The following is a 129271-nucleotide window of genomic DNA, read 5'->3' as shown; positions in this document are numbered from 1 at the left end:
TTTTGCTGTGGCCTGAGCACAACCACAGAAGATTCACAGCATTAAAGTCAAGAAAGTGATTTTTTTTTTTTTTTAGTGGCTTCACATACCTGCTCTGATGGTTGCCTCTGATCACTTAAACAGTTCTTTAAATGCTAGCAGTAAAATACTATCAGTAGTCACATGTTCACTTGCATTCCAGGTTTTAACATTAATAACATGATGGTGCAGTTTTCAAACTGAGGACACAACTTGTATTACTTGATTCTTAATCCCCTTTCAACAGCTGGTAATGCACACTGATCAGAAACTGCTGCCTTTTGCTGGGGTCCTCTGCTCAGGAGAGATTCTGAGAACTTTAGGATATATGAAGGTGACCCCATGCTTTGGGAAATGGCTATTTCAATACTAATTGTGATCATGAGTAAAAAAATAGACTGTAGAGTCCAGATCTGGAATGAAATCTGTATCTACAGCATTTATAATTAGAATTTAAGAGTCTACAATAATTTCTAAAGGGAGTTTCTGTAGATAACACACTACTGTACTAAGACATCAGTCATATTTAATGACTTTTTCATCGCCTCTAAACAAAACAGCAGTATTAAAAATTCAAGCTCAGTTGTGACTTGAAAGTTAAATGGCAGAGAGTGGGTATTCTGTAGGAAGTAATGACATGGAAACATTTCATCCTACCCCAGCAGTTGTTTGAAACTGGTAATCATTGCAGTTCACTGCAAATTCAGACTTCTCTGGCCTCCCAGAGTCCCTCTCAGTTTTGTTTTCGTGACAGTAAGTTAACGAATTTTCCACTTAGATATTTCAGAGGATTTACACATTTTTTATATGACAGAGAGCACAGACGTTGTCATTGCAGAAGCCTCTGAAGTTTTGAACTGCTATGAGATGAAAAACTAAGCTGTGGTGAATTTCATACAATTGAAGTCTTCCTCCTTTCCTGCAGCTGACAGGTAAACGTGTTAGCAGTGCTTAAGCAGGAAGTAACTAGGCCTCCCAGGGGAGGACTTTAGTACCAATGCCTTTTCTATGAGACTGCAATTGCAGCAGTCCTACCATAATGAAAATAAGACATTAGAAAAGTTAGAAATGAGCCTGTTCAGGTGATAGCATTCAGTAGTGGTTTGCCTGATTGATTGATTGATCTTCAGAGTTAAATTTGTTTCAGAAGAATTAAACTTCTTCTGTTACCACACAAGTGACTCTTTGCACCAGTGTAACTTATTTTCTAGAGGGGAGATTTGGAGGGTACAAATTGATGCTCAAGAGTCAGTTGAGAATTTGAGATACACTTCTCCTTTAGAACTGGACAGTCACTCTAGAAGTGTGGGTACCAGTAGCTTCAAAACACCCAACTGCTGCTAGCAGCTGATGGTTTGCAGTGTGTGATCTTCGGAAACATGGAGAATGATCCATTCCTCTGCAGTAGCTGAACAGGTCGGGGGGGGGGGGGGAGAAAACTTCTGCTATAGCAGACCCTGGTCAAGAAATAGTTCTAGCAAATTAGTTTAGAAATGGCCCTTTGGCTTGCTAAGGGATTAGAAGAGAAGAAGCCACAATCTGCTGCTGCTGTTACGGGAAAGGAGAAAAGGAGGCAGCTTTTCACTATCAAACTGCACGTGTGGGACTGGAACTGAGCACTGGAGCTCTAAGGGACTGGAGGCTATGAGCTCATGAGCAAACTACCACAGGGTGAGTTGGGTACCTGGATTCACACTGGATGGCCCCAAGTGCCTGTCTGTGCACACTCACTTGCTGGTGTGAGGAAGCGGTATGGCCTCCTTCCACTGTGGAGTACATTGCCTTTGAATAAGCTTGTATTTACCAGAGGGTCAGTACCATGCCTTTGCACAGGCATGTAACACAGAAGAGCTGATGCATGATAAAAAGGGTATTTGTTCACATACAGGTCCAGCATGAAGTTCTCTAATGCTTCCACTGAGATTCTGCTCCACTGTGGGAACACTGAGAGCTTGTGTATTTCACAGCACAGTAAGGTATGCTGGCCCAGAGCACTTCGGTGCTGCACAGCTAACTTCTGGCACCAAGGTCTTTAAACTCACTAGTTAGATGCAGCAATTCTTGCTGCTGTAGCTGCTGCATTCCTATGTGAATCCAGCAGTAGGACTTACTTCTCTCCCTCAGCTTTGTCAGTGACTTGTTTTATTGGCCTTGGACAACTAGGCCTCAGTTTTGTTCCCATTTTACAGATGGGAATAGTACCTACTTACCTCACAGGACCGGTGTGAGGCTGTCCTTCATTATTGCTTGCAAGATGCTGTGAGATTCATTTGGAGGAAGGTGCAATATAGAAAGAAATGCACAACGAGATACATCAGCTAAGTTTAAAAAGGATGGGTGTTGGGGCCCCACAAGGGTAGAAATTTGGATGAAATTTAACCAAAGTGGTAAAAATTAAATGACATCCCTGTTAAATTTGCACAGGGGGAGAAATTTGCTTAACATCTGATCCAGTTCCTACTAGAGGGAAAGGTTTCAATGAGAGCTGGACCAAACCCTTAAGTATTTGGAGGGCTCTTGCTAATTTTTTTATTGCTGTTATTATTTGTTGTTTTTAAGGTACTGAGATCAAATGGCCTGTATCATCCACATGCATCCCTTCTGAACACTACAATGCAATGCTGACCGTGGTCACTTTTGACATTGACTGTATTGGTTGAGTTTTTGTTACTCTGAAGTGTGTAAACTACTAAATAAACGAGACTGAAGGAAAAAAAGGCATCCACTGTGGTTTGGTCACAGGACAGTAGTATCTTTTCTTCGAGAACTTCCTTAGGGAAGGAACAATGACTATTTATTTTGGTGTTTCTTGTACTTTTAGTCTTTAGCATCTAATATTTCTTGAAACAAAACTGGTTCTAACACATGTAGAAGCTTGGTTCAAAACCAATGTAGGTACATTTGCTTTAGAACCCACTCTACACAAAGCTGGACAGCTTCCTTTGGAGTAAGCTCTGTCTCAAAAATCTCAGTTCACAGCCTGCAGTATATCAAGACATCATGCATCAGCAGGCACTTGCCAGACTCATAGCAGTCACCAGTTCCATGGTGTAGTTTTTGGTGGCAGCAGGGAAGAAGCAGTTAACCCTGCAGGACTGGCAGCACTTCTGAGCAAGGGAGGGTGCCTTCTTACCTGTGTATGAAGAGTACTTAGCAGAGAGGGGAAACAAACAGCCACCATGAGTGTCTCTTTATTTTGTGTTGCAAATATAGAAGTATACACTTGTCCAGCTTTCAATTGCATAGAAGCAGGCATGCCATCTACTTATGTACAGTAGTCACCCAGACAGGCATGTTGGTGAGAAGTGCTGCCATGGTCAGAGGTAATGACAAATCGGAACCAGTTCAACTAAATGAAGAAGTCATGAGATGAGAAGATGTTAGGGATGTCGTGCCTAAGATGTCATTTCCTGGAAATGGCAGGAACTTGGAGGGCTGATGAAGAGAAAGCATGACTGTGTCTACAGGATCAGCTCTCACATTGCTCTGCTGCTCGAGGCTCTGAGGAGTGTGGTCTCTGGCTGACACAGCAATGGAGCTGCAGCTCCTAGCAGTAGCGTTTTCTTCTCTTTCAGGTAAGTAGGGGGTGGGTATTGGAGGTGGAATAAGTTACACTTGCAAAAGCCCATAACTATTCCATTAGACTTGCAAAGCTTTCTCAGTACATGCCTGCCCTCTTGCAACTCAGGGGGGAGTTTACTGCAGGAAAGGGGTTGGTATGAGGAGGAGACCTTAAATCTGTGCACTTAAAAGTTGTTTCTTTAAAGGGCAAATGAAGATACAAACGTAAGTTGAGGAGAGAAAAGGCAACAGATCAGAAGCAAGAATATCAATGGGTGTGAAAGACAAATTGAAAGTTGTAGTATTATGTCATCATTTGTTATTTAGTCCCTTCTTTAAAGTGTAGGTATGAGCTTGTATGAAGCCACATAAATGCTGAGTCCAGAAAAAAACCAAAACAAGTCTATACACATGATCTAAAACCAAGCTGGTAACATGTTAAAAGGCAGACCACCCATCAGGAAGAGCAATCTGTAGTAATCCTATAAATGGCTGGTTCTGCAGTGGGGAAGTGTTGGAAGACTTCACATGGATTACAGATAATCCCAGATATCCCACTTGTGGTATTCTGGTAGGAAACAAAATCAGGTTTCACCTTTCAGCTGCCAAAAAAAATCTAATTTTGACAGTATGGGTTCAACACATTGATTATGCACTGAAAATGTCTTCTTGGAACACAGCTTCAAGTCATATTTTGAAATAGTAGCGATTGAGCACTGGGAAATTGTGGCTGCATGAACAGCAAGTCTCGGTCTCAGAACTGAGGGTTGTCATTTTGATTGTTATTTTAGGTAATACGGTTTGGGCAGCATGGAGCATTCAGCATCACAACAGGAGCAATACTGGCATTATTTCACAGTATCACAGGATGCTAGAGATTGGAAGGGACCTCAAAAGATCATCTAGTCCAATTCTCCTGCCGGAGCAGGAACACCTAGATAATGTTACACAGGAATGTGTCCAGGCGGGTTTTGAATGTCTCCAGGGAAGGAGACTCCACAACCTCCCTGGGCAGCCTGTTCCAGTGTTCTGTCACCCTCACTGAGAAGTTTCTTCTCCAGTTTAAGTGGAACCTCTTTGTACCCATTACCCCTTGTCCTATCATTGTTTGCCACTGAGTAGAGCCTGGCTCCATCCTCGTGACACTCCCCCTTTATATATTTATATACACTTATAAGGTCACCCCTCAGTCTCCTCCAAACTATAGAGACCCAGCTCCCTCAGTCTTTCCTCATAAGGGAGATGCTCCACTCCCTTAATCATCTTCGTTGCCCTGCGCTGGACTCTCTCCAGCAGGTCCCTGTCCTTCTTGAACTGAGGGGCCCAGAACTGGACACAATATTCCAGATGGGGTCTCACCAGGGCAGAGTAGCGGAGAAGGAGAACCTCTCTCGACCTACTAACCACTGCCCTTCTAATACACCCCAGGATGCCATTGGCCTTCTTAGCCACAAGGGCACAGTGTTGGCTCATGGTCATCCTGTCACCCACTAGGACCCCCAGGTCCCTCTCCCCTACACTGCTCTCTAACAGGTCGTTCCCCAACCTATACTGGAACCTGGGGTTGTTCCTGCCCAGATGCAGGACTCTACACTTGCCCTTGTTGAATTTCATCAAGTTACTCCCTGCCCAACTCTCCAGCCTGTCCAGGTCTCGCTGGATGGCAGCACAGCCTTCTGGCGTGTCAGCCACTCCTCCCAGCTTAGTGTCATCAGCAAACTTGCTGATAGTACACTCAATTCCCTCATCTAAATCATTGATGAATATATTAAATAATACCGGTCCCAGTACTGACCCTTGAGGCACTCCACTAGTTACAGGCCTCCAACTAGACTCAGCCCCATAGACTACAACTCTCTGGCTTCTCTCCTTCAGCCAGTTCACAGTCCACCTCACTACCTGATCATCCAGTCCACACTTCCTCAATTTAGCTGTGAGGATGCTGTGGGAGACTGTGTCAAATGCTTTGCTGAGGTCAAGGTAGACCACATCCACCGCTCTGCCATCATCCATCCACCGTGTTATTTCCTCATAAAAGGCTAAGAGATTGGTCAAACATGATTTCCCCCTGGTGAAGCCATGTTGACTGCCCCTCATAACCCTCTTATCCTTGATATGCCTTAAGATGGCACCAAGGATAAGGTGTTCCATCACTTTCCCAGGGATGGAGGTGAGGCTGACCGGTCTATAGTTACCCGGGTCCTCCTTCTTGCCCTTTTTGAAGACTGGAGTGACATTTGCTTTCCTCCAGTCCTCAGGCACCTCTCCCATTTCCCAAGACTTGGTAAAGATGATGGAGAGTGGTCTAGCAATGACTTCCGCCAGTTCCCTCAGCACCCGCGGGTGCATCCCATCTGGACCCATGGATTTATGGATGTCCGGATTGCTCAACTGGTCTCTAACCCATTCCTCATCGACTAAGGCAAACCGCTCCGTCGACCTGACTTCATCTAAGGTCTCAGGGGTACAGGGCTCTTCAGGACTGCCTGCAGCAGAGTAGACAGAGACAAAGAAGGCATTCAGTAACTCTGCCATCTCTGTATCCTCTGTCACCAGGGCACCCATCGCGTTCATCAGTGGGCCTACATTGTCTCTGGTGTTAGTTTTATCTGCCATGTATTGGAAAAGCTTTCTGCTGTCCTTGACCCCTCTTGCCAGGTTTAATTCTAAGGAGGCCTTAGTCATCCTAGCTGCCTTCCTACATCCTCTAGCAGCAGCCTTATATTCCTCCCAAGTGGCCAGCCCCTCCTTCCAGGACCTGTAAACTCTAATTTTCTCCAGGATATTGATTAAAATTTCATTATCTGTGAGGGTTTCTAAAAAGCAGCCAAGGGATCAGATACGCACAGAAAAAGGTCAAAGATTCGTGGCGACTGCACTGACAGAAGATTATTTACCTTCAGTTTTGTGACAGTTGTATAAAATTTAGGTTGCTAATGCAGATCCTTTCAAAATTCCCATCTTTTTTTTCAGTGCCCATTTGGTACATGCAGCTCCGTGTTCTGTCTTGCTACAAGATACTCTTGCTCAGTACATTCCTGAGCCACCTGCTGTCAACCGGCAAAGTATCACTATATAATCAATGCATGCTCCTTCTACTCCTATGGTTGTCTTTCAACACCCCGCTGCTGGACACTTAGGGTTAAGATATTGGGTGGGATGGACTTCTGACTCAGTGCAGCTTTGTCTATGCTCTTCCTGTAAATAAGTAAGTACCTTGATGCAGCTATTCGGTAAAAACAGATATTTACCCAAAGTGCTGGGCTGCAGAACTTGCATTTTCATTATAAAATGGAGGCACAGCTGCAGCCTAGACTGCCCACAGCATTGGCAGTAACACTGTGCTCTCCTTTCACCCCATGTTTTAATGGCTTAGTTTTAGCACTACTGACCTTCCTAAACTCCTGAATCATGTTGAGGCAAGTGCTGTGTATGGGGAAAATGGTGGCAGCTCAAGCTGGGTAACCATGTGGACAGTAGGGCTCCTACCTGCTTCTCATTGGACTCAAGGTATTATAAGTCATTTCCATGTGAAAACAGATGTCTTGTGCCTGCTACTTCACAGAAAGGCTGCAGGAAGAGGAGGTGCTATAGTTAACATCCCATGGCTTCTGAACAAGTCAGTATTTCATTCCTGTCTTGTCTTCCATTCTGATGGCTAAGGAGAATTGAAAGCAGGATTGTAACAGATGTGCAGGTCTGTAAGTGATGGTATGTAAAACTATCAGTTCTAAAGCCAAAGGCCTGGAACTATAGGAAGCTTGGAACAGATAGATGCAAAGTCAGAACAACATAAACCTGCACTGAAGACACATTTCACTCCCAATGGATTCGGGCTTTTCCCTCTGTGCTTTTGCTGTACCACATCTCAGTAGTGTCCATCCTTGAATGATGCAGAGGACAGGAAGTCTGTGGTCAAAGCAAACCCTCTCCTGCCAGCCCACATCTTCAGACTGCATGTGCAGCTGATTGATTGCTAAGCGTGAAGCTTGCACCAGAGCACCTCTTCCCTCAGAAAGGAACCAGAGTGAGTCTACAAGTGACATGTTGCCACACAGCTTGATTACACTTGCAGGCAGCATGTACTTTGCCACTGTAGGTTGGCAGTGTAACAGTCAGGAGTGGGGCAAGAACAAAACCCTTCTGAGACTGTTCAGGCTCAATCCAGATCATTTACTTTTTCAGTCTCCTTATTTTGCAGGCTTTGACCAGTACACATCAGTTTAGGCCCTAAGCTACAGAAGAAAGTGTTAGAAATGAACTGTCCTCAAAGCAACTGCCTTTACCAGCAAGTCTTATGCTTGCAATGTGAGAAGAAATGGCAACCTGCTCAGGTGTGTGAAGCCAAGTCAGGATTTCAGCTTTCTTGAATGGTGGAGCTACGTTACCTTCCTGTGTAAAGAGCATTGTAAGGTTGTGCCTGTGTTTGTTAGGTTCCCCCTCACTCTGCCCTTCTTTTGCATTACTGTTTCTACCCTCAGAGGAGTAGGCATTAAAACCAAGAACAACTCCAGTGCAATTACTCAAGAACCTCAGCTTGATGCTTGCAACACAGCACAGGAAACTACTGCTGACTAGCAATGTACATACACAAATGAAGTTCAACCCAAATGAAGTCCATTACAAGATCAAGACAGTCCATTTCTCCTTATGCCACACAGCAAAGCCGTTCTTGAAAAACCACCTGCCCCTTCCACGCCAGGAGCTGTGAGGAAAGTCACGCCGTGGGACAAGCAGCGCATTTCCTTCACTATCCAAAGGGATACCAGGAGCTCCACCAATTATTTTCTTTGTGAATAGTAAATTTGCCTTCCTCTTCATTGCTTGTTCTCAAAGCACATGCTCAGAGGAGCCTGGAGGTTTTGTTTCATCCTTCCTGCTACTTCCAATTTGAGCAGTAGCTTCATTTTCATGTTTTTCCACAGGGTCTGCTAATAACACAGATGCAAATGTGGCTGCTATTTATTTACTCCCCTTACAGTGCATGAGCATCATTAGTAAGTCACAGGGACTGTAAGAAGCTCGTGGGAATACAGCAGCCTTCGCAAGTTGCACAGCATGTGTTTTTGGTTTCTTCAGTCAGAAAGCAGCACAGCCTGTGTCAGTCACTATTTATTTCCATCCAAATGCTGCAGTTGGATGGTAGGTCCAGTTCTTTTCACCTGAGCAAATTGAGAAAGAGTCCTTTCACTATTGTCTTCTGAATGAGAGCAGCAATGCCATTGATCTCCACCTCTAAGCTGGTTCACGGAACATATTTGATGGACAGAGACAGGAATGCAGCTCTTTAACGACCTGGGGATCTGGCAGGTTGAAGGAGAATTGCTGAATTCAGAACACTGCTGATGTTGAAACATCACCCATCCAAAGGAACTTAAATGGAGGAAGTGAGTGAGACACACACATTCCCTGATCTTTGGAAGAACTGTTTCTGTTATACTGGAGTAACACTCAGGTCATCTGACAAAGACAGACCAGAGTCCCTCTCCCTCGATGTTTTCTCTGTCTTATAAAAAGGCTTTTCATCTCTGTGCAGGCTGGAGCTCCTTAGCACAGTTCCTCTGACCCCTGCCAAACCCGATGGTTGGTGCTCAGTGCCACAGCACAGGTCATCATAAGCATAATTCACATTGCCACAGGGGAAAGTCTGGAGTTTCACCAGTTCTATCCCACTGACATCCAGCTGAGGGCAGTTGTTTCTACTCGGAGATGCTGGAGATGCCCGGGAGCCAGGAGAACTGCAATTCCCATCAAAGCCTGAATCTTCCCGCTCTGGATTTGCTTTGGGCTTGGAGCTGGGGCTGAAGTGGCAGATGTTCTCTAGCACCCACGATCCATAGGTTGGGTTCCAAAGGTTTTTTGTTTTGTTTTTAAGTCTGTGGCTTGGTGGATTGCTGAGCTCCAGCTTCTGGCTTGAGGTCTGCTGGAACCAGGGCCCACTGTTGAAATCAGCGAGGCACGGCAGGCTGGGCCCTCGAGCAGTCCGGTTGCTCAGGTTCTCCACCAGCAGCTCTTGTGGGCATTGTACAAGTTTGTGCCCAGCTTGGTGGGAGTCCAGTGCTTTAGGTGTTGTCTGTGGTGTGAGAGAAGGGCTTACCAAGAGGGGCACCATCCCACTGGAAAGGTTTGGGCGCATGACCGTACTCCCTTCATCCTCTGGTGCGGGACCACACTCCATGGGCAGCTCAGTGTTGATCACATCAGGGTCCTGAAAAAGAGAGGCAAGAATCTGTTACACCCTGAGCACCTCCAGGGTGATGGACACATATGCACTTGGAGGGATACAGCTATGACAGTGAAAAAGCTTTTGGCAGAGGCTGACATCTGGTTTGGGCAATGTTTGTGCACATCATGCAAGGTGCTATCTGCCATCCTGGATATCACACTCTGCTAGGACTTGCTCTGTCATATATGTGCTTCCTTTCAGCTGTGCTTTATTGAAATCAGCAGCTAAGCTGGGGGTCACTAGCATATCATTTCTCCCTTGGGAGGTTAGATCCAGACTTGTAGCTGTAAAATGCTACCAGATGGTGAACTCACTGTGTCATCTCGTTACCCTGCCGACTCCAAACCAATTCTGCTGTGGCTTTAGAGCAACATTAGGTAAGGAAGGTCAGAATATGGACCTTGAAAGTGATTCTAAATAATACATTTCTATCACAAAATGAAGGACATTTTGCTACTGAAGAAGCTGAGAGCTGAAAGCACCCAATTCCACAGGAACAGCATAATCTCATTTTGGTTGGGCTGAAGAGTGAAGATGGGTACCAGGAAACCCAAAAGAGCAGTGGAGCCAACAGCACCAATTGGGAAAGTAACTAAATCAGTCTGCCAGGACTCTTCACTTGTTTGGGGCACTAAAGCTAGTGCCTTTGGATAGTGGCATTCCATGAATTATCATCCATCTGGATACCAAAGACCAGTACCTGTGTGCAATACTTGATTCTTTCCAGGATGGTGGAGAAGTTTGGCCGATACTCTGGGCTGTGCTGCCAGCACTGGGTCATGATCCGGTACCTTGAAGTAAGTTTAAAAAGGAAATACATCCGTTGATCAAGAAAGATAATCACATAAAAGGTGTTTCTGAATGAAGTGATCATGGGTCCACAGGAACTGCAGTTCCCTGACTAAAGGTGTCTGGTTGCCTTTGTCGACCCTGTTTGATACCCACTATCCCTTGTCTTCTGGAAGTAAGGAAATACTTACACTGGTCCTGGACAGTTTTTTGGTGGATCCATTCTTCCTCCACTGGTGACAAATTCCAGCACTTCCTGGTTGGTTTTGCAAGGGTAGGGCATGTAGCCTAGAGAGAAAATCTCCCAAAGCAGCACACCAAAGGACCTGTGTCAGAAACCAGCCAGCAATACCAATTAGGTGTCATTTGTACTCCATAAACCTGGCACAAAGTGTAAGTAACACCACAGCAACAACCTTTAGAAGCTGAAGGCCAACCACAGTAATGTGCAATTAGCATGATTATGAGTCAACTTTAATATGAAAACCAAACAAAACTTTTGCTCAAGCTCCAAAACCAGTTTTGCAGAGGCTTCAAAATACTTAAATATCTCTGAACTTGTTCTTTCTGCTGCATTCCTTATTTCTAGACCAGGAAATGCCAGAGAACCCTTTGCTACGTATGGTCTAACTGAAAATAACTGTTAGCTCTGGCATGGAGATTCCTACCTTACTTGGGAAGACTCGAGATATTTGGATCATGTTTGGGAACAGGGTGCTCAAGAGTAAAATAGAGTAAGAGGCATCCAGTGAAACTGAAAGGCAGCAGCATTTATTTTGTCATGATGTGGATGCTCTGTTTTACATTCAGGGGTCACTTAGCAGTGCCGCTGAAAATACCATATGAGTTCTTAGAGCCAAGGGAGTCAAGAGGGTTGTAAGAGTCACTGTTTGTTGCAAAGGTGGAAGAAATTTCCAGTACATGTGTGTTACTTAGAATAGTCTTTTACAGGAACAGTAGCACTTTCCTCCAAAATATTTAGCACTGGCTGCTCACAGTTAGGGGCTGATAAGCAATCCCTTCCGGCATCACTAACGACTCCAGGAAACTGGGTCAGTGTGGCATTTAAGGGAATGGCTCAGTAGAGTACATTGAGGAATCTACTGTACTACTGTACAGGGAGAGAGGCGTTCTTAAGCAATTGGAAGGCTTCCATTCCCCAGCACCTGTGCATGAATGTGCTAGTGTTGAGGGGGTGCTTATCTTAAAGAAGATGAAGTTACATGAGGAATCAATATATAAATATTGTTTCCTCAGCAACCAGCAAGGACTTCTGGTTAAATCTGCTCTCATTTTCTATGCAACAGAAAGAAATTATACAAAAGTAATCCTTAATCTGCAACTGACAGAGTCATTTACAAGACATAAGCAGGCCTTGTCACCAAGAGGAACCGAGGAACAGATACTGCGGGCTGAGGGAAGTATCTGATGGTATTTGTCTGGATTTTTAACTGAGACTTCTTGGGGATCTAAACTGCTTTCTCTTTTCACTTCTTGACTACCTTTATGTGATACTCTGCATTTATGTATAGGGAATTTTTATTACATTTTATTACATTAGATCTTTTAATTCTCATTCAGAATTCTTTAGCCGTGCTTCTAGTGAATGTAGAGGGAAGCCCTGCAATAATTTTCAGGGAATTTCTGACACTTTTTAAGGTTTCTGCTAAGCAGATTTCTTTTTCTTGAGCAATTTCTTGACCCTTAACACTGAGTAGCAGAAGTGATTAAAAGACATTTGCTACCAGGTGTCAGTCTTGGAGGTGAAAATGCCCTCTAGGAAAGCTTCTGGTGGCATCCACTTGACAGGAAGCATGGCTCTTCCTCCTTTACGGTAGTAACTTGCTCTGGGAAAGGTAAAACACATGGAGAATGTCACAGTCAGAAAGGGCTCAGATACAGAAAAGATTTTATCTCCACAGCAACAGCAGCTGGGGATTGCATGCAGCAATGGGAGCCAAGTGAGAAAAGGAAAAGCCATCAACACAAATGGTGCCTTGAAGCAGTATTTTATAACCTCTTTGCAACTGGGATGGAAATGAAGACATCAAATGTTATACTGCTTTGCACAGGGTGCTGATGCAGCAAGTCTTCTGGACATCATAAACTGAGAATTATGGTTGGGGGGTTATTATTTATTTAAGATGATATATGATCAACCAGCTAATAAATGTGCCTATGCTTGACCTAGTGTCCACATGTGTTTGCAGTGTTTCTTGGGGCCCAGTCTGGAATAAACACAGTTGAAGTGTATTGGCTAGCAGGCACAGATGTGTTAATTTACAGTCTTTTAACCTCTAGCTAGTTAACTGGTAATCAAATTCAGGCATACAATGGATGGTTCCACTGCTTCAGATATCATGAGACAGTTCAAACTGGTCAAGATTGTACAGGTTACAGAGTTATTCACAGGACTGAAATGGCTTTTCACCTACCTGTAAATATCTCTGGCCATCCCAAAGTCACCAATCTTGGCTATTCGTCCTGCTCCAGTGCAGGTCAAAAGGCAATTCCTTGCAGCTATATCTCTTTTATCAAAATAAAATAAATTATAATTCTAAAAGTAGCTAAAGGAATAAAGAAAGAATATTAGACCCAGTCCTTTAAGTCTTAGTTGAGTCACCTTTGCACAAATGATAAGAGCCTTATTAAAAATAAGAAATAATGCCAGCTACATTATAATTTTTATTAACCACAGTTCTTAAACCACATTTACATCACATTTTCTACCCAGTGTTTTCCAAGCATTTCCCACTCCCATCTCTTTTCACTAAGGCAGAAAGCAGGGTCAGTGTCAGACCAGAGACAGATCCAACCCCTTATGCTTCAACCACATTATGACAGATGTCTTTTCTGTTCCATCTAGAGTGGCAACTCAGCAGTGTCTCCATCAGTTACAGATGTGATGCTATTGGGTAGTCTTAGTAAACTGCTTGAAAAGTCAATGTAGAACCAGATTCAGCAAATGGTTGCTTCTGGATATCTCCTGTGGAACCAAGTAAAGCTACATATTGGAGCAGCAGTTTGCTGAATGCAAGTTTAGCTTGCAACACATGGCAGTGATGAGTCCATGGCCAAGACTACAGGATTTGTGTTCATTTTAAATACTAATTCCTAAAAGAAACTCATTAAAAATCATAGCATTGTGGGGGTCCTGCTGACTGCCAAGAAAAATCAGCTTCTTGAGCAACTCATATGTTTCTTCCCACTGCCAGCCTTGAAAAATCCCTCAAGATCTGGAAGTCAAGCTCTGCTTTCTCTTCCACCAGCTGTGATTCCTAGATAACAAGACCTGCCCTTAGTGACATCGCCACAACCCACTACACTACCTTTTTACCCCAGGATACCTGTTATCTGTAATTATACCCTTCTTCCCTTCCCAAACCCACTCTAAGTAATACTGACATCACTAACAAATACTAATACAGAACCTGAATGAAATTCCTTCTATATTGATTTCCTGAGTTATTGGCTAAAACAAAATAAGTCCTTTCACAGGTTGCTTATATTACAGACCTAACAGTGCAAAAACTGACCCTGAGAGCTTTTTAAAAGTCATATGCTGCTGTTAAGAGAGTCAAGCACTAGTTTCTTCCACTTCTCTCCAAAAAATGGAGATTGGTCTTGAGCAATAACAGGTTATCTGTCCATTTGTTGACATAAATGTTGGAAGTTCTATGTGATGACTGCTGTGCTCCGTGACATACGAACAGCAGGGAACATCTACCCGACAGGAGAGAGGAAAACTGATTTTATAAAACACTTGCAGAGAAAATTTCTGTTGACTTTCTGTTGGACTTCTTGCAGCACAAGCAAAACTTGTCCCTTACCATAAATTCAGTAGATCAGGGTGGGTGGAGGTTGATGAAGTATATTACTATTACAGTAAGGATTCTCTAAATCGCTATAGCAATTAACTCTGAAGATTCCAACTAGAATCCTGGTCCTCTCATGTACTTACTAAGAGATGCAAGAGCCACAACTTGTTGCACTCTTACTGCTCTTTTTTAATGACAGAAAACTCTAGTACTTTTTTCCAACGGAACTTAATTATTGTTCCAATATAAAGGAGGCTGAAAACTGTCTCAGATGCTGTAATCATAAAGCCATAACATAACCCATATCTCAGCCTCATGGCTTTTTGCCCCAGCTGCTGATTACCACGTGTTTCCCTCACCTTCTCCAGTCTCTACCTGCCCTTGCCCAGCTCTGCCTGTTTGCTGTGTGCAATGTCATGTGTACGTACACGTGCTTGTGCGTGTGGGGTGAATCAGTTGTCTACTTGCATAAGTTCAGGCTGTGTGTTGCTTTAGTTAGAGCCTGTGACCCTCTTGTCTGCAGGTCTCTCCTTTCATTTTAACACAAGAGCTGATCTCAGCGTGGCATTTAGGAAGGAATTCAGCTGCACTCTATGCCTGGGAACATTATGAGCTAAAACAACGCGTAATCAGAAGCAAAGGAATCTGATATCCAACTGGGAATTTTAAAAGGCTACCTATAATAAACTTTACCTCTTTTATAATAGTTTATTCTTATTAAAGCCTGCCATATCAACATTTTTTTTTCCCTACAAAAGAGGAAAAACAGTTGTGAACAAATACAGGCTCCCAAAGACCACTTAGCAGGTCGGCTGCTGAGCTGGGAAGGAAGCCTTAGAGTTGGTTTTTTACCTCCTGTTATCCCTGTTCTAGTATCCCTGTTCTACCCTTCCTGAGTCAATGGCTCAAATATGATGACATGTCCTGCGCTGAGGGGATAGGGAGAACATTAAGTCAAGATAGGGAGATAGAAGAGAGAGAAATGGTACCTTATTATCTTAGAAGCTAACACAGGCTGACACTACCATCTAGTGGACTACAGGGCTAGTCTCAAATGTAGCTACTGTAGGCACCTGAAAATAAACGCTTGAAAACAGTAACTGCAAACAGAATATTCCTTTCTCCCTAGCAGCACAAAGAGCTGTGCACAGCCTAACTCCTACCAAAAACCACTGAGACCAGCCCAGACATCTAAGCACAAGCCTGTACTGGTAGAGGTATCTCTGTCTTCCCCCTGGAGATTAGCTCTGTCTAATCCACTGCAGATGGAAACTATGTGAGCTTCGTACACGCTGGGATGCATCAGAAGGGACTGTTTCTCCTCACCTGTGGATGAAATGATTCTCTTCCAGATATTTACAGCCACAGGCAATATCCCTAGCGATGTTCAGCAGGTCCTGCATTGTCAGCGTGGATGGTTGATTCTGGAAAGGGACCCACAGAAAATGGTAAAGGGAATAGTGAAGTAGGATATAGTTCAGGCAGGGAATAATCAGAGAGGGGCAGAAGAAGGGAAAGGGAGAGATACATACAGGGTGGTGGAAGTGTTAAATTAGTCAGGAGTAAAGAAGAATAAAGCAGACCAAAGTAAAGGGTTAGCAAATGAATAAACTCGTATTTAAGCCAAAATGCTTTCAGAAGATTTCACTTCTCCTGCTCACAATGCATGAGTGCAAGCTGGTGAGAGGTTTATGGCCTGACCTAAATAGCCTAGAAAAGGGGATGTGAGAGGACTAGTCCCTGCTGGTGCTGGACTTTGTGAAATCAAAAGACAAGCAGGTTTAAAAGGTGAGATGGAAGAGAAACTTCACACACACACACTTCTAAATAGTGGATTAATAAATTATCAAGAGAAAGTAGCACATGAACTCAGAGAGAGAACAAAGATGCACGAGTGCACATCTCTGCACCTGCAGTCAGCATTCATCAACTTATCTGTTCATGTGGAAAGATGGAGATTACCCTCAGGAGCAGTATGTGAAAAAGGGATGATTTACCACAGACTCAGGGACTGGTACTAGCCCTTCACCATCTGCACTTCCCTAAGAACAATAAAGAAGTTTCTCTGCAGGAGCCCTGCTTATTTTCATCCTGTCATTTATTTCCCCATGGGGAAATTTCCTTGGTGTTTCTCCTGGAACTTCGGTATTGCTCTTAGGAAGGGTGGGGAGAAATTACTACGCTGCTGATCATAAGCCTGAGAGATAGCAAATAAATTGCTCATTTTAAGGCTGCTTTTGTTTCTGGATGCTGATATCGCTGTAATTTCTCATGGTCAAAACACATAACATACGCTACAGCTCTGTTTTTACTGGCTAGGAAAGTTATTGCACAAAGATCTTGGATATCTGCCATGGAGAATTATTATAGCTATAAAGCAGGCATTTCTGGAGAGGAAATGAAGAGCAGGGAGGAGAAATAGAACCACAGAGCCGAACCTTATCTCTGTTCTGGGATCCCTCTGTCAGAAGACTGTGACGGACATGCATTTTCTCTGCATCCAGGGAAACTTGTTGTGAAATACATTAGTGATGGGGTTAGTTCTCCTTTCAGAAAAGGTGTACAGGGACGTTTGTTGAGTACTAAGAGGGCTTCAACTGTTGTATTTGCTATCATCTGCTACCAAACCAGCTAACATAGCAGCAGTTTGTTTTCATGATATTTAAAAAATAACTGTTCTTTATATTACAACTATGAGTAATATTCAAATAAGAGCATTTATTATTCTCTGCTGCCCACAGACTTCATATACTTACAAAAATTGTACCACTTTCAGTATAAATGCCAAAAATAAAGATATACAAACTGCTCCATCTGGGTGCTGTTATACCACTGTAAGTATATTTAATTAGTATATTTACTCCTTTATGAGGAAGAAACTAAGCTCAGTGTTTTAACAACATGTTAATACCAGCACAGGAGTGTACACGCATGAAGTTAAATCCTCTTAACTATTTGGGGTGGAGGTGCATGTGGAGGAGAAGCTGTGCTACTGCATCATGTGGTGTAGGAGTACATGAGGCACTAGTCAGCCTCCGCCTGCCCCTGTAGGCAGCCAGCATGGGCACCTCAGTACAGTAAGAAATAACATAGAATCAGGCTTAACTCTTCTGTTTTTTGAAGGCTCCACTCAAACAGAAACATACTTACTTAACAGAGGCACCCAAGATGCCACTGTTAAACAAGAACAAATATCTGGAATCAGCTGTTCATTAGAAGAACATTGAAACTAATTAATTTCAAATATTCACTGTACTTGGCTGGCATCAATACAGCATTAGAAATCAGAGATCATTTGGAAAACCCTTCATGACAGCTTTTTATAAAGGTTGGAAGTTTTTAAACAAAAATATTTGCCTTGATAACTTCATTTCATTGATTTAGATCCCTGTCACAGTGCTAGATGCAGGCTCAGCTCTTCAATTGGTATAAATTTGAGCATCTCCATGTGGTACTGACGCACACCTGCTGAGGACCTAGTGCTTCAAATTCCCATTGCTGCATATCAGTGTTATAACTTCAGCCCCTCACACACCATCAGAGTACACAGAAAACAAGGTGGACATTGAAGAAAGCAAGCCCCTTAATTTGCAGTCCAGTCGACAGAGAACTCTGGAATGACAGGACAGGGTTTTAGTCTTTCCTTTTCAGTCCCTAACAGACTGGATTTCTGGCACTGCTTTCATTTTCTCTCATTGGCATCTGCTTACATCAAGTAATCAGAGATACATATCCAGAAGTTTGTAAGAGCTGGGACACATGCACAGCCCTGCTTGGCTTCAGTGTCCAATTCATAAAAATAAGAGAAACAACCATACTAAAATGAACCACAAGTTTAGCAGAGAAGTTATCTCACCGCTCTGGGTCGATTCTGCCGAAGGAAGCTCTTCATATCTCCTCCAGCCATGAGCTCAAGCAGAATGAAGCGAGGCAGCGTCTGCAGGCTAACGCCGATGCACTGCACGATATTTTGGTGATTGAACTTACTGAAAGCCAAGATCACGGCAACATGGAAGAGAAAGACAGCATTAGCACCAGGCCAACGTCCATCACACTCACTGTGCCTTGAGCTCTGACGAGCTGGATTGAAGTAAATCCTGATGCAGTGTGAGTTACCAAATTCCTGCTTCAGCCATATCAAAATGCTGCCCTGATTACAACAGCCCCAAGCTCAGGGTTATGACTGGCTTTGCCCATGGAAAGCTTTCAGCAGAAGGTATGAAAAGCTGAAAGTAAAGCAGAGCCTTCTGTCTGTAAAGAGGGAATCTAATGGACACACTGACTGACAGATGGAGATTACATGAGAGGAAAAAGAAAGCTAAGCACTTCAAATATGCAAATATTATTGACCTTTGTGAAACAAACTCTGACTGGTGGGGATTTTACTTGAGCATTGGTTATTTTAAATATACTGCTGTATAGTCTGGTGGACTCAGTTCAGTGTCTAGTCTACCAAAGAGGGACTCAGCTACTACCTACTGCAGCAGCAGCTTTCTGTCTCTTACAAAAGAAAGCTGAGATTGTCAAGAAGCTCAGTAAGACTCAAGTCATTAGAAAGCAGCATCTTCCCTTGGTGATTACCTGGATAATATAGGAACTAAAAATGGAAAGGATGCTGGGGAAGAGAAAGAGTCATGTGGTACTAAGTAAATCAAAGCACTCTGTAATTGTTTGAAATTGCTCTTAAAAAAGCCTCCATACATCAGTGTTACCTCCTGTTCAGCTGCCAAAGTTCTTGCAGATTTTAGGAAGTGGCACTATGTCACAAGATTCATGCTTTAATAGCAGAAAACCAGCCCCTAGTATGAGCTGGGCCAATGAGAACAGGATTTTTTTTGTTGCACAAATTAAAAATGCATCAACACTGACCACTTACAGTCAACCTCAACTATACTACTACTTTAAAGTCACCTTTGACTATACTATTGTTTGAAGGTTATGGATTTGTGTTAATGAATTCAGTTCCAAGACTGTAATTCTTAAAGTACAGGTGGTAATAAGAATGGCTGGCTGTTATTCTCTCCAGGGAGGTTTTATAGATCTCAGTCCACTGTTATAAGGTCATGCAGATGAGCCCTTATAAAGGTTCTGTCAAGCTTACAAAGTTGTTATAAGCCAGAACACATCTAAGAGAAGTGCCCACACTGGGAAAAGGGCTGTGTTTCATCTGTGCAAGCTATACACAGAGAGCCATATTCACTACCTTATGCCTACAGAGGTTTCAGAGTGTATCACCCAGCTGTCTTTGTGCAAAGGAAGGGTAAAAGCCCAGGACTTTCACAGCAAAAAGCACTTACTTATGGCAAATGGCTCTACAGATGAGAAAGGCAAAAAGGTTGCACATACAACTTAGCTAATAACTAAAAGCCACAATGGGAAAAACTTTTCACACTTTCTCCTTCAGCTGTCAAACCTTCTCTTACAAAACTACTTTTATTTGTGAGAGATAATATACTTTATGCCCTCACATCCAAGCCTAAAAACATACCTTCCTGGCACACAGCTTGTGCTGTACCACCTTGGTGCTGCTCTTACAGAGGCTGAACTTCTGAGTCACTGCACAGGTGGCTCTTATCCTTAGCTTTCCTACTGCTTTCCATTTCATCATTGACAATTTGTTTTAGCAAGAGCTTCAGGACATGATTTATAGTTAGTAAAAGGGCAATGAGCTTCTTTGAAAAGGAAAACATTTCAAATGCAGAACATGTTTATACAAAAATGTTGTGTCTTTTTACTCCTCTGAACATGACCTGCAGAGCCCTGCGAGAAATTTTTGTTGAGATGTTGTACTGGGTTTGGGTGGGATAGAGTTCATTCTCTTCACAGTAGCTCATATGGTGCTATGCTTAGGATTTGTCATCAAAACAGTGTTGACAACACATTGATATTTTGGCTATGTATTTAGTTGTGGATGACCCAACCTGGCAGTGTTCAAGGCCAGGTTGAATGGGGATTTGAGCAACCTGGTCTAGTGGAAGGTGTCCCTGGCCATGGCAGGGGTTGGAACTGGATGAGCTTTCAGGTCCCTTCCAACCCAAAGCATTCCATGATTCTGCTGCTGAGCAGTGCTTACACAGCATTAAGCCTTTTCACACCATCTCACCAGCAAATGGGCTGCGGGTGCACAAGAAGCTGGGAGTGGACACAGCTGGGACAGCTCACTCCGACTGACCCAAGGATATTCCATACCTCATGCTCACCAGTAAAAGCTGGGGGAAGAATGAGGAAGTGGGAGTCATTCAGAATTTGGCATTTATGCATGATGAAGCCCTGCTTTCCTGGGAATGGCTGAAACTCTGCTACCTTGCTTGAGATTCACAAGTAGCTGAAACTAGTAGCTCATATGCTACTAAAATACCATCTGGTGAAAAATATGGGTGGATTTCTTTTCCGAACCAGAGCAAGATAAACTATCCTTATTACCTGCATGACTCTTTTTCCCCCCACCCACTATCAGTATAAAACCCTTAAACTATACCTGATAATCAATGCTTCCATTAGGAAATCCATCTCATCCTGCTCAGAGCAGACTTCTGGCAGGGTCTGTTGAGAGGTAAAGACAGTGAGGACCATCCCACCAAAGAACTGAGAATACTTAGGTGACCACCAAAGGAAACAGAAAACAAAAAAGTGAACATGTAACATGTGAATGACATTGGGACCCTACCAGAAGGGGCTCATCTATTCAGCAGCCAGTTTTTGAACTGCACGTGACCCATTTGGTAGTTGGAACAGGAAACTAGTGACCTACTTGGAGATTTTTTTGTGTGCATTTAACTGTATGCAGCGTTCTGGAGCTTCGGGTATACATCAAGAAAGGCATTAGGTGAGGAAACAGAGCTCTAACATACACTTTAAAATGGCAGGCATTAATTTATTCTCCTTTTTCTATATGTCCACATTGCAGCGCATCCTTCCATGTCATTTGACTCACACAGCCACATGATTTCAATAATCGTGTCACACGCCATTACAGCTTCCTCTCCTGCCAGCAGATCTGGACACAGCACCTGCCTCTGATAAACATCAGCTGAGAGCACAGGCAGCTGCAGAAGCAGTGCCTACTGCTGCGCCCACTGGTTTAACACCACGGGATGGTCTGGCCGCATCTGCGTGCAGTGCCTGCCTGCCAAACTGCACACAGAGAGGTGGGACGTTCACTGCTCGCTGGGGCCAGGCTGGCATGGAAACAGTGTGGGCTACAGAAGACAGTGTTACACATTTCTCTCTCAAACAAGTGACTGCTTCACACAGGACAGTGCAGATGATCTATTAAATTGGTGGAATAGCCACAAACAATATGTGGAGTATGCTGCAAATATATGTTTTAATTTATTCCCTGCATACAGCTGCTGCTTCTGCACAGTCAGATCAGGACTGATACGCTCCATCAAGCTCATCAAGCAATGTAAGCATGGTCACAGCTTGGGCCCCATGGATACTCTGCTAGTTTCCAGCCAGCAAGAAGAGCTGCCTTTTGGTGATGTTCAGGGTGCCACTTTACAGGGAACTGTGTGAACAAGTGGGCAGACAGGGCCCTAACAAGTAGCTATCATTGCTGAGACCTTCAAAACTGGTAACGGCCCCACTGGATTATCACAACTGAACAACATGCTGATCCACTTCTGTTCCCCACTGTGCTGTGGTGCTTCTGCCAGTCTGGACAGTGAAACTGGGCTGGGCAGTTACAGCTGCTTGCCAGTTTCTGTTGTGGGATTTCATTCACATTTGTTCAGTGGCACAGGAAGCTCATAACGAAATGTCATAATGCACCTTGTTTGTTGCTTGTTTTAAAAAGGGGTTTGAAAGATGGTACGAATAATGTTAGAACTTCTTTGTATTAATGAAGGCCACCTTTTGGGCTGAGCCTATAGAAGGTGATCTGGTTCTCTGAGTCACAAAGCTTATAAAAGAACAAAAGCAGGCCTATAAGCATCCTTATCTTTAGGGCTGAGTAACTGACAAACCCTGAGGCAACAGCAGTAATTTCACAGAAAGCCAGCCCGTTATCTTTAGCTATTAATGACATGCAAACGAGCATGATATCCCAATTTATATTCACAGCAGCGTATTTAACAGTGTGCATTAATAAAAGAGTACCTGAATGTTTCCCATGTGGTAGACAAACACTACTGTCAGTATAAAGAAAATACAACTGAGAAACAATACAAGTTTTTACATATGGCAATGTCAAGTGAAAAGCGCTCAAACCCACTGAAATGCAGAAGTAATAATGTATAAGCATTACATAAATGCTTCACACTAATATCTGCCAGAGCTTGCTTTCTTTAGATAAGATTCAGAAATCCTCTTCTAGTCCACAATGTCCCCAGAATGTCTGTCTGGTGCTATATTTTTCCCCATAAGTTTCTTTTTTTCTTGGCTACCTCAGATCTGTAAATCATCATGGCAGAAAAGCTCCTGTGGCAGATTCTCTGCTGGGGTGAACTGAGGGGTCTGTGTTCATTTCAAGGATGCTATATTTATTTACGTTGATGGAGAATTTGTTATTTTAACTAACCGTGTTAGGCAGTCTCCAGGTGCCTAATCCACACAACTTTCCATCTTGGGGTACTGATTCTATCTCTCTTGAGCAATAGGAATGGAGCTTACAGAACAGATTGCCCTTTTTAGATTCTTCTCCTAGTTAGACCATAACTTACAGCCATTAGGTATACAACAAACAAGACATACTTTACTTTCAACCTGCTGCTAGTGCCATATAGCTTAAAGCTCAAAGTTTATAATTCCTGGATGCAGCAATGTATGGAAACCTGCATCACATACATGCATATGTCATTATGCATGCGATGAACGTGAATCTCCAGATGGACCAGTAATAAGATAATATGGCTCTTACAGGCAATTATGGTTGTATAAGAAATTTGTGGGTACTGACCTTGATAGCCACTTGAAGAGGGCTGGGATCCCCTGCGATGCCTACCACAGTTCCCTCATAAACCTCACCAAATGCACCATGTCCTAGTGCCCTGGAAGGAAAAAACAAAACAAAACCAGAGAAAGAACAGATATTACTATCCTTTTACTGGACATATATGGGCATATGCCCTTACTGGGTCCCTATACTTGGGATCCAGTGTTCCCAAGCTGCTCTCTTCATCCAGCCCAAAACCAGGAATAGAACCTGCTGTAACAGACTGAATCAACAGCAGAGTTTTGTTTTCATCTCAAAGCTTCTGAAAATAACTTCTCAGTATTTTCTGCCACTGTCACTAAAATAGGGAGGTTGGATCCTTGATGCTTCTGAACACATAAAGCAGCCTGTTCAATCCTAGGGCCCTATCACCACGTATGGCGAGAGCAAGGCAAGACAGAACTGGAGAACAACAAAGTGAGGTAGCTGCAAGCTGATGTCTTTAGGAGATGGCATATAAGATGGCATATAAGATGGTACATAAGAATGATCAAGTTTTTCCTTCTAAAGTTCACATAACTTTGATCAATCTCCTCTGGATGATACGGAGCCAAAGAGCAACATAGCAGGTATTTTCTTGTGACAGGAAATGCTAAAAAAGACATCCTGCTATAGATCTGAAAGGGAATTATTGCCAGGTGGCAAATTTAATCCTAGACATCAAAAAAAGAGAAGTGAAATACCCTATGCTGTGTGTGGTAACATGGAGCAGGAGCCTCATAAATGTATAGAATCATAGAATAGTTAGGGTTGAAAGGACCTTAAGATCATCCAGTTCCAACCCCCTGCCATGGGCAGGGGCACCTCACATTAAACCATATCACCCAAGGCCTCGTCCAACCTGGTCTTGAACACTGCCAGGGTTGGAGCATTCACAGCCTCCCTGGGCAACCCATTCCAGTGCCTCACCACCCTAACAGGAAAGAATTTCCTCCTTATATCCAATCTAAACTTCCCCTCTTTAAGTTTGAACCCGTTACCCTTTGTCCTATCACTACAGTCCCTAATGAAGAGTCCCTCCCCAGCATCCCTGAGAACTTTATGGAATCAAAATATCTTAGAAAACATAGTAAGTTCTATTGTATTTTGGCTGGCTTGGACTAGGTGCTTTCCAGTTAGCCAGACAGCTGGCCCTTGTTTTCTAGTCCTGGATACTTGATGATGAGGAAAACAAGCATGTGAGCCCTACCTCTGCCTTTGCTTCAGGCTGCCTTTCCTCTCCTCTGCCAGAGAGACCCAGCAGCAAGCCTTACCGAAGCAGAGAGATGTTCTTCCGTGGGATCTCCTTCAGCTCGCTCAGAGTGGCGGCCTTCCCTGCAAAGCAGTAGTTGGGGTTGTAATCTGTCATGATGGCTGATGTGCGGATTTTGCTCAGTTTATATTCCGGGCTCTGCAGTCGTGCTCTGGCTCCTTCCAGCTGCTGCTTCTTAAGGTGGTAAACTGCAGGTGGGGAGGCAAAGCAAAATGCACAAGATCAACACCTGGAGAGAAATTATAATGCTGGCCACATAGAACAGAAATCCACTCCATAACTATAAATGCTGAAGGAGCATCTTTAGCTTGCCAGTATCATGTTCTTCTCCATGCTCTGTTGTGATTCAATAGTGGATGTGCAAACAGGCTTATTTCTGCGGAGACCTAATCACCAGGGAGCAACTTAGTTTTCCTCTGCTTCTTTGTATATTGGCTGAGGAAAGGGCATCTTGTTGGCATCAAGTCTCAAAAAGCCTATTACCTTCCAGAATGAATTCTATATTTAATTACAGACTGTGAGTTCAGCCTATATAGAAGTGGCTACTGAAGAAGCACCTGCTAAAAGGGCTCTTCAAGCTCTTTTCTCTGTAGCAGATACCAGGACAGAGGAGTCCTTACCCTTTGGGACTATGCTTGTGCCTAACTGTGGGGTAGTGATGTTTTATGTCACCTCTTTCTTCCTGTGTCCCTCTGATGTACGTGGGAGAACACAACACTTTGGTTCCATGTATTAAAAGTAGTGGCATGTGGATGGGTTCTTTTGTCTAATTTAACCAGCAAAAGCCAAGTCAAGTGGTGATAAGAAGTAAATATTTCTTACTGATAGATAGGCTGCCACAAGTAAGGATCATTCCAAGCACCACAATCACAGCCACCACAGCTAGGAGAAGTGGGAGTGGCAGGTGACCTTCTGGGATAGGACCCTGGGGCACTGGAAAAAGAAAAATAGAGGTGTATTAATCAGAAAGCAACCAGAGCTGCTGTCACATCCCTCTGAAGGTTGTTCCTATTTCAGAAAACAATACAGAGATCATGATCAGATCATCTTATAAAAGTAACAGCAAATCTATCTATAGCCCTGGAAGCTGAAAAATACCTAAATAATTTTAAAAGCATTGTGAAGACAGAAAACTGCCCGATAAAGCACAGATTTCTTATCCATACTTCAGGTTTTTTATAAATGGGTAGCGTCACTGGTCACAAGTTGAAACTTTCTGGTGCTTTGGAGTTCCAAGAGATTGAGTGAGGAAATAACAGCGAATACCAGGCATCAGCTGAGCAGGCACAGTGGGAAACCGATGTGGAAGGAAGTAATTTGTGGCTTAAATAACTCAGCAGTAGGTGGTTTGTTATACCAGAGAGGTATTTATGCTTAAATATCTGATACACTGTGCCAATTCAGGAAATTTACACTATGTCTCTTTACAGATATTTTACTTTCTACCTAATCCAAACCTGAATGTTGAAGATGGTGACAGAGACACAGCTCAGCATGTAAGGAACTAACATCAGGAATTTTAAGTCATGTAGAATCACAGAATCACACAATGGTTTGGGTTGCAAAGGACCTTGAGTTCATCCAGTTCCAACGCCCCTGCCATGGGCAGGGACACCTCACACTAAATGATGTCACCCAACCTGGCCTTGAACACTGCCAGGGATGGAGCATTCACAACTTCCCTGGGCAACCCATTCCAGTGCCTCACCACCCTCACAGGAAAAAGCTGCTTCCTTATACCCAATCTAAACTTCCCCTGTTTAAGTTTTAACCCCTTACCCCTTCTCCTATCACTACAGTCTCTAATGAAGAGTCCCTCCCCAGCATCCCTATAGGCCCCCTTCAGATCCTTGAAGGCTGCTATGAGGTCTCCACGCAGCCTTCTCTTCTCCAGGCTGAAAAGCCCCAACTTTCCCAGCCTATCTTCATACAGGAGGTGCTCCAGTCCCCTGATCATCCTTGTGGCCTCCTCTGGACTTGTTCCAACAGTTCCATGTCCTTTTTATGTTGAGGACACCAGAACTGCACACAATGCTCCAGGTGAGGTCTCACAAGAGCAGAGTAGAGGGGCAGGATCACCTCCTTCGACCTGCTGGTCACGCTCCTTTTGATGCAGCCCAGGATATGGTTGGCTTTCTCGGCTGCAAGCGCACACTGAAGCCGGCTCATGTTCATTTTCTCATCAACCAACACCCCCAAGTCCTTCTCCTCAGGGCTGCTCTGAATCTCTTCTCTGCCCAACCTGTAGCTGTGCCTGGGATTGCTTCGACCCAGGTGTAGGACCTTGCACTTGTCATGGTTAAACTTCATGAGGTTGGCATCAGCCCACCTCACAAGCGTGTCAAGGTCCCTCTGGATGGCATTCCTTCCCTCCACCGTATCAACTGAACCACACAGCTTGGTGTCATCGGCAAACTTGTTCCAACAGTTCCATGTCCGTCTTATGATGAGGACACCAGAACCACACACAGTACTCTAAGTGGGGTCTCGTTTCTTGTAACACTGTTCACTGGAGCCACTAGCTGTAACCTGGAGAATCGACCATCAAAAAAAGCCAGAAGGAGAGGCAATAAAGACTATAGGTCTTATCCATCTGTATGAGTTCTATATATCCATCTATAAGTTTTATCCATCTTGAGGATGAAACTTCACATCTTACCAGTGCAGGTGACATTGTCATTGGCTAGCACAGCCCCCATCTCACATTGGCAGACTGGCAGGTTGGTGTCAGGGTCCCGCTTACAGTTGTCCGAGTGGCAGTGACTGCAGTTAAGATAGATCTGAACCTCCACCTCACCGTGACTCTCCATGGCTGAACAATGAATCAGACACAACAGATGGATTTAGTTCAGTTTTTCCTGTCTTGTTCCAGTAAGGAAAAAGCCCCAACTATAATCTAGCAGGTACAGCAGGTACCTACAACTTCTCTCATCTGCAGGAGAGCAAATAGACCAACACAGTGTTGACGCGTTGAGAAACCTGATGGAAGCCAGGAGGGAAGAAGGTATTCGGTGCCTCAAGCAAACAGAGAGGTCTTGAAGTGAATTGACCTTGAAAAGTCTGGGACTGTGGACATGCAGTTGGGCCTGATGACTGGTGTTTCTCCTGGCTTAGAGATTGAGATGGAAAAGGTCCCAGAGCATTATAGAAGTGCTTAAAGAAATTAGCACAGCTAAAGCTCCAACTTGCAGAGTGAAACATGCCTGAATGAAATACATAAAAACCAAAGACTGGAGGAGAGGGAGCAGGAAAGAGGAAGCAGAGAGGAAAAAGTGAAAAGGAAGAAGAAAAGAACTAAGAGGAATAGAAAGTATATTGTACCTGCCAGGGGATGCAAGAAGATTTCTCCAATGGGGTTCACAAAAGAGATGCCATCTTGCCCACCAGCTGTGATATCATCAGTATTGGAGGCATGCCCCCCTGGGGAAAGAAGAGTATGGCTAGCTGATCAGTGCTGTGTACTGCAAAAAATGTGATGCCTCTGAAGTGTTGCATTCATTCCTGGCTCTTATCCCCTGGGGTCACTCCGCAACCTTTCAGTTATAAGTATAATGTCCCTGATTACTTGTCCTGTGTCACTTGACCCAGCCAGTACCAAGGTTAGTAAAGTGACTTACTCCAAAGTAGGTTTCTCAGTTCAGCAAGGTAAAAATATATTTGCTTTGAACAGAAAAAACAAATGGAACATTTTCCCTGGGCAACTTGGAAATGAATGGTGGTTCAACACACCTTCCAAATGCTAAATCATGTAAGAACACTTCTGTAACCTTGATTTTCCTAATTAAAGACCGATGGCAGAGAGTAAGGCAGGTTTCATGCTGCTCAGCTTTAAGTACCTGTGAATCATGTTCTGCAGCAGTGTGCCTCTGCATTAAGAGCTCTACCCCTTAACTGAAGGTGCTCTGAAGGGTACAAAATTAACCATCATGACCATTCCTCCAGCAGACTTACCTTTGTAGCCTCCACCTCCTCCACCAGAAGTACAAGCTCCTCCTCCCCCACCAAAGCCACCAGAGGTGGCCCACTGGAGCTTGGCTAGTGCCTGGGGGCAAGCTTGACCCCCTTCTCCACCTTCCAGAAGGGACTTTCCAGCCTGAGGAAGCAGACTCTTGTCTTGCCAGCCACCACCTCCACCTTCAGTCAGAGGGTGAGAAATTAAACAAGAGCAGGTTGAGGGAAGAACAAGCAAAGTAGAAGAGATGCTATAGAGGGACAGAGATTGGTCCTTATTGATTTCTTAAGTGCCTGCATTCAGGTTAACTCTTAAGGTTCAGAGAATATACAGACAAGCTTCTTGTTGCCATGGACAATAATAATGTGGAAATCTAATGCGTAGCGTGTGGTATGTACTGCATAAACAGCACCTTAGCACGAATTTCTAGTGGCATTAGGGAAATAAGGAGCCCAACACTCCTCTCCAGGATAACTGGTTAGGGCTTGCAGCCATGCAAGATGTTGAGCTCCCTGAGGAAACACAAATATGCTGGATTTCCTCATCTCCCTCTAGTGGCCCTTCTATAAGGCTATTACAGCACGAGATGGAGAACCACTGGAATTTTTTTTTGTCTCCTAGGAATGAATTCTAGGCACAGCTGTTGCAAGATTATAAATAAGTTTCCATTTCTGGTATAATTTCCATGATATAATTCTTGTTGTTAGGGTTCCAGGGGAGTAAAAGGGAAAAAGCCATCTCTTCAAAGACAATTGTTACAGTGTGGAGGAGTGAGCTCCAACTCCCAAACATCATTTGTACTGAGTCATTTCATAGAAGAGAGTAGGAGGCCTGTGGAATAGCCTCTAATGGAGCACTCATCACCTATCCTATGCATTCTCTTTTATCTGGTGACAGATAAAGAGAATACAAGACAAGAAAAGAGAATATAAACCAGCACGTGTTACAGATTACCAGCACTGTAAGAAATATGCTGGTAATATCCAGCATGTTTCCAAAAGATCAAAAAGAAGCCCCTCACTTCGTGCCTAATGGACAACATGTGTATTCAGCCATTTGGTTCAGACCTCATGTCATTTTAGTGTCTCACCTGCTGCCCCAGTCCTCCCACTGACTCCAGGTACTGCAGTGCTGTTCTCAAATTGCTCCAGGGGTACGTCATCCAGAGAGCTGTCCTGAGCCTTCAGATAGGCTTTTCCTCCTCCTCCTGCTGCGATGAGCAAAGGTTCGAAAATCCCATCCTTCTGCTGGAAAACCCCCCATCAAACATCAGAAAAACTTCACATCCCTTGGATATGCAAACTCACATAAACTCATCAAAATGCATGAAAGCATCCCAAAGAAAAGCAGTCCAAGGCCAGGGCAATACTACCGATTGCTTCCTAAATTCATTACAGAAGCGTTTTACATCATGTCCTGGGTACAAATGTAGCTGTTTAACTCAACTCCAATATTTTGGGATTTAGTTTTTTTAGGACTGCTGCCAATATTAAAGTGGGATCCTGGTGTGATTCCCAGATCTGAGCTGTCAAGAACCAAGGAACCAGTTCGGCTAGCTTAGTGACAGTGACGAGTACGATGGATATGAAAAGAGATAAAGAATTTAAATTTAAAAGGCAAAAAGACAGAAGAATAGGGAGGGAAAGAGAGAAAAAGAGAGACTCCTTTGTATCACCTTTTTAAAGAACTGAGTATCATGGGCAATGATTGACACTGAAAGTTAATTGCTCTGCTGGACACTGCTCAGAAAGGATGCAAAGAGGAAATACTTACTCTAAAGATGTAGGTTGCTCCTCCTCCACCCCCACCTCCTCCAGCCCAGTCCCTCAGGTCCTTTTTTTTCTTGTAATCTTCTTCAATGAGGGATGACTCCCCTAAGCAGATCTTCTGGGTTTCAGGATTGCCCTGAAAGGAGACAAGAGATGCACTCATATATCAGCAAAACCAGCTCTTGAGACTTGTCTGTATATCTCAGTATAGTAATATTGTATTATTTGTGATGTATATCAGGCATATATAAATCAGTATATATATTATCTATGGAAAGGGAAGACCTCTACAAAGACTAACAGCTGAGGGATAGGTCTGCCTGTTACCTCTGATTTACAGACACATTACCCATGCATGTGAAAATACAAATGCTCATAGAAAAAAACAAGGCAATACAGCAATAACTCCTGATATCACAAGTCATATTTCACATATTTAAAACTTCTTATACACAAGAACACTAAAATGTGAAAAATACAGGTGACTTCTCAGAACTTCCTTACTGCTGTGTATATTAGGTATTTCTCAAGGTCATAAATGCATAAAGCAGACAGAGATGACCTGTTCACAGTTAAGAGTGACCTATTGACACACCTCAGAAGGGAAATCTGGGGTCTCAGCTTCCTATTCCTGCTACATACTAAAGAACACTGAAAAAGATGGAAAAAGTAAAGACTTTTAGATTTTAGGCCATTTAGATTTAGGCCATTTTAGATTTTTCTTCTTTTTCTGACACTGAGTCCCATGAGTTTCAGTGACTCGGGAATCTTCCCAGTTTCACTGATGATGAACTCTGAATGACTTCAGAAACTGCCACATTGCTCAGTACAGGTGAAATCTCTACTTGTGTTTATCACATCATAGAATAGAATAGAATCATAGAATATACCTAGGCCAGAAGCACGGTGCCAGTTTTAAAACCTGGGCCCTCTCATTCAGAGAAGAGGACAAAAGATGACAAGATAAATGAGAACCAGGAAAAAGCAAGGGATAAAACTAAGGACAGAGCATGAAAGTCTGGAGCTGTAGGACTCCTTCAGAGAAAGGAAAACAAACATTAGTTACTCAACATTCATCAGGATTCATCAGGATTTCCAAGGCCAAGGAAAATTGGGCTTTGGAAGTGGGAAAAATGAACAGAAACTTTTTCCAATAACATCTGCAAAAGGGAGCTAGTTAGTGCTGGGTTATACTTTGCAATTTGGAGAACAAGTCATGAAATGCAAGGGGATAATGGACAACTTTGTAGATTATGACCTAAGCCTAGAGAGTGCACTGGAGAGGGAACTGCAGATATACAAATGTATGTTTTATTTAGATAGATAAAAGTCTTATACTGTTTAAAGTGAAGAAAGGGTGGGTTTAGAGTCTGTTCCAGCATCTGGGTAAGACGTCATATGCTTTGGGCAGGGTAAATGGGAACTTTGAATGCCTGCAAGAATAGCATGTGTATCCCAAACCTCCGAAATCTACCTGTGGGGAAAAGGGCAAACAGCTTTGTTCCAGGGCAGGGTCTACAGATCACATTTCTGGAATGAGGCTGTACCAAAGGATTCATGCTGAAAAGAGGCAACTTTTGAGCCAAAGTTATATAGAGACTTCCAAATCATTGAGTCTACCATTAGAGGACACACATATAAGCATTCACATCACGAATGTGAATTTCCATTTCTCATGAGTGGGGTTTTTGTCATTACACATTCAGGGGCCAGAAGATTCCCACTGGTTTTGACAGGCTTTAGATTCAGACCCTAGTCTCTAAACTTACAGAGTATCCAACAGTGCAGCCACAAAACTGCTGGATGCTTCCATATATAATAGAAAATTATCCGAAATCCTGGCAGACAGAAAGAAACCTAGGCTATGGAAAAATAAGAGAGGGAGCACACAGCTCTCACCTACTTTTAGTTCCATGCTTAAAATAAGCAGAAGAAAGCTGATGAAGAACTTATTTCAAACACCAGGAGCTTAAAGCAAAGTTCCTGCGGGCTTCATATTTGTTTGCACATTTTGGGATTGTTTTTCTTTTCAGAGTTCTTTATATTTGTTTTGAGATTCTTTCTAACTTGGTTTATTGGTTCTTCCCAGTCTCCTGACTGGATTTCATTGCTGGATTCTAGGATTTCTATCTTTCATCACCAAACCCCAAGCTACCCACTGAATCTCATTGAATCGCGGCTGCAAACTGCCCACATGTGCTTGTGCAGCCCTCACCCCAGGGCAGGCATCCTCCCCCTGCTGCCCCACTAAGATGTACAGCAGCTCATCTTTCTCCAGCTGGAAGGTGGCTGAGATGAAGACCCCATGGGACCTCTTATTGTGGTTTTTGGCTCCCTTCCCCCCGGCTGCTCCATAGGCAGAAATCCTGGAAGAAAAAGTAAGTAGTTAAAGAGACAAATTTCACACATCTCATCCCTAAAGCAATTCCATGTGCAAGCTCTACCCGTTCTGCACTTCCAACCATTGCTTCAGAGAAGGCTCCCCTGCTGCAGCATATCATGGCTATTCTTTGTCTGGCACCCATGCAACTAGGCTGCTAAAGAGGATGGACTAGCTCTACACCACTGCACTGGAGACAGAGGCTTTACAAGGAAATAGGATGAGCTGGTATAGCCAAATCTAGAAGACCAAGGTTTTGGGACTGAAACAATGGCGGTACTTCCACTTGACTGCATGCCCACAATCACTCCTGTTTTCGTCTCTTCTCAGTCACCCCTCCACCCTCCATGCTCTACAGTAGCTCAGACACAGATCCTTAACAGCTAGCACTCCTATTTCTCTCTTACTTCACTGCCTATTCCACCTACTCAGTACAGATGGTCCCACACTTATGCTTGCTGAAACTCCACAGACAGGAGGTACTTAGATGTGGCTGCCTTGCTAGCACCCAGTGGTACTCACCTGTACCGGTTTGTGGCTGGCACTCTCCAGACTTGCACTCCCCGGAGCCTGCCCTCTTTCTCCACAGTCACTGACACGTTGCTGTTCTTATAAGCACTGTCACACTGAGCTTGAGTTGGCCCGTGTGGACCGCTGGCACCACATGTTGTGAACCACCAGAGGACAACAGATGTATCCCCTGTGACCAAAACAGCAAGAGTTGAGGCAGATGTGAACTTCCTTTTACTTCCCAGACATGTGCAATAATGCACAGAATGACGTAACTAAAGGACAAATGTCATTGAAAAAAAATCACTGTTTCTGTTGATATCTTTTCCTCAATGATACCTCAATGACAAAATTCACATTATTATTCTTCTTCACAAAGAACATTAATGATTTTCGATATAAAAAACAGAACAAGAGAAAGACCACATTGCAACAGTATGTGCTATCTACAGGGCTTTAAGCTCAGTATGTCTTTTTAATCATGTGCTTATTATTATAATCATACAAAAAATGCTTACACTTGCATTTACAATGTTGAGAACTTGAAAGTTGCTACATGCTAAAGTTAAATTTATCTGTTACTATAATCCACTAAGATACCACCCTTAATTATATGATCAAAGAGTATTTGTATTATAGTCATAGCACAACTACTGCTCTATATATAGTCACTGTTCACTTTTTCCTCTCTCACTCTATTTCCTGCACACTACTCAATAAATCAGGGACTGCAGATAAGACCCATCAATGCGGGGGTAACAAGACAGGACTTCTGAGAAGAGGTTTAGCCAAGTAGTTCACAGACATCAAATTTCTCAGCATCAACAGAAAGAAAGGAGATATTATTCAACTTTCCAGATGAGAACTGAAGCATATACACAGAAATAAGGGTTGGAAACATCTGTCACTACATCTAGTGTCCATCTATGAAACACAGTGAAAATACAAAGTGACTTGTCTCAGGTTTGCACAAGAACCTTGTGCCAGTAGCACAACTGGAAGAGCTTTTTGCTGCTTTCAGAAAGGGCCTTTCTCCTCCAAGCCAATTTTTTCCTGGCTCTCATTAAGTGTTATTCTTTTGTATCTACAACAATGCAGCAGGTAACCATCTCCTCCATTTAATAACCCTTGTCCAAGACCAAAACATATCCATCTCATCCACCGAATGAGATTAGGCTAAGAACGGAACTTTTAATAATGCGTCTAAAAACTGTATGATGCAGTGCATGCACAAGGACCAGTAAGAATCAGAACTGTTTAAAAGCTGAATATTTAAAATAGCAGTAAAAATCACATACATCTAAAATAAAATTCCTGTTCTTGTTTAAATGAAAAGGCAAGGAAAACTGTCCCCAACAGACGTTAGTATGTGAACATGAAGATAGATCATTGGGGTAATGGCAGAAGTCTCTGCCCCTTGAGCTAACAGGAACTGACAGCAGTACAGATTTGTCACATTTCAGGTGGACACAGTCTTCAGGAGGTGGGGCAATCACACACAGGTATTTGTTGGCAGCAAAGCAGTCTCAAGCACCACCTCCCCTCTTTGGGTCCTCTTTTAGATAGCTCTGCTATCAGTAAACTAATCCCCAGTATCCCCTGTTCTACTAGTTTTTCATCCAGTCTTTCTCCCCAGATCCTCACTTATTTCCCTCCCTGGATCTTCCTCTTTACACCCCTTTTCTCCACTTACTAGATTCAGCTTCACTACTTAAAAAGTCCCAATAAATCTCTCTCTAGTCCCAGCTTTCTGTACTGGTCTACACCTTTCATTCCTGAGCTGGCTTTTCTGCACTCTCAATCTGAGTCATGCAGCTTCTTGCTTTTACTTAGAGCGTTTTTACTTGAAGATTCTTCTTTTCTTTAATGAGGTCCTGCTATTTAAGGACTGGTGAGTTGGGCTCCAGCAAACTGCTGTCCTATAGACAAACAGAGATTACCCAACATGGTCTCCACATCTTCGGAATGGATTATATTCAGTTGCTCTGTTGCTACAGGGCAGGCAGATCACACACAGAAGAAGGGAAGAGAGACACCTTTTGTAACTGAGACAGGTTTTCAGTACTGAATCATGTACCTGGGAAGGAGGGCTCTTCCAAGGGGTTCAGAAGATGTTCATCCAGGATACCAATCTCCCGTGGGTACTGGCGCTTCCCAACAAAATGATTTTGTTGTCTTCCTGTTTCTAGAATGGATAAGAGAGATGGGACAATGGTAGAAGGGAGAAGTGGGAATTTTAAAGATCATGTGAATGAACCGAGGACAACAATTTAGTTAAAATAAGGAAATAATACCTGAGGCAGAAAAGTTCTTCTAAACAATTGTAATTTTGTATTATTCTTTTGGGTCCATGTCTTAGGTTAGTTACTTGTATCTGTGTTCAAGGCAGTGGATCTTCACATGAACACAAACTCTCCATGTTATCCCATGCAGGCTCACCTGCAGGATAAGCTCCTTGATCAACAAATTGCACTGCCTGTGATTACAAGAGACTTTAGGAAAAGCACAGTGTGGGAGAGCGGATACCAGGTATTGATGCTTTGCTGTGTAAAGGAACAATTGTCTTTCATTCTGAATGGTGTCATGGTAAGTAAGCCCCTTATAGAGGAGGGACTTCAAAGCAGTTGCTGATCCAAAGCATCTGAACGCATCGAGAACACCACACAATCAAAGCAGTAATAAATGAACCCTTGCTTTTTAATCTACAAACATCCTGTTTCAGTACTTAAATTACCCATTTTTATGCAGATCTTTGATTGGAAAATCGCTCTAAGAAAAACGAGAGACTTCCTTCCATTTTATGAGCCCTCGGTTAATTTAATACTGACCATTTTTCACCAGTTGAAAAACATTACAAATATTTCAATTTGTTCCAGTTGTGAGAACCTAACAGCTGTTTGATGCTCTATTCAAAAGAGCCTCCCTCAGTTCCAGCTGGACAATTATCTCTGCCGCAAAGCCACTGCTCTAAATAGCGATAATTAACACCCTTGTTAGCTGTGTCAGAGAGGCCAAATAACTAACTGAAGCATGGAGACCTTGCTGAGCTTTTACTCTGGAGAATATTCCCCCCAGGTCTGACTGAAAGCATATTGATGGATGGAAGTAAAAGGACGCTTTGTACTGACACACTCTGTTCATACTGAGACAGAGAACTTCAGATGGATGGAGTTGTCAAGCCAGCGAAAAATGAAATTACCCCAAAACAAATGAACTGGATCAGAGACAAGACTGAAAACCAAATGAAAAAGACAATGCGTGGCCAGAAAAGATCCTTGGTCTCCCAAGACCTGCAGTGAATTAGGAATCCCAAAGGTCGCAACAGTTTCAGATACTCATAGACATACAAGAAATCTGGTTATGTTTGCCAGAGTGAAGGAATGTAAATCACCCGCTGAAATAGAGAGTCAGTCTGTGTGTCTGCATAGATTTTTTTTTTGCAGCATCCCAACTGTGTATCCTAAGGCAATGCCTCGTTTCCAAACAAACAATCCTTCCTCCTTCTCCAAACAGTCTCAAACCCTCACAAGCTGGAAGAAAGTTTCCCTCTCCCCCGTGCTCAGCAGCAAACAAGCTGCAGGCTGAGAATCACCCTGTCCACAGGAGCTGTTAACCCTTGGAAGGCTGATATTTTTGCCTTCAGACATGAATGTGTAGGGTGGAATTTTCTACAAACATGATGTAGCCCTGGGATCTAGGGGCTGGTGCTCTGGTTTATTTTAGCTTCCACTTGCTCCTCTGACAGCCAACATGTTCACTGAAAGTGAATGGAAGGAAACAAGACTGAATTCATATTAAGTACCTATACTAGAAAAATATGAAGAGCACGGGACTCCTTTCTCCAGGATTTAACTAACACTGCTGATTTCTACACTGAAAAGGGACAGAGGGAATTGTAAAGGAGAAATGCAGGGCATCTTCTGCAGGCAAAGAGCTAAAGTAACTCACTCCTACTTCTTTGGGAATGTAATGAAAAAAGATACAGTGGTCTTGTGGCTGGGATGAATTAGAGAAAGGTGCCCCACAGATCCTCAAAGTGTTCAGTCTCCTCAGAGATCCCAACTTACTGATGCAGACTGAAGTATTCCTGGAAGCCTCTCCAGCCTGTCCGAAAGCATCAAGAGAATGAGGGAGCTCCAGCAGCTTCCTCTTCCCCATCCCTTTGGCTGATCTATTGCCTTTCTAGTCAACACTTTCTTAAATCAGCAAAATGTTGCAGTGGTGAGGCTTGAACCACCCCCCACCATTCACCTCAAGCAATGACACTGGCAAGTCAACAGAACCAGACTTTGCTGGGTCAGGGACTTCAAAGTCAAGAACTAAAGATGTGCTGCACAAAAGCTCTCTATGGAGAGTCTTGCCATTTATAAACTAGTCTTCTGGGAAATTGTGGGAAACGATGCACAGAACAAAAATGTAATCCCTAGGCCAGGGCAGTAGAGTGCACTTTGATAGACCAGACCTGTGATCGTAATTGGAACAAGATAATGCTCAGAGCACCAAAAAGTAATAGTCAGTGACCACATAAGCACTGAAGAGGACAACAGCCAGAATTCTGTTTGTCATTCCAGCCCATGTTTTCATATTTAGACACTCCTAGTTCAGACTTCTTCATATGAAAGAAGTAGTTAACTAAAATGATGAAATATCTTTATGCCTGTCCCCTGAAAGTTCTCACAACAAACCAGACCCATGTCATCACCCGTATCTGTGATACTGTCTTATACAAGGTGATTTGTATGAACCAGAACGTGGCTGCATCTCACCTTTTTCACAGGGAAAACATCTGCCAGTGCCCAGGAGCAGCCGTCCAAAGAATGGTTTGGTTTTTGTCCTTATTGATCTCCCTTGAGCTGTCCTCACTACCCATTTGTTCTCCTCCTAAATTTTGCTGAATCCTTCCTCTTGATTTTGAGGTATATGGAAAACCTCACTTTCTCTCCCATCTTGCATACAGACAAGCAGTGCTTTCAGAGCCCACACTGGGTTTTGTAAAGCAATTGAACTACAAGATTGAAATAGATGGAGAAAATAATATTTACATCCTAGCAAGCAGCAAATTCTTCCTTCCTGCCATACATCCTTCCTGCTGCCCTCATGCAAAGAATTCACTGCCTTGGATCTTAATTGGCTCCATCTCTGACATCTGAAACCTCTCCTTGCCAGGGAGAAATAATTTCATTACTGAACACACAGCAGAGCTGCTGGGCTTCTCTGCAACCTAACTGAATTAAAGTCATGGGAAGACAAATGCAAGGGGGTTGCTTTCAGAGGCGAGAAAACGTCAATTTGCGAAGAGGATTCAAGGAACAGTGGCAAGCGCAAGGCTTCCGAGAAAAGTATTTCCTTCGTGATGTCTTCTGCATGAGTCACACATCTCTGGGTCACTCCTTCAGATGGGGTGAGTGCCAGCTGCTCCTGGACATCACTGTGATTTACACTAATTGAAAACGAGGAGATACTTGGGCACTCTAATGCACAAGCTCTGGTAACATCGCTGCAGTGGCATTTACTCCCCATCTATTTGCCAAAGGATACATCCCTACACCAGCGCCAGCAAAATGTCTGTGGGTGAACTGGAGGCTGTATTTGCTCTCATGGGGGGCAGTAAACTCCAGCAGCTGGGTGGCAAAAGAGCATCTGGAATCCCTCCCTTCAGTTTCCTCGAAAGATGTCAAAAGAGAAGGTTAGCTTGGGGACCAGGGAGTGATAAATGACACTGCCATCAAGGAACATCTCTTGCTTTTAATTTCAAATGAAAATGGGCATGCTCAGCATTTTATAGAAAGGTGGTTTCAGTGCCTAAAGAATAAAGGGACAGAAAACAGGAGATTAAATAAGACAAAGGTGGGAGGGAAAGAGGGCTTTTGTTGATGAACTTGTAATGCCTCTGTTTTGGCATAAGCCTTTCCTCATGCTATGTACAGCTAGCTCCTGCAGAGACACGTTATTACACTAAATGCTGACACACTGGGTGTGGGACACATGAAATGTGGCGCAGGACCACTGATGCACATTTTATCTACATCAGGAGTCACAATTCAAGTGCTGCATGTCCTCCAGTTCCTTTAGAACAATAGAAGTATTTTCTCCAGGGACAAAAAGAAGGCAGTCTCTAAATATTTGCAAACAGTTCAAGTATCCAACCTCTTTATACTTGTCTGCTAAGAAAATGCAGCTCCTGCTAACAGGCTTCTGAGAGTAGCACTAGCTCCATTATTCAGTGGAATACACTGCTGTCTGTTGCATTCACAGTAACAAAGTAAATGGAAGCACATCTGATATATACCTGGCAGTGACACTTGAGGTACCGTGCAAAGTAGAACAAACAGTGCAATAATCTAAACTTTACTGTCAGAGAGTCACTTTATTCCTTCATTGTATTCCTTTCCTCCACTAAAATATAGGGTGACTTTCCCCTTTGTTTTCAACAAATTCCCTTCAGCTATCAATTGCCAGGGCACATAGGTCAGCAGGGACTGCTGAAGAACACTGATGTAATCCTTCCACTTTGGGGCTAAGGAAAAAGTCTAGTGCTTCTTGCCAAGACACACAGGCAGGTCTCAACTCTGGGATACAGGATATCCCAGATTAAAGAAAAACAGCATTAGGACACTGACACACTGTAAAATTGCCTCTACCTGCAATCTTCAGTAGGGCTGAGATAAAACGACATTGTGCTGTAAAAGGTATCACAAGGGGAGAGCAGAGTGTGTATGTCCTGGATCTGTGGGGTGCTAATTACACTACCCGAACTCTTTAGAGGGATTCTGCAACACTTGTGGCTCACCATCAGTAAAGCAGTCCAGTCCAAATGTAATGTTGTCGACAGCAATGTCAGCTTGGGAATTCCAGCCCCAGGTTGCCAGGAGTTCCAGTTGAAACCTTTGCATTAAGACAGAAGTTTTAGAGAAAAGAGACAAATGGGCAGGTAAAAAAAAAAAGGCAACTAAAAAGAAAATGTTCCCTTAGCTTTCCAACCCCAAAGACACAGACAGAAAAAAATGGGAACAACAGTATTCAAATAGACAGGAATCTGATCTGAGGCCTGACCATAACTCAAAACAGAGACATGAGTTTATTTCAGCTGAAGGTGAGGACATGTTAAATTTCAGTCATGATTCCCTGAAGTGGGCTCTCTCATCATTTCCCTACATGACCAGCTGTTTAGCTATTTATCTAGGTCTGTCATGTCCCATATGCACTGCCACGTTCTGAATTCATAAGGAAGAAAGAAAATGGGCTGAAGGATCTCCTTCTAATGGATAGGACTGAATTGTTTTTCATTAGATTTCAGAAATAAACAGATGACTGATGTCCAGTCCATTTAGAGCTTATTAAAAGCATATGGAGAGGACCTCTACTGTTGTCATTGGTGAAGCTCAATGATGATTTATGAGAGATCAAGCACTGACCTGCCTAACACATTAATCATTCAGCCTAGGAACACACTTATTCCAAATTAGTGGCAGTAAAGTACATGAGCGTATTCCACCCACCAGCCAAACGTTGGTCCATATCCACAGTTAATATAACGTTGCATAGCTGCATGAAGGTCTTTAGAGATAAGCTGCTTTTACCAAAACTCAAGAATGGCCCTTTGTGTTATATGAAAGCATTCACTCCTACAGGATCTGATTGCTCTGGGATTAAGTATAGGTGCAGCAAATGCAAAGCAAGGGTCTCTTGAATTACCATTCTCTTAGTTATGGGGTTAGCAGAGGAATTTGCCATTAGATCCCCTTTGTATAGAAACCTGCCTCTTTATTAGCAAGTTTAGCACTACTTCTGCATTTTCAGACTCGTACAGAAGTCCATTGGCACTAGACAGTGATTCCCCTATCCATTTGATGGAAGAGAAAGTCACAGCATGCTGACTAGGATACTTCTAGCACCCACAGGCATAGATACAGCACCACAGCCTACCCCTGACTCAAAGTACACACATGGAAGTATACCCTCTGTCAGGTGAATCTGCTGTATCTGGTCCATAGAGTCAAAGTAGGAGAGAGTCCATGGCACTGTTCTACAAGGTAGATTTCTGCTCCAGCCAAGTACAAGTGGGATCCTGGGGAATAACCCCCTTCCTCCAGTGCACAAGATTAGACATCTTATAAGCTTTGAGCTCTGTATGCCTCCCCTTCTTCATGACTTCAGAAAAAGGAGAGGAGTTTGCCTTTTGAACCCTGCAGTGTTAGCCAGAGGGGTTTCCAGTGTTCCTGCTCATTGAGCTCATTTTGCTGACTCCAGCATATTACACCCTCCAGCTCTGATGTCTGGTTTTCTGATTTTCTTCTGATAGCAGCCTTTTTCCCCCATGTGTGTGAACCAAGTGAGTGAATTTGCAGTTTTCCAAGTACTCAGTGCCCAAGTGGGAGACTGCTCAGCAAACTCTGTAGTTTGTCTTCCTTCTCTCCCAAGAAATAAATTAAACTAGAGGAAGCTGATGCTAAAAACTGGTTGTATATCCCATCCATGGCTGCCTAATTATGGCCCCATTAAGCCATTCATGTCCTGCTATAGCAATTATTTGTCTTGCATTTCATATCTACCCCTTCTCTTTGTGTGATCTATCCTCTCCTACCCACTTTGATGCTGGCTATCATCCCTTTGAGAAAGGAAGGAAAAATGTAGCTCTTTCATTTAGTAAGAGAAGGACAGGCATTTCCTGAAGATTCAGGATATGGGAAAATGACATGCCAGACCAAACTCTGTGCTAAAACATCCCCTAAGCACAGCATTGCTGGAGTTTGCATTACCAAGGAGAGCTGCCAGCACCCACAGATACACAGAAAAGTCATTCACGAAGGTTTATACCAAATTGTACACCATGCAGTCAAAATGCTTTCCCGGTGTTGAGGATGAGGCAATGCAGGGATTTATCATTTTGACCATGCTTGAAAATGCTAGAAACTTTTTAAGTTTTCTGTGCTACCAGGTATTGGAAGTGGGATCTGAATTTTGTGAGGAAGAGTCGCACAGCAGGAACGACCATTTTTTTTCCATTTGAATGAGAATCTGTTCAAATTTTAGTAAAAAATCATTGACAATTTTAAATCCCTGACTATTCCATCCCTGGTAGTTTGTTTGTTTTAAATCCCACAGTTCCCTGCCTATCTTCAGTTCCAGGGTTAAATGATGCTTTCCACGGCAATGCTGTATTGAATTGCATCAGGTCCTGCTTCAGCTACATGAAGCAAGGACTGCCCTTCCAAATTAATGAATACACTTTTTGAGGAGGTTGTGGAGCTCCCTGGAAACTTTACAGCAGGGGAGCTTGGACTTGGTGTGTGCGGGGTTTGGGGCTGGGATCTATGGAGAGAAAAAGAAGGATAAAATGTTTTCACAAAAGGGAGTTTGAAGAAGAAAGAAAGACCATGTATATGAAAACAAGGAAGAAAGGGTCTGAATGCTCACAGAAGCTGGTGAGATGGGACAGAAGGAGCAGAGCTTGGAAGGAACAAGGCAAGAGGCCTGGAATGGAGCCCATGTCCTGAGAGCAAAAAGAACAGGGTTTCCTCAGCTGGAGCAAATAGCTGCAACATCTTCCGGCAAAGCATGTGCTCTTTCTGTTTCTGTTCAGATCAGTGCAGCAAATGACAACTAATGACTTCTGTTAATCACTTGGCCAGCTCAGATAGCACAGGTCTGCTTGTTAGATTGTAGAGTTCCAGCCTCATCCACAGTGACTGTTACTGTTGTGCCACATCAGTTTTAAATTTGTTTGAAAATAGCATACAAAAAGGTTGCATGAAGTGAAACAAGAGAGAACTACTTGAAATAGACTGTCATAACACATGCATGGCCTACCTACTTCTTTCATATTGTCTAAGTGCTCAACTCTTTCAAACATTACAGTATTTGTATATCAGCTGCTTTTTCCATGCAATGCTGGCTAGTGCTCCCTAAAGACTCCTGCTGTCCATCCCCTCCTGCCACAGATGATCCATTTTGCTTCAGAACTGAGTGCTGATCCATAAATCAGAGGTTTCAGGAGAGAAGCATAAGGGAATGTTTATCAGAGGAGGCAGAAGTTTTTAAATACACTGAAGAGCCCCTAGGACTCTGCTGGGGTTACATCCACATGAAAGTGCCTGGGGAAAAGAACAATTCTGGACAATTGCTTTACTTTATATATGCAAAACTAAACAGATGCTAATCCACAGGGCTCCAAACTGTGTCAGAAAAGAATAACAAATACACTGCCAGCCTGCAGACCTATCCTATCCTAAAGGAATAATTCATGGCAAAGGTGTGTACGGTGAACACATGATAATGCTGAGAATCATGAAAGAGAGCAGTACAACATTGTCTCTAAGTTTTACTGCTGCTTGGGTCTGAATCGCTATCACTTCTGGACCCAAATCCTTCAGTCTTTTACTCAAAGATGCAGAGAATATTTGAAGTTAAAAGGAATCCCCTTCACACCTAATCCATGGAGTTTTGAGACATTCTTTATTGCCAGTATTAGGTAGATATTTTTCCATTTGTAATATTCACTGTATAGGCTTTGAGACTGTTTGTCATAACTGTCATGTGAAACAGGCTTTCCTGAGAAAGATGAAATAAAAATGGATTAGAGCAATTTAAAAATCATTTGTGTTGGGCAAAATAACCACCTGCTAACACCAGCCACATGGCTTGAGATTGAGTAACACTGGGTGAGGGAGGAGAAATACCAGCTTAAAATTAAACTGGGTTCAAATTCTTCAAACCTTCAATATCTGACTTCATTTGTAAACCAATGTCATGCTGTATTTTCACATCTAAAACCATGACAATTTTAGTGCAAGGCTGATTTGGGCATCAGTCTTTCCTGTGAATGTGATGTGGCAATGAATGATCTCCAGCTGCCTAGAATGCACTGGTACAGATCCTAGACTAGACAGCTGCATTGGCTAAACTGTGGGTTTACCACTCATTTGACTCACATGGCTGGTTTTACTGTGGGAGTACAAAGTGCAGCTATGCTACTATAACTGGGAGCACTTTGTCACTGTGAGTATAATGCCTTTCTCAGATTGGAAACATGTTTCTAGTCCAGACACTTGCTATTCCCAGTACCTAAGCACTATTTGAGGCTGCATGGGAGTGCAGAAACACAGCGTGAGCTTGTGCGGAGCTAGGCTGCATACATTCACAAAGGTATGCCTGCATGGGAGAATACTTCTTCAGTAAGCAGAATTGAAGTACTACTACTGTGGAGGCTTTTTTTAAACAGAAATGACCCTGGAAGAAGGCAAGAATGAAGGTGACGCTTCACAACAAGGACTAACAATTTACTAACTGGATGCTGCTGGTGGAACTCTTACCGATTCTGAAGCACTGGCATTGGTAAGGTGATGAGAAACCAGTGGTCGCTCCAGCTCCCTGCCCTTTCCCACATGGGCAAGATGACTGGAGCTCCCTTTTTCTCTTCCCTGACAGAGAAGGAGATGGTACCATTGTAGCTGCCAAAAACATGCACTGAGAATTGGATCTGTAATAGAGGAAGAAGAGGAAAATAAAGGTATCCTGTGATAAAAAGGGAAAGTTACTCACTTCTCTCTCCCTGGGGATCTGAGACACCAAACCTTTGATCCTGGGTCAAATTGTTTAATCAGGCACACCACTCAGGTCCTCATTGCTTGTGTATGGCTCATCACTATTCTAGCATGGAATTTTCTTTGTGGGGACCTTGACTGACACTCCTGTTGGACAGCTGTTCTCCAACCACTGACAACAATATCCATGGCCTCAGACACCATCTCAGTGAAAGAGCATTGATTTCCTTGTTATCTCCTTCAGGAACAGAAAGTAGTAAAGCAGAAGAGCACAAGCTTAAACTTAAGAAATGCTTTATCACTAAATGCTTCCACTAGAGAGGTTATTGCAGAAAACCAACCCTAACTGCATTCCTCTTCAGTGTTCTCACCAGCTTAAAAATTCCTGTGGATGGGTTTGAATCTCAGTTTAAATCTTTAGATTTAAAAAGAGGATTGCCATTGTAACCACCCAGGCTAATGTGTTGCATCCAGGCCCTATATAAGGCACTCTTCATGGGAGATCTGTGCTGCCTCAAATGCCCTTGAAACGAAGAATTAGGCTATCTCTAGAGGCAGAAAACCTCAATCCATAGACTTGGTCCAAGTCTGGACTGTAACACCCACATGACAGGTAAGCAACCTGATCACCAGCCCAAAGAATATCTTGAAGCAGGGTTCTTTCCTCTTTTTTTGGAGCAACCACTTCCCTTGGCCACAGAGCAAGATGGAAACGCTATTTCCACCACTGCTTTGAGCACTCAGCTTCTCTTTATGTTACAGAGAGCACCAGCAGGAAAGGGAGTGGACTCGTGCAAGTGCTGCAAAGAACAACCATAGGAAGTTCCTTGCTGCTGAAAGGTGGATCCAAATCCTTGCCGGTGGAGGAGAGAATGGGTCCAGATCTTCTGTGACCTGTACACCATAACCATCAGTTACTGTTCTCCTCTTCCTGGGTTTGTGAACCTAGCTCCAAACACATTTTATTTTGTTGAACTACCCAGCCAACCTGACCTGGATTTATAAATAAACACAAATGCTGAAGTTACGTTTTTGGCACGTGCACTCTATTTCTCTTGCCAGTTCTAATTAGGAGGCATCAAAGCTTTCTCTTTTCCCCTGGCAGGGCTGGACTCCAGCTCAAACTTGCAGCTTAATTTCCCTAAGTGTTATGAATATATTATTATTGAATATTTTTAATTACAGCATCTCCAAACTCCACTTATTCTGTATAAAGATTTGGGCTGAAGGCAGGTTATATGAGTTTATTCATGCCAGGTTGCTTTATAACCTTCATCTATTCCTGAAAAACGCAATGCCTGCTAACTTCACACCCCTGTTCTCAGGGAAACTGTTAAGTTTGTTAACCCCTGAGAAAGTATTGCAGAACTTAAGAAGAGAAGTTTCAGCCGTAGTTATATACTGAATGGCTCAACAGCTTAGACAGCCATCTCCCTTTTTGATGAACCAAGGCCATGCCACACAATTCAGGTGCTGGGTTCCCTTCAGAGGAATAATTTGTACAGTTAGGCTGGGGAGTTCTCCATACAGAGGAGCTGATTTGGGACTCCTGCTTTCACTTACTGGGGATGCACCTCATGTCTCCTTACCAGTTTTACACAAGTAACTAGCTAGTATAGCGAACTCTTCTGCTTTCCAGTGTTTTGTAGAGCGTGCAGAGACACAGGAGATTGGGCTAATTGTGCAAACAGTGCCTACAGATTAACTCCACATAGGTGCTAACACACAGTGGTATACCTGGTAGTCTTCAGTGGCAATACTGGCTGGCAAGCTGGCACTGTAAGCCTTGGCCGTACCACTCGTCTGATTGCTGTCTGCTCGCAGGTAGAGGAAGTTCCCTGTGAAAAAGGAACCAGAAAAGACAAGATGATGTTTTGCTCCTTTTATACTCTCTTGAAATAATTTAACATCACTGTGCTGAAGCACAATGTAAGTATGAAGACAAGCACGTCTTGAGAGTAGATCTGTTAGTGAGGATATAATAAGTAGTCTGGTAGATTTCAGTAGCACAGACGTCAACATCCCAAACCCTTTCCTGGAACATGACTACATAAACCTCAGGCATCACACAAGTACCTTCCTATACAGGGGCTCACACCAATCTGCTGTGAACTACTAATCAGCCCTAATTCTTACACCACAAGCATCAATGACTCTTGCAGAGACAAACACTGGGCTGTAAGAGCTTATTTGTAGTCTTTGCTCCCAGAGGCAGTTTATGCAAGCTCTTGATAGACAAACAGGACGCTCATATGGACATCTTTATTTTGACAGGGAGCTGTGAGGCAAGACTCATCTGTGCTAACTGGTCTGACTTTCAACCTAACCAAGTGAGGGACTGACCTCCATCCTTCTTATCTACCAAGCTGACAGTTCTGGGAATTATCTGACTCTTTTTTTATTGTGGCATTCTATGGCACAGAATTTGTATAATCACTTGGTCTTGGGATATGCTTACATGTGATGCTTTTCCTAACTCACTGGCAGTTCTGTTGGGCAATTTGTATTTTGTAATGCAGCAGCTATTGTGCTGCTGGTGAAGTATTCTGCAATTGCATTGCTCATAAGAGAAAGGAAGGAAGAGGTATACAGATAGAAAAGAGAATTAATTGTATATTTTTTAAGGTGAAGGAGAATCCTAGTCTCCAATAGTTTTGTGTTAACTTTGTTGCAAGAACTTGTTTCATATAAAATTTTGAATCATGTTCAAAAGTTAATTTTAGCTACATTTAAAGTTGCCATAGATAATACTGATGCTAAAAGTTCATTTGACAATGATGCCAAAAATTTTAAACCAATTTTAAACCCTAAGTTTGAGGCTATTGTGTATGCACACACACAGAGAACTATGAAGAACCTACCAGCAGTGGCTTGTAAGGTAGACCCTACAAACGAGTCATCTTGAATCACTTCAGTAAAACCCCGAATAGACCAAGGTGATGCTGCACTTTCATTCAGTGTCCAGCCACATGGACCCTCTTCAAAAGAGCAATGTGAGCCCTCTGGGAGACTGTCTACAATGGTGAATAAGAAAAAGCAGGAAAATGGGAGAAACTTGATTATGGAAAAACACGAACAGCAGCAAAGATCAAAACTGACTGTGGCTAAGCTACCCAACCTATGATATCCAGTTTTCAATGTCAAAATATTAGTAGGTGTCATATGTTTATTTCCAGAGTCACGATCAGAAAGGCAACACTTTGCTTCTGAAGATATTTGAGATTTTGCAGTTCCGTTCTGCAATAGATACTGTGTAAAACTGCAGCTCCCAGAATGTGAAGAACCATAAATCACTGCCATATATTTGGAAAGGCCTTGCTGCATATGAAACTTCAGCCATCACAAAATTTTCTGTGTTCACTTAAAGGAAGGCCAATCAAGCAGATTTCTGCCACTGTACTTACAACAAAGCTGAATGTTGCTTCTTAGCACCACATACAATGGGTCAGGGGTTTTCTCCATCATGATGTGCAAGAACTCTGAACAGGGATCTTGGAGGAGCAGATTTAATACTATGTTGGTAACTGGCACTAGAAAGATGATCAGCAGCTTCCACTGAAGAAAGCTTCAGACCTTGGGTCCAGAAGGAATTTCTCACCCAGCTGCTTTTCTCTGCAGTAGCAGCAACTACACAAGGCAGGTCATTGAGATCCTTACTGCAGTATTTAAAAATCCAAGCCAAACAATCCAAATCATTTTATCCTATATAGGGTGATTTTTCGAAGTGAATCTTGGTATCCAATTAATGTAAATAGGCAAAGTTAATTAAGGAGGCAAGATACTGAATTAATCTAGAGATTTCATCCTAAATTTCTTCTAAAGGGAGGAGGGCTCCCACGAGGTGCCATGCCACATACTCACCACACCTCACTCCTTCCCGTTCTTTGGCAGGGCAATCACTGATGAATTCACAGATTTGTAGGTGGCTGACACAGCCTCCAGGAAAGCAGGGGAAGGTGGAGACTTTGTCATATATAGAGTGATCTTGTTTTTTTTTATCTAAAGGAAAAACAGAAAGAAGCCCAGAGATGCTTCGGCAGAAGTGTATGACCCTTCACATGTATCAGCCTTCACATGAAGGACCTCAGACAGTATTCTTTGGGTGATAATACTCACTTCTGCTCTTTATCATGTAGGTTTCTACCCCAGCATGACATTCCTGTAGGTCACCTCAGTTCTCATGGAGCCCAAATTTATTGCTCCTTTCTCATGCACTGTCTTCTGCTGTGTTTGTGCTATCTTTAGATAATCACTATACTTTTTTGGGGGGTGTTTGTGTGTGTTGGTTGTTTTGGTTTTGATGGGGTTTTATTGTTATGAAGGATCTTGCAGTTTCCCAGCATGATGTGCTCCTCGGTTCTACACACATCGCTATGCTCCTGCCAGGCAGCTGTGGTATGCTGCATGACACTGCTGCTGGAAGCAGAGACACACACTTAGCTCCAGTCAAGACAGACACATTGCTATGCCCTATAAAGATTCAGGCTTAACTAACATTTGTGCTGCTGACACATTTCTGTGCCAGCCCATGAAGACAGCTGCTTCTCCAGCAAGTTGGGCTCTCTATGCAGAGCTTTAACCATGCATCCTAGCCAGTCTAGTCAGCTATTAGGAGCAAATGACTGACTGCATGAGTACGCAGCAATGAGGCTGAACACAGTTTTAAGTCTGATATTTCCCAAAAGAATGACTCAATGCTCCCAGCCTGTCCTGTGGATGTTAATGTGCATGGGTCTGTTATGGACCTGCAGGTTTGCACCTTCTGGACCTGCTTCCCTTTAGCAGACCTCTGCAAGAAGTTCCACTGGGATTATTACTGCTCTGGAAGACATGCAAAAGGAGTCTGAAGTAGTATTTCTTCATGGCACTGTATTGTCCTGCCTACACGCATCAGCCTATTTAGGGGCTGAGTGTTTAGCATAGTGCTTCAGCCCATACACATCCTCTCAAGACTCCATGACTGTCAAAACCCCATTAGATTAAAAATGTTATATAAAGATTAATGACTGCAATAAAATTAAAACTCTAATATGATCAAACTCAGTTTCATGATACATTATGAAATAGCTCTGTGAAACCAATATACTTTTTTTTTCATTTGAAGCTTTTTACATTACGTTCCAAGCTATTTCTACAGTGTCTGCAAATCAGGCAATAGCATTACATTACGACATGAAAACCAGGAAGTGAAGATGATTATGTCTCCAACCTGCAGGGCTGCCTGTGCCGACAGACTCTTGTACTTCCAAGAAGCTTAAATGACATTAGCAAGGTTCTGCACAGCAACTGAGGATCATTTGCATGGCACACACAACAGGACAGTAAATGTCAGGCAAAACTGAGGATTTCTGAGCTGAGTGCTCAGTCCTTTGGAGAAAACATTTACATTCCAATTATTTTCATTTTAGATGGAAGTTCTGGCAGTAGCAAAGAGATTCCATGCAGAGCAGATGAATGCTTCTTTTCCTTATAGACTTGAAAGATAGAGCTCCAGTATGGAAAAGGCTTTTGGTGACATATGGTATCTTTTGTTCTTGTGTATTTAATAAAGAAATGTTAATGTCAAAACAATCTAGGCAAAGACATTTTTCCATCCCTGATGCTGGATGCAACATAAGCCCTGTTGTTTTCTCATACAAAGATGAAGCAAAGCAAAGCTGAAAAGCAGAGATGATCACTTTTAAATCACTTCTGTAATTCTGAGCTTCAATCTTGCTTTTGGAGCAAGTATATACTCATGCACACACATAAAGCATGCAAATGTGACCCTTGACAGGTAAGCATTGCCAGAAATCCCAAAGGAGACTCAGCTTTCATTTAAAACACATCTGATCAAGTCCCAGATCACATTCTTCAGTTTTGGTGAGGATGTTGTTCTCTTTTCTGATTGCATTTGGTTATTCCAAACCTGACTGTATTGCAACGTACCATGAAAGCAGTTCCTGAGTTGCAAGGAGCCCACTGCCAATACTCCAACCTCTTGTACTCCACAGTTTGAATACAACAAGGTGATTTCAAAAGGTCTTTCTATACGGCCAATCTGGGCCATCAGGTATTTCCATTTCATCCTAGAAGACCACAAAGAGCTATCAGACATACACACAGCACACTGGAATCCATGGGATCTCTAGCATAAAGATTGTGCAGTTTACCAAATAGCAGTAACAGTATCCCCAAGGGAAATAGATTGGTGAATGTAAATTCCAACGTAACAAAAGGATGTTAATATAAACCAAGTGAAGTTCAGCCTAACAAGTTCATTTCAGTTATCTTTGCTGCAGATCCTATCACTAATGATGAAAAGGTGCAACTATTCCAAATGATTAGATTAAAATGAGACTTAAATGATCACCAGTTTTGGACACGCCGCTGCATGTGCCTTCCACACATATGGTTGCATTCTGTTTGCTCTTGCAAGCACAGATCAATCACGCAGCTGCACAAGTCTCTGGATCTCTTCAAAGTAACACTGACCATTGTACCTACTGGAAGTAAATGTCTGAATGCTTCTTGGTTGCGTCAAGTGTAAGAACCCCTTTCTATGCTTTCTCGATCTCATTTCTCAATTTAAGAAGCTAAAGAGCACCCACAAAGCAAGGGGAAGAAGATGTGGTGTTGCAGAAAATGTAGATTGTCTGGCAATTTACATTTCACTGCAGAACAAATCCCATAGCCCCTAGAGAGCAAAGGGTTCTCAACTGCGCTGCACTTGTGGCAGGGCAGAGAAAGACATGGTCCCAGGCACTCTAATTTTAAAGATGGTTGTTAGGCGTCATAAAGGTATCGAATGGCAATTTCCAGAGGAGCTCGCTCAAGTCAGTCTGATGGGAGTCAGGGTATCCAGGTGTCATCAAAAAAATACAGCAGGATTTAAAAAAAATCTTTCTATTTTGGTTTTATTTTAAAAAACTGTCCCACCTCACATTAAGGAGAAAATAAAATACAGTTAAAAGTGTATGTTGTTATTTTGTAAAGGGATCGTAGCAAGGATAGGGACAAAGCAATCCTTGCTCTTAACTCTTTTCTGGAAAGAGTACCAGACAGAAACACATTTACCCATCCCCTGCATGCTGCTGAAGCTGCTGGGGGCACCGTTGATGAGTGACTCTGAGTCAGTGCCAGTGCTATGGCAGGGAGGCCAGGCTACAGTGTTAAGATGTGTTGCTCAGGCTCTGCTCCTATTATTATATTTTCCTTTGGGAAATGCCTTCAGCTGCCATGAAGTGATCATCTAGCCCCTGTCCTGCACCAGAAACACATTAGAAGGCAACACCTGGACAACAAATACATCTCTACTGGACACAATATAAAATCACAGACCACTTAATTTGCAAGTTGCAAAAAACCCAATATAACATTAATCTTTTGTCATACTCTCTGCTTTTGCTTGCCACGGATTAGCTAAGTAACTCATTCTTGCCTTCACAAACCAGCTGCACACCTTTTTCTGGTGCGAGTTTTTGACTCTCCCTTCTATGGCATCCCCCCATCTTCTACTCTCACCATTGTATGCACACATAAATACCAACAAACGCACTAAACTCACCTGAAGTTGAGCTCCTCTTATCAAGATGACCCTCCATGACCCTGTTTCACCTCTTTATTGTCCCATCATATCATATTCAATAGTTCAATATAATTTAATTCAGCTTCAGAAATATCCAGCCCTGAACTGCAACTGTACCATCTCTACTGCCTACCAAAAGAGAATGACTGCTTTACTTTCAGCTTTGGGAATGTCCAGCACTTATAAATATATCTTATAACTACAGTTATATAGTCCCCCCTGCCACACTGTGGCACAATGTCTGAGGCCATTCAGCAGTGACATAGAATTGAATCACTTACGCTATGTGACACAGCTTTGTTCATCACTCCATTGCATCCTGTTGGCCACAAAAATCAGTGCGTCTTAATCAAGTTGGTTCAATGATCCACTGAAGGGCAGTCTTTAAATCTTTTGATTTTACCTATTGAGCATACTAGATCTTCTGAGCACTGAGATGTAGTTCTAGTGCCTCCCTGTTCCAGCCCACCCCTGGAGCTGAGACATCACAGTATCACTAGCATTATCACACTCCTGAGTGCAGGAACTGGTAGCACACAGCGTCTGATTCACAACCAGTATTAGCTATATTTAGTGGCAACTAAAGAGATTACTGCCCCATGCTGAAAACAATGACTAGTTCACCTGCTGCACCATAATCCTATATGGTTTATGAGCCAGACACGTTAGAACTTGCCATTAATAGCCTGAGGTATCAAAGTAAATGAAAATCACTGGTGATGTAACTCAATAAACCAACCTTCGAAACGTCACAACTGAGAAAGACACACTGTCCATTCTGCCATCTCTGCTGGAAGAACTGTGGCATCTGATAGAAGAGCCAGGCCATTACTTTAAACCACTACTGTGAACTGCCAGCTCTTCTGAGTCAGAGCCCTAAGGTCCCACAAAACATTTATATCTGCACTAAAGTATCTCCAGCACTGAAACTTGGATGCATTTATAACACCACAGCAAAAGTTGGCAAGCATTCAGAGACTGTAAAAACAACAAGTAGCTTTACATCACCCAGAATACTTCAGTCTATGGAGTCTCATCATCAGCAAGGTATTCCCCTTCAGAGAAAGCTTCACTCCAAGAGCCAACTGCAGCTAGATTTCTAATACTGTATATAGTTACACCTTCTTCGCTTGTTCCCACTATCCAAATGGGAGCTAGTCAAAACCAATTTAATTTCCTTAATGGAATCCGGAATGGAGCCCACTGTCAATTTAGTGAAGATGGATCATTGCATCAGACAAGTTCGGCAATACCTTTACTATTGATTATATGTCAAACCAGATCTCAAGTAACGAGGTAATATTACTATTCTTCTAAATAGAGATGTTAAAATTGATCTGTGTGTATGGAAGGGCTATCACTCTGACATAATTGAGATATTTGCATGGATAGAAAGTTTGGAGTTACAAGCAACCTGATGCTTAAGGCAAAAGAACTCAAGATTCACCCTGCAAACCTATAATTTCAACTTCTGATTTTCATTAGCCTCTCAATCTCCTCTGCTGAGCCGAAGTTTTCCTCCCCCTCCTTGCCAATCCCTTCTATGCCATGCCTTTCCATATCCAACTGTAACTGGTGATTAATTTAAAGAAAGACTTTTAATATTAAGAACAACAATTTCTTCATTAAGAGTGAAAAATTCAATAAAGCTGAACAGGAAAGCTGAAACCTTTTTGGGATTAGGGGGACTCACTGCATGGGTTATTGCGCAAAGGTATTTCTGCAATATGCTAACTGCTTCTAGGCTCAACCAGTGAATGGGCAAATTAGAAACTTTACATTCCTTTTCTACATACAGAAAGTTGTTGCCTGCATGTCCTCATCAACATCCAGGTTTTTAATTGAAATGGTGTTCACAGTGTGTCAGTATGTATTAGGCATTTTCTGAGGATGCTTACCACACTGCTCCCTTTCAAAGGCTTATGCCGTTGGACACCTACTTTATGAAACCCAAAAGACCATGCATGTTTCTAGATGTTCAGATTAACTACATGGCAATGTTTCAATGTACGATAGCAGAAGTCAAATAATTTTTGTGGATGAGAACAACCACGTTAACAGAAGTGTCAAAGATGGCAAGGTTCTACATACATCTCAGAAGCTAGCAGGGCATTCTAGCACCACTGTCTCCTCCACAAAAGGGGGAAGGCACAAAAAATTAAGCAATATTATTTTGTGAGGCTGGCTAACTGAAAACCCATGTGTGCACATGGCTGTGAACCTTTTGCTTTTTAACCTGCCAAGACTATCACGGCCAGTGCCTTATATTTCAGAAAGAAAACAGAACAAAATCAACTTAGCTTTTACTGACTGTGAAAAGGGAAAGGATTATCTCTGCCCCAAGTGGTGCTTTTTTATATTCATTAAAGTGCAAGTACTTAAGAGTTGAAAGAAACAGAATTACTGAAACAGTTTCAGCTGACAAAACTGAAATAATTGTGGTCAAAACCAAGCACAAGCATGTGAAACCATTCAAAACAAAAGCATACTGGGCTAAGAAGAATTTGCAGCTGTGACTGTTTCTGCGTCTGTACGGTAAAGATGGAAAAGGTGGGATAAGCAAAATAGTAAAAGAGACATCAGACGTGACCTGTACAAACACTATAACTAACTCTGAGAAAGTGAAGACAGTTTTCTGAGCCAGCTCCCAGGTGAAGGCTTGGACTTGCAAGGAAAACAATAGGCTTTGATGTTTGAGCTCTACTGAGATAATGAGAAATGTAATTTTATATATTTTTGTTCATATAAAGAATTTCAAACACCTCACTCCCTCAGTGGTTCTCTCTCTAATGCTAGTAACTCAGAATACCCACAACCTGTAGGTATAGTATATGTAACAAGAAATACTGTGACTGTGTGCTACTTGTTCACAGGACACAGTCTCTGAAGGCCCACCTGGGTCTTTACGGGTATTCATGTGAAAAAATGAGTGGCAGCTTCAACACCATTACTTTAATTTTATGGTAATTCCTAGTAGTTAGTGAGGTGTAACTTTCTCTCTTGCATGACCTACATAAAAGCTTTTGGGAACAGTGTTTCTGATGGATCCTGAATGACAAAACATCATCAGGAGAATATTTCTAGGTCCAGAAAGAGGAGAGTTCATTGAAGAGGTCTGGTGCAGCTGGAGTTTATGAAGAAGTGTAGCTTGGTCCTGGAATTGAGGGGTGACAAAAGGGGCTGACGCAGGATTTTATGGAGTGCCTGGTTATCTGAGCAAGTGTCACCTAGTCTTTTTTCTGTATCTAAGCTTCTACTCTGATCTCAAGACAATTCCTTGGTAGTAATTGTCAATGGTTAAACTATGTACTACACACAGGCATCTCTCTCAGGGTCATTTACTCATTGTCCTCCTTGTTCTGCCCTAAATTGTGCAGCAATGTTTGTTTATCACAACAAAGCTTGTAGAAATTCCACTCCCTGTGGAAAGCCCCTGGAAAGCAGGAACAATTCAGGATGATATCTCTTCTTAACAACCAGTGTTGTTAAAATCTTAATCATGGAAAGAATGCTCATTTCAGACTACCTGCCTAGTAAGAAGCTCCGTCAGAAACAGTTTGTCCTGCCTTCACACTCACATTTTTCTCTAATTATGCAGAGATTTTACAGAATTTCCCTGTAATGAGGGGGGAAAGGAAGGGTATCTGACCTAACATGGTTCGTAACTGTTTTGTCTATCTACTATTCTTTCTAACTTCATTTAAAATGGGACTCAGTTGCCTTCCATCTTTAAAACCTTAATACTAAACCCTCTGAGCTTATCAGTGCTTCATTTCACTCAATAAAGAAAACATAATACCAGTATCTATGCCAGCTTCCAGTAAAGCCTATTTCATTCTAATAAATCTAAATATCATCACTCTTGGATAGATAATTATCTTGATTTCATGTAAAATTGGTTCTGCAATGCTCAAATAAACTGTTAAACAACATCTATGATCCATTCCAGAGATGCTGCAGTGGTTGTGATCAAAGCTTAGTTTGGCCAGCTAAGTATATCCAAAAAGCATTTTATGAGTTTATACAGGGGAATGGAGCTGTGGATGCAGTTAAAGTGGCTTGTCAGATAATCAAAGCAGCAAGGGCAGTTACAGGTAAAAAAGAACTTTAGAAATTAATCCCACAAGAAGGGGAAGGAGCAGCCAGGAAGGAAGTGAGCAATAACTAAAAGCAGGAGAGGGATCTGAAGGAAAATAAATACTATGTTTTAGTCAAACTCTGCTATCTTTGGCTGACCAGGAGTCTTGGCTACAGATTTCCATGGCAGCCTGGGGAGTGCCAAAGAATTCAAAGAAAACAAGAACTGGGATCCATTGCTTAAGTTCTCCATGGGAGTCAGTCAGGTGATGGAAATAAAAAGCTCTGTTGTGTGTCTGACCCAGGTTCTTACAAGGCAGACTGAAGCAAAGGAAAAACAAGCACATGGAAAATGGCAAAATCAGATGACACGTGGACTTTTCTCCTTTTTTCCTGTTGTGATTCATTCCCTTTGCCTATTTCTCCTTCTCACTGCATCCTGCTACACACAGGAATGAAAAAGTGAAACACTGGAAAGATCAAACAGAATAAAATACAGGACAAGATCCAGGGTTGCTGCACTTTCTTTTTTTGTATTCACCTCTTCTCACCCCTAGCCTCTGTTTTTCTCTTCTCTGAACTCTAGAAATGAAGCAAAAGAGAATGCTCCTGAACTTAGCAGTCAGAAGGAGGAAATTACAGAACAGGTAGTTAATCCTGCCTCAGACTGAGAAATGTGACCCTTGTAACAAATGTGACCCCTTGAATATTTTTCAATATTGCTAAGGCAGTCTTCAGACTGAGTGCATTTTACAGCTATGGTCCTAGCATCAGTGAGAGGGTCAGCCACTCTTGACTCTTCCAAATGCAAGCGAAAAAGAGTGAGTCCTAAGCAAGCGTGTTCTTTGCAAAGGGGACACACACAAGCTGGGTCTGTAACATTCAGCCCATCAGGTAGCTGCACACTTGAGTTCTGTCAGTTCTACCTTCATTTTCTGCAGCAACAATCTCAGGAAGGGAGAAGACACTGATAAACATTGGCCTGGAGGGACTTCACTCTACCCTGCAATTCAAAGTATAAACAGCTGCAAATGGATTGTCTTACCCAGCATCCTCCTCATGGCCAACTCTTAGAGCAATTATGGTATTCCTGTTTGTCTCCACATATCTGATTTCGACTGTGAACCTCTGGAGCAGAGGAACAGCATCCTGTGAACATATGGCCAGCTCCAGCAAGCAAGAGTCCAAGCTCCCAGGCAGGATGGGGCTATGCAGGCTGAACTCACATCTATCTGGGAGCCTACTGGTGTTCAGGAGGAAAATGTCCCCTGTGAGTTAAAAAAATAAGAGACGCACACAGTGAGTGGAAGAGAGATAATAAGAGGAAAATGGATATGGAGTTTAAAGGAAGGAATCATGAGGAGGAAGGCAAGGGCTATGCACAAACGCCCAAATAACAGAAAGCAGAGAAAGGAGAATAAAAGAAAAATGAGAGAAATAAGTAAAGATGTGATAGAAGGAATGAGAAGAAACCAAACAAAGCAGCATGAAGACATGTTCAACAAAACAAAAACCAAAGACTTTGCAAGTCAGACAGCAAACATATGGAGCCAACCCTGGCTTGTAAAGGATTGAGCTTCCTAGGAAAAATCCAGCCTCCATAAGCCAAAGTAGCTTATCCTAAACCAGGGAGGTACAAAACAAGTATATAAAGGGGCTGGGTTATTTACAGGGTCCATACATACACAACTTAGGCAGTATAAATAGATTATATGGCTCTTAGTGACTCTTGGGCACTTGACAGCACCTTTACGAGCTGTGCACCAGAGCCAGCATACGGCAGTATTGTCAGTGACACATGCTCAAGGCCTCAGCCTAATGGCTTCTGTTGCTGCCATCCACAGCTGGTATCAGTGCTGGGAGAAAGGGGATGTCCATTCGAGGGGAGCTATGACTCTGCCTACCTTCCACCTCTCCATGGGAGGAGCTGTTTTCCAGAAGCTGCTGCTGCCTCTCCTGGGACACCAGGACACCAACTGAAGATAACACCCAGTCCGGTTTTCCAGAACGGTCTCTAGACGTCACCCATGAACAGCTTGAGCCGACGTTGCAAGAGATTTCTGTTACGAGAAACCAAAAGTTTCGTGGAGGCCTTCCCCATTTCAAGGAGCAGGGGTAATGCAGGCACATGAATGAGCAGATGCACAGGGAACGGGAGCTTTCTCTTCCCAGAAACAGAAGAGTTGAAGGGAAAAAGGGAAGCTTGTTTTTGCAATTACAACAAAGTCTCTCCCAGGGTGGGTGAAGATCATGCCAGAATAAAAAAAGCCCTGCACATTCTTGGCAGGTGTAAATCAGTTTCCTCCTACCTGTATCAACAGTGAATTTACATCAGTGGAAGGTCTAGGCCACATGTACATAAAAACCTGAATGAGAATAATACTGAGTGCAGGAAGGACATCAAAACTGTACGGATTTAGCATTGTGGCAGAGAGAAACAAATGAAAGTCAACCCTCCCTCAGCAGCAGAAAGAGCTTGACAGAGTCTCAAGCAGAATAGTTGAGCAATGCAAGCTTTACATATTATGTATGTATATATTTATTTATTTATTTTAAGCAGCTCTTTTTTCCTCCAGCAGGATGGACAAGGACACCCTCTTAACAAAACCCAGAGTCTGTTCACAGCACTGAGAACACTACATCAACCTGGCCAGAATTTTTCATAATCAGCATATTACAAACCAGACAAAAAGTAATTCACTGTTCTCTCATCAACCTAATATAAGCTCCCTGAAGGGATGTTAGCTGCAAAAAGCTCTCCCACACAGAGTGGGACTGAATAGATATGGTAAGCTGATATTAACTTGCATGATATTTTCAGTAGTAATAACAATATTACAGTAATAACTGGAGGACCCCCAGGCTATATGAGAAATCATAGAATCATAGAATAGTTAGGGTTGGAAAGGACCTTAGCATCATCTATTTCCAACTGCCCTGCCATGGGCAGGGACACCTCACACTAAACCATGTCACCCAAGACTCCATCCGACCTGGCCTTGAACACTTACCACTTCTTTGGGCAGCCCATTCCAGTGCCTCACCACCCTCACAGTAAAGAACTTCTTTATATCTAACCTGAACTTCCCCTGTTTAAGTTTGAACCCATTTGAACCCGAAATAAGAGACTAAACATTTGCATTTGGAATCCTAATTTCAGAGGGTATTCAGACCTTGCAAACGTCACACAATGTCATCCCTTTGGTACCCCTGTTCCTGGGGAGGAGAAAAGACAGATATCAAGAAGAGAATTAAGGTCAGGGCTGTGCAACTAGGTGCAGATGGGGCAGGTAAGAGCCTCCAGAAGACTGCCTATACTTTAAACTTCCCAAAAGAGAAGTGGAAGAATCTTTCCAACCAAAGCAGACCAGTTTTCTTAATTTTTAAAGTTAATTTTAACTACATTTTGATGAAACACCACACAGCATGCAGAGGTAAGAGAAACACAGATGTTACAGAGATGCACACTGCTGTGGCTTGGGACAGGCTGTTAACTCCCACCCCAACACGTATCCTCCTCCAGTTCCTCTACAAGCTCCCCAGCCTATTCTGGCTGACTTGGTGATGGAGATTGCTGCCTTTCACCCTGCCACCAGACACAGCCACCTGAATAACTTCTCAGCCCACCTCATCAAATCCATAAAGCTTAGCAAAGGTCTGCTGCAGTGTTCAGCCCTTCATTTTTAAACGAAAGCCATAAGCAGATGGACTGGCAAATTGTTTCTAATGTGCATATGTAATGACAGCTTCCAGCAGAGCACAGGAAGGAGGACACCAGCCACTCTCCTGACTGCTGGATCTAGAGAAAGATGTCTGTGCTAAGGTTTGATGATTCAGTAAAACAGCTTTAGGGATCTCAATAGTTCAGAAATTCCATGCCTGTGTGAGACAAAGCAGAGTCCTGATACAGACCTGCTATGCTGTTTCAGATCTGTGAAAGTTTGACAGGTTAGCTTAGTACTCATAGACTTGCTGCCAGCAGTAGTAATATTTTTATCAGGTAAAAATCTAGCTGGTCATAAAACCCAGAAATCAATTTCTCTCCCAACAGCATAACAGTGCAAGAGAGCAAAGTGAGAGCTTTTCTTTTTCTTTTTGCCTTTTCTTTTTCAGATGGTTACTTTAAACTAATATTTATGACAAAATAATTTCAACAAATCTTACCAGTACCTCCACTTGCAGTAGCAATGGCTGTACCAATACAGACTTAACCCTTTGAACATGGCTCACATAATGAAGCAGTTTGCAGCTCAGATAAGTGAACACGATGTTCTCCTTTCAAAAGCACCTAATTTCCATACTCTCTGGGCTGTATAAAGCCTATCTGCCACAACCTGAGGCCTGGCAGGATCACAATGCCTGGAAGAAGATCTGAAAGAGATCAGAGAAGTTGCTGACATCTGATAAGAAAGGCCTCTGAGCTTTCTGGTGACAGATCATGTATTGTGTTGCAATGGAAATACTAATCAACAAGAAGCTGTTGTTTAGCATAAATCCCAGGACAAGAACTGGGTGCAGTCGTGGTCACAGTGAAAGAGAATACCAAAAGCTACAACCTCTGACACGAATGCGTGCCACGTAACAGATGCTTCATATCCAGCTTTGTTTAGCACCTATGAACTTGGAGAACTTCAAGCGTAGGTCCATGGAAAAGCAAAATCAACAGAAATGAAAAAAAAAAGTAAAATATAGAAAGAAATACATCTGTATTACTACAGTCAGCAAAGAACTTATCTTCAGATGTTACAAAAGTGCTCTGAAGAAGCTTAGACTGAAGAAAACTCATAGACAGTCCAGCATATGTCAGAAAAGGGAATCACACTTTAAAGTATTAGATACCATCTGCAAGATGTCACTATAAGGAACTCCTCTCGAGCAAGGCTAGCTCACCTTGCCACCTCGTTTGAGGAGCATATGTGACTTTTCTACCATGCACAGGCCTATCTCTACTATTTAGCATCTTCATTAATGACCTGGACAAGGGGGAAGAGTGCATCCTCAGCAAGCCCACAGACATTACAAAACAGAGAGGAGCAGCTGACACACCAGATGGCTGTGCTGCCCTTTGGAGGAACCTGGAGAGGCTGGATACTGGGCTGATAGGAACCTTCTGAAGTTTATCAGAAGGAAATGCCAAGTCCTGAGCCTCAGAAGGAATATCCCCTGGCACCAATACATGCAGGGGGCTGACTGGCTGGCAAACAGCTCTGAAGAGAAGGACAAGCTGATCATGAGCCAGCAGCACACACTTGTGACAAAGGTGGCCAACAGACTTCTGAGCTGCATTAGGAAGAACACTGCCAGCAGATCAAGACAGGTAATTCTTCCTCTCTGCTGAGCACTGATGAGACCACATCTGGAGTACTGTGTCCAGCTCTCGGCTCCCCCACGTAAGAAAGATGCAGACAAGTCCATCATTGGTCCACAAAGATGACTGAAGGACTGAAGCATCTTTTATAAGAGGAGAGACTGACAGAACTGGGACTGTTCAGCCTGTAAAAGAGGAGGCTCAGGGGGATTATATCAATGTATACAAACACCTGAGAGGGAATGAAGAGGACACTTCTGAGCAGTATCCACTGACAGGATAAGAGGCAATGGGCACAAATTAAATTAAAAAAAAAACAACAAAAACTAAAACTAAAACAAATAACCAACAGAAAATTTGATTTGAACACAAGAAAATACTCTTACTGTAAGAGTGGTCAAACAGTGGAACAGGTTGCCAAGAGAAGGTGTACAGTTTCCACCTGTGTAGATATTCAAAAGCCATCTGGACAACCTGTTCTAGCTGACTCTACTTAAGCTGGGGGTTTGGAGTAGGAGATCTTAAGAGGTCCATTCCATGATTATTTCATTAAATGGAAAGGCATCACTCCACTTTCCAAGTTTCCACACCAGTGATAACAACCAGCTCGTTCCTCTCAGGCATTTATAAATTACTGTGTTCACTACACCTATCCTGATGTCACAGTAAGACCAAACTCATCCTACCTATCTCACAAGCATTTTTCTTTCAGATCACTGAGCTTTTTCCATGCCTAGAAAAAGAAAATTACTGTTGAAAAAATCTTTCATTCATTCTCAAGAAATGTGGTTTGTTCTATAGTTGCTAGAAGGTACCTCCACTCCTTAGCTTGTATTTCATGAACTCCCAGCCCTCAATCTGGTGGATTTCACTGTGCTGATGCAGATTATTTTTTTCCTTTCTTTTTTTTTTCCCTTATGTTTTTTTCCCCTGCTGTGTCCTTTTTTTTGGTTTATTTTGTTTTGGGAAGCAAGGGATTCCCTTAATGTTTCTGAGCCTTTGCTCCACTTCCAGTCAGAAATCTAGTAGCACAGCTTTCTGATAAAGAGTCCTTGTGACTGCCAGCATTTACCTTGCACCTAGATTCTGAAGTAGAAATAAGGAGGATGTGAACAAGAAGACTTGTAGTACCTGGTTTGGAAGGCTGATGCAATGAAACCATCGTATTTTTTATCAGGGAGTGCTTCTGAGGTGGATTTGCTGAAGAAGAGTTTTCTTCATGAGATCCAGAACAGGAGACAACTATAATGAAACAGAGCAGGGGAAGAGTTTCATGTTTCTATAGAAAACTATATGTTCCCATATTATTAAGCATGAATATATATTTAACAAAGACCTGTTATATTACACTCACCCTCATTACAGTGTACCGGTGCAGTATTCTCCTGATGATGTTCCAGAATAGCCCTACTGCTTCCCAGGAACGTAAGTACAACAAAATATTTTACTTAATAATTTGTTCTTTACTATTCTTTATCCACTCCCATTTTTACCAGCATATAACCCTTGAAGGGACACTGTATGTTCTGGTAGTGACCATGTTGCAGAAACAGTACATCCAGCTGCTTGCCAATAACTACATCTCTAAAGCATTCAGGTTGGACAAAGCTTTGGGCAATCTGGTCCCTGCCCTCCTCCACAAAGGAGGGTGGACTAGGTGATCTTCAAAGGCCCATTCTGACCCAAATCATTCTGTGATTAGAAGAATTCAGCTGTAAAACATTTGTTATCTATACAACACATGGCATGGGTTTAACAGCAATCTTTTTGGAGGACCTGCATAAATGTTCACCTTCACCTCACAAGAACACCCCATCTGAAACTAACACTAATGAAACCTATGCACCTCTGCAACCACCTAGGGAACAGATTTTGTGCTTACTACTAGGCATGGAGTCTGGGATTTTCAAAGGAATCAGCTAACTTTCCTGTATCTGATACCTAGTAATAGGTACTCTCTCCAGTACTCATCCTATTAACCCCCCTGCACTGCTCTATTTCAGGGATGCTTTTGTCATGTATCTATAAAAATCTTCATTGGTACCTGTGCTATTTGATCACAAGTATGGCACCAAAATATACTCATTCGTGCCTTTTTATTCAAATCCTAGAGTCCTCATGTAAAGTTTGGTTGTGCAGGAAAAAAAAAAACCAACAACTAAAATCTCAGAAGATATAAAAGGCCATAGAAATTATTGTCTACTTCACCACCATGATGAGTAAATCCAGCATGTTCAGATTAGCTGGTTTTAAACAGAGCTGTTTTGCTGGATCAATTACTCAAAGTGAAACAAGTTTACCAAAATTATTATCCAATGTGGTACTTCTGAAAAGGGAACATTCAGTCCCTTCTGAATTCTCTTTGGAACAACTCATACCAGCAATGGCTTTTTATTTATTTAACCTGTGCATGTGAAAATACACAAGTCCCAAACTAAGCACACCGTGATCTCTATTTAAGATTGTCCCTGGTTGCATCTCTTCTAGGAATCATAAATAAGTTGACTAAAACAAATATGCTTGTTTTCTAAAGGTGTTCAAAGACTGAGATGCAAAATAAACTGCTTTCAAACCTCAGCCACGATGGTTATGAATTCAGCAATATAAAAGTGTGAAATCATGTCAGAGGAGATAGGAATCTTATTGACATGAATTGCAGTTGAGACAAAGACATATATACATGCCATTGGTAAGAAACAGCTTAGGTATTCTCAGCAGAAGTAATCTGAACAGTAATATTATGAAAACACACAGGAGGATCTAGAAAGAACAAAAAAGAAAGCCCCAAACCTAAAGCATATGTTTAACTTCTCCAAACTTACCACTGCTTTTAGTTTTTCAGCAGTATATAGTCTGATTTTGAACTGCTAAAACAATTTCCATTTTAATATATGACAACACGCATTACACAGTGAGGAAAATGCTGTGAAAGTTTTCATAGCATGAGAATTCTATACCCTTCCATCTATTATTTTAGGACTAAAGACAGCCATCAGTCCTCATGGGGTTCTAAGGATAAGATAACTTCAGAACAGAAGAGCATCGTGGTGCAGCAGACACCTGCTGTACTGATGACAGACCTATGGCACCCACAGACCAATTGTCAAACACTACATTTTTTTCCTGCCTCTGTATTCAAATATGTAGGGATATTAATGTTGAAAGAGCTGATACGGCACTGTACATGACACTGACAATCATCTGCTAAGTAAGCTATCTTCGATCATGGTATAAAATCCTCAGGAAGAATGTGAGTTCTTATTTGGCACTTGGCTGCCCAAAGTTTGTCCAGCCTTATATGAAAGGCTTGCCTTATGAAAAATCCATGCTAAAAAAATCAATCACATATTGCACACACAACTATTTCACCATATTGAAAGAAATTCTGCTGTGGAAAGGGAACAAGACCTTTCGACAACTTGAGTTTGCTCCTCCCAACTTACGCTCTGTGTTTGTTGAGACGTTGTTCAGTTCTGTATCTCCTGATCTTCGTTAAGCACTGCTGTAGCGTCAGTATTTACTTCCCTCAGGGCATTCTGTAAAGTCTGTTCCACCCACTCATCTCCTCACACACTCCAAGCTGCTCATGTATTTTGGAAATAGCCTGAATATCACGGGACCCACAAAACTTAGTGCAGTCATGGCAGGAGTTCTGCTAGAAACATTCCTCCTGATAAATCTAAAACTTAATAAAACTGTTTGACCTGCACTGTCCGTCCCTCCCCCAGTTACATAAACACCTTTGGGATTTTCCTCCTCTTTCTCATTAAGGAACACAAGTTCCAGTGGCAGACTACCATGAACTAAGCTGCTTGAAACATGAATTTATTGCTTTAGTGTGGAAAAAACTATAAGAAACCATTGCCATTGGTGACGACTGAGACAAAAATGGTACAAAAGTTTTTTAGTACTGTTGAGATACATGTCTATGAAGTTCGCTGGTCTGGTATTAAGGTATATTAAAACTTACTGCTTTGTCACAAAGAGCACTGCATGAAACTTGATCTACTAATTACATTATCTACCATGTCAGCATCATCCTATTCAATTTTGTCAAAAAGCAAAGAAGGTTCATTCAAGTGCTTGGTATCAACCCTATTCATTTATTCTGGAAAGATGCCACTTACTCAGCTGGGCCTATGAGAGGAAGGAAAGGCAGTTATTACAGCTGAGGTCACTGAGAGACAAAATATACTTAGACAGAAGACCCTAGACATAGTGATAGGCAAGGAATTTGCTCATACGCACCCCCAGGAATATGTCCCCATTCATTCATTTTCTCATAGCAAAGAATTTCTGATTATGGTTGAGCAGAAGAGGACTTACAGTATGACAAATCCATGCATGAGCTCTGTGCAGTGATTTTGTAACACTGTAAGCTACACTCTTACTTTATATCTCAGTTATTTTTCTCTCTCACTCTTTCAACTTCTCTGATTAAACTGAAAAATCTAGTGCAGGCACTAAAACAAAACCCTCTTCTTCACTTTCTTTTGAAATTTGGAACTCCAGAGATGCTTCCAATAACTCCATATCACATCCTCTCATACATGCTTGTATGTAATTCTTGTATGACAAGAATTTAATCATTAAACAGACGATAAAGACTATTGCTTATCAACTACATGATTTCTCTGTCTTGACCACCAAAAGGCAATCATTTAAGTGAAAAGAAATAAAAGACAGAGAGAAAGGAGATCCAGCTAAGTCTGCCATTACGGAACATAGAATGATCAGGAAGAAACAGTGAATGTATTCAAGTGTCACAACAAAAAAATGAGATCTTTTAAACAGCACAGCACTTCTGTTCTCGAGCACAATAAAATCAGAAGCCTCCAGCACTCAGAAGGTAATTCCATTTCTTTCACTATCTTACAAAAAAAAACATTCAGACATCTGCAGGGCTGACATTTTTCCTGAATCCTGATGTTATGTTGCAGAAGAGAAGAAAATTACAGAAAACACTTATAGAACTCATGATAGGAAATCAATTCCAGGTCAGCCAAGCCGTCTTCTTGCCAAAATAGGAGTTTCCTTTAGAGCATTTTCTAGTGTTTTCCCCATCCAGTACCAAAATAGTAACTCGGTATTTCTCACTGTTTCTCTGAGAAGATGATAGCCTAATGTATAGGCTAATAGATCTGACTTCCAGAAAGTCAGGCTAGGCAAGATGACGACTTTTTGTCTACTACCTATCCTAGTATTTTTCAATTACTCTTAAACCTTCACCTTTCAGCTCAATAAATAATCTCTCTATTTCATGAGTATTTACAGCTTTAAGTTATTAACCTTTCACCTTGAAAATGTCACTGTGATCTCCTGCTGCTTACTATTAAACTCTTATTCTTTGCTCATTAGTTGCTTCATTCACATGTCCCTTGCTTACTTCATCACCCTTTATGTACTCTGGACAGATAGACTATGGGTAATGAATGGTCAAAAAGGGGCGCAACATGACAAAATGCAGTATTGCTGAAGCTTACCGTATTATGTGATACTTTAGAATCTACTTAGAGCCCTCTCCAGTTTTTCAGGATCCTTGCTGAGAGGCAGACATCAGCATACATTAATGCCATGCAATACAGAGGGGCCATTCTGCTCCCTCCTGAGATCAACCCGTTTATACTTAAAACAGTCTCATCAGTCATTTTGGCCAAAATAAATCCTCTTCGTTCCTCATTCACCATGACATCAAGTTTCTCTCTGTCATATTTCCTTTCAGAACAGGTATTCCCACCCTCTGTACCATTTACTGATAAAGCTGTTAAATAGCCCATAGCTCAGAACGTACAGGAAACTTACAGGCAGGGTTAATCGACACTGATTTCCATTTATACTTGTGATCTGTACCACCTTAGGCATGCACTGAAGTCCGTATCAAGAGTTAACTATTTAAGTATGCAACTGATGTTGGAATGTCCTACATCCATACTTACAACTTCTGTCAAATTAGTAAACTCGCCAAAAAAATGACACTGTAATAAGAAGTCTTTCCAAATAAGCCTTTTAAATTGACATGTAATTATGAACACTTTTCTAGTTCTTCGATCCTATATCAAGTATTCTGATATTTTTACTCAGGTTGATGTTAAGTAGCAAACTTTGTATTATCAAGCAGTCTTATTCACAAGAGTAGAGAGTAAATCAGTGCATCATTAAATACAGCATGTTCCATTTACCCTTTTAAATACTAATGCAACATGAAGATTCTTTCAGTTCTCCAGAATTTCTTCAGTACCCCAGCACTCACTGAAAAATTCAACATGGATGTCTTTTAAAGCTCCTTAGCTAGTTCCTACAGAATTCTTGAACACAAGCTGTCTTGACCAGTTGTTTTGCAAACTATGCATTTTAATAGTTGCTTTTCCACAACATCTTTGTGTATTATGAAAACCATTGAATTACTTCTATGTGACAGCAGAGAAACAATTGTTTGGAGTGTTTTTCCTAGAAGAGAAATATTTATTATTATTTTTCTTTTTGTCTGTATTATTGATAAAGCTACCACACACATCTATGACAGATTCGTATCACTGACAAGGAGATTTTGCTACTAATGTGCTTGGAAAATTTCCTTAGACTTCTTAACTCTGTTGCTGGTTTCTTCTTCATTTCTTTTGCTTTCTTCATCTATTGTTAAACTTGTGACTTTTCAACTTCCTTTTGCTGAAAGCAATGCACTTTTTTCCTAATTTTTTATACCAGCATAGTCACTGCTTTCAGCTATGTATTTGTGGCTTTCTCACCATTTACACAAATGGCCTAATAAGTATCTCAATTTTTCTATCCACAGCCTTTTTTTCAACTGAGTTAGTGTGACATTGTTCTAAACTTTCAGGTGGTATTTAGTCACTAAAGTCCATTTCTTGGAATATCTAGGCTAAAGCACATATCAGACCACTTCAGATTTTATTCTGTTTCAAAGAAATGTGTATTCAAGCCACAATCACTTTCACTTGTATATCATCTGGGATTAGTTGTGAGCTCAGTTCTTCCCTCAATTCTTGATTTGCTTGAGAATAGGACTAAGACAATATCCTCATCTGTCATATGACGATTTGCATTCAGATATTGCCATCTATTCAAAGTTTGCAAAGATGTTCTCCTGCTGGCAGAATGAAACCTCTGGTATGCCAGTTGTATTGAAGGCTTCACATACACACATACACAACAGGCTAGTTAGTATTGCATCCAGGTCTTTAGTTGGATTTGACATCAGCAAACACATCAACATTTATTTTAAGTATTAATTGATCTTTTGGCCTTCAAGATCATTTGGTTCAATGGCTGGGGAAAGAGGAAATGTCATTTTTGTCATATGATGCTGTTCCCAACCTACTTCTTCTTTTGATTCTAATTACAGGAAACCTCTTTCCTAGTCTGAGAAATGCTAGTTTATCAGTATACATGTTTAGAAATTAGTAGTTCCATTCCATTGCCACTTGTTTATTAGCCAGCCTCATCACATTGGGAGTAAGCAGATAATGAACTCTTTCAGTCCTTGGTGCCTTGATTAATTTTATTCTTTACACTTTGACTCTCTGCTAAGCAAGTGATTTTTAGTCCTTGCTTTTCTATCATTTCCCTTGGCTTCTAATATAACAGCATTCAAACAAGTCTAGCCTAAGAAGTCTAGGAGGTTGTTCTCCATCCAGTGAGCTGGAGGCCAGTCAAACCATACAGCCTCTTTTCCCCAAAGAATATAGACATGCATTTCATCGACCCAAGTCTTATAAAACATATCTGGCTAGCAGAATACTTACAGACTTTTTTAAACTTTCGGTACTATTTTACGTGTAGAACATGAATGGCATCTAAGAACATACCTTGCATGTGCTTCTTCTTTAGCATCATTTGAAAATATTAAAAATCAGTTATATTCTGCAAAACTAAACGAAGTCATTACTCACCTATTGACTATCCTTGGTAGCTCCTTGTTTATTTACTTCAGAGAACCTACTCAGCTGTTGCAATCCTACCTGGTACCCCATCCACAAGAGACACACCACCACCTTCTGAACCACCTGCTGACTGCTGACAACAATCTCCCTTGAACGGTGGTAAGTGGATCAATCTAAAAGCTCTTCAGAACCAGGCACTGAGCAACTCCCTGTTATAATATTCTACTTGCCTGGATTGCCAAAGATTATCAGCAGTTTCCGTGAATACAGAATGACCAGACATTTACTGTTGTACAAAACTCGTACAGTCCTCCTCCCTACTGCTCACAGCATGCTGGCTTCCTGGCTGCCCCTGCTCACACAGAATGCTGCTTTGTCTCTCATTTCCTCACTTTATCTATTCAGTCACATAGTGGCCCATTCCTTCCCCGGATAATGGGGTTTCCTGAATCATATTGTCAAACCGTTCTTTGTCTTCTCCAATGCTTTGTAGGCTGCCTACTCATCCTTTCATGCCTCATATCTTTCTAATAAAATCACTATGCTGCACTTCAAAAACAAAAGATTCCTTAAGCTCCAGCACAAAATACAGTATATTGCAGGTTTCCACCACTGTATCACCGCTATTAGACCCAGAAGAAGTTTTGCCCATGGCATCTACATTTTCCTCACAAACCTCACCTATTAGATAAGATGCAAGATGAAATTCTTGGGACCTTCTTGATACTATTTTACTAACTTGGCAAATTGCCTTTGAAGAACAGCTTACTAATTATGATTTCTTATTCAGTTTTCAGTGTACATCTACTGAAGTAGATCTGAATGACTATTTTAATTACAGTTGAGATATAGGTTGCCAGAAACACATCTTGAAATCCAAAAATATGTCATCTACTGCATCCTCCTGATCTGCTAACAGTATATACATGTGCATACTCATGTGTGCATATAGTGTCACATTAACTTAGAGAGATTTCTTTTTATAGCACAGCTGCTCATTACTCATATGTCTATTTTTATAATACTAACTACTTGCTACTTGTAGATAATAAGGCTTTGCATTAAGTCTCACCTTTCTTAAAGCTGCCAGTAATCAATCACATGCTGCCCAGTTCTCCTAAGGTTTTCCAAGGACCTTTGAGATGCACTGTATAGGGACCTCCATTCTGCACTATTTACATTCTCTTCTTTGTTCAGCCTGGGGTGATTGCTAGCAGAAGAGTCATCTACTCCATTTCTGCTGGCTGTGTACAGACATTGTACTGATAGCTAACAGGTTGTACGCCTGTTGGTACTGAAGAGTGAAGCTGTAGATCATACGGATTGAGTCCAAATGACCTGCAGCTTCACTGGCCATCAACTTCTGCTTCTCTTGGTAGAATTATATTGGTTTGAGCTACAGCCTGGCATCTGAAAGTTGGCCATTCCTAGGGTGATAGCCTGTAAAAACACACATATGCTGCTTATACCACATCTGTGTAGCAGACAGGATTCCAAATCCTGAACTCTTAATCTGGTACCTTTTCTTCTCTTCCTTCTCTATACATATTAATGGAGAAAGAAAAAATTAAAATCAACTAAGAGTGGCATAATTGTGTTTCCCTCACAGGGAATATGGATCTTCCTGGGTTACTAAAAACTGGTCAAAACAGAGGAGGAAAACAGGTTAATTTTTTTCAGGTGAACCTTTCAATATTTTCTATCTAGTTCACAGTCTGGCCACATAAATGATTACAACGTCAAAACCAGAAGGATGACAAGCTGGGGCAGAGGAAGGATTCAAGCCTTTCAAGCTGGCTTTGCCATTAGAGGAAAGGGATGTGAAATTGCAGCCTGAGATACCTGTTTTAAAACTAACTGTCAAAGAACCATCATCACAGAAGAAGCAGACCTTAGATAACTGGCTTACATTAGATGTGTAACTCTGAGATGAGTAAATTAAGGGGGATATGTCCAACTCTTAATAGAGGTTTTCAAGCAGCTCAAAAAAAGAGCCAAGGAGTACATGGTGGAAATACATTTTTCCTTCCAAGGGAACAGCACTTCAAAACTGTTGTGCTCTTGTGCATAAATTTATAGGAAGAAATATAATTGTTTTATTCTTTCAGAACAGCCCTCATTACAGGGTTTTTCAATTCCAGCTTAAAAGGAGATATGTATGTGTGAATTCACACATGGAGATGTGACAGGCATAATTAGTCACAAAAAAAAGGTGAAGGAAGATATAAAGCCTGCAAATGCAGAGACAGTTAGAAAGGGGAAGGCAAGGGCTCCCTCAAAAGACTACCTGTAGCCTCACACTCTGCTGATGACTAAAATGCTGAGCAGTGACTACTTTCTCATTACATATTTTTATATGGAAATGCCAGTTCTGTTACCTAATAGGAAACACTAATATCTTCCAAATATTCACATGGATCCTATTATAGCATTTTGTTAAGGTTGAAGCATGCTGTCTTTACTCTGTAATCTGCTCTGGGTTCAGAATTTGTAACAATGCAGTAAAATGGTGTAATAGCCAGCTGAAGGGAAAGATTTTAATGCTTTCAAAACAGACTTTGCCATATTGAATGACTCATGTTGATTAAGTCAAAGCACAAATTTGGAACAATTTGGCTTGTGGAAAATGTTAAGATTTTGAATCTTCATCATGATCAAGAATGAAACAAGATTTCCAAAACCAGTTTCCCACAAAATAGGGTAGTTAGATTTTGATCAACTCATAGGCTAAAATGCCAATAAAACCCCCCTGTGAAGGGCCAGAGTGACCAATAAAATTAGGCAAAAGGGAAATAGAAGACTTAATTGCTAGACAGCTGCCTTCTAGAAGTGTTAAGCTACCAGCTTCAGGATGCCTCTGCATTCTGTGGCCTGTGGCAGGAGCTGTGTCCCAGTCCTTCAGCTTCCATGGCACAGCAATGCAAAATTTTGCAGCAAAAGAGAAATTGTGTGCCAGCAAGAAAGTGAAAGAAATAGAATTTTGAGATCCAGGTTTTGATTAAATTATTACAATGAATGTGGAATTGATCCTGTAGAATTCAATTTAATAAAAAAAAATTCTTTTTAATTATTTGATTTCACACAGCTTAACTGGGGAGGACAAAAGAGACTTTAAGTTGTTCTTGAGCCCCCTTGATCTTCGAGGCTACTTAATGTGCCTTTCCATACTTGCTTTACCAGGATGAGCCTTAGGAATGCTCTGAAGTATGCACTGCTCTAAGAATCCCTCCGGGGCTGCTCTGCTCACAGTGGCTATCCAAGCACAAAGGCGCATTTCCTGCACTTCTTTTTTCTTTGAACTACTTTGGACACAAGGATGACTGCCAACTCTTGACATCTAAGAAATTAACCCTTGCACAGCAGCACAAATCAGCTATAAGGATGCTCCATACAACACTAAAAGCAGTTTTATTAGATACACAGCTTTCCCTGTTAACTCTTCCCAGAAAGGAACAGAAGCTCCCTCTAGAGCATTGTGTCCAGCAGAGACACTAATCAGGAGCAGGGTTCCCATGCCTTTTCTGATATTAGCCCTGTGGGTCACTGTGTATAACACCACAGATGATGGGACTAACCTCTTGGAGCAGGTGCTTTTATCAAAACAAAGGGAAAATGTGATGCAAAGATTTGATTACTGTTGTCTCATCAGCTGCCTCAGCAATTTCCTTCTCCAAGAGTCCAGGCTGTCGAATCCGACAAGCTTTTTCTCCAATATTCAGCTGCTGTATGAATATGGCAGGATTAAGGGATTGGAAACCAAACCATCTACGGGAGACAATTTCATCCTTTTACAGTTTCATATCAGAAACAATGTTGTCTCTTAATATTATTAAACTGTACCAAAACCAACTCTCTGCTGAAGAGCACATGACAACTACGTGTTGCAGTGAATTCTGCAACACTGAGAGGATACTGGTAGCAGAGGAGAAATGCCTAAAACGTGCATGCTCCCAGACTGTTTCCATGCTAGTATTCAAAGCCCTGTGCACAAACTGCATGTAAAATGCTTCTTAATACAGTTTTGCCTTGAAGAGGTATGCACAGTTGTGGCCTCACACACACAGATCCATTTGCACAACAGTCTTCCCAGCAATGAAGGAAGGAAAGTATTTTGCCACATTTACTTTCAGCAATGTGAAGATGCTCAGATATTAAATTAAATAGATGATATATAAAGCAACCTGCTCAATACATGCAGCTGTTTCCAAGATGTGACAGCGACAAATGCAGCAGAAAAAAAATGAAATTACCGCTTTGGGAAAGTACGAGATACCATGTTTTAAGGTGAAAAATTTATGCTTAATCAAACAAAGGTCAGTCTAATACATATAATGTCATTTGTAAAGAGTAAGTACCCATTTCAGTTGACCATACCAATCTTTAAGAACATTGCTTTTCATTTCCTGCTACTGGGCATACTGTATTTTCTCTTCTGAATCACAAAATCCTCCTTGTGGAATCAGTAGTAAATATATAACACTATGAACTTCCTCTAGTTCCTTTCAACACCCTTACTAATGATTAACTGCTTTATTAAGACTTGGCTATCTTTGCCTTTACTTATTCTCTTTAAGACAGGCTCTGCTCTCAGCTTCCTTTTAATGAAAACAAGGAGGGAAGAAGAAGAGTAATACTACCCCTACAGAAATACAAAAGACTGAAAGAGCCTGCTAGTTAGCTGCTTTACCCACCTCTATTCCACACTTCTGAGACAGACCCAGAGATGAAGTTCATCTCAACACAAGGAGGAGCAAGGCATTAGGAGTCAGCAGCAGGTACAGAGCACAGAGTGTAGAATGAACCAAGATGTTTCTCATTGTCCTGCATCTAATGCTGGTACAGATCTGTTCAGAAATGCTATCTTTTAAAACTGAGCTACTACTATTAATGTTCCTCCTGAAGTGGAATTTCGCAGTAATAACATAGCAAAACATTGCAAACTGCATTTTCGTTACTATAGTTTTGGCTAGAGTTCTCATTATGATTCACTGATTTGAAAGAGAAGTTCAAATGTGTCAAGATAAGTGAGCTGAACAAATAGCGTGTAATTGACCTGATAGCTATAGCAACATATTGGTCATCTACCAATTCAGACACACACACACAAAAAAAGAGGAGAATGCAAATGTTACTGCCTATGTGATGTCTTTACACCTAAAGACAAATGAACTGAGAAGGAGTTACACGCTAACATGCTGGGAAAACAGAACAGCAAGATTTCACCAAGAATGCCACCCAACTACCCAGCCAGCAGAGCTGAACATCTGAATTTCCATGACAAAGTCAATAGCAAACTTTAATAGACAGCAACTGTGCAATTTGCATGAAGAACAAGTGTCTGGAATCCTTAAAAGAGAGTTCAGAACAAAAAAAAATCCTAACTCAAGGATGAAACAGATTTTGTTTGTTTCTTTGTAGCATCTAGAATGCTAAATGCATTGGGATACATGGTGCTAGCAACAGCAAGTCAGCAGCTGCCAAAGAAAACCTCTGTCAGCAGCAGATAAAGCCCACAACTGAGCTGGAAGGCGTCAGGACACAAGAAACTATGTGATCACAAAGTCCAAAGATAGTTGTTGGCACAAACGTAGAACGAGGCAGATTTGCATATTGCTTTGCCAGGTTACTTGCCTGACTTCCCACCTTGACCATCCAGTTCTGCGTTCTGCAAAGTGCCAGCGTGCTAGTCTGTGGGTGAGAAGTTTTATCTGTATTGTTTTAAAAACAAGAAAAATATCAGTAGGATTGTTAGCAGTCTCTTTCATTTGACAGTCTTGCTCTCTAGGAATGGGACAAAAATTGGCTTTTTATCAGCTCTGTCATGAAATTTCTCCTTTATCTCAGCTAGATTCACTGGCAAGCTTCCCACTCTTCTCACAACAGCATCAACAAGAGTTTGAGTAAAACATCTGACTTCAAAACACTACACAAAGATACAGCTGCAATACTAGCCTTTATGTCAATACAGAGAGGCATACCAGAAAGGTAACATATCATAGACAAAGTATAAAGAATAAGGGGCATAAAAGTTCAGAGAAGTGGGGAAAAGATGTGTGTAACAAGAAACTTGTTATCTAAACACTTGTGTTTCTATAACCAGGAGAGGAATGTGAAAAACAACCGATGTTACTGTTCTATTTACTTTTTTCTACTTGGTCACCCTCATGTGAAAATCACTCTGGGCTCTGTGCCTTCAAAGGGTAATATCTTGTATACAAAGAAAGATACCTTCACCATTTGACTTGTAATTTAATATTATGATAATGTTTTCTTTTAATCAAAGAGCAGAGAGCGTTTATTTGAAAGCTGGCTGCTGGCCACCTCTTTTTAAGCTACATGAGTCTGTGGTTTCTTAAAGCTGTGTGAAACGTCTATTATGAAATTCAGGAGAAGAGAAACGCTCAAGACCTGAAGAACTGGATCCCATTTTCAGCTCTTCAATTGATTATTAACGGTACAGGTATGGGCAGAAGCTCTGATCGATAATACTTTCCATACAGACAACACAGATAAACAGGACCAGGCTCTATCCAGTGTAGAGGAAGGCAAAATCCCAGGTGAGAATACCTCACATTCTTAGACAAGAGACAATGAAGAAATGTCATGGCAAATAAAGTTGCATGGGGAGAATAATAAAATATGCTAGGAGAAAAGAGATGCAAACATTAAAATGCCTTTTTTTTTCTTTTTTTAAGAACTTGGAGAAACAGCCTATCAAACTGAGGTAATGTCCATTGCTTGTTTTGAGAACACATCACTGGGTTTCCAAACTGAGTATACTGTCAATTCCTCCCTTACCAAGCAGAAGACTGGATATGGTACCTCCTGGAAACTACACAATAACTGTTAGTGGTAAAGTATACGTAATAAAACTCACTACTACACTGCAGCAAAGCTACTTCTTTAGGTTCTCATTTGCAAGCAGCCAAAGACTGTAGGTAGGTCTTGGGGTAAACATGTAAGGATTGCAAGACCTAGCTTTTTTAGAGGAGCACCACTTGTATTTTGCCATAAAATACTGGCTCAGAATTATTTTGCCCAGAATCCCCACTCACCACTCTTTATTAAACCCACTGATAATGGAAAAATACACCACACCATAATTATGGTGGCTTCCACATATGAAGGCAGTATCTGAGGGTATACTGATACTTACAGTTCATACATTACTATAGCCTTTATCTAGAAGCATCACCGAGCATGCATGTGAATACACGTGTTGCCTGCATATACTAGTGACTGGGACTTGACTACATTGGCTTTGTGCAAAAGACAAGGTCATGAAAATGTGCAGTTATACAGAGACTAATTTTAGTCATGTGCTCAATTCTTTTCTAACTGATGAATTTGACTTTTCTTATAGCAATGTAATGCCTTTTTTGGAGTTAGGAAAGCCTTACTGATCATTTTCTAAAACTCCAGAAGTTATTTTTATGGCCAGAAGCTTGGACCTTGGACATGTGTCACTACAACTTATGTCTCACTGGGAGTTCAGGAAAGAGCTTCAGATCTCCTCAGTCATTTTCATACCACACTAGTGCAATCCCCATATCCTCACCAGCTGTTCTACCTGCCATGTGGTCCCAATGTGCCTGACAGGAAGCCTGGTGAATCAACAAGGGAAAAGCTTACTTCTGTGAAAGAAATAAGCAAAAGGCAGAAAAAAAGCAGAGCAAAAGTCTATGTAGAAATGAAAGGAGTAATCAAAGGACTCAATTCCAGAAAGTTCATATCCTTACAGGTGAGTGAAGTTTTTATATTGCATTTATATTAGAAGCTGTAAACACACAATGGGAAGAGAATAAATCCACTGCATATTCTCCTTACCTCTTGCTCTTGTCTGCTCCAAAGAACTTAACCTACTCTTTTCAAAGGGCCAGAAATTGCACACTTCCTTATAGCATGTGCCCCAAAAAGCATCTTTGGCAAAGCCATGCCCAGATACCGCTGAATGTAAGGAATGGAGCAGAAGTATGAATAGCACAGTCCAGGAGAACCATGCTATGGACAGCAGAGATGGTGATACAAACTTGAAATGTAACAGGCTTGCCCTTGCCTGGGATAATTTAGTTCTGAGAAAAGGATATATCATTACCAGGAGCCCTACATACATGACCGAATGCAGACGACAGTGGTCCTAGGTAAAAATCACATTTCTCTTCTTGACTTAAATCAAGACATTAGGAATCTGGCAACACTATGTACTAAAAATGCTCCCCCCGGAACACAAAAGAAAGAACATAGAGGATACGCTCCCCTAGACCATGTGAGAAAATGTCTCCTGATTTTCCACCTGGTTGTGAAAGTTTGGTTTAGGCCACAAATATTGAAAAACAGCTAAAGCTACTTGACTTGCCTGATCTCTTGGAGGAAAAACAGTTATTTTTGTTAAAGGAGAGGATATACATTTTACTCCCTTCTTCAACAGACAATTTAATTCTTTCTTCAGGGCACTGTCCATAATTCCTGCCATTAATGTCCATCACATGTCTGACAGGCCAAGAAGCTCCCTCCCCCTTCTGAAAGAGGGCAGCCCTTGTTCCACTCACATTCTCTGAAGCCAAAATGCTTTTAATTGATTGCTTTTCTCTCTTCTTTTTCTTAAGCATGCTTTTAAAGTCACTCTATAATCTATACACACTCAGCAACAACTTCAGTTACCTTTCCCAGCATATGTGTGAAAACCCATTACTTTACGCCTTAGACCCAAAACCCCTCAAGCAAGCTAGAAAAACCTGAAGGGCTTTATTTTACAATTAGCTGTTTGGTTTGGGCTTTTTTTGTTTATTTGTTGATTGGGTTTGGGTTGGTTTTTTTTCTTTTTTCCCCAGAAGACAGGGAAGGGTAGCAGGTGTTGCAAAGGAAAGAAATGGAAAATAGTCAACCCTGTAACCTGTAGCCATGATGGAGAGGTTTCTGCACATCTGCTCTGTTCATGAATTGCAGACCAGTGTTAGATGGACTGGAAACAAGAGGCTCCTGCCTTAAGACAAAACAGGGAAAGGCACAATCTGTTGATGTCTGTAACACTCTGTGCACAATGACCTGTCTTGATTTTTTTTTTGCATTCAACATATAAGCCAAGACTGAATAAAGTGTCTTCTGCCCATTTTTCTTCTGCCATTCCTGGTAATATAGTTATTTAAGACTGGGAAAGAAAAAGGCAGAGGAGTGAATATCCAGTTAAACTTGCAGCTTGTATGAAGTGCATCATCAAATACCCTAAAAGCACATCTTACTTTTTCATCATGTTGTATCATTAGCAGAGTTATCCACAGCAAATATACTTCTTGGTGTTAGAACCTTATTTGGCTCCTTCTTTAGAAATCAGTCTAATAATTGAGTTACAGAGGAGCAGTGAACGATGACCCCAATTTCTTTATTACCTCAAAAAATCAGGGCAGCGGGCATGCTGCATGGTTAGTACTTCATTTCCTTGCTGGTATGACTGGCACATAGGACAATTTGCTTGGAAATTTTAAAACCAGCATTTTAGAAATTAAGGAAAGTTGTTTCCTTTCAGCATATTCCATTAACAGGAAGAATCCTAGCATGTGAGATATTGTTACTTAAGCTGTCTGAAATGGATTTCAGGCATTTAGAAAAATCAAGCTAATGAAAGGACTTACACTATTACTTGTCGCTGCTCCCACAAACATGAAACAGAGCATATGTTGTGTTACCCATTTTAGTTTGATACTCCTGCAACGTCGCAACAGTCTTTGGCCAAACCAAACCATCATTTAATGAGGTAACTATCTTTTTCAGGTGGAATGATGCAACTGGCACATGGAAAAGAGGTCAGACTTAATCCTTAGCTCCTACACTTGTCCTGGGTCAGAAAACCCGTAAGACAACTCTGCTCAGCTGCCGCAGCTTTGAGAGTTTAGCTTCACAATCAGGTCTTGAGGGTTTTTTGTTTCCAGCACTCCTAGCAGAGGGTGAATGTCTTGTGGTCCATTCTCATCTAAATTTCCAAGAGAGGGCTGCCTTGAACTGTGGTGGACTGCACTCAATAACCCAAGGGACCCAACTGGTCCTTTAGTTCTCCATTATTTGTAGCACACTTTGTCTCTCTAGTGAATCCACTGCCAGGATGTCACACACTTGACTCGTCCTTGCCTTGGCAGGTTAGAAGAACATTACCCATGTCCAAGTAGTCTGCCATGAACACCAAACCAAACAGAAAGCAATGAAGAAATCAGGCTGCTAGTAACACAGCAATGTTTTTCAACAGTGTGCTGCGTATTCTCAAGCAATAGAAGAGTCAATGTGTCCTCCTGGGCTGTGTTCAGACATTTCACATATTTCTGCTTCCTGCAAAACAGACTTTTATCTTTAGGAGCCTTTCACCTCTGCTGAAATCCAGTCCTACTCATGGTTTGATGTTATTGTAGCTTTCCCTCTGTTGTAACTCCTTTGCACACTGTATTTACTCACAACTGTTCCAGGATTAACTGACTTTCACTGAAGAAACCTGTTAAATATAAAAGCTTTTGACCTCCAAACAGGTCTCAAAAAATGTGAGTTTGATGAGTCATTTTGAACAATATTTCAGTGGAGATAGATGCTGGGGTTTTAGATGTTTTTTCTTGTGCTGTTTATATGGACATTTCTGCTAACTCAGTTCACAGTAAGGACCCAGGTTTATGAAGTGAACTGATGTCAACTGATGTATTGGAGAGATTTGCTGAAATGAGCAACTACCAGTTTGTGAATAATTACCTGTTATAAGTTAATTTGGGATCTATAATCAGCAAACTGCAACTTATACATTGTATTTCACTGCTGTTTGAAGTATTGTGCAATATGCGGGAACAAAGGATTTGAATAGAGCCAAGTATATTTCAAATATCAAAGCTAAATTACATTTTTTTCCCTCAAGGCTTCTGGGTTCAAAAGAACAAAAAAATATACAAACATAGATCTATGCACTCTGCATAGATTTTCTTTATAAAAATTATTAAGAAATATTAAGAACAAAGCAAGATATCACTAGGCCAAAACTGGTTTAAATTCTATAAATTAAAATCTAACTATAGCCAAGTCTAGGTCACACAGAATTGGGATCAATAAATCAAATTAATGATGATGTCCTAAATAATCAAATTCTGAAATCATCAAATGAAAGCATCAGGTAATGGAACCAAATCACAAGGTTAACACAGACAGAATTGCTTTGCATCAATCCTCTACCAAGAGATTGAAAGTGATGCCTGTTTTCCTTTGATCTAAAGCTGCACCTCGGTTCCAACCTAGCACAGTGGTCTTGGTGCAGATGTCATGGGACATGACATTCCAGGCTGATTTTAAACCCTTAAGCAAGTTTTAAGAGAATACAGCAAGCTTCTTTCTTGTATCACATCGTTGTTACACAAACTATTATTACTCTGCTAGTCTTATTTCTGACTTTGAATACAAAACCCCAAATGTTTAATGAAGGTAGTTATTGAAACAGGATGGTAACTCACAGTACTAGCTTTAAATAATGACTCTTCAACTTCTTAGTTTAAAAAAGTCTTATCCAGTTCTCATTTATATGGAGGAAACTACTGACAGTATTACTTCCCACCATTTCAACTGTGCCCAGACCCTGTATATTCTGTAGGGTAACAAAAAGGAAGTTTCTTTTCTTCAATATTAAAGGACAAATAGAGAATGAGACTTAGGTTTGGGTTTGGGGCTTTTTTGCCTTTCCATCTTGGAAACTTTGATGCAGATGACTCCAATTATTGGCACCAAAAAATGCAGTACCTTGTTAAACCCCAAAAACTAGCAGTAAAATGAGATTACTCCACATGACATGGTCTGTCTAGGGGCTCCCTGTACAGACATTAGGAAAAGAAAAGTATCTCTAGACAGCAATTCATTGCATGTCTGCTAGTCATGGATTAGCAATAGAACTGAATCCTCTCTGAACAGCCCAAGTGGGATAAATCTCAGTGTCTCAGGACTGAACTGTTACACTGATACAGGGCAAATGTCTTCACTTCTCAGCCACTCAAAAGCAGGTATTTTTCTATTGGAGATATTTTTCTACTGGAGGTATTTTTCTGCTCCATAGGACTGGTGAATCATGAGAAAGAGCCCCTATAATAACCATTTTTTTCTTTTAAAAATAAATTAAAAATTTCAGGACTGGGATGGACTTCCACTCAGGGATTTGGGGACGGTGTTACCTCAGATATCCAAGGACAGTTAACTGACTTCGGCATCTTCAAAATAGCCAGGGTGGTCTAATTCTCTTGTGAGATTCATGCATTTTGCTACCTTACCCAGAGTTTTTAGATGCATTTAAAAATAACAAAACCACAGTACTTAGGCATTTGCCTTTCAAGATCTTCCCTATATCACCACAGAGAATCCTAATGGCAGTGATGCTGTCATAAGAGCCCGTGGTGCAAGCAGCAGCAGGGAATGTTCAAAAACATGACTCAGCTGGGGTGAACAGGAGACAATGTCAAGGACGCTCCATTCCTTCTTTCTCTGGGGTAACGACTGGACATTATAGGCAGTATCAACTTCATTTAAAAGGATGCCAGAATCTTCACAGCTGTAAATCACAGCTGAATCATTGCTTTCTGTTCCTTACCCAAACTACATTCTACTAGCAGCTCTGAAAATAAACAAAACATCCCCCCCCAAAAAAAAACCATATGCATGTTGACAAACCTCTTAACTACTGTCCTAGCACTGCACTTGAGAAAACGAGGGAAGCAGAGAAAGCCTCATTTGAATTACATGAGAATAAATTCTGCCCTCAAGTTTTTCGGTATGAGTACATTTAATTTATGAAAATTAAAGTTTACCCAGATGCATTTGGATAGGAGTTATTCCAATTCAGTTGCAAATAAACTGGAATCGCAGCTAATAAAAGGAAATCTTTCCTGTTTATTTCAAGTAGACTAACACCCAGTATGGGCTAACACCGCTAGGAATTTCATGTACCTTCCTGAATTGGCTACCTAATACTTAATCTTGGTATTTACTTATAATGGTAACAGCTACACTGAAAAAAAGGTAGAATTTTCCATCTTTCCTCAATAATACGCTGGGTGCTGAAGCTAAGAAATGAGAATTCTGATTGCGCGCTCTATCGTATTTTCACACCATTGTACATGTACTGTCATTAAATATTCAGCAACTTAATAGCACCAATCAAAATTACATTTTTATACTTGAAAATGTGGCCAGTTGCATAAAGTACTCTCTTAAACTTCTGTACTGGATCACTTTGTATTTCTTATAGTGCTATGTACCCAGGGATGGGCACTACTGGGAATAAAGTTACTGCCAAGTCTGCTACTTAAACTCCTTGTTTCCATCATTCTGACACAGAATTAATTTTGGGATGGAGATGAAGGCCTGGGGGTAGAAAAGGAGAGGATGGGACACTCCTCATTAGCCTCAGCAGCCTAATTCCCTTTCAACCACCACAATTCAAAGTCAGGTTAACCCCTTCATTATTTAATAGCTTATCTGTTTTCAAGCATGTGTTTAAGAAAAGTTACGATCTGTACTCTTAGCAAGTACTTTTGCAATGTTATGTTCATTATTTGAAGTGTAGATGCTGCTGCAGTATCTGTAACCCACATTTGGAGTGTTTACTGCTACGTGATTTCTACCCACAAACTCCTACCAAGTAGCTGTTCTGTCAGGTTTTCTTTTCTCGGTCTGGTCACTATCTTACTTTGTTGTTGTCAATGGTTAAAGAACCTATCCTCATGAAGAAGTAAATAGTTTCTATCCTATCATCCATACCATGCTTTCCACTAATTTCAAAATCACTCCATTCCACAGGTTTTGTAAAAAAATATGAAGCAGATCACTTGAGTTTTTCTTTAATTAGTCACATCAAAGCTTTCCTGTGATGTCTGAACTCCTTCTTTATGGAATTTTGATTATGGTAACCTATGGATGAACATGCTTAGATCTTAACTCGCATTGCGCTGTTGCCTCCTCCTTTTAAGGTCTTTCTGCTAATTCAGCTGTCATCTGTTTTTGCAATATTGCTGTCACAAAGTATTATGAGTGCTGTCTAACCATTCCCAGACACTTTAAAGCTTTCTTGGGGGCAAAGCTGCAGAGCAGAATTCAGCATTCACCCTTTTTACATCAACCAAGACTTAACATTCATTTTCATGTAGCACAGCTTGTAGTGATCAGACGCCTGGTGTTCTGATGCACCTCTGGCTGACACAACTCCAGCATCTATTTGGTCACATACGCAGCAGCTGTATGCACTATCTATCTGTCAAATCCACCAACCTTTTTTATTAAGCTCTCACCCTTTTCTCTGCTGATGTATGCAAAAAACTTCCTCAACTGATTTTAAGAAGTCATGGTTGATGCTTTTACTGTCGTATGACAGTGATATATATCAGATAACCACAAGGGTATAGAAGAGTAATAAAATAACCACAGTACAGAAATAAAAGAAGTGAACGGATGTTCTCTAATACAGAGAAGAAAGAGAATCTGAGGTCATTCAGCCAGGTTACAAGTATCAAATTATTAACAGATATCCAGTGAACCAGCAGCTAGTGTATCTGTCTGTGTAATAACCTCCTGGGTACACACCCTTCCAGAACCCTTAGGATATGAGGAAAGCTGCTATGCAATTATAAAACTGCATAGGAAGGATAGGCTTTAGAGAAAAAAAGAAATGAATCGGTGACACCACTGCATGCATCCTTCCACTATGCTACCTCAGTCCTCCAAGATCTGAATGCACACAGCTTGGTATTAGGTAGCACATAGTAAAAGAGGGAATAAAGAAATAAAGACACAGCCATTTACTAAATAGAAATGATAAGGTTCTCAATAATGATGCTGAATAAACAAATTGTTCCATTAATAGTAGATTCTGTATTTAAAAAAAACAAATCAAAACAAACACCACAGCACACGTATGACGCAGAAGAATGTGACAGCACTGCCTCTGCAGGCATAAACAATCTAAAAATCAAGAGCACTATACAGCTTCAACCCAGAAGTCCTTAACAAACTGGTTGGTGGTACCCCTGCCATAGCACTCATGTTAGGAAGTCTCATTATGCTGAAAGCATCTCAGTATGAAAAGAAAGTGAGTGTTTTCTTCATGTTTTAAATAGGTAAAACAGAACCTGGGTCCTGGTTAGGTTCTTGTGAAAATAACAGGGAAATTTTATTACAATTGGTTAGTTAAAAGCAGGAATACAATTAAAAAGACAATGTCTCACAGAATGACAAATTGTCTAAAAACCACCCTGTTCTTTAGAGACAAGAATGGCATTGTCCACCTGAACATTTCCTACAGCTCATGAACTCTTTTCAGTCTTCCAACATACGAAATTTGCAACAAACCCACCAGTTTAAAACCACACCTGCAGCTGGTGACTTTCTATCAACAAGGACTTTCTCCATCAGCTTTCCAAAACACAGCAGAAAATCACTTCTGAGATCTTTATGAAATCTTTATGAAAACAAATCCATCCTTCCTTCATGGATTTTTCTTGTTAGTGGAATTCATTAGTTTATTTGTTAGTATTACCTTCTTTACAACCCTTTGCATGGTACGGATATTAAAGAACACGCTAGGTCTCCAGGGACTAGACCAGGAAGTGTTAGGGCAGCAAGCTCCTAGCTTTCATAGTGATATTCAGCTGCTTTGCATATAATAGAGAAGAACTATGAACTGATATACTTTGACAAGGACCTTCTACAACTGTTCATGGAAAGCAGATTTCAGAAACATACAACCTTGGCATTTTCTCTTTCCTGTTTTTTTGAGAGAACTCTTTGCCGTCATATTTGCAACAATCTCATCTGATCACTGACATTTGCGTACTGTTGTTTACAGTCTGTGCCAGGCACAGCTTATTAATAAGTGTGCCATTTATTCTAATATGAGGGAAATGCAACTCATACCAACCTTACAAACAGCTAACTTGCCTTCTAGTGCCCAGCCTATTTTTTACAGCAACTTGCTTCATCCTGCTTTTCAATTACATTACGAGTACTTAAATGTTAAATTTAGCTTTCCAGTTAATGGATCAGATTTATGCAGTTGTATCAGAACTTGTGGTCTTGGTGTTTTCCTTTGTCAGAAAGGGCCATCTTTGTAAAATTATATTTTCATATGAAACTATGAATACAGGAATGTTTCGCTAAACTTCATCTAGCAGTATGCCTACCACCAGCACACTGGCAGCAGCTATATGGAGCTGCATGGAAGATTCCATCCTCTACAATTTCTCTTCAATACCGCCAGGAAAATAAGGGAGTAGCGCCACAAGCCTCTTCTCAGCATCTGCCAAATTCCTTTCCAGAAGGAAAGATTCCAATTGCTCCATGGTAGAGTTTAGTTTTCATAGGCATAAGTTGTGAAAAGGTAGGATGCACAAGAGTATTTTTAAGAGATTAAACTATTTCTTACCATAAATTGGCTGGTAAATATATAAAAGTAAGATTTATGACCTCAGCCACCTAGTACTTAGGTGTTAAATCTAAGCTGGTAAACAGAGAGAGAAAAACATTACAGAAGAGTCTAGAAGACTCGCTTAAACTGCTAACCTATTAAATCATAGAATCATAGAATAGTTAGGGTTGGAAAGGACCTTAAGGTCATCCAATTCCAACCCCCTGTCATGGGCAGGGACACCTCACACTAGACCATGTTGCCCAACACTGTCTAATCTGGCCTTGAACACTGCCAGGGATGGAGCATTTACCACTTCTTTGGGCAGCCTGTTCAGTGCCTCACCATCCTCACAGTAAATAACTTCTTCCTTACATCTAACCTGAACTTCCCGTTTAAGTATGAGTCCAATCCTCCTTGTCCTATCACTATGATCCCTGATGAAGAGTCCCTATCGTAAATGCCACACAGTGAATTGGTTTGTGATAAATTCAGTTTGTACCTCTTACCCGTGCTAAAATATCTCTGACATGGCAGTAAAAGACTGCTGTCTGGATCAGCCCTTTAGTGGCTAAATTAGGTTGGAGAAAAGTACAAGATGAAAACCTAATCTTCTGGCAGTATCCTTTGCATTCTTTATGATCAAGAGCCTGGATTAAATTCCCAAGTGCACTACCAACACTCTGTGTTACATGGGGTTTGTTCTGTTAGTGGCCAAGCTGCCATCTGTAAAAAGAGAGCAGAACATTTTTTATCCTGCTCATTCTTTGGTGTTTTCTGTAAGGTCTTCAGGGTCACATCCTATTCTTTTCCTCCATGCCATCTCATCCCTCACAAGAAAAAAAAATTAAATCAGGTCATGGAAGAGGGGGAGGATGTTTATATTATGGTATGGAGAACATTGTCATCAACTAGTAACTTTGAAGAATTATCCTGAAGATGAAAGATGCAGATGAAGGACCAGACCCTGTCCGGCAGTCACATGGCATAAAGAGAATGGTTTCTGAGGAAATGGATGTCTAGGAAGTAATTTGAAGTTAAAAATAGCTTTCTACATGCAGCCCCGGGAAATGCAGAGATTTATCAGCACTGGCACAGCCTCCAGCAGAGGAATTAGCAAACCTGGAAGAAAAAAAGCTTATAACATCTACTGAACTATGACTAGGTAGATCCCTAGGCTAAGTGCAGTGAAAAGTGTTTCTAGTTAGTCTGCACTGACCCCTAACCACCAAATGCCCAGGACATTCCTGCTTATTGAATATGGCAAAGGGGATGGAAATTAAGTCAAGGAAGAGACAAACCAGGATCATGAAACCCAGTCATGACAACTAGCAAACAGACATAAAGAAGCAAATGCTAAACACATGTGCATAAGCTGAAAAGTAGAATAGAGACTCCCTAGATCAGACATCTATTGGTTTCTGAAGGAATCCTGCAAGGTAAGCTATGACTAAACCCAAATCTGTGAATTGAAAGGAGAATGAAAAGGAAAGGTTGAAAAGCGTGAAAGAGGAGAGAGAGATATTTGAAGTGTAATAAGAAGAACTGATTTTCCAATTTTGTGTGTATACATATAAACACAGACGTGTATTTAATTAAATATGCAAATGGAACAATGTAAGACACTCAAACACTACAACTGCCAAATGTGGACAACTCACAATCTCTTTAAATCCCAACTCAACGCTTGGACAAGTCAAGATGGATTTTCTTTACTTTTACTGACAGAAATCATCTTAGCACTGTGGGCTGCTACTCCAGCCTCTCTCCAGAGATTTACACAAATTCTAATGAAGAAATTGGAGGAATATTTTGCATGGTCTAACACAACTGACAGGAAAAAAAAAAGCACAGCAAATAAATTGCAGACCATGCCACATTAGTCCTAAATGCCACAGATTAACTGCAAGGGAGAATTAGAGAAAGATACTCCAAAAGCAACAGATAACTAGATAGACAAGAAAACAATAACCAAAAGACAACAGAGACATAAAGATGAGGGGGACCTACTAGTTGGTTGCTTTGTGCTATCACAATGCATCCTTTTAGAAGTGGAGAGCAGAAATCAAAGTATTCAGACTGCTCCCCATGGACATGGTGTGCTGCAACCCAGAGGGAAAAAAGATATGCCCAGGAGAGCTAAAAAAGCAAAATGCCAAGATACACAAGCTTTCTGAAACCACGCTGCTTGTTGTGGTCCCAAGTATGCTGTGCACAAGACTGTGCATGGCTACAAAACAGGCTAAGGGGAGCAATGGCGAGGGGCAGCAGCTGTCAAAGCACCAAAGTACAAAGTAACTTCAAACACCAAACAGCAATGCGGGCAGAACTGAAGGCAATGACACTGCTAGACCAGGTAGGCACCATTTCCAGATTGAGGAGGGAGAAATCAGGAACGCAAAGAAAGGGTCTCAGCCAGAGGGAAAGTGTGACCCAGAGAAGGACAGCAGTGACAAAGAGGTTCTCAACAGGTCAAACAAAATTGATCCCACTTTTTGTGAAATGACAGTTGATGTCCTTTGTCAAGGAGGCCTGACAGGCCACAGTTGCATGGCAAAAAAAGGCAATTTCTAGGATACAGTATGTATGAGGCTGGTGAAAGCTCAGTTAGAAAGGAAAACCATGAACTATCAGAGCCCTCAAGGGGAAAAAAAAGGTAAGATATCAGGAAATCAATCTGTGCAGAGAAGGCTAGGATGCTAACTCAAATGACAGCACCAATATCAAGTCTTCTTAATAACGAGACAATTTAATAAGTATGGAGCCCTGATGGTATGCTGAACATTAAAAAGAGTGATATTTTCATTGCTCACTGTTTCAGAATAGCACAACAGCCAAGCTTTTAGAGGAAGGTGAGTCTGGATGTTCTCCTAAAATCTGCACATTTCTCTTATGAAAGGATGAGGATTAAGCTTGTTCACACTGTTCGAAGTATTTGCCACCTGAGAGATGTCTTTCCAGTATGAATACCTTCACTCACAGCCAGCACAGTGTAAGAGGTGCAGAACCTTTTTTCAAACTGTAACTTGGATTACTGTTGTGAGCAATACACTTTCTGTAACAGATTCTCAGTGGGAGGGAGAGCCTTAGTACCCAGAACTTCCTGAAAGGACTAGAAAGTCAGGGATGACTTAGACTACCTTATGGCTGTTCGGCAAATTGTTTCTTTATTTCCAAAGACGCTTCTGTTGCTCATGCCAAGATCTGAACTTCAGGTTTGGATCCAAAAATATCACCTTTGTGTGGAAAAAGCACAACACAGTTTTTGCTCACGGCTTAAATCAACATAACTAAGATTTATGAATTGTACCAGTTTGCTTTTGGTAGGAAACTGACTTTGTAGACAGAAGAGTGGTCACCTGCATTTCAGTTTTTTCACTAGTTTTCATCTCCAGTGAAGAAACATAGAAGAAACTGGCGATTATGCCCCTGTTCTCAGAACACATAAAACAGAAGACAATCAATCATGCTGCAGAGAATGACTATGACTGGAAGGATACTTCATTACCTTGGCTTTTCATGTTATTTTTGGCTTCCAAGAGAGTAAGGTGTGATGGTTTACAGTGTGAAGCGTAGTTTAGAGAGATCTTTAGGCTACTATACCACACTTCCCAGCTGGAAAGTAGCTATTCCATATGAAGGCTTTTATTTTACTTCTGAGAGGAAGTCCTTAAATGTAACGAGCCCTTCCTTTCCTTTAAAGGACCCCTTTGGGATCTGTGCCAAAATAGAAATGGTGAAATTAGGAATTTCTTTCCTGCCAGGGTAGAGAGCTTCAAATGACTGTCTCTCATTACTTGCAAGGATGAGCTTCTGGTTTTGACAACCTTATTAATTACCCTAGTGCTCTGGCACAGCCAACACTATCGTGGCTATTCTGATATTCTTAACACCCACAAACTGTGCTTTGAAAATATCCCCCAGCCCTTATATTCAGGCAGCTTTAAGGAAGGAAATGAGTAGTAGAAAACCCAGATAACTGATAGCTAAACCATACCAGCACTGACCTTATCCATTTTATGACAAGGCAGCCTCTTTCATACATTCCTTTCAAAGACGTTTCAGCCTGTCATAAGCTTCATGCTGAAGATGAAAACATCACACAAAAACACTGCCCCAGTGTAAAACCAGTGCAAGGACATTAAAGCAGAAGAAACCAGAAGGAGTGTCTGCAAAGAAAAGATTCTTGGGAAAACTTCTAATTTCCTTTCAGACCATGGATAAATGGATTAAACACTAATGAACAAAATAGTGCCTGAAAGAAAATGACTGGGGACAATCCCTCCCATCAGTCCTGAGCCATTTCATTTGCAGGCAGTAGGGAAACGCAACTGGATACGTTTCTGAATATATCTGGAAAGTGTCTGTATGCATGAGAAACGAGCACACAAAAACACTGGATGCAAACAAACAGAACACATGAATGTTTAATTCTCTGGATATCTCAAGGAAAGCTCTTAATTTTGTTCAAGAGATAATAAAACCATCTTCTATTAGAATGAATTCGTGAAGCACTGTGGCTGCTGGAGTCCAGACCTGTTTCACCACCACTTACGTTCTGAAGTACTAAGCTCTTTTGGAACCGTGAGAAGTGCACTCTCTGCAAGTGATCAGTGAGGAAATGGTATGAGACCATCTACTCCTTTCGGTAATTACTTGTTTTACCCAGGCCTTTATCAGAGAATTATGACAGAGACTACATATCCCAGTAGTGTCTCCCTACATACCACTACCGTTGGCCTGCAGATGGAGTTTTTTTGCTGGCAAGGGGTCACTCCAGATCTGACCACACAAGGCAGAAAAACAAGGTTTCTATCCCTCAGCCCTCAAATGAGCAAGCTAAGTTGAACAGCAGACAGCCTCAGTTCTTTGCTCCAAGAACGCAGCCAGTACGCATAAGCCAGTACAATGAAGAAAACAAACAACATGAGGTCAAGAGCTCGTGCAGTTTTCTTCTCTGTTGGCCCCCAATAAAAGCTGGAATCATGACAAGACCTAAAGCAAACCTGACTCTGCCCCCAGTGCGGTACATCAATGTGGAGTCCCTCATATAAGGCAGCTTGCAAAGTGACAAAACGCCTCACAGTGGCATGTAGCTTTTAACACTTAATACAAGCACTGCCTGAAAGGCTCTTGAATTCTACACAATTCCTACACTTTCAGTTCACACTCTTCTGACATCCAGGAAGGAGCTACCAGACCAAGCATGAGTTCCTTGACTTGTTTCGATCACCAAATGCAGCACAACTGCCACAGTCTCTGTACACTGAGATCATGCTTGGACTGCTCATCCAGCATCTCATTTTACCTTTTCAGCTGTAAACAGCCTGAAACTGTAGCTGTAATTAGCAGATTATTATCCACAGGAAAAGACTAAATACGTATTTGAGTAATACTGTTCTTTTCAGTATATGATTGCCAAGAGCTCCCACCGCCCACCTGAGACTCTACTGGATATTGTTCCAGGGGAGGGAGGAGAGAGTAATTTGGAAAAATCATTGGTGTCGTTTCAGTCTGCCATCAGTGCTCAGCAGAACTTCTTCCAGAGCTCGCACGGAATCGCACTCAAAATGTCCTTTCTGTGCCAGCTCCCCCTTGAGGACATCCCAACTCCTCTGCACCAGGAAGTTGAAAATGATGTTGTAAATACCAGAATTGTCCCAAGCACTGCCGAGAATGCCTATCACCACAACAGCCAGCTGCCTGGTCAATAAAAGCTACTGCTTTGCAAGCAGAGGATGAACTCCTCTTTGCCTATAGTAATGAGAAAATGTGACAGAGCACACACAACATATGCACTCTGAGGGAACTGCACAGACAATGTAGGTAGTATATTCTTTTGGAAGCAGGTGTTGAAGCATTTCAATACAAGAAAGACACTGAGGTGCCAGAACATCTCCAAAGAAGAGCACCAAAGCTGGTGAAGGGTATAGAGCACAAGTCTTACGAGGAGCAGCTGAGGGGAAAGGAGGAAAGGAGGTTCAGGGAGACCTTATCACTCTACAACTACCTGAAAGGAGGATGTAGCGAGATGGGGGTCGGTCTCTTCTCCCAAGTAACAAGTGATAGGAAAAGAGGAAATGGCCTCAAGCTGCACCAGGTGAGGTTTAGATTGAATGTTAGGAAAAATCTTCACCAAAAGGGTTGTCAAGCACTGGAACAGGCTGCCCAGGGAAGTGGTTAAGTCACCATCTCTGGAGGTATTCAAGACACGTAGATACACTCAGGGACATGGTTTAGTGGTTGACTTGGCAGTGTTAGTTGGACTAAATGATCTTAGAGATCTTTTCCAACCTAAATGATTCTATAATTCTATGATTCTATGTGCATTGCCCTCCACCAAAGAATGGCTTTGACAAGAAGTAGTTTCATCTTGTATTAAGAAAAAGAGAGCCATGTAACCTGCCACAGTGCCATAACCACACCTGAAGTATCCAAGCTAGGATCTGTTATTTTATCCTTCTATACCACAATATTTTGTGATATAGAGGACTGGGTAAACCGTAGGTACTCGTGGGGCACTGAATTCCTACTTTACCATCTCCTACTCAGAGCAAGACTAGGTTTTAAACTTACTCTGATGCATGTTGGAAAGCCAGTTCAGTTCCCAGCATAGTAGTAAGGCAGAATTCATTGATAGAGCTCTGTGAGGGAGGAGGCCTGCATTTGAGAGCAGTTCTGGCCACTGCTGTCACTTAACATCAACACACCAAGGGCACACAGTACAGTGCCCGGGCCTGTGTCTCTGAAGAAGAGATGCAGTTACCATGCCAGTGAAGTTGAACAAACACCTACCTGTACAATCATCGCCCCAGCACAGCCCTGTCAGGTCCAGTGGCAAACACCTTTCAAACATCTTCCTCACAGTCTCAGCTAGAAATTGTTGCCAGCTTCCAAGGTACAGACCACAACTTTGCCAGGAAGGGATCCAGCAGCATGTGGAATCTGCCAGTGCCAGCAGAGGCTCCCAAATGGGCTTCTTAACAGCTGAGCCTCTCAGTGCCAGCTGGCCTCCAGAAGAGGAAAGCAATCAAACAAACACTCAGAGGAGGCTAAGAAGGTGGAATGAAAAACTGAGCACAAATTTAAGCAGGGTATTTAGCAGTTTGGCAGCCAAGATTTTAAATGTCTTCCTTGCGTCATGGCTAGTGTTCTCTGCTGCTGTAAGCAGTGCTCGCCTCCAAAGCACACTCAACTTGTGTGCTTTATTTATTGTATACACTTATTTTTTCCTCTTCATGCATGTGAGAATCTGGGCTTTGAAACCAAAGGCATAGAGACACCAAGTGATTGCTTTGCATTATTTTAAAGCTCATGCTATGTGTGAGTAGCAGAAGCAGAGAAACAAGCTATGTACTTCTAACAAGACCTAGACCAGTGCACTGCTCACTGACCTCAACCTGCAAGGCACACCTACCCACTGTGTGTAAGAGATACCAAGAGATACAGGAGAAAAAGCAAGATGCAGCAGTAGGGCTGATGAGATGCAACAAATTTGCATAGCAGGCAAAATTGCCAGAAAGTTTCCAAGACCTGTAAAAACAAATTTGACTTCATAAAACTGATGATGTTCGGCATACAACTCTGTCAAAAAGATGAGGGAGATGGAGAAAGAGAAGCTGATTACTGTACTTCAGTTAGCATTCACAAAAGGTGCTACTTTCAAATAGCACCAGCATTTGGTTGCACCTAGAAACTCAACACCACCAATTATGGCTATATTCTCTTCTCTCTTTTTTTCCACAGGTGAAACTGTACTCTGAAAATTGACTGTCACAAATGACTGAGCTGGCATGAAGAATATCAATCATGTCACCAGACAAACAAGAGGAAATTTTACATCTATTCATTGGCGCCATGCCTCCTCAGAAGCAGATAAGGATACATTATGGAAAAGCAATACAAATGCACACCTTTAAGGAGAACACTCTTTTTCCCCTTCACCAATGGAAAAGCCAATGCCATTAGAAAGCTCTTATCAGTAACCCAACATTCAGTGTGAAAGAATAACCTTTATTTTTTCAAAGCAACATATTTATATTTCCACTGAAATTGAGTTATAGTTTCTACTTGTGTTTCATTAAAAAAAAAGGCCAAAAAATAAAAATAATAATGTGCACTGAACCTATTTCAAGGAACTAAACACACTGATTTATGTCGCACCACATCTGAATAAGGGAGATAAAATAGCTAAAACAGAACAAAGATTAAGGCACCAAGACTAAGTAGCCTTCCTCAGATCATACAGAAAGCTTGTGACAGAACTGGAAACCGGCCCTAGGAACTGACTCCCCTTACCATATTGAAAAGAACGAGATAATACAACCTTAAAGTTCACTTTGCCTAACTCAAATTTAAAGTCACATTAAAAAGAAAACAGGATTTATTCTGTACATTCATCTTTAGTAGTGTGTTAGGACGACTGAAAGAATGACAAATCTTTCCAGTGCTGCCAGGGCTTATAATTCTATTCTGAATTCAGTCTCTAATAATTCTACTCGAATTCAGTTCTCTGCAGTGTTTTCTTAAACATGCAGTTTCTGGACCCATGTAATGACATGAAAATTACAGCAACAAAAATTGTTTAATAGTTACCCAGGATAGCAAACACAAACTGGAAAGACTCAGAAACCAGATGGCTCATAAATATGTTTGGTTTAATTTGATGATTTTTAACCCTATCTTGGGATGTGAAACCTTGGAGAGTTTAGGTACCGGAAAATGGAGCTTGCTATACATTTACCCTTTACAGAGTTCAGAAAGACTAAGGTACTTTCAGCTGTCAGTTCTCACCAGCCTTATTCTCACCCAGAATAAAAGGACTGTTTAAAACTTAAACAGGGGAACTTTAGACTGGATATAAGGAGGATATTCTTTCCTGTTAGGGTGGTGAGGCACTGGAATGGGTTGCCCAGGGAGGTTGTGAATGCTCCATCCCTGGCAGTGCTCAAGACCAGGTTGGACGAGGCCTTGGGTGACATGGTTTAGTGTAAGGTGTCCCTGCCTATGGCAGGGGGGTTGGAACTAGATGATCTTAAGGTCTTTTCCAACCCTAACGATTCTATGATTCTATGATATGCTTAAGAGTATTCTTAAATGCAGCTGACCTTTTTATATATATATATATAAAATAAAAATATATAATATTAATAAAATATATAAAAATATATATTATTTGTAATATATATGAATATATATAAAAAATATATATACCTATAAAACTCATGCTAGAACTTATAAAATATCTTGTGTATAAAATTCAAGCCTGGGCCCAAAACTATTTTACTGTTTCCCTTTTAGATGATAAATATAAACCCCAGCTCTCCATCCTCAGAACCCATTCAGTCCTATCCCAAACTGTTTCAGAACAGTCTGTAAGTGGTATGGGTCAAAGCTGAAGACAGACTATTTTGTCTGAAGGGGAGACTTGGAGACTACACAGCAGCACTGTGTACCTCTTATTCCTCAGTACTGTAGCATCAATGATAGGAATCAGACTGCTAGTTGAATTTTGTCCCTTAAAACCATTTTGATGACAGGATGCCAAAAAGTCACAAGGTCTAAAAATAAGAAATTGTCATAAACAGAACTAGAGAGCTAACAATGTATTTCTATTTTCACAGTGGTACATTTCATACGGAGGTTGTTGGCTCACTGACATGTAGCATACAAGGCTGACATCAAGCACTTGCTTCCTTGCAAGAGAGTGGAAAGCAGATTAAGCTATATAAGGGTGCATTCATGTAGTCTAAGTTCAGATATCTAATAGGTTAGTTTCACAGGACACTTATTTCAGTGAGTGGGGGGAGAGATTCAGAAAAGAAAGCCCCAACACCTTGAGGGCTTCCTAAATAATCCCTTCCCCATCTCCTCTTCCTCTGGCCCTACTGAGAGATTGACTCCCTTCTTGTCTTTGGTCAGCACCATCTCCTCAGTTGTACCCACACAAGCGGTATAGGGTCACACTACAGCTGGACCATTAAATTAATTACAAAAAAAGAAAGCTGCCTTTTAACCTAGATAATTTCAAAGCATCCCTACTGACAGCTGAGAGCGTGCTACTCTTTGGGGATTAGCAGGTGAGGTCAAGGTGGGCATGAGTGCAGGAGAGCTGAGGTAAACATCACCTGAATGTTGACCTTCTTCATGTTCACTTGATCTCAGGAGTCCAAAGAAATCCAGCAGAAGAATCAGCCCTTCTACATCTGAAGTTCTGCATTTACTTGACACAAGGCACCTCGCACCATTCTCGGTAGAAGAATGTCACCACCATAATTAACTGGGCTGTTGCTTGTCAATCCTCATCCTTGCAGCCACAAAGCAATTTCTGTCAGTAATGAAATAACTTCTCTAGCCTACTCCACACATACTCTGGTACTGCAATGAATGCCAATTCTGCTGAAGCTTAATTTAAACTATTAGCTAGATTTACCAGAGCTGATAGCCTGTACAGTCACATCCCACATAAACCCTGCAAAATGGTGACCTATATATTAAATACATAATTAAAATATTACCACAAAAAAATCACAAGCAAACCCTGACCATTGCACAGTTTTGGGTAACTGCTTCCACTGAGGAATGTGTGGAAGACACAATGTTTAAAGCAAAGACTTTTTTCTGTATCTTTTCAGGTCCTATAATAAGTGAAATAGTAGTTATTCTCCATCAGAAAAAAAAAAACAAAAAACAACAAAACAACTTTCATTGCTTTTTATGCATATATATGCAGGAAGACACACATGAGAGGAAAACAATATTTGGGAATTACAGTATTCCCAAACAATATACAATGTTTGGGAAGGAAGAAATAAAAAAAGCTACACACTATCCAAAATTTACCAGCTATGCAAATAGCTTTTAGAGTGAAGGTTAAATGCTTGTGTCTAGTCAGACCAGTCCAGCCCAGCCCAGCTCTGGATGAGGTGAAAAGAGCTAGATCTGCTCAAGTCTTTCAATTTTATACCCACCCGAATAGCTAGATTAAAGCCCTTTTGAAATAACTAAATGAAAGCCAGTTTGGTTTATTCATCTCATTTTGCTTATAATTAATACACAAGGGTTACATTACTGACTTTCAAATTTCTTCTTTAGGATTGCAACAGACTGACACAGTCTGTTAAACTCAGGGAAAGTTTAACCTAAGAACCCAATAGATCTTGAAGGGCCAGGAAGAATGTGGACTTCAGGACAGTTGAACAAATACTTGGTGACAGTAAGTATTCTGCAATGACTATGCTATCAGGGCTTGTAATACTCATAAAGCCCAGGGTAGCATTAAAATCTAGGCTGAACTGTTAGCCTGCATGGGGTTAAAGACAGCTTCTTTCAGAGGTTTTAAATACTATTTGGGCTCCTGTAGTGACTGTAAACACAGAAAATGCTCCCGTTGTGAATGAGTGTTACTCATGTAAAGAGATCTGAACTCCAGCACAGCACACATCAAAATGCCATAGAGCAAGCTCTAAAAACATGTGCAAGACCAAGGAAATTTCAAGCGATCATGTTTTGCTATGCCTCTATTTGCTGAAGGCAAATTAGCAAATACGTATTAATCACTCAGAGCTCAGAAGGAAAAAGAAATTATAAATAGCAGACACTTGGAAAATTGAAACTGCAGTTAAATATAACAACAGAAACAGAAAATCTGACAAAATTGAGACATTTAATGTATTAGAAGGGTGTGAGCATAATCATCCATGCTCCTTATACTGTCTAAAATACTAGTCAAGGCACCAGGGTCTGCAAAACTGCCAAATGAACTCTCCAGTGAAGCAAAGTTCAGTTCAGTTCCAGTTTGAATTCAGCTTTGCCTGAGGTTGCTCAGGTTCAGGCTGACAGCTGCTAACCCTTGTTTTGGTAATCCAAAACCACACTGTCTGGGCTCATAATCTCCACTGGAAAAGAGACTATGAGCTCTCCTCCATCCTGCTCCTCTGCCCAGCTCTGGCCATCTCCCATCCTCGCCATGTATTCCCACAGTTTCTTCCTGCCTTCTTAGTGCCAGGAAAATGGAACAGAGATTGTGAGGCAAAGCTACAAAGGGGAGGAAATGCTCAAGCGCTCAGAGTTCACCTCAGCATGTAGGAAAAGCTCTTGTTCAGAGCCACACAGCCACTCAAATCAGCTCTACATTGCAAGGAGGAAGCAGGCACTTATCAGGGTCCCTTGGGGAAGCAGAAGCTGAATACAAACTGTTCAGAAGCCCACCACAGTTTGAGACTGCTTCCAAGCCAGTGGACTCTCTGCTGTGGCAAGCAAGATATCAGCAAACTCTGACTGAACCAGAGGTTCTAATAAGACTGCCGTTATTGGGTCAGTTCTGATTCAAGGTGGGGAAAAAAGTTCCAATTTGGGGTTTGTTTGGCTCATAGCACAAAAACTCTTCACCATGACAGTGCAGGAGCAGGTGGACTTTATTCTGTGTACTAAAACACCATTACATCACTTCATGTCACTTTCTAATGTGTTTCTCACTCAGTTACATTATCACTCCTATATTTTTAATATATAAATATGTATTTCCATAGACACAGGAGAGAAATGTGGATGCTCTATCCCAGAAAGTTTGGCTGTTTATCCCTCAAACATATGCTGTGCTACAGACTGGGAAAAAAAACCCCACCCTAAGTGAGCAACAGAAATGCATGAATAAATGCATCATTCTTGGCTGATATGCCAAAGCTTATGGGATTTCAGATACCGATTAGCTGAAAATCTGTGATGTCTTATTAACAGACATGGCTCTCCCATTAGATAGGGCAAATGTTAAGCTGAGTTGCAAGGATAGATCTGTGCTTTTTGGAAAGACTTCAGCTTTCAATTTTATACTTCAGTCTCATTCTTGACTACCTTTAACTCTCATGAACCTGCTATGTTAATAGGTGTCTCCTCTGGTTTTGTAACCTCGGTGCCATTTTCATTCTATAGAATAGAATAGTTCAGTTGGAAGGGACCCACAGCAATCCTGCCAGTTAGAAATCTTAAGTTTTTCACCAACAAGTGGAAGACAAACTTGTAAAGACCTGTGTAATGTTTTGTGTTTGCCAGCCAGCTTTATGTTAAGGGGGATGTATAGAAAACCAACCTGAAACTCTCCTAAAAAGATAAAACCTTGCCTGTGAATAAGCATCTTACTGGAATTCTGAGTTCTTTATTTCCTCTGTACTTACAGCAGAGTTGCTTTTTCTAGTTGAGGAAGACTGGAAGGTGATTTCTTTTTCTTTTTATGTCATTTCTCTCTGTTTTCATTACTCCTGATGGGCCCTGTTGAGCTGGTAGCAAACACACTGGAAGAAGCTGCAATCTGGAGGTACACCACCTTGAGAGAAGCTCTTAGAAACAGCACACTTGAGGGAGGCAATATGCTTCAGTGACACCCTGTCACTTGCTGGGGAGCTGTAGTCCTTTAGGCAGTGCAGAGACCCAGGGAGGTCCTGATGCCCCATTCACTCAGTTGTAAAGGTCTTGCACCCTGAGCTCCCCTCTCGCACATGTGGCATAAAAGAGAAGAGCCTGGTGTTCCCCTGGCATAGCCCCTCCAACCCCTAATGGTGCTGAACCGAAGTTCCTCCTGTGCACATATAACCCACTGGTGTGATCTGTCACCACTCTCACCAGAGATCTTGGTTCTCCCTATTCACTCGGACCAGCCAGAGGTCACCTCTTTTCCAAGCTGACCTGCTATCCTACCTGCTATGGGTTGCACCTTTGTGCACACCCTGTCCGGCTCACTGTAGGCCACATCAAAGCACCGGGTTTGTTACACACCAGGAGAGGAGAGAAGCAGGGAGCAATTATAATGGAATGGGAGGAAGAGGAATTGTAAGAGGAAGGACTGATGCTGAGAGACAGGAAAAGACTAGAAGCCTGATCCAATTAATTAACATAATTAATGTCATTATTTTCCTTCTCTGATTTAAGCATTCGATACAGAAATCATGCTTACTCCTAAGAGTCTCAGATAAAAGTCTCCAGATACAGAAGGCAAGATGATGCACTGCTGTAACTGTGTTCCTATAGAGGTCCATCAATTTGCATTAACTGTGAATCCCATAGATTCCTTCCTCTCCATTTGTTTCTGGAAAGAGCCCACCTGCCTCTCCTCTCAGCAGCTGCTTTGTGCTTCTGCTTTTACTAAAGCTTTGCAGAAGTTCAGATTATGTTTCCTTTATTCCTGAGGAATTTTACCTGATACCAAGCTATAAACAACAGTTCCAGCCACCGTGTAGATGTGCAGTAATGAACACCAGCCTGAGGACCTGCGTGCACAAATCTAGGTACAAATCGGTATGTGGTCTGACAATGTAACTGAGTGGCCTTAATACAGGATTTTCCAAGTTACTGGTAAGCCCAAATAGATTCAAAACAAACAACCAGAAAACACACAAAATAATAAGAATGAAAAACACAAAAAAAAAAATCCCCAAACCAAACAAAAACCTGAACATCTTTTCAGAAGTTTTATACAATTGCAAAGACCAGCACATTTCAGGGAGCTGAACTATAATATTTCATGCCAAAACTAAGCATGGTTTAGGATTTTTAAACAAAGCTTTAAGATTTTCAGATAAAAAACTTCTCTAAGCAAAAGTTTGAATTAAAAAAATTCAACACTTAGACTGATTTAAATGTCTTAATACGAATTGACCACTGCACGCACAAACCCAGCCTCCACACGTAACAGCTCAAAACCTAGACCCCTTCCCTTCTTTCTGAAGTGTCACCACAGCAGCATTTTTCACTAAAATTAATTCAAGATGAGGATTTCTCTCCACTGTAGTCACAGACACCAGATGCAGTTCTGCACACCAGCACAGGCAGTGCGTTCCCCACCACATACAAGCAGGGTGAAGACAGGGACACTGCTGTGTATGTGTTGAAAGCTCTGGAGTGTGGGAGAGGAATGCTTTTGAGCATCTGAGTGGGGCATCCTCTTCTCCAACTTTGATCTTATGGACTAATTAGAAACTGTGCAGCTATGTAACACTGACAGAAAGATGCATTTCCCTGAGGACTGATCACAAGACATTGTGTTCATCTCTAAAGTGACAGTACACATGGCTCCACTACTTGATTTCTTCTTCTTCCACCTTAGCCCTCCCTCTTGATGTGGTTTACAGATCCCTACTGTTTGTCTGCATGTGCTTCCTTACTGCAGGATTGTGATATATCTATCCTATCCTTTTCCACTGACTTTCAGCTACAGTCACAGTGCCATAGGGCACAGTATCTGTAGATATGATGCCATTCACACAGTAAGGAACCATGGACCTAACTCTTCAGGCAGATTTAAAGGTTCATTTAGTGCTGTCCTTGTTGGAACTATTTAAGGAGCACACTACTGTATATGTGTGCTACTTTAACAGAGCAGAGGTAGGCACAAGAAGAACTAAGTAAGAGAGAAGTTCTTGAATGAACAGAAGAAAGAGAACATAGGGCTCCATCCCTTCCATTCCTGGCATGCTCTCCTCTAGACAGACAAAGGGGTACACCAAAGCAATATGGGTTTGTCTCAGTGAGACAGATGTGCTGATTTATATTAAGAACAAAATGAGATACTGCAGTCCTATATAATCATCTTCATGCATGTGCGGACTGATTGAACTTAAACCAGCTTAAACTGAGTTTATAAAACAGGGCAGCTCAATTCTGACAAACCCAGGGAGATGAAAAAAATCCTCAAGGCTTCTGAAAAGAGTTTGTTAGATGAATGCAAGGACAAAACAGCATCCAGGAATGGGGCATCCACCATTGCCATACTGACATATTATTCCACAAAAAAAACAGAAAGCTGTCTTTCTCACTCCTAAACCTGCCATCAACCACCCTATGCCCCTCTAGCTTAGAAAGTATTCAGCAAAACCCAGACCCATCACTGGTCCTTTGGCTGAAACTAAACATAAGACACCTTATTCTGTGACAGCTCCACTACAAGTATTGTAAAGGACTGTAAAGAAAGACATGACAAAACGCCTCTACTAATATTATCTCAAGAACTGTGGTTATACTCAATAGCTAAACTCTGAGCAATGCCATAAACATGACTGCACTTTGGGAAGGTGTTTGAGGTTTGCCCAGGACGTATGTTGCGCTGTAATTTTGCGGCTAGTTTGCCCTTCACGCCTAAAGGCAAGAGCATGCTATCTGGCCGAGCACAACCCAGCTTTTCATAGAGGAAAAAAGGACTCACCTACCCCTTCCACCAAGCTCAAGTAAACAAAGGAACATCATCCCTAAAGCAATACTGGTGCTTAAAATAAAAGGAAAATTCTCCCACACATTGATCTGGTGGCTTTTTTCACCTTCTTCCCAGCATCTCCTCAGACCTGAGGCTAGTGTGCAACTTCAGCCTCTGAACGACTGTAAAGTTGCTTCGACACTGAACAACGCACATCTGTCCTTTCCTGGTGGTGGAGTGGTTGGGTTTGGGGTTCTTTTCCTAAGGTTTTTTTGCTGCTCTTGTTTTCTACAACTTTCTCAATTTTCTCAGTCTTAATTTTTGCACAAAAAGAATTCCGATGTCCTCCAGTTATTTAGTGTGCCAAATTTTTTCAGTGGATAAGAACTCTGAAATTATCCATTTAGTATACAGCTCATCAGGAAGGCATATGTCAGCCAGTAAAACAAAAGACAGAAAAGTGGACCTATAAATTCCCTCATCACCAACACCTTGGGCTTTCCAAATAAAGAAGGAAATGTAAAGCCACTCTGAGAATATGCTCCAGAAAAACTTCCTCACTGGACACACAAATGGTTTCTAAAGTAATTGACTGCAGAGCCTGAGAGCTGACCATAATATCCCAGTGAGATGAGCAACCCCCATGTGAAGATTGTGACAGCAGCTATGCAGTTAAATGCTCATGCATCCAAGTCTCTCCCTGGGTGACTGAGATTATTTTTGGCAGAAGATTGGACAGAGATTGTAAAATGCACGTTTGTTTTCATTTAGCTCTTGACTTACTCTCTCCAAAACACACCTTTTTTATCTCTGCCCTAATACAGTCATGCTTCAAATCGCAGACTTGGAGATACAGCAAATATAATGACTACTCCTTACGCTAACCTCACCTGTATGTTGAAAGTCACTACAGCAAAAACACTGAGGTGATATTTAGCAGCTCTTGATAAGACTGCATGCCATGAGAACTGAGGCTGTGGGGGGACAAAGCAATGCTTGCATAGGCTACATTTGCCCTGGGACCCTTCAACAGTAAAACAATCTCCTCCCAATAGGAATAACAGGCCAGAAAAAGCCTGAATTCAAAAACTCTGTGCTATGGTTTAGCAATCAATTGTAAATAGAACTAAATTATGAAACCTGCTTAAAAACTGGTGTCCTAGTGGGTCTTGATATAAAAGAAAACATATACAGGTTCAGCATTTAGCCAGAGACAGAGAATTTCACTGCACTAGCAAGAGCTAGTTGTAGTGCCCAACAACTTCTTTGCCTTACCTCCTTTCCTGCCTGGAAGTAATATGATTTGTTACACTGAGAAATACAGAAGTGTCTCCTGAGCCTTGCCTAATGGTCAAGATGATGTTTTTATCTCAGCAGTAGGCGTACTGTTGTAACTTCTGCTCTCTGAGAAGTTCGACATGTCCTGATACAGGGTTTTCTCTCCTAACCTTCATAATGAGTTTGCTTGCCACCGTGCACATACAGGAAATATGTCCCACTCCTACCCTCTTCTCCCATCACTGGTTGTGTGCATGCTGCTGCTTCCCAACTTCTCTCCTATTACTGCTGCTTTCCCCTCCTGACATCTCCCTCCTTATTTCCTACTGTTATCTCCTTCCTCTTGCTGCATTTTAGAACCAAAGCTGACAACGACAAGCAGAGCAGCACAAAGATTCCTTTCAAAACAGCCTGAGCATCACTTTCTTGGTGGGAGCTCATAACTCCATCTTTCACAGTACCAATATATTCTTCTCCCTTTACCTGGCTCCCTCATGTCTCTCCTTAGACAAAGCATCATCTCCAAGTTACACCTTTTCCTGCAAGCAACCTTCACTGCTCCTGAAACATGACTTTGACTCACCTCTCCAAAATAGTCCCAGAGAAAGCAGTCCAGTAATCAGAGAAGCAAAATGGTCCTGGGGTATAACTGTTAATTTCATGCTGAACCCTTTTACAATGACAGTGCCTGCTTCCAGCCTAGAAGCCTCAGTCAGCAGCAGCCTTTCTAAAACTATGGATCAGCTATTCATTACACTTAACAAAATTTACTTAGAATCAATACCCATCATGATTTATCTTCCCACATGTCACCCACTTTATATACGTTTCATGCCAGTACTTTCTCCCCCTTCTTTTTTCCCCACTGTTTTGAAAATCATGCTTTACGGGTTTTAAATTAAAAAGAAAGGGGCAACACAGTCAGTCTGAATCCCTTGGCATAACAGGGAGTTTGCACCAGGAGATGGGGAAGAAGTTACTTACCCACGGTGGTGATCCACAACAGCAGCCGTGGGAGCCGGCTCATGGCTCAGCGGGGTGCGGGCAGGTCCCAGCCGGGTGCGCGGCTCCGGAGGGGACGTGCCCAGCGCTTCCTGCGGGCTCCGCAGGAGCTCTGAGGCTGGGCTCGGGCTCCTGCTGCCTTGGAAGAGAATTCCCACCTCCTGCTCAGGAAGGCTCGCATGGGTCCTAGAGCCACCCTTCCTCCCTCCCTCCTCCTCCTCCCCCTCCCTTTTTGCATGCCGCTCCTGCACGACCAGCAAATCCACAGCGCGGTTGCTTCAGACATGAACGCATCCATTTATAAATTTTTTAGGCATTAGTATTCACTAGGAAAAGCTGAATTCAGCATCTTACTGGGCTGTTCCTGCTTCTCAGTCTTCTCTTGCAGCTGCCTCAATGACACATGAAACACGCTGCCTGGACCAAACTCAGCTTGTATTTAAGATGATAGAGAAGGTTCCTTTGGCCTGGAAGTCCTTTCACTGACTGTCCTGAAAGATAAATCAGACCTATTTATACAGCCTAGGCACAGCCTTTCTTTCCTTAACTTCGCTTAGAGCCACTTAACTCCTGAGTAAAACAGTCTCAGTTGGTGTGACTTGCAACAGGGACCTGCAACACAGTAAGGCGTATGTACTCTGCCTGCAAGCTTGTGCATCTGCTCTTAAATCATTTTACTTGTTAAACTCCTTTTTCTTCTGGTCCATCAGCATTTCAACTGGGTTAGTTCACTCTGCCTTCAATTTGTTTGCATGTGGGTTTTTCCTTCACAGGGAGTTTGTTTTAAAATAACAGCTATTCTTTTTGGAATCAGGATACATTCTTTCTGCTAAATTCTCAATGTGGATACCCTTACCCTGGATTAGGAGTGCTTTAGTCCAAATTCCCATAATTTACTGTGGCTGTGGGCTACAGTAATACACATTGCAGACTGTTGTGAATTTAGCAGGTAGCACCCAAGTCTTGAGTAAAATAGCATGTACACTGTAGGCACTGGAGAAATTTGGAGCTGATTTGAATTAGAGCCCTCACAGGTCTAGTAGGTCTGGCAATTTCAAGGCAGAGGCCTGTATTCCATAGATTAGACTAAAATTTAGTGAATTTACTTCACCTTCTCTGTCTCTTCCACTGATCTATGAAAACTACGCACTGTTCAAGAGTAGAACTTGCTTGTATACCATAACCATGGTTTTCAATCTCCAAATTTGCTCTTTGTTTAGCAAAACATCACTCACTTCAACAGTTTTACAGAGACATAGTTCTGAACACAGCCTGGACGATTTGGAAGAAAACATCATTCCGAAGCTTTCTTCTACAGCCACATCAATTACAGAAGTATGGTAGCAAGACATTATTGATTGCTCATTCACTAAGTTTATACAACTGTCCCCCAAGCAAAGTAATAACCAAGAATGGTGTTTCTACCCAATACCAACAAAAAAAAAAAGAGAGAGAGAAAAAAGGCTGCCAGCTTTCTATTTCTTCATAAATAGCTTTCTTGGCTGAGGCTCTGGGGCTGCAAAGCAGGTAATTTTTTACTCAAATTGGTAAAAAAGTAGAGACATCTCAGGAATGTCCATACGTGCCTAAACTAAACCCTCTCATGAAATGTAAAAAATTGTATCTGCAAGGAAGTGGTAGCATCAGCAGACAGACAAAATAATGCTGTTTCTGATAATACCTGATAATACTCAGGTTTAGGGTAGCTCATATTTTCCATGGCTTTCAGTTAGTTTGGCCAAGACAGATGAATTCTGAGGCTCATTAGAGAAATGTGAGGTATTCTATAAAAATGAGATAGAGGCATGTGATGCTTTTAAGCAGAGTAAAAGCAGAGGAGAAGGTGACTAATTTCTGACCAGCTGGATCGTTAGCCACTTGGCTCAGAAAAACAAACTTTGGTCTACCGGAAGGTTCACAGTTCATCCTCAGCAAGGTAACCCACATCTATCAAGCAAAGGAAGTCACCCAAGCTAGATCAAAGCTGATATTTTAGGGAACTAAAGATTTTAAAAGCAAGTAACAAGAAAAGATGTGGAATAAAAAATGATTCACAATGAAAAACAGAGGAAGATATGCAGAGTATGAAAACATCAGAAGTCAGAACAATGCCCAGGGTTTGGAAATGGGTGCATGAACTACAAGCAAATGCCACTCATCAACAGTTTGCAGGTGGTACAAGAGCATGCACAGCAAGAGAAAACCCACCACCACCAAGAGAATGACAGCAACACCACTAATTCAGAGGAAATCTCTGTAGAAGAGATTAGGAGCAATGGGCAATGCTGCATCAGCAGAGAACTGAACTATCAGTTTGGAAGCAACTGCGACAATTGCATGCTTTTAAGTTGGGCACTGATGCACAAGCTACAGCCCTGCCAGGATCTGGATTCCAGCAATTGAAAAAACCCACTGGTCTTAAATAATGATACCATCTCTGGCTCAGTAACTCAGGAACAACTGCTGGAGCCCATGAGAGGGAAGCAGACACGATTGTCCTATTATGTTCTTCTGAGAGCACCTCTTATTGTCCACTGTTGCAAACACAACACAGAGGGCAGCACAGAACTTAGATCTAACACTGTAACATCTCAAACACATTAAAACCAAGGTTGCAAGACAAATTCCCATTATGATGCCTCAACATCCTGAATGGTGCTCTACAAAGCTGTCCAACAGACATAGAATTTAACTGTTACAAAAACATCTGGAAATCGGAAGGCATTAGCCAAAGGTGGCCCAGTCAGAGATATGGTGTCCAAGCACAAAATTAACTTGTCCTCAGATTCTTCAAACTGAGAATATTGTTAATTTTTTCAAAGTTGTGTAGTCAGACTTGGAGAGAATCACTTATCCATAAAAGAAACTGGGTGTTAGTGTACATAAATAAAGAAGCAAGCTTTGGCTTTACTCCATAGCCATTAAATCTTCATGTCTTCATGCATGGAAGAACTGTGTGAGCTAAAACTGGTCGTAAAACTCTTTACAGCCTAAGGGACCTGGCAATTCTCAGCCTAACCTTTCCCACAAGCAAAAAGGCTACAGAAGTATTTTGGTTTCAAATATACGATTGTAATGTTGCATAAAAAATACACAGGATCTGACGATGGTTAAGCACACGGTCTCTGGAGTACTTGATAAAAGAACTACGAGGCAAAAATATCCAGAACTAGATTTTATGTCTGCTCCACACACAAGATCTTTTTAAAAAGTATCTATCTGGTGTCAGAAAAAGTGTGAAGCTTGATTGCTCTAGACATTGCTGAGGGCAAATCCCTGCAGAATTTAAGTGCGGCCAGTGCCACAGATAACACAGCTGCTCCAAATGCTGCCTAATAGCTAACAGAGTGGCTTTAACCCTTAAAATTAGAAAAGGTACTAAAGGGTCAAATTTAATTGCCAAATGTTACTCTATTTCAATCCATATGAAAACCTCAGACATCGGAGAAAAACGTCTTACAAAGGACATGCACAGAATCAATTAGAGATTTATAAACCAAAAGTAGGATCAATGATGCTTTACACCAGCCTCAGATAAGCAGAAAGTTTGGGGCACTTGTTATGCTTGTTGCATAGGAGAGGGGAAGCATCTACCAGAGCAAAGGAGGCATAGATTTGTCACTACTGGATGGGAAAAAAACAACTTATTTTTGTTACAGACTATTGAATTCATTTCCACATTGAAGAAAAGATATCCAAGTCATTTGTGCATGTCAGTACTACCCTTGCTGCCTGTTAGAGTATCTGCATTAGTAATGTCTGACAACAGGACACCTTTAATGAACATGAGTTTTGGCAGTTTGCAGTGAAGTACGTATGAGGCATGTCACTACAAGACCCCATTACTTGCAGTACAGCAGGTCAGTAGAAAGCAGTGTCAAGAAAATAAAGCACCTGCTAATGAAAAATGATAAAGGCCATATTCAGCACTCTTAAATTAGAGTATGGCACCAGCAAAGCATGGCTTGTCATGTTCTGACATTTTATTCAATGGAGAATTAAAAATGAGAGTGTCTGTGCTACTAGAAATGGATGTCACAAGCCCCTGGGGACTTGTAGATAACTAAGGAGACAGATAACGAAAAAGAGCAATCTAAAAATGACTTGGAGTACCTGGAGCTCCTGCCATTTTCCCAAAACAAAAAGCTCATAATTCTGAAGGCAAACCAGCAGGATGGCAGCCAAGACAGCTTGGAAGTCAGTGTGTTACACAAAAAACCCAATGAAGAAAGAGGCCACTGTGTGAGTCAGTTGCCATGTAACAATCCCAGGAAGTGGTGCCTTCTGAAGTGCCTGCTGTGTGCAACTGGAACCAATGAACCCATCTTACAACATATATGACCACAACTTACTAAGAACCTGTGAATGCAAAAGCATTCTTCTTTCAATAGCACCTTAAGCTTACAGGCCACCTGAATGACTCACAATTTCTTACTGACATTCGGGTTTTAAAGCACAAGTCATCTCCCACAGCAACAGCTGGACCATCTGTATTCGCAGCAACATCTTGAGAAGGTGCTTGGCTTTTGCTATAAAGGAAACCTAGTACAGGAAACAGCTATGAGGATACAGTGAGCTGGAGCTCCATGAGGTATCACAGCCTGGCCACAAAACAACTTTCCACTGAGCTGTAAGGGGGTTGAAAGAGTGGCACAGTAATCGATATTTACCGTCCCATTAAACCAGGACACCACATCACCTACTGTTTTTACTACCTACTTCTTTTCCCGTCCTCTGTGACCTATTTCAGGTGCTCCATTTCTTCTCGTGTCCTACTAAGTCTTTGCTTCCAGATGCTGTTTCTGACTCTCCAGGTTAAGACTAAGAAACTGAATCAATATTCCAACAGCCACAAACAGGCCTGATATATACTCTACTCCTTATTCATCATTTCTGTAATACCACTTAAGAAAATGGGTTTATGTTTCTCTCATTACTATTTTTCACTTTGCTTATTTTTATTGGAGTTGTTGGAAGCAGTGCTTTAGGAGATGGGAAACACTCCTATCAAGTCTGCATGGAACTTTCTGCCTCTTAGTGCCAGACACCAGCTTTCCTTTAGACGCAACAGGAAACTGTAGTTCCACTGCTCTGAGACAGATGCTTTAAAAGTCTTCATTTCTCAAAAAAAGAAGTCAAAATCTTGAACTTATCTTACAGGTTTTATTCTTTTAGGAGTTATATGACCATCTCATGTTTATACAATAGTCTCTTTTAGTTTAAGGTCCTTATACCCACATTTCATGAGGAGCATGAGGCAACATAAACTGTGTTCTGAACATCCTTCTTCTTCCCTCCCCAGGGCAGCAAAGTTCTCATCCAGTGTCCATATATATCCTTTAGTTCTTTCAAATTGATATTGTTTTTCCAAGGATACTCTCTCACCTTTTGCAACCAGTTAGAAGATGATGACATCCAGCCCATGAGATAATTTCAATTGTAAATTAACAGACTTTGATTGCTATTTATGCTACCTAGACAAGCCTGCAGGACCTGACCCAACCTGTTAGTGCCATACTTTGAGGGAGAAATGAATTCAGAATGAGCATGCAAAGGAACTGGGCAACTTTCTAGATTCTTGGCCAGGCAGTAAAAGATGGATGCCCAAATTGGCACTCTTTGATGTAGGGAGAGAGTGAGTGACTCCTAAGCTCAGTTTGAAAAAGATCTGCAAGCAAGCCTCAAAAGTGATGGTTCCTTTCTGATGCTCTGAGGCTGAATTGCCCACCCAAGTAGAAGGCATGAATGAGAACTTCATGTTTGAAACTGCTTATTCAGACATTGTTTCTGGCATGTGCTGTCAAGTATGGAATTCCCTGGTAGGATTCTGAATAACTGGACTCCAAGTATCTGCAATTTATCTTCTCTAAACCACTTAATGTGACTCCTCCCAAAGAACAATGGTATATAATTTAAGCTATGTCCTTAAAACCAAAGTATCCTATTTTTGTCTGCAAACTTTACGTATAGATGATGTCAGTCATTAGCACAACGTACCACTCAAAATTCTGTAGATTACTGAAACTACCTTATACACCCCACCTTTTACATACATATCACTATGACATGAACACTACCTGTGAGGAGCACAGGTTTTGGTATCTCTTTGCCCAATACATATAAAGTACAGATAAGACTGAACAATTGTGAATTAAGGTTGAGTCTAAGTATTATACAGTTATTTGCAACACTTAAGTTGTTTAAGGACAACGAAGATGAGTAAAAATTGAAAGACTTTTCCACTGATGAACTGATGAATCCTAACTGCTAGTGCTTACTAGCACTTTATTTTTAAGAAGCTGTCAAGACCTGCTGTAAAACCTTTTAAATAAGAAGGTAGTGACTATGCAGTGACTATAAACAAAACTGGCATTTCATCAGCACCACTGACCAAGAGGTCTTGTTGGCTGACAGTGTGGATTGGGCAGGTTAAATGAGTTCAAAGAAAATTTGTATTACATCTTTTTTTTCTCTACAATAGTCACAAAAATTACATTCATATTCAGAGTCTAAAATCAGTCATACTGCTGTTCAAGTATTTCACATATACCTTCAACAGTTTCAGATTATGTGGTACCATCACCTTCCTATGTTAATAATTTATTGGGGCTTTATGCATAATTCCAGCACTCCAGCATGCTTACCTATCTATTGTTCAAACTTTTGGTGTTCCTGAATTAATTGCATATATTACTACTTAAGCAGGTACCTGAATCATAGAACCATAGAATCCCAGGTTGGAAGGGACCTCAAGGATCATCTGGTCCAATCTTTCTTGGTAAAAGCACAGTCTAGACTAGATATCCCAGCACCCCATCCAGCCAAATCTTAAAGATGTCTAATGCTGGGGAATTCACCAATGGGAAATTATCTGGGGAAGAGATGCCTGATAATGTTTTACACAGAATGATTTCTTTTCAAGAGACTGCACAATGGCAGGACTCAAACAACAAACAAGTGCTACAGAAACCTATCTATGCATAAGTGTTTATCCAGGAGGGATATAAAAGTGACTCGGCTGATAATGAATGGTGAGATGTGTCTCTCCCATGACAGTTGTTAAAGCTGTAAAACCTGATTCTATTTGCAGTTTAATATATTTTCAGTGCTTTCCATCTCCTGGAGTTTGGGACTGAGTCAAAGTCCTTCTTGCAGGCTACTTGCGCAATCCCTAGGTTTCTGTACTCAGAATTTCTTAGGCAGCCTAATATGCTAAGCTGGCTTGCACAACAAATAAGAGATAACCTGCTCAGTTTTTTCACCTACATATATTTTTGCAAGCTTTTTGCTGCCTCTTTCCTTTTGCCATTTTTTGCATAGCTTTATATCTCCTTGTTCTTCTTAAGCTTTTACCATTGGTTCTCTCTAATATATGTATGTGTTTCCTAACCTCTTCCACATTCCTTTTTTCTTCTGAAATATTTTAAACAAATTCTTACATGATTACAAAGTAACTTTCCATTGTGCATCTTGGTTTTGGTGCTTTCCACTGAGGGAGCTCAAAACACTTGGCAAGCGTGAGTCCATTTATCTTCTCAAGTCTCCCCTGCCATAGGAGGAAATTTAAGCGGAACCCCTGCTGTTTTCACACTGACCTAAAAGGATTTAAGCACTAAAAGGTTCCTACTGGTCTTTATTTGGAGCAGGACACCCAGTTTCTAGCTAGAGGCAGCTTGGGAGCCAGTTCTGCATTTTTATCATGACATCACCCCTTCTTCACAGATGGCTAATCATTATTTTTCACAAAGTTAAGCCCACTCTGAAATAAGCATTTCAGAGAACATAGCCTAATGCCTTCAGCTGGTATCAAGTGACATCGCTGCACCAAGAGACATTGTAATGATTTACACCTAGCTTTTGATGAACCCATCCCAATACAGTAGCATCTGCAACCCTGACTAGGCTTCAAAAAAAAAATCCCTAGAAAGAATATTTTGGGTTAAAAGTGTGAAGATTTTTAAGAACTGCAGAAAAAAAACCATGACACAGAAACAAGTCTCTGGTTTGAACACTGTGCTGTACAGCATAAAATTGCATGTAGAGAAACAGATTAAAGAAGCATTGTACAGAATTGTATGATGCAGGGCAGCACAATAAATTCAAGCTAAGGAAGGCAGCCAAAACTAGTAACAGCTGCTGCCATTGCATCTGTCCATGTTCTGCACAGTACACAGGTAGGCTGAAACAGTTTGGTTGACAGAGGTAAAAGTGGCTAGGCAGCCACCAAGCAGTGGTGTGCTAAATCAAGAGGGAAAAATAGTCCAGACTGTGTAAATGAAGACCAGGAGCATCCACCACAGACGTAGTGCAGCTTGACACATATGCCTCCGCTACAATGAGTTGAATGACATTTCTGGCGGTTGGTTGTTACAGAGATGCCAATGTTTCACAGACGTAACACTGAATGACACAGAACTTTGGTCTGATGTATGATAGCTGCTTTCATGGCTACTGAGGACACTCATTTTCCCTTTGATGAGGAACAACATGATAGCAGCAGACAGTCTCTGTACATGTATCTAGTAAACTCCAGGCTGAATCCTTAGTAAACTACAAGCTGTACCACATAGGATCATAGAATGATTAGGGTGGGAAAGGACCTTTAGATCATCCCGTTCCAACCCCCCTGTCATGGGCAGGGACACCTCACACTAAACCATGTCACCCAAGGCTTCGTCCAACCTGGTCTTGAACACTGCCGGGGATGGAGCATTCACAACCTCCCTGGGCAACCCATTCCAGTGCCTCACCACCCTAACAGGAAAGAATTTCCTCCTTATATCCAATCTAAACTTTCCCTGTTTAAGTTTTAACCTGTTACCCCTTGTTGTATCGCTACAGTCCCTAATAAAGAGTCCCTCCCCAGCATCCCTATAGGCCCCCCCTTCAGATACTGGAAGGCTGCTATGAGGTCTCGACGCAGCCTTCTCTTCTCCAGGCTGAGCAGCCCCAACTTTCTCAGCCTATCTTCATACGGAAGGTGCTCCAGTCCCCTGATCAGCCTCCTGGCCCTTCTCTGGACTTGTTCCAACAGTTCCATGTCCTTTTTATGTTGAGGACACCAGAACTGCACACAATACTCCAGGTGAGGTCTCACAAGAGCAGCGTAGAGAGGCAGGATCACCTCCTTTGACCTGCTGGTCACGCTCCTTTTGACGCAGCCCAGGATACGGTTGGCTTTCTGGGCTGCAAGAGCACACTGAAGCCGGCCCATGTTCATTTTCTCATCGACCAACACCCCCAAGTCCCTCTCCACAGGGCTGCTCTGAATCTCTTCGCTGCCCAACCTGTAGCTGTGCCTGGGATTGCTTTGACCCAGGTGTAGGACCTTGCACTTGGCATGGTTAAACTTCATGAGGTTGGCATCAGCCCACCTCACAAGTGTGTCAAGGTCCCTCTATGACTCTATGCTAAATATGCTATCAAGAAAGAGCAAGGTACTCAGTTTCAAGACTGAAATCCTGAATCTTTTCTCAGCTGGTCCTTACTTCAGTATTGTCAAAGCTCTCCCAATGCTTTATGCTGCATTACATACCTCTTCATGGCCCTGCTACTCTGACTGGGAGAAACTGCCCTTTGTGAGTGTACATTCCCTGTGAATCCTGATTCTTGAGTTCAAGTGTGCATAACAAAAGGTAGGCTTTCTTGAAAAGAAACAATGGGAATGCAATGTAAATGACAGTTGATGTTTCTGTCTTTGTTTACACACACAACTCATTCAGGGTAAACTTCAAGGACCCCCCTTCTTCTCCATAATAGTTCTATACTGCAGCAACTTTTAATTCTGTCCAAAGGTAATTGCCAGCATTCTTTCAGAGAGCTGCCAACATTGACCAGTATTGTCCTCCATAGGCCTTCAGTTTTCAGAAACAATGACATTGTTTATGTCTCCAAAACCAGTGGAGAAACCTGGAAAAGCATGGAAAATTGGTTATTAGTTTAGATTTTTGTAACATTTTCTTAATGTAAGTCATCACAACAACCTGGCATCCCTCCTGAATTATAAGAGACACCAGTAATTACTCTTATATTTCAAGTGCTTGGTGAACATAACAACATATGTTTATACTTTACATGCTTATTTTACCAAAATGAGATGCTCAAGCTCATTAAATAAATTCCAGAATTTTCTATCATGCCAGGAAAAGACTTAAGTGTCAAAAAGCAAACATAGCTGTCCATAAGGCCAACTTCTGTTATAACTTCTGTTTTTTTCACCATTTTCTATTCAACTTCATTTTCAGATATATTGTAGAAAACGAGTGTTAAGGCCGGTTTGTGCTTTGCATGGAATAATCAGCCACAGACTTTCTCAAAAGCTGTGAATACAAAGTAAGAAATCATTTGGCCATGAGTCAAATACTCAATAGGTCTATCTCCTCAGAGAGCAAGATGCCTTATACAAGACATGCTTTGGCATAGATTCCAGTTATAGCCAACAAAAATTAGTTTTCAAATTTGCATAATCCTGACTTTATAATAGAGTTAATGTGTGCTCCCTTCCAAGGACCAGAAGAATACAAGGCCATACACCACACCAGCCCACCTCCTTTGAATTCTCTCACAAAGCCAAGCTTGCTCCTACTCCACCTTTTAAAAAGCAACATTCTGCATACCCCCAGATATTATAGGGGTCTGTATTACAAGCTTGGTTTCACTGAATTTACACATGCACTAATACTACTTGCTAAGGGTGACCATCTGATTAGCAGGGAGCAACAGATCATCATTCATGCAGAGGAATCACAAACTATAGCTTTACCTCAAAAAACTATCTAGTGTAGTTAAGTCAGGTGGGGAATCACGTGCATTAATAAGCAAACACAGTGCTCTCAGCTCAGATTTCAAATGCTAGGTAAAGCAATAGTGTTAAGATGTCCTCAGAAACTATTTATCTCCTTAAATGATATTTCCTCTCAATGCTATAATACTCTGGGTTAAGAGTTTCCTTAAATGCTTAGGATTGTATCTTCTTCAGCATCTCAATTGAAGAGCCATGCACCCACAACCTGTAATTTCTTGATGGCCTGGCACAAGCAAATGGCAGTGCTTTAGATACAGGACAGGTACTAAAGTCAGAGAATACTTAAGCACACCATATTGCAGGCCAGTTAAAATAATTATTCTGTGCCACTTAGGCAATCACTTACGAAAGTCAAACCTTTCTGAGACTTTAGTCTGCCCAGGTGACACTGCTCCACAGTAAATGGTGGCAGACAAGGAATAAAGACCAAAAAACTGACTGTTTGCTACATAAAAGACATCTGTGTCACTGGCACCTGGATTTATCAATTGCACACCTCTTAAGCTATGGCAAAGGTCTCCTGTGTGCCCAGTTACAAATTAAAGCATCTGAAGCTACAACAGACTGACGGGTTGCATCAGCTACTGCGTGTGGATTGATTGATGGCTTGGCTTTGTGAGCAAAGATTTGGGAAGGGCTTTACCTACACTTACTACAAGCACAATAACCAAGGGCATGTGGGATAGGCAAATCTGGTCGGAAAAAAGGGAGCTTAAGCAATCAGGAAATGTCTGACCTGTGGATATAAGCCACTAAAGACCACCTCCCAGGTCAGCTCTGAGGAAGAAAGCTGCAGAAACCTATCAGCTTGGTCAAGTAACAAAGATTGGGAGGGGACATAGTCTCAGTGCAGAAAACAATACAAAAAACTCCTAGGGAGATGGTATCTGATTCAGCATGGAAAACCAAGGTTTCTTGTTGCAGACAGACAAGTCCCTTTAGCAAGGTGTTTAAATGCACATTTAGGATGGATTACATCTTGTTTTGTATGGGCTACTCTTACTCTATAGGTTGATTCATACCAAAGGCCTCTGTTCTGGAACTGACTTTAGTGTAAGTTTTCTGTCCCCATAAACCTAATTATTGCATGGCCCCAAATAATTGTCTTCAACAATTGGCCGTGTTTCCTCCCCAACTCCTTCTATAGCTTCTACATCTGTGAGCTTTTCTTTTCTCACATTACAGTCTCACATCTTCTGCAATAGTTCTTGCAATAACACATCCAAATCTCACTTACCACTTAGAATGAAGCTCCAGAATTTTGGGTTCCTGATACCCACTTTGGTCTCAGGCTGGCAGTAGAGGCTGTGTGTGTCTGTGTAACTAAATAAATCAAAGAAGGCAAATCAAGGTTGTACTACAAGTTTGCATAAACTCACATCGCAACTTCTACTCATCACACCCCTGGATTTCCTGAGGCCGTATTTCTTTCTGATGCAATTTCTCTAGAGCTGACAAAAAATCCCACCAGAGATCTGCCTTCTTTCTCCTTTTGTGAGTGGGCTTTTGGGGAAGTAAAGGGGAGCAATTAGACTGTGAATTATTTTGTTTCACATCAGTAAAGGCAGAAGGGAAGAAGTTCTTTTGCAGGAGTACACCAAATAACCCCTATGGCAGCAATGCAGCACATTCTTTGAAAATTATTAAACTTCACACTTCATGGAAGCTCTGCACTATTAGAAGATGTAAGGTGGGTACACAGTTTTGATGTATTTATATAGACAGGCACAAAACCACACAGAGATCATAAGAAACTTTTCCCAGCTCAAATAACAGTTGACAAAAGGACAGTAAAGAGAACACAGAAATAGGGACTTCCCAAAACCAGCTCTAATTTGGTTTGGGCATCAGGCGCCAGCCCACCATTACTCCCACACGAAAGCAGCAAGAACAGGAAAGATGGGAAAGCTCCTGTCAGATTTTTAGTCCTCATAATTTTCTAAGAGGGAGTAAAACTTACATTTAAGGAAATATTTGGGGGTTTGAGGTGTTTTTTTTTGGAAGTGCAAAGTTTATAAGCATTGGTTTTAGGTGAGAAAGGTGATCTTGTCATTTATTCTTGGTCATTTTCCACTTAATACTCAAAATTATAACCACATGCTCCGAATGCTTAGCATATGACAGATGGTTCTACTTTAGCTGAATCCAACTAAGTTTTACCTAGGAAGGAGAAAAAATTACTGGGTTTTTTTTTTTTTCACCTCTTTGGTGTCTCCAGCTTCTCTCAATTTCTCAGTGTTGAATAAGATGAACACAATAACTCCCCCAAATCATTAGGCTCACCACATTTGTTAGTGGTTCTGATGAGTTCTGTTGCTAATTTTATTTTTGCATGCTTTTGCACTTAGAAGCAAAAATGCCAAAGTACTCTAAGAAATGTTCTACTTGTGATAGTTCACTTTCTACCTGCACCAAGAAGTACTAGATACCTCCCTGGAATACCTGTTTTTATGATCAGGCCAGCTGACTTTACATCTGAAATGTTCACCTGTGACTGAGATGTTTCTAACACCACAGAGGCTAATAAACCAACAGCATGCGAAAGAACTTTGTTGGCAAAGATTGTCTTGCAACTAGATTCTCTGGTGTAACAAGTCCCCAGATGCACCCATCTGGTAAACCAGGACTTCCCATTGCTACAACATTCAGTTGCAGCTATCTGCATTTTCCCAGACTGTAGAAGTATCTGGGTTTGGTGCCTAGGGCTACCAGTCCAGAAGGAAGGACTCCAGCTCTAAGGTTCCAGTCTAGTGCCAAGCTTTCCCAGACACAATTGGGCACCAAAATCAGAGCACCAGCATAGTCCTGAAATTTGGTGGAGTGCAGTAACGGAGACATACACAGGATGGTGGTTCTAAGGGTGCATAATAGTGAATTTTTATTCAAAAGCATATCCCTCCACTCCTCCTCACTTCCCATTAAAGAATACTTTGGCTCCGGATAGCACTGAACTTGGGCATTTTTTGGTTTATGAAGAATAAGGCATTTTGTACAACTACGTCCAAAAGTGTTTTGCTTTAATTTTGGGCATTCGTTAACACTTTGTATTATCCTCAGCAACAGCCACAGAACCTGTGAGGAGGAGGCAACTGCTTATTCTTCCCGGTAACATTATCAGAGAAACAATGAGAGAAACAAAGTCAAACATTCTGTAGTGCGGTTGTCATAACAATCCTGTGGGAGATGTGGAGTTACACAGTCACAGGCAAACACAGGATTTGAACTCAGGGCTCCAATATCTCAAAAGCTGGGGGTAGACAACAACATCACCCCCAGCACCTCATTCTCCAAGACTACAAGGCTTAATTTTATGTTTATGACTGGTCCAACCTTTGTTTTTTAATCTTTCTATATAGACCAGAGATAATGAGTGAGTTGAGCTGGTATTTATGGAGAACTCAGTCACATTTCCTGTTGAGTTGAATATTTGCTGAAAAATAAAATCACTCCAACTAATGAAACAAGAGGAAATGAACTAGAGGCTATTAAAAGAAATAAAAATGAGGGAGTGGGGAACAAGCCTGGAAAAGAATATGGAAAACTTTCATCATTCAGTAAGTTACTAATTTGCATAATTAAAAAGTAGTGAACATTCAAGTGTGCAGATATAAAAGTCTTGTATGCTTTTATTAGTCCACAGACAAAGTAAAACATGCGATAGTGCAGACATCGTTGAGAAATTTCACCAGGGAATCAGCAGGAGTTTATAGTCTATAAAAAAACAGAAAGAAAAGCTTTTAGATTCTTCACACCAAATGTACAATGTTTCTTCCTGAGGAAAGTAAAGACACTCTGAAAGTGTTGGTGTTAAAGCCGATCAATACTACTGGGAATTGTCCCTTCACAACATCCCCCCTTTTCTGCTTCCAGATTCCCATTCTGGAAAGTTCAAAGCATAGAGAAGTGTTCATGTGCCTCAGCCCCACAGAAAACATTTACCACTGTTAATCACACTCAAAATAGGTATAAAAGGATAAGTAGCACATTGGAAAGAGCAGGGCAAGTATCTGTAGAGAACCTGTTTGTTTTCTCAAGCCTCAGATTTGAAAACACACCAGCTGACAGCTTTGACTCAAATGACACACAGGCCCTGGAGCCTGTACCCTTTTCCTATGATCCACAGGGTAATCCCAGACTTCAGAAGCAGGTTTAGGACCATTTCTTTTAATGAAGTATTGTGGCAAAGACAAGGGGAGCAAGTACAACCATCTAACACTACAGTGAGATTATGGTAACAGTCTCAAAGAAGATCCTGAGCAAATGGTTAGTATAGGTGATGAAGGACTTAACAGGTCACTTCAGCATCAACAGGCACTTGAAAACATACTAGAAACACAAAATAGTTTTCCATCTTTGTGGGCTTAAAACGCATTACTTTATGGATGTTGCAAACAACAATCCTTCAGCTGGCTTCCTCCCTTCTTAGTTTCAAATCAGAGCCCACATTTGAAACCAAGACCCAGGAATTTGGGCCCTGGGACCTTAAGTTGGAGCAGAATTCCTTAAGGCTTTGAGCCCTGGCTCAAATAAGCAGCTTCCAGACTTCTGGCTAAAAAAAAAAAAAAAAAAAAAAAAATTGAAAACAAAGTGATGTCAAAAAAAAGTACAATTGTGAATACATGGGAAGAGGTCCAGAAACCTGCAGCATGCACTGGAGGCTGTAGCTTCCTAAGGCAAAGGAAGCTTTCTAGCAGCCCATCAAGAAACCCAACACACCTGACCTACAATCTGACTGGTCAATGGGCAAAGCCAACGTGAGAGTAGCCTAGTGCATGCTGAAGCTGGGCAGGCTGACCAGCGTGGCCTCCACGTAAGTGCTGCTGAACCCAGCACCCAAGAGAGGAGGTTCAGGTGACAGCAGCAGTATGTTCACCACTTCTGAGACGAAAATCCTTGCAAAGGATGCTGACATGTGTTCTGTCAGCATGGTGGCACACACTGTGGAAGGAGCCCAAGTGGCAGAGGTCTAAGGATGGTATGAGGGAAGACTGCTTGGGCCAAAAGGCTATAGTCTACACTATGTGCTGTATACAAGGGCCATTTAAGCCTCTGGGAACAAGTGGGATTGCCATGGACCACAGGTACCTCATTCGAATTAAGACAGGCTGCCAAGTGCATGAGCAGAGCCAGCACCAGGTTTGGGGAAAAAGAAATCTGCAATAAGATAAAATAAAATAGAGCCATTTTGTGACAATAGAGACATTTTGTAACCACCAGAGCCCTCACTCATTGGGAAATCCATATTAAAGTCATATACCTCAGAGGACTAGAAACCTTAGGCATTTAAAGCAACCTTTGAAGGTCTGAAGTTCTGATTTATGCTGCCTGCAGCTTGAAGTATCTCTTCCATTAAATATCTAAATGTGCTTTACAGAGACAAGGACACCTGCAGGTGAAAAACACAGGACAAGTATTATTGCTCCCAGTAAGTAGGACGTAAACTGAAAATTTAATCGATCATTCTAAATAATCCTCCCACTTTTCTCATTTAATGCATACTTTTTCCAGTGACTTTTGCTGTAGGGTAGTATTTGCATGTGAAGTGTGCCATTGAGCTTGGAAGAGACAACTGAAGCCATCTACCAACTTTGTGAGAATTACTTGAAAATGTAGCTCTCACAAATACATGATTATTAGCATAAGGTAAGTCCAGATTGTCCAACACTATTATAGAATTATTTCCTTCATTGAATATTATCCTTTTTTAAAAATCTATTAAAGTGCAAAGAATTTGTGCAATTGATATTACTGCTATTCCACTGGTCTTCATTTTGCTGGGAATTTGTCTCTAGAGCAGAAATGGTGCATATTCAGTTGTCTCACTGCTCTGAAGAAACATAATGGATCTTTTAAAACATACTGACATGTTCTTTCACGAAAAAAATCCTCATTTTTCACCCTAGTATTAGTCTGAATTAAATGGTAATTCCTAAAACTTCATCCCTATATCGTTTAAGTTATTAACAGGTTTGCACAACAGATCTCCCAGAGGAATACCTTGCGGAGAATACCTCCTCTGCACTCCAGAGCCAGGCAGACAGTTGTTTTCCTGCCAGTTCATATGTGACTTTTTCAGAATCTATGAATGTTCAACATCAAATGAAATTGCAGACTAAGTTTGTGAGCTGAAAAACAATGTTCCTACCTGAGGCCACTTCTTCAGCCACAGATGTCTCAGACATGATTGTAAATCCCTACTGACAAAAGCAGCCCTAATGAAAACAGACCATATCATTGGAGCAGTATAGGCAATTAGGACTTCAAATCTCTTTCATTTAAAATCTATTGTTATCTTCAGGACAACTGTTAATACTGGACCCTGTGCTCACTTGGTGAAACTACTAAAATCAGTAAGATCTATTCTTATTGCTAGTATTTAAAAGTCCAGTTAACCACATTTAATCAAAGTGAGTTGAACACGGTTTCTCTTTCTTTACCTAAATACGGCCATCAACTTGTGAAATTGTGGCGTTGTTTCTGTTTCCTTAGGAAACACTTGCCATCAGAGCTACTTAATTTCTCACAATATATTTGTATCAACATTTTATAAAAGATGCATAAAAAAATGTTCTTTTTACCCAAGTAAATTAAAAAACCAAACATATAATACACAAAATCTAAAGCTTTCCACAAGCCACCAGCTTCTAATGTCAACTTGCAGTTAGAGCCATTACAACAAACCAGTTTCTCTGGTACACTACAGAGCAGTGAGCACAGTGGCTGTTATTCCAGTGCCAGAAACCAGTCATCATCCAAAATACATACAAATAGGGGAGAAGAATTTAGTTTCACTGAATTATTTTCCAATAATGTTTGTATCTGTAGAAGAAGCTGAAATAGCAGACAGTGTGATAGCTTGCAGGCATCAAATAAAGCACACCACACAAATTGAACAAATGCAATAACCAGTCCTCAAAAAACCCTTCAAGAGTGTTCAAGCAACGGAAGGCTGCCTGCAGAAAGTTACTCTTAAAATCCAGTATTTGCCCTATGCTCAGTGAATATCAACTTGTGAATTGGAAATGGAGTGCTTTATCCGGTACAAAGTGAAGTTCAACTCAGAGTAATGGGCATGTTCAGGAAAAACAGTTTGACATTTGTCCCAAAGGCACACACAAATTGGTGTCCAAAACACAAATAAATTAGGTCTTCTATCTTCTAAGCCGCTGCACAACCTACCACATTGATATTTACTCCTCAATGCCCATAAACAAACAATCAATCACAGGATTATCATCTCCTCATCTAATGAACAGATTTTCCAGATACTTTTTAAGCTTTTTCCTATGCTGACAACTGCTTCTTTGCACATTTTAAATACAGGGCAGTACCATGGACCTTTGAAAAAAATCTGCTAAAAGTACTTGTTATGTACAGCAGAGATTTGCCATGAGGGGCGCAGATCTCAAATGTGCTTCCAGGAAGGAAATTTCTTCCACCCCTGCATTAAATAAAGAACTTTTCAGTCTGTAACCAGTTTAGCATTTTGAGACTGAAAACATTAGTTCTATGTGCTTCTGCTGCAGTGCTGGCTAAAAGTGATAAATGAACTTATACACTGGGCATCATGCATGGTTTAACAGTGGAGCTACACATATAAAGACAAAAGTTATTATGAAATACTGATTCTCCTGAAAGGAGTATTCCTAAGGTGATGCAGTGTTAAATTAGCTTGTTACATGAAAGGTTATGCATACTGTTATTTTAGCTCTTAATTGTAAAAGACTGTCTCCTGTGGGCTTGAAATGTCAACTCTTCCTAGCAGATATCAAAATATTATTTCTGCCACATACTCTTATTAAGAATAACTCTTTAGAAAGGTTTAAAATTAACAAGTTACTACACACTTCAATTAAAACTGCCTTCAGAGAGACACTTTCTCATAGGCACATGCATGACTTCAGCCTTTAGGAGATACTCCTGCTATTTGTCCAAATCCCTAAAGGCATCTTCATGACAAATCGGGATGAGCAGTGACATTTCTCAGTGGTTTTATTCAGTTATAAGGAACGAAGCTTTCCACAAACACGGACTTTATTTAATACTGGCTGTATCAATTGCTAAATTCTTCGTGGAAACCTTTAACCCAGTAAGAGCCCAAACTGCACATAAATTACTGAACAGTTTCATTCACCCACACAACCCAGTTTCCTTTATTTTCTTGGCAACTGAGCAATTTTAGGAAACTGCAATGTGGAAAATTCAGAATCATAGAACCACAGACTGGTTTGGGTTGGAAGGGACCTTAAACCTCATCCAGTTCCAACACTCTGCCATGAGCAGGGACACCATCCACTACAGGAGGTCGCTCCAAGCCCCGTCCTACCTGGCCTGAGTACTGCCAGGGATGGGGCAGCCACAGCTTCTGTGGGCAACCTGTGCCAGTGCCTCATGACCCTCACAGGGAAGAATTTCTTCCTAATATCTAATATAAATCTACCCTCCTTCAGTTTAAAGCCATTACCTCTTGTCTTATCCCTACATGTCCCTGTAAAAAGTCCCTCTCCAGCTTTTTTGTCAGCCCCTTTAGGCACTGGGAGCTGCTCAAAGGTCTCCCTGGAGCCTTCTCTTCTCCAGGCTGAACCAACCCAGCTCTCTCAGTGTATCTCCACAGTAGAGCTGTTCCACCCCTTGAAGCATCTTTGTGGCCTGCTCGCTTCAAGTTCTTCGTATGCTGGGGACCCCAGAGCTAAATGCAGTACTGCCCCTCGAAGCATCTTTGTGGCTTCCTCGGTTCAAGTCCTTTGTATGCTGGGGAACCCCAGAGCTAAATGCAGTACTCCTGGTTGGGTAGCACAAGAGCAGAGCAGGAAGGGAAGAATCACCTCTCTCAACCTGCTGGTCACACTTCTTGTGATGCAGCTCAGGATATGGTTGGCTTTCTGGGCTGCAAGAGCACACTGCTGGGTCAGATTGAACTTCTTGTCAGCCATCACCCTCAAGCCCTTCTCCTCAGGACTGCTCTCAATCAAGGTTCTGCCCAGACTGTAGTTATGTTGGGCATTGCCCCTACTGATGCTTTTACCATGCAAATAGAGCCGCCTGCAAAAAGTAATTAAGTTAAAATGAGTCTTGCGAGCATACAAGGAATCACAGTGGAGCTTTGTCAGTTAGAAGGAAATCACAGCATCTGATGACTTTTTGAAAATAAAATTAAAACTGAGGTAACCTCTATGAAACTTTGTGAAAGATCTTTTAAATCAGAGAATATTTCTGATGATCACATTAAAGAGACATTGATTCTAAAGTCAATGTTTGTATCACCTCCAGGCTTTAGCTTTTATCACAACTTTTATTTTAAGTTCAGTGCTTGATGCAATTGTTCTGTTGCAGTGCAATGTAATTAAGGCAGGAATACTTTCCAAATATTCATCCAGTGCTATCAATTATAGACAAAGGTAGGCAGGACAACCAGCAGCAAGGGTTCTAAGCAGCAATAGATCAGACTAGATAGACTACGCTTCTTGGATGGGAGGCATAAATTGTCTCCTCAGCCCAGACTTGTCCTCAGTGCCAGCAGAGACACAGCTGCTTCTCCTGTCTATAAGATGAGAAGAGAGTAAAATGAGGTATACAACCACTCCAGTGACACAACAGGTCCAAGGCAGAAAGCAGACATTTGAAAGCACCACCACCACTGCAATCAGCTGCGCTTGGTGGAAACATCTGGGCACCATTTTCTATAGAGACGTGGAGACAGCTGTTCTCCCAAATCCTTTCCCTGAGACTAATAAAGCGAGGAAACAGAAGAAAGAATAGTTTCCACTATCCCTTCTCCTATTTCTGCATTTTCTCTGTTGTTAGGGAGAATCATACCTTGTAAAGAGCAATTAACTGGCCTTGAGTCACTCTAGCATCACTTCCTACTTGCTATTCTCTAGAGAAGGAGGCTGTGTGAATGGAATAGAATAGACAGGTTGTCAAGGTAAACATTTAGCACCTACTCCAAGCTGCAGCAACAGCTGCCAAAGAAACTGGAGCCAGCAGCTGAGGTGCAGAGCTGCATTACACTTGCTGCCTCATTCCTCAGATTCCCTTGGCTTGAGAAATTAACTAGACTGGATGTTGATGGGCTGTAAATTAGTAATGCTAATAGAGAGCTCCTCTTCCTGATGTTTTCTTACTTGCAGAATACCATCCTGTTTTGTCTTGCTTTCCTTGCCAGGGAAGTGAAAACATCTGTGTTAGAAAGCTTGCTCATAATAAATATTTTGAAAACAAGTTATAAGGATGAGTAGCATCGATCTTTGAATTTAATGAAATAGAACTTCTCAGCCTAAATTGAGATGGATGGTCAAATGCTGCCTCTTATAATGCTTATAATGACACTAATCTTGCCTGATCAACTTTTGCTATCAGCATCAATGAGAGCTAGGTTTGGTTTATTGATGGACTTTGTGGGCAAAAATAGTTACATGGCAGCCTATGGAAAGAAAAGATGCCTATCCTGAATTCTTCCTCATACCAATATAGCCTAGGCATGGCCAATAAGCTCAGGAATTGATGGACTCAACCTGGAGGTTCCTTCTAGTCTCCAGAAAGTACAGAGTCACTCACATGCAGTTGGCTCACCACCCTGAAATCCTACCCCATCCACACAGCCACCTGGATGCTAACAGTACTCTCAGCCATAGCTTGCACAGTCTCATGGACTTAATTACATGAGCAATGCTAGAGCACTATTTAATATGCTGCTTGTCCACAAGCAGCTCAAGGCCTATCTGCTGGTTTTGGTGTACCAAGAAGTGTAGAAACGCTCAAACACAACTGCTAGTTCTCTGCAGGTGATGAATGAATTACCTTTTTGCCACCTTCTGGACGATGACAGTGGTACAGCTAAAGAGGTGTTGCCATCTTTCCTCACTCCCCCCTTTTATGTTTTTTGGGGGGGTCTAAAACTGCTCTGTCATTGTCCAGTGAGAACTGAAACCATGGCTGCACATTTTCCTGCACTGGGAAAATCTGTGTGTGTGTGCTGACTTTTCAGCTTAGAGTGTGGGTGTGCTAAGTTTTCAGCTGTCAGACTGGGTATTGTAAGAAGCTGAGGAAGACTCTAAGTAAATATAAACCCTGTTGTCAGCTAAAGGTTGCTCTCCCTTTGTCATCAGAAATTTCTCCCCTTATTATTGAAGGGAACCAGGGCTGACAAATACTTAATGACTTCTCTTCCTCATACACCACAGAGGGGAGCAACATAAATAGAGGTCACCAATGAATTCAGTAGCATATGTCAAGGTCTTTATTTACTTTAAACATCTCCATAAATGGATCACTAATAACTAAAGCACAGGGCAAGAAGATTGGGTTAAATCAGTTATCTACCATGTTAGAATTGAAAGATAACTCTTAGCAACTGGGACATTTTCAACACACTACTGCTCCAGAGGACACAACAGCTCCAGATAATGTGTTCTGCATGAGCAGATAAGCTTATACCAAAATGATGAGAAGTAAATCCTACAAAGCACTGCACATTGCAACGTTCAGGCAATTTCCCCCAAGTCTTCAGTGACATTCCTGTTTTGTTTTCTCTTGGTTATCCACAAAGCACCAAGATAGAAGGAAAGAAGAGGGGCAACAGAGAGTATATGGAGCAGCTAGCCTGACACTCTGTCTCACATTCCTGATGCTTCCACTCTATCATTCTGTCCTTCCTGTCCTCTGTGTGTGTGTGTTAAAAGCCCTCTCCTGTGCATTTCCAGCTAAAGGGAACAGATCTTTTCTATGTCCATGCTTTATGACAACTGTCCCATTCACTGATAATCACAGCGGAAAATCACTCTCTCCTGCTCCTAACCTCTTCTTTTTATAATTTGAAGCCTTTCTCTAAATCTGAAGCTACTGCTGATTTAAATAATCCCATTGATGCAAATGGAACTACCTCGGTGTAGTTAACTCCTGAAGATTTGAGAACGTTTCCTAATCATTTAACACTTATGTTAACAAATTCTATGATTTTCCTCTTCTTTGACAGTGCATCAAATATAAGGAAAATTCAAAAGGCAGATGAACCACCTCTAATGTACTCTCTAGATTATAATCACCCTTAAGCTGCTGGAGAAAGAGCTCAAAGCAGGCAGTGTAAGGTGCCACATTTCACCAGTATCTCTAGGATTGGAGCCAGGTTTTCCACACCTTAGTTCACCAGCTGTTGAAGACATAAGAATAATCTGATTTAAAGAAAGTAATATCACAAAGTTTCAGGGCGCTGGCAGAATCCTGAAGATGATTTTGCTCCAGGATACAGAAACAACTTCTACAACTGGGACATAACATTACATTAAATTAGAGTGGCCAAAATGACATCTGAGGGACCTACACCAGCTCTAGCTCAGCCTAAAGCAAATTCTTTAATACCTATTCTTATTTAAAAACTTCTGTCTGTTACTATTTATTCTGCAACATCAATCCCTTGCAATCTCTATTGTGGTCATCTTCAAAACATTTCTACAAGGCAGTCCAGAGGAACACAGCATATAATGGAGTAAAGTAACTGAGCTTAGGGTCTCTGAAGTCTTAGCCAGTCGGCTCATCCTTGGATCACCTGTTCCCTGCAGTTACTATACATCCAGCAAGTCGCCAGCCTGTATGATGTTCCTGAGAAAAGCATGCCCTCTACATGTACTTGAAAGTGGGCATCATCACAGACAGTTTATTTGCTTCACATTAAAAAACCTCAGTCCTCACCAGAGGAAAGAACTGTGGAAAGTGAGGGTGAGGAACTTGGTGTTGGGTGAGACCCATTCAGCCCCCAGTACAGTGCTGAGGCCAACTACGGAATGCCAGTTAGAGGATACTGTAGGCTAAGAGCTCCCTGGACACATGAGCAACACAAACTGAACCTCAATTTCTTTTCAGAGGAGGAAGTTTATTAACCAAGAAATAACATATCTCTGCTTGTTTTGCTGCTGAACAATTTTCTTCTGCCTGCTTCTCTGATCAAAGCATAGCTTCTATCTCACCTTAAAAGAAATGGCTTCTTAAAAACTGACCTCATCAACATACATAGAAAAAGAATCTCATTCTGCTGCAGATCAGTGGAATTCTGCTGTTCATTTTCTTTACGCTATCTCCCTTTTTGTTTTTCTGCAGAGATCCTCCAACCCGACTTTGCCCTCAGCTTCTGCTCCCAGGCGCACATTCGGTACTTCAAACATTAACTACTCTCATCTGACGAACCGCTTTGTTTTATTTATTTCATATTTTCCAGACCTTAAATACAACACTAATACATGATCACTCAGCTTTTCATATTTGCTGCAGTTTTCACTGATTTAACAAAGCAGGAAAGAAAAACAACGCAATAATACATTGAAGAAAAGAAGTGACATCCAGCATTTTGATACAATTTTCACATTTTATGATCCAATACAGCTGAAATACTGACCCTAAGAAAGGGAAACCATTACTATATAGCCAGGAAATGTGACTTGCTCTTGAACAGCAGCACCTCTACCCTCAATATCCTCTTCTGCTTGAGGTCTGTGCTGCAGGAGGTGAATATACTGTACAGAAAAGTAGAAACCAAGAGCAACATTTCAATCATTTTTTGTTGGTGTAATTTGAACAGTATTGTTGAGTTATGTTGCTGTACTTGGTGGATCTAATGATGGGGCAGACTGGATGGTGAGGGCTGCAGATGATACCTCTATTAAAATGATTCATGTTATCATGGGATTAGGTCACAATAAAAGGGCTGCAAATGTCACAGTACTTGTCAGAACCATCTCTTGATGCACCCTCTCCAAGTGGTGCCAGTGACACATTCAGGACTTGTTCTGTGATACTCCAAGTGTTTAACAGCTGGAAATGACACACAGGAAAAATGGACATCCCACGGGATCATTAAGAGGATATCAGACTTTCACTTTTTATTTTGATTTGACATCCAGGATAGGACAATGACAACCACAAGTCCTTTCTATCTGGCCTTGTGGAAATAGATGAGTAGAGTGGATGACTTATACAAAGTATGAGAAGCCACAACACAAAAAAAGGAACT

The 129271-nt window shown here is 41.5% G+C and overlaps 1 protein-coding gene across 2 annotated transcripts; it reads right to left on the bottom strand.

Moving 5' to 3' along the window:
- Positions 1 to 8979: 8979 nt before the first annotated feature.
- LTK (leukocyte receptor tyrosine kinase) lies at positions 8980 to 104669 on the bottom strand. 2 transcript variants are annotated; one of them, XM_057403977.1, is made up of 29 exons: positions 104448 to 104668; positions 62837 to 62947; positions 58302 to 58457; positions 57443 to 57665; positions 50682 to 50821; positions 48615 to 48752; positions 47615 to 47767; positions 46491 to 46591; positions 44523 to 44689; positions 40001 to 40095; positions 35288 to 35395; positions 33223 to 33400; positions 32536 to 32686; positions 30325 to 30456; positions 29642 to 29798; positions 28551 to 28733; positions 27921 to 28019; positions 27259 to 27411; positions 25422 to 25532; positions 24601 to 24787; positions 23312 to 23402; positions 20891 to 20955; positions 18269 to 18398; positions 15739 to 15836; positions 13030 to 13122; positions 12340 to 12441; positions 10786 to 10920; positions 10506 to 10596; positions 8980 to 9787 (listed from the first exon to the last, which is right to left on the bottom strand). In XM_057403977.1, exons 1-29 carry the CDS (start codon positions 104488 to 104490, stop codon positions 9014 to 9016), a joined length of 4365 nt encoding a protein of 1454 aa, XP_057259960.1. In that variant the 5' UTR covers positions 104491 to 104668; the 3' UTR covers positions 8980 to 9013. The 2 variants fall into 2 exon arrangements, with proteins under 2 accessions (XP_057259960.1, XP_057259962.1); XM_057403979.1 differs by lacking the exon at positions 13030 to 13122 and having other exon boundaries at positions 104448 to 104669.
- Between the last annotated feature and the right edge of the window lie 24602 nt (positions 104670 to 129271).

The sequence above is a fragment of the Pezoporus wallicus genome, unplaced genomic scaffold, assembly GCF_028554395.1.
Source record: "Pezoporus wallicus isolate ANWC-B61680 ecotype Strahan unplaced genomic scaffold, APGP_CSIRO_Pwel_v1 contig_8673, whole genome shotgun sequence".
In the NCBI taxonomy this organism is placed as follows: domain Eukaryota; kingdom Metazoa; phylum Chordata; class Aves; order Psittaciformes; family Psittacidae; genus Pezoporus; species Pezoporus wallicus.
This window is presented reverse-complemented; position numbering and strand designations above follow the sequence as displayed.

What these genes read in the sequence shown, in the direction of transcription:
- LTK (XM_057403977.1), bottom strand. Translation starts at nt 104,490, where the DNA reads ATGAGCCGGCTCCCACGGCTGCTGTTGTGGATCACCACCGTGG. An exon ending in GGCCATGAGGAGGATGCTGG is followed by an intron (nt 50,822 to 57,442) that starts GTAAGACAATCC and finishes GTGGTCTTCTAG; the next exon opens with GATGAAATGGAAATACCTGA. An exon ending in ATGCCAGTGCTTCAGAATCG is followed by an intron (nt 40,096 to 44,522) that starts GTAAGAGTTCCA and finishes CTTAATGCAAAG; the next exon opens with GTTTCAACTGGAACTCCTGG.